Here is a 144,179-nt window from a genome sequence, read left to right as displayed (position 1 = left end):
CTTCCTTTCCTGGCTGCCTCTAGTTGGCTGCTGCTAAATAAACACTAAATAAAAATCATGGTGAATAATGACCCCACTCTTAAACCCTTGTACCATAATAATGGCAATTTATTTGAACAGCCCATTTCAAAAGCTACTGTATTGAGCTCAGCACAAGACCAATTGACATGCAAGAGCCTTTTATAACCTTGTTCTCCATGCACTCTCATCAATTATCTCCTAATTAAACAACAAGGTTCCCCCTAAAGGCCCCCGGTTAGACATCATTACTAAGCATTTCCCCATCATTTACTGGATTAATGTCACTAATTAAACAACCTGAAGCCTGGAGTCAAAACCGTCGCACGGCAGCTGAACGGAAGTCTACGAATCTATACATTGTTTTAAGGCAGAGCCTGTTCATCCTTTATTGACACAAGGGATTACTCACGAAGGCAATGTCTTTCTTTTATTTTGTCCACCATGGGGTGGAAGAGGGGTACAATGGACGGATGACTAATTGTTATTGGAAATGCAGCACTTTTCCCAGTATGTGAGACAGATTGCGTGGGGGGGTGTGAGAGAAGTGACTTTCTGTTCTGATTTTGCAACAAGGCCTGGACACTGGGATGGATCAAAGAACCACAATTAAATACTTGAATCAGCTCTTAAGCATTCATCTTCATTTGCATAGTAACTGGGATGTCTGCACTGAGACCACAGCTTTGTCTCATTGTTTACCTGAACTCCCCAGTTTGTCTGTAACCATCTGTTGTCTCTTGTCTTATGCTTAGGTTGTGAGCCCCTCGGGGCGGGGATTGTCTTTTTGTTCTGTATGTATACAGCCCCTAGCGCAATGGGTCCTCGTCTACTACCAGGGCTCCTAGATGCTACAGTAATATCAATAATAACAGACGCTGGATCAGGACACAGCATAACCATACAATCAGGGGGCTCCATCCAGCTCCTGTTGAAACCAGCAGTATCCCATTAACTCCAGCAGAAAGAGGTATAGGACTATGGTGTCAATAGATACGCCTGCTACTTAACGTGACTGTGATGTATTTCCATTAACAGAGCTCCAATTAGTTAAGCTTTTTTCCTTTTGACTAAAAGGACAATGCCACAATAAACATATTTCTATGAAACACGTAGGTTCCGTGAGTTCTGTTACGCCAGCAGCTGGCCATAAAGGTCATTATTCAGCGGCCGAGACTCAGTTTTGGTCCTTCCAGGATCAGGCTTTAAGTTCTGCAGGATTGTGAGAGGAGCGCTCGGGATGCCTGGCTCAAGGGCCTGTGAGGAGAAAGATTTCAGGGACCAATATCTACTTAAATACAGCCACGGCCCCTAGCCTCCCGTACTGTGTCACACAGAAGCTTGGCAGGATTCGATTGAAATCAGTCATCATCGGCAAACATCAGTTTCATTTGACACACGGAAACTGATAGAAAAAATATCCATCAAGATCAGTCAGCAAGTGCAGTCTCCCCCGCACCAGCTCCCCGGCCCGCACTGTCATGGCCCTGCTCACTCACTCATCGGCCAGGAGCACAGAGACCATCCCAGGGTAGGAGCTGTTCACCAGCCAGATGCTCTCCCCTGCATCCAGGGGCTAATCCTGTCCCTTGGAGTCCTGGCTGGGGGTCTCTGTTCTGCCCCACCAGGACCACAGCCTTCCCCGCCCCTTGCTCCTGCGATGATCCAGCGTCACTAAAAAATTCCTGGCTGACACTCCTCCTCCTTTATTTCCTGAAATCGTCAACATTTAAACAGATAAAAATAAAAACTAAAGAAGTGAAAACCCCTAATTTCACACAACCACGAACATTAAAATCAATCAAACCTAACAAAAAGGCTGAAAAATAAAAATCGATGTTAACCGTCAAACTGACAACCAAATAAAAATTGAATTCTCCTGAGGTTAGTCAGACACCTTACACCTATTGCTGTGAAAAGAGCCACTGGACAGTCATCAAGAACCTGGGTTTTAACCTGGATGGATATTGAAGAAATGGTTTACCCGGAGACGTCCATCTGTGTTTGCACTACGCTTTTTAAACAGCTCCTGGGGAGCAAGGAGAATGACTACAAATCACAAACTTTTCAGGACTCAGAGAGAGAGGTGCTTTATTTTTAACTTGCACCAGACAGAACAAGAATCTGGGCTGGTAACCAGCACTAAATCTTCCCCAGAACACCATTGCTTAATTTTAGCTCATTAATTGGAAGCCGATACCCGAGCCTGATGCTTACGATAATTTACTCATATTACAAGCAGCAGATGTCCACGAATCCCTGCTGAACCGCTCACTGTATCCAGAACAGAGCTGCAGCAATCAGAACATGCAGATGATTAACCCCAAACTCTGAAGCACCCAGGGCTGTAATTACCACTAGCCAGGAGCCCCTAGCCCCACCCCACCAAATCCTCACAGCATCCAACATAATTTTCTCGATCAAAATGAAATGCCAGTGATTGAATGATTTATAAAAGGCACCTGGGGGAAAACTCTGCCCAAGTACTGTGCTTTATCGCTCAGGCTCCGGACTGTGGCAGTCAGCTACAAGCCCTGAGTAGGGAACGGTAGGGAGCTACGTCACGCAGGAGAAACACCAGGGCAGATTGTACTTCAGGCAGGTTCAATCTCCTCCAGCTCTGGGGAGAAGCATATTTCAGACCAACCTTTAGGCTGACACACAACAGTCCCCACCCCACAGGCTGAAGCAGGCTATGACCCTGCCTCCTCCCCGTCCCCTTTCACAGTCCTGCCCCCTGGATGCTCCCCACAGTGCAGAGACTGCTACTGTGAGCGGCACTGGTGCAAGCCATGCAAGATGGGTGGGGGCGTTCTTGCATGCTCCCCACCTCCCCAGCACAGCCCCACTCCAAGGCTGCTCTCCGTGTGGTCTTTGCTGCGTGTGAAGGAACTCGCTGCTGCAGGAGTCATGAGTACTGCTGGACTTTCCCATGTGCAGGCTGCCTGGTGGGGAAAGAGCATCACTGGTGGTTAATGTTTTACAGGACCTGCGAGTACTTTGCAACAGAAAGTGCCTCATTCCCGTTCACATAGCCAGGTAGGGTCGAGAATCATGAGGCATGTGAAAGACAAAGGGAAATGGAATCCCATACATTTATATTTCACTAAAATCCATTGGGTTATCTGTTCTCTGGCTGCTGGCTATAGAGCTGTACGCCATATCCAAGTGACAGTGGTGCTGGCGTGCAATGTGTCCTGCTTGCTCTTGGGTGTCAACACTGGGCATTTAGGTACAGCTTTGTAATCTGGGGGTTATAAAGTAGCACGCAAACCGAAAATTTTGCCTGAGGTCACACAGCTGGTCAGTGGCAGAGCCAAGAACGGAACCTAGGTCTCCTGACTCCCAGCCCAATGCCTTATCCCAGAGAAGACTCTAAGGGTACGTCTACACTACAACCCCCACAGCTACAGTACTGCAGCCACACTGCTGTAGTGTAGACACTACAGCAACAGAATGGGTTTTTCAACCTCTGTAGTAAACCCACCTCTCTGAGAGGTGGTAGCTAGAGTACATCATAGAAGGATACACCAAGGATGCATTATTCAGATCCTGTTCTGGATGAGCCGCGAACTAGTGTCCGGTGTTGACATTTCAAGCTGAAACGGGGTTGACGTTTGGGGTTCAGATTGGAAAGTATCAAAATCTTGCGAGTTTTTCTTGTGTTAGAAAAAAAATGACCCCCTCGGGCACCAAGCTACATAATTAGCTAGCCCGAGAAATGAGGGACCTATATAAACTAGAGCTGGGCGAGGATTGGAATATCAAATATGAACTCCTATGAACTTTTAGGGAGGGAAGTTTGGGTTTGAGTCCTTGGCTCACAATCCACCCATATGGATTAGTCCCATACCAGGGATTATTCCATTGCCATGGAATTCACCATAAATTTTGCTCCTTGCTGCAAAACTGTGCTCCAGAATCCACGTTTACTAATGCCTGGTTTACACCTGAAATGTAGGTCAAACGAGCTACATCTCTGAGGACTGTGAAAAATTTCATACCCTGCGCAATGCTTGTAGGTCGACCTAACCCCCACTGGAGACTCAGGTAGGTTGACCTAGCTACCACCTCTCAGAGAGGTGGGTTTACTACAGCGGTTGAAAAACCCATTCTGTTGCTGTAGTGTCTACACTACAGCAGTGTGGCTGCAGCACTGTAGCTGTGGGGGTTGTAATGTAGATGTACCCTTAGATTCTTCTCTGGGATAAGGCATTGGGCTGGGAGTCAGGAGACCTGGGTTCCGTTCTTGGCTCTTCCACTGACCAGCTGTGTGACCTCAGGCAAATCACTTGAACTCTCTGTTTCCCCTTTCCTACTTTGTCTGTCTTGCCCAGTTTGTCTGGAAGCTCTTCAGGGCTGGGATTATGTGTGTGTACAGAACCTAGCACAATGGGGTCCCCGTCCCTAATGGGGCACCTAGGCCCCACTTTGATAGTAATAATAACTCTTAAGGCAAATCAGTGTAGCTCTATTCATGCCAATGTAGCTATGTTGATATACACCAGCTGAAGATCTGTCCCATAGGGTACATCTACCCAGCAGAAAAATCCCACCACAGTGAGCCCAACTGACTTGGGCTTGAGATGCAGGGCTAAAAATAGCAGTGTAGACATTTGGGCTTGGGCTGGGCCAAGCAAGGAGGGAATGTCTTGTCTACGCTGCTATTTTTAGCCCCGCAGTGCAAACCCCGCAAGCCTGAGTCAGTTGACCAGGGCTCTGAGAGTTGCTTCTGTGGGTCTTTTTTTTTTTGCTGTGTAGACGTACCCTTAGACTCATTCACATGTGCAAAAACTGTTTCAGGACTTACAAAGAGCTAGAAGAGAGATCGCATTACTGAGATTCTATCCATGCTATCTAAATATTACTAATGTAAAGGACAGTGATTAGGATGCACCATTTGTAGTAATTTGCATATGCAAACACCCCCAAAAGCTGCGCAGGAAAAATAGCTGACTTATTAACGGTCCATCATCAGTCTTCATATTAGATGGCTTAATCATGCAAAATTAAATGAATTTTCATTTCCAGATGAAATACCTTTCATTTCTGTATTTACCTTTGGTACCTTCAACTGCTCCATTAGTAGGACACTCATGGGAATCTTCATTTAGCATAAAATTAAGTAATGAAGGATTCAAACTGAAACCAACGTGGTCCTGAAAATTGACACAGTGGCTCCATGGTCTCTTACAACTTCTTGATCATGGAATCCTTGCTCTATGCTCTCTAATTATGCCACCCTCTTCTACTCAGGTGCTTATCCTGGGCCCATCATTGTGGTATTTGACCGCCTTGCAGTAGTGCATTGAGTTATGTGACTGCCATCTGTCATGTGTCACGTGAATTAAATGAATTCATACTCCACCACAATTGGCCCGTGTTGGCAGCTTTTTTATAAAGAATTAATATCACAGTGCCTAAGTGCCGACCACGATCAGGGCCGCATTGTGCCGGGCACTATACGAACACAGAGTGAGAGACAGCCTCAGCCCTAGAGAATTTATATTGTCAATAGACAAGACAGACAAAGGGTGGGTGAAAGATATATTACACACCATTGTTCTGGGTGCTGTGTAAACATACATAAAATGACAGCCCCTGCCCCAAAGAGTGTATGATCTAGAGCATCAAGATTCAGAGGAAGCGGGGGGAGGAAGGACAGTTAATATAAGGATATTTCAAAATCAGCTGACAGTCTTCTTCAATGATAAGTGTATCGACATGCCAAAAAATCAGAGCTACGTACATTGCGCGAGCTGCCGATTGCAGTGTGGAGCTGCATATGCAGTGGCATAAGAAATCACATAGAGCAAAAGTTCTGCCCTGACTTTAAGGGAAACACACACTGAATATCACCCACGCCCCTCAAGTTCCCAGGGTGCGGCGATGGGCACTGCCCTTTTAACAGCGTATCGTCACTCCCTGCTTCCTGTGTTATTGCAGCTACCCTCACGCTGAGACGGCCTGGGAACTTAAGGCTTTTCATTCAAATTGTTTTGCTGGTGAGAAAGGGTGCCCCGGGTTCCCTCCTCTTCTGGAAAGGGGCTGTGACTAATGGTACAGGGAGTGGAAGACTGGGCAACCACTATAAGGGGATTATAAGGCAGCATAGGTGCTGTGTGCATGGACTAAAAGAATCTGGTCCCCATTTTAATTTTTGAACCAGATTCAGTGTTACCATGTCTTGATGGCGTAGAAGAAAACGAATCAATCCTCCACACCCTTATTTAAAGACGAAACCCTGGGGTCATTACTTAAGCCTTCAAAAGAGCGTTGCAGTGGGAGTGAAATGGTGAGTTAGCTTCCTGCACCGAGATCTATTATAATGTTTTCAGAGTACGGTCAGGCTTTTCTTTATATACTCCCAGTTTGGATCAGACACCAGGGAACTGATTTCAGGCTTGTCCTTTGGACTAGGAGGCAATACTGACCACGCTTCCGGCAAGCTGGACCTCTACGAGAACTCTCGGTAAGAATCGAATGAACCAGAAGCTAGAAATGATTCATGTGTTTCTCTTCCTGTTTAACACCGTCTGGGAAGCAGAACGCTCAACCACTAACACCAGAGTCAAGAGCTCACCAGCCTTGATTTCAGTGACCTTTTAACATTTAGTGAGCACTCAGGAGCCAGTGTGGTGGGGCAAAGGCACCGTGGGTGAGGGTCTGGACTGCGCAGAAAGCACAGAACTCAGGGTCTAGGAAGAGCTATGGTGGATTTAAGCCACTTTCTCACTCTCCCAGTCCTGGGCTCCTCTGTATTAAAGTTACGGCATCCAGCCCAGTCTGTCCCGTGGACCACAGCACTGCCCACAATCTCTGCAGGCTGCTGCCTTACCTCCAACAGGCCCCTCCTATTCTCCCCATACACACACACATCGGGTCTTCTGAGGGGGCGCTTTAAGGTAGCCCATGGCCTCCTCACTTCCTTTTCCCCAGCCGACTCTAGAGCCCCTTTATACTGCTCCGGCTCAGGGTAAAGGGGACAGCGCAGGAGTCAGACTCACCCCTAGTATTGTTATTAACCTCAGAAGCATTCAGCTCAGACTGACTCTGCTCAGTCTTCTGGAAACATCTAGGTCACACTAAGCAATCGCTGTGGCTTACCAGAGTCATTAGTGTAGTTTCTGCTGCAAGGCCAGCATATCCTCTCATTAGCTTATTCACTCCCTTCCTAGTAACTACGACAATCATTGTCATTAGTGGTCTCTAATGTTGAGTGTCAAAAGGTTGACCTGGAGACCTATCCTCGCCCAGTGAATATGAGATAAGTCAACATCTGGAGAGTCCTCATCTCGAGACTTTTGTGGCTGTTGTGGAAAGGACATGACATCGGTTCTCTTTACCACAGCTTGACATGTTTCCATTGGTTAGAGCTGACGGTAAACACACAGAGAATTGCACTTTTCGCAAACAACTGCAGAGCATCGGAAAAATCCTTTGACTTTCCACCCTGTCCTCCAAAAGAAATGAAGCCAGCAAGCCTGTCCATTGCCCCCACATAAACCAAGATGGATGGCCAGGTCTGAAACAGCAGCCTTCGGGGACTGTTATTTTCCAGTGGACTGCCGTACTTAATTAAACAACAAAGCTGAGATGACAAAGTTTGTGAACTTTGCTGTGGCACATACCACATTTTACTCATAGTTATCCAATTACTTGGGAGATCTCCGCACACTGGCGATTTTCATCTGGAAACAGAATACCATCTACTGCCACCCAAGTTCTCTTAAATCAAGCTGCCAGTGGACGGGAAATTTTCAGGGAGTATTACAAGATTCTATGATACCAATAGAAGCAACAAAGAATCCTGTGGCACCTTATAGACTAACAGACGTTTTGCAGCATGAGCTTTCGGGGGTAAATAACCACTTCTTCGGATGCAAGTAGTGGAAATTTCCAGGGGCAGGTTTATATATGCAAGCAAGAAGCAAGCTAGAGATAACGAGGTTAGTTCAATCAGGGAGGATGAGGCCCTGTTCTAGCAGTTGAGTGAAAACCAAGGGAGGAGAAACTGGTTCTGTAGTTGGCAAGCCATTCACAGTCTTTGTTTAATCCTGAGCTGATGGTGTCAAATTTGCAGATGAACTGGAGCTCAGCAGTTTCTCTTTGATGTCTGGTCCTGAAGTTTTTTTGCTGCAGGATGGCCACCTTAAGATCTGCTATTGTGTGGCCAGGGAGGTTGAAGTGTTCTCCTACAGGTTTTTGTATATTGCCATTCCTAATATCTGATTTGTGTCCATTTATCCTTTTCCTTAGAGACTGTCCAGTTTGGCCGATGTACATAGCAGAGGGGCATTGCTGGCATACTTTCCACTACTTGCTCCACTACTTGCATCCGAAGAAGTGGGTATTTACCCACGAAAGCTCATGCTGCAAAACGTCTGTTAGTCTATAAGGTGCCACAGGATTCTTTGTTGCTTCTACTTAACCAGACTAACACGGCTACCCCTCTGATACTATGATACCAATAGACCTTCTTAGTCTATCATCATCCCAGTCTCCTCCAGGGTTAGGGAGATGTTACAGTGTTAATGCAGAGAACTAAAGATATGGGAAGAAAAAGTCTAACAAGTATTTACCACTGTCTCGTTGGCCCAGACTGGCTGAGCTGTGCTTTGGCTGCAGGGCCAGCTAAGGGAGGGTCAATACCACCTGGCACCAGAAGACAGCAGCTGAGCCTCCAATGTAAGATAGAGCAGCTCATGCCCATAGATCAGTCACCTGAGAGATGGGAGATTCCTGCTCAAATCCTCTCTCCCGCTCTTGCAGAGAAGGGGGAATTGAACCTAGGGTGACCAGATGTCCCGATTTTATGGAGACAGTCCTGATTTTTGGGTCTTTTTCTTATATAGGCTCCTATTACCTCCACCCTCTGTCCTGATTTTTCAGACTTGCTGTCTGGTCACCCTAACTGAACCTGGGTTACCCACATTCTGGGTGAGTGCTCTAACCACTGGGATGAAGGGTATAAAGTAGGCACCATTGCCTCCTCTGGCTGGATTTTGACTGGGACCCGGTCCAGCAAGCATGCTCGGAAGCCGCCTACTGGATTGGGCCCCTCATGTGAGTTAGGTGGACAGGTGTCTTCCCCACTATGTGGATCACTCCGGGGCTTAAGCCAGTGATAGGCATCCAGACATCCGGAGGGATTCATAGAATCATAGAAGATTAGGGTTGGAAGGGGCCTCAGGAGGTCATCTAGTCCAACCCCCTGCTTGGAGCAGGACCAATTCCCAACTAAATCATCCCAGCCCGGGCTTGCTAGGAAGTAGCAGCGTGCATGCTCATAGCCTGAAACATAGGCACCTAGGAAGCTTATATCCTAAAAACTCAGGCACTGAGTTTAGGAGCCTACAGGGTTTGTCAGCAGTTTTGTGAAGAGTCTACACTGCAAATCAAAAAACCTGCAGCAGCAAATCTCAGAGCCTGGGTCAACTGGTTTGACCTCATGAGGCTCATGCTGTGGGACTAAAACTAGCAGCGTAGACATTCCCACCCGGGCTGGAGCCCAGTCTCTGAGACCCACCCCCCTTGCCGGATTTCAGAGCCTGAGATGGAACATCCACCCTGATACTTTTATTACCACAGCACGAGCTCTGCAAGCCCAAGTCAGCTGACCAGGTTCAGTGATTCGCTACCGCGTGGGGTTACTTGCAATGTAGATGTACTCTTAGAGGCCTATGTCTGGGGTTTAGCAACCAAAAGTGCCTTTGTGGATCTGGGCTTGAGCGTGTCAGTTCCCCCAAAGGGGAGAATAGCACTGCCCTGCCTCACAGGGGTGTCGTAACGCTAAATATGTTGGAGTTCCCTGTGCTCAGCTGCTATACTATTGATCTTAGCTAGAGAGGTGGACTCAGTTCAAGGCCAGCAGAGAGTGAGGGCATGACTAGGGTGACCAGATGTCCCAATTTTATAGGGACAGTCCTGATTTTTGGATCTTTTTTTTGTATAGGTTCCTATTACCCTCCACCCCCTTCCCGATTTTTCACACTTGCTGTCTTGTCTCCCTAGGCATGACAAAGTACAGGGACTCAGCAACTGACCCAGCTCGCTGGTCACTGTTTAACCAACTGGGGCCCCAGGAAGGGCCTGATTAAGGAGAAGAGTTCCCAGCCAGGTTGGGGCTGGGCAGCTACTGAGCTAATTTGCGCATTCACAAGGAGGCTGGCTAAAAGAACACAGGGAGGGAGTGCAAGAGGAAGAAGCGGAAGAGAGAGACTGGCTAGTAGGGCCTGACAAAAGCGCGTTGTCCGGGAAGAGACACCTTTTCTTCCCCCACCTTTGGAGAAGGGGTAGTACCACCGGAGGACATTGTAAAAGCTGTGATTGCGTCAGTATGCAGAAGATGGTGGAGTGAAGCACTGTAAACTGCACCATGGTAGTTACCCAAGAGGTCTCTGAGCCGTCGGGGCAAACCAAAGTGTGACAATCTATACCAATATGTTCACCACTTTTACAGAATGATGACAGATTTTGTACAAAGTATGCCTTGTGAGGGATCATTTGAAAACTCATCACCCGCTTAACATTTTTGTCCTGGTACAGGGTGCATACCAACATCGTGTGTCAAGTTATAAGATTTTACTGTATAACATTGCTGTAATATATTCCAAGTTAGAAAAATAGGCTCAAAGCAGTTTTTCAGAGACCAAGATACACTGGCGCCCCAGACAGGTATCAACGAAGTCAAGAGAACTATCACGTAGGTGAGCGACCATTCTCTGGCAGTGGGGAGGCGTTAACAAGAAATTTGCATTTCATCACAAGGACGGTTCAAACCTCACGTCCACAGAAGTGACTGTTTGTCACCAAGACTCAGCAAGGATGTTTTTTAGCACAAGAAAAACACTTGACTTCAGTCTCCTTCATCTCTGCTCAGGCCATCAACGGCTCTTAAAGTACTGAACTTGGGGGGGGCGGTGAGTCCTGGCTGGAAGACTTTTCAGCCAATATGGACTGCTGTAAGCTTATGGTGAGAAAAACCCTTTTGCTTTTAAGTTCATTTGGCTTGTTAGTCAGACATTTAGCTTGCATTTTATTTATTTTTTATGTATTTTATAACCAATCCTGACTTCTATGCCTCATTACCTGTAGTCACGTAAAATCTTTCTTTTCTTTCTGTAGTTAATAAACTTGCTTCACTGCTTTATCTCACCAGTGTGTTTGGATTAAAGTGTGTGGGGAAGCTCCATCTGGGATAAGAAGACTAGTGCATATCATTTTCCATTGATGGAATGATGGACTTCAGATGAGCTTGTTTTGTCCAGTAGTGTGCTGGGCAGTACAAGACACACATTTCTGGGGTCAAGTATCAGAGGGGTAGCCGTGTTAGTCTGGATCCGTAAAAAGCAACAGAGTCCTGTGGCACCTTTAAGACTAACAGATGTATTGGAGCATGAGCTTTCGTGGGTGAATGCCCACTTCCTCAGATGCATGGGCAGAGGCTACCCTGCTGATACTTGACACCATGCAAGGCATTGCATTTAGCCATATGGAATGGAAACATTTCCGGGGGAAAGTCTTGCACTAGAGAATCTGCTGGTGTTCTTCTGCAGCATAATTAATGAGTGGCTAACGAGTAGCGCTCAGTGCTGGGTAGCTGGGAGCAGCTCACATGCTGGAGGCTGCGTTACCTGGCCAGGAGTGGCTGTTCACTGGTCAAGCCGTGTAAAAGGCAGCCCAGGTTGGGGAACTGAAGAGACACAGCTATTCAGCAGTCGCACCCTGAGGAGTGTCACACAGAGAGGATGGGAGCAGAGGCTGTCCTGTCGCGGGAGGGCTCGGCTCGCACCTCGCACAACAGGGCCCTGTTTTGGTTGGGGTTCCTCAGCACCACCGCCATACACATAACAAAGCTATGTGAGTTACTTCGGCGTCAAACCGACATGAGACTGGAACCCAGCCCCGAATGTCTTCCACTGTTGAAATGAGTCCACGATCCCTGCCCAGATTCCAGGAGACAGCTGTCCAGTGTCCGCAGCACAAAACCACCACCACATTTGGCCTTTAAGCAGCATCTTCATTTGCTGTCTCAGCAAGCAGAAAGGGTCTCAAGCAGTGCAAGACAGTAGATTCCTAAAGCACAAGGCTGGGAGCTGGGGAGATTTGGCTGGTGTCTCTGTGTGATACATGAGTGGCTCTGGGAGCACTCATGCAATCCAGCTCGGTGTGGGGCTCCGCGTGCGGTTGTGCTGAAGGGTCACAGCACCTGGAAGGGTTTGCTGTTTGCCACCAGTAAAGCATTGTGAGAGACAACCCAGTATAGTGAGAAAAGGGGGCACAGAAGTCCCACAGTCGCAGGTTGCACCCCAGGGATCCTGTCACAGCCTCTCAACCCTTCTTTAGTACATGAGACATCATTTGTTTGGGACACAAATTTGCCTTTTCCCTGGTGTTATCTTACGGCTTTTTCCTGTCCGTTGTTTTACATCAGAAATATTAAATCTTGAAGATGAGGCTATCGGAAGTGCAAACATAATGCAACACCCCTGGCTGGGGTGCTGGGAGCCAACCCAGAACGAACCTGAGATCTCTGGATCAACAGCCAGGAGTCTCTTCTGTCTGAACTAAAAGACCCAGGCAGCTCTTTGCTCAAAAGCTGTACAGCCTCATACAACTCCATGTGAGCCGGCCACTAGAGGGCGACAGAGAGCTACACAGTATAAGCCTGAGATGCGCACACCCCTGCAAGGGAAGGTCATCCTGAAATTCCGAGTTTCATTGCAGCTCAGATCCTGGTACAGGCCACCACTTCGATAACACAATACTCGGAGGTGGATTGTCACTAGTAGGACTCAAACCCAGAGCTTCTGCATCTACAGTCTATAAAACCTTTACCCTCTCAGCTAAAACCCCAGCCCTGTTATCTCAAAGTCAATAGCAAACTCATAAACATCTATGCAGTCCAGTTACTAGGAGGGGACAGAGAACCATGTTACACAAGCATAAGGTTACAAAAAATAAGCATCAACGTTAAAAACCCTACTAAGTTCTTGTCCTTCATGTTTTCTGGTGGCAATGAGTTCCACAGGCTAAAATTGTGTTGTTCATAAGAAACGTAGACTAAACATCATTGAATTGGGTAGAGGATAGATATGGGCATAACATATGTTAAATAAAAGAACCCAACATTATTTGTTTTTTTGGTGGTGTTGTTGCCTACTTTTCTTGGGGTATACATCACATATGTAAAAGGGGCTGAGGCACACTGGCAAGGTAGCATGAGTACACTGTGATGTGTCAACAGTAGATGTTAATCTCCAGGAGTTCAGGACCATCCACTAGCCCCGCATTCATTTTCCAACATTTCCAAATATATATTAAAAAACACACCTACCCAGCCTGGTCAGTCATGGGTTACATTTCTCATTTACTTATTTAAATGGGTCAAGTGTTTTAAGCACACTTGGCCTGTGGAACTCATTGCCACAATGATCACTGAGGCCAAGAGCTTAGCAGGATTTAGAAAAGGTACTGAACACTTAAAATCAAAACGATTTGTTAAGCTCTCTGGGATAGGGACCATTATTTTTTGCTCTGTGTTTGTCCAGCACCTCACACAATGAGATACTGGTCCATGACTGGGGCTCTTAGCTGTAAGTGTAATAATTAATAATGATAGAACTTCTGTTTAAAGTCTGGAAGGGATATAAATCCACATGCCTCAAGGTATAATCCAACCTGTGACTCATGGAGGCTAGGAAGGAACTTTCCCTGTGGGTTGATCAGGGCCGGCTCTAGGCACCAGCAAAACAAGCAGGTGCTTGGGGCGGCACGTTTCCAGGGGGCGTCATTTTGGCCATCCTTTTTTTTTTTTAAACTCACTTCCTCCCCTCTCAACCCTGCAGAAGCAGAGCCATGGAGCAGCTGGGGATCCAGCATGGAAGCTGAGAACCCATGGGACCCTGGGAGCTGTAGTTCCTTGCCTAGCTCTCTGCCGATAGAGCCAGTCCTGGAGCAGGGAAAGAACTACATTTCCCAGCAATCCCTTGCCAGCTATCAACAGGAAAGGGAGGGGGAAGGAGTGAGGTAGCTGAGCCAGGCTACCGCTTGCTGTGAGTGGAGAGCTGCTAGAAGAGGGTGGCACTGTGAATGGGGAACAAGTATGCCCAAGGAGTAGGCTTTGCCCCAGATATCCCCTTCAGAAGACTTCCCCAGACTGGATTAGGGATACTGGTGTGACCTCACCTTGCAGCCCCCAAAGAAGGAATTGGGTGGACTAAATGGGCAGTGCCCCTCTCTATCTGAAGCCTAGCAAGGGAGGTACATGGATCCCACTAGAATTTAAAATGAAGGGGAGGGGAGGCTCTGCTAGGGGACTTCGGCAGTTTTAGATACCAGGCACATAGGAGGATATCCACTTCTGAGCCATGGAAGCAGAAATTGACTTTTCCTTTCCAAATTTAGCTAATATTCAGAAAGGGAATCTAGCACCTGCCTTCCAGATTTGAACACCCTCAAAATTCAGGAGTGCTCAAGCTCAATTTGGGCAGCTGTTACTTCATTTCTCCCAAATCAAATATACTGATCCACTGTAACTTGCTGTAGAAAAAGTAGGATAAAATTGAGCAAGAAATGCTTCCCAGTGGTTTTTAGGACTGGAATTGCTATTTTCCACAGCCATTGCCTTAAAAAAAAAGTTTTATTTGTTTAAAAGGAAGACAGTGATATTGCATTGGCAAATTCCCCATAGAAAGAAAGAGTGGAACAAAAGAATAATAAAGGCACCTCAACTTTTCCTCATTTATGTAGGACAGTCTTATAATATGCATCCAGATATACTCCAGTCACACAAGCTGAAAATTGTTCCACTTTACTGCAGCTCTGTAACCATATGGGAACCAATCCTGTCTGTGTTTTGTGCACATCCAAAATTCCTGCTGAATGACCCACTCTGGGAGCAAGTTACCAGTGACCCAGGGCTGGGACAGCAGGAGGGTGCAGGTTGGGGGGGAGAGCCCAGGGCTGGGGCGGCAGGAAGATGCGTGTGGGGGGAGGGCACTGGTGGGGGAGAAAGGAGGGAACCCAGCACTAGGGCAGCAGGGGAGTGCTGGGGGGAGCCCAGGGCTGAGGGGGGCAGCCAAAAATTTTTTTGCTTGAGGCAACAAAAAACCTAGAGCCGGCCCTGGGGTTGATTATTCCATAATTGGCCACTATGGGGCTTTTCCCAATTCACTTGCAGCATCTATTATTGGGAATTGTCGCAGGCTAGCTGGGCAAATGGTATGAGCTAGTATTGCATCTCCAATCTTCCTACTATAAGAAAAGCATTAGCACTGAAAATACCCACAGTAATGACTCGTGTTCCTTTTTATATGGCAAGTGCACTGGCTACTTACTGCTTAAATCCAACTAACTGAACGCAGAGAGGGAGAACATTTTTTAGCCTTCTTCCATGGCAACTACTGTCTTTGGGTCTCACGGCCATTTAACATCCCCTTATGGCTAATAAATAGCTGTACATAACCAGTCATTAAAAGAAAAGAAAAAATAACACTGACAAATATTTTGAGGTGAGATACTGCAAAGAGGCCCTTTGCTTGGGTAAAAATCCTTCATCAGCTGCATTTTTTACTTAAAATGTGGGTGGTTTTCAAATACAGGAAAGAAAACACAACGGCTTGTGGTGATATTTTCCACCAGAAAGATGCAGCTTTAAGGGCTTTTGGTTTCCAAATGCCTACACCCACTTTGAAGGGCCTCCTGTGCTGTAGAAGGTAATGCCCAATTAGCTATACATGTAGAGCGAAGTGGCAGCAGTAAGACACACCAGGCACACATGTTGCAATGGAAGCTCAGCATCAGCTGCCACCAAAGCTTCAGTGGCATGCAGCCCAAGGTGATCCACTCTGACGAGAAACCATGCAAGCTGCATTATTCCTCCAATTCATAGACACAGAGTCCACGGGTCCTTTCTTTCTGTAACACCCACCCTCCTCTTGACCATGACCAGGGATCTCTAGAGCTAAAGCCAGCAGCATGTACAGACTGAGCTGGAGAACTACATCCCGAGGCTGGTAGCAGTAGCAGACTCACTGCCCCAGTGGGTCAGGCACAGAGGGGGACCCGCAACACATACTGACAAGTGAATGAGACTTCAGCATTGAAATCTCCCATTGTGAGTTTTGCCCTAATATAAAATGTAGCTTTGGGCCTGAAGAACTCTGCTGCCAACTCTCACCTCCATCGCAGCACCTGCTGATTTAAGGTCAGTTTAGGGTCTTTCCTTTCAGCTAAATAGTGACGGCTCCGTGATCCCTTCCATTTCCAGATCAGGAATGATCTGCAGATTTAGAAGGCTGAGTCCCCCTGGCTTATTCTATGTGGGCTGCCAGGGGCAGATCAGTGACAGTGTGGGTGCTATTAAAAAAAATAATAAAATGGTAATAATGATATCGACCACTGATTAGACTGCAAACACTTTAGGGCCGGGACTGTGTTGTATAAAGCACCAGGCACATCTCCAGCGTTATATAAAATTCACAATTTAGTTTTCTGCAGCTCTCCTTTGGTTTTGGATGTCAAGGAAACCTTTATGTCCTGACCGCTTATGATACCAAAAGCAAATATAATACACCCTGATGTGGACAAGAAGGCGGAATACGTAACTTAATGGAATGAGCGCAGCTAAAATGCGAGATTGTCCGTCTCATGAAATGCCATTTGCGTTCCCTGAGTTGATCTTTGTTTCAGTAACAAGAAAATGTATTGTACTTGATTGAAATTGGGCTAGTGTATGTCAGAGGAGGGGGGCAGTTGGAAGGTTGTACATTTATTTACTCCCTGACTTCCAAAAGCCAAATAGCCTTTTCTTTTCCTCGAGATCCCTTTTGGGCTTGCCGGGATGATATTTTACGAAACCTCAGTTAGGGTGATACAACAGCATCTTGCTTTGCTACAGCAGCATTCAAACAACCATCCCGGAGTGCTTTAAACTTAGAGCTAAAGCGGCCGAATGATTCATTTTGAAAATGCTGAAGAGCACATTGCCCCTTCTAAGGCCGGATTTGAGAGATCTGACAGACAATTGCTCCTTACGTCGACTCATATGTCAATGATTCGCCCCAGCAAAAGTGCAAAGGGATTTAGGCCTTGCAGCACCTCACCCTTAGACACTCTGTCAGCTAGTGGAATCCTCTGGCCCAAGGTTGGTGCCCTGGCTCCCTGTACCATGCATCAGGGTAGACAGATACTTAAGGCAGGTGTTCTCAGAAGCCAGTAAACTGAGTGAAGAACTGCCTAAGCTACCCGGGAGTGAAATGCAGAGGAAAGGGGCAGGGCCTAAACCCCACCCCTGGGATATATTTAGGGACCCAATTCCCATTAATCTGGGGTTCCAAACATCTAAGGGATGGGCTAGAGGGATGCATCCCCTGGTGTCTAGTCCCAGCTTCTGGCAGTCAGAGGCTTAGGGACATCCAGAGCATGGGTTGCATCCCTGACCATTTTGGCTAATAGCCACTGATGGACCTACCCTCCATGAACTTATCTAATTCCTTTTTGAGCCCAGTTATACATTTGGTCTTTTCAACATCTCTTGGTAAATGGTACCACAAGTTGACCGTGCATAGTGTGAAGAAGTCCTTCCTTTTGTTTGTTTTAAAACCTGATGTCTATTAATTTCATCAGGTGACCCCTGGTTCTTTTGTTACGTGAAGGGGTAAATCGTTCTTCCATATTCACTTTCTTAGCACTATTCATGCTTTTAGAGACCTCTATCATATTCCCCCTTAGTTGTTTATTTTCTAATCTCAACAGTCTCCGTCTTTTTAATCTCTCTGTTTATGGAAGCTGTTTTCCTAATCATTTATGTTGCCTTTCTCTGTGTCTTTTACAATTCAAATGTATCTTTTCTGGGATGGGGCAACCAGAATTGCACACAATATTTAAGGTGTGGGTGTACCATGGATTTATATAGTGGCATTATGATATTTATTTTCTTATTATCTATACCTTTCCTAATGATTCCTCATAGGCTGTTTGCTTTATTGACTGATGCTAGACATTGAGCAGATATTTTCAGAGAATTATTCATGAAGACTCCAAGATTTCTTTCTTGAGTGGTAACAGCTAATTTTGACCCCAGCATTTTGTCTGTATAGTTAGGATTATGTTTTCCAGTGTGTATTACTTTGTATTTATAAACATTGAATATCATTTACCATTTTGTTGCCCACTCACCGGGTTTTGCGTAATCCCTTTGTAACTCTTTGCAGTCTGTTTTGGACTTAGCTATCCTAAGTAATTTTGAATCATCTGCAAACTACTATCTGACTGTTTATCCCTTTTTCCAGATCATTTATGAGTATGTTGAACAGCATTCATTCCAGTTCAAATCTTTGGAGGACACTGCTAATTATCTCTCTCCACTGTGAAAACTGACCATTTATTCCTACCCTGTGTTTCTATCTTTTAAACAGTGAGAGGACCTTCCTTCTTATCCCACGACTGCTTACTTTGCATAAGAGCCTTTCATGGCAGACCTTGTCAAAGGCCTTCTAAAAGTTCAAGTACACAATATCCACTGGATCACCCTTGTCCACATGTTTGCTGACCCTCTCAAAGAATTCTAATATATTGGTGAGGCATGATTTCCCCTTACAGAAGCCATGTTGACTCTTCCCCAACATATTGTGTTCATCTATGAGTCTGATAATTGTGTTCTTTACTATAGTTACACTCAATTGGCCTGGCACTGAAGTTAGGTTTACTGGCCTGTAATTGCCAAGATCATCTCTGGGGCTTTTTTTAAAAATCGACATTACATTAGCTATCCTCCAGTCATCTAGTACAGATGCTGATTTAAGTGATAGATTATTTACCACAGTCAGTAGTTCTGCAGTTTCATATCTGAGTTTCTTCAGAATTCTTGGGTGAATATCATCTGGTCCTGGTGACCTATTACTATTTAATGTATCAGTTTGTTGCAACACTTCCTCTGTTGACATCTCAGTCTGGGACAGTTCTTCAGATCTGTCAAGTAAAAAGAATGGCTCAGATGTGGGAATCTCCCTCATATCCTCTGCAGTGAGACTGATGCAAAGAATTCCTTTAGTTTCTCCTCAACAGCCTTTTGTCTTCCTTGAGTGCTCCTTTAGCACCTTGATCGTCCCGTATCCCCACTGATTGTTTGGCAGGGTTCTGCTTCTGATGTACTTTAAAAAAATTGCTGTTAGATTTTCTGTCTTTTGCTAGTTGCTCTTTAAATTTTCTTTTGGCCTGTCTAATTATACTTTTACACTGGACTTGTCGGAGTTTAAGCTCCTTTCTATTTTCCTCATCAGAATTTGTCTTCCAAATTTTAGCGGATGCCTTTTCGTCTCTGCTTCGTTTACTCTGTTGTTTAGCCATGGTGGCATTTTTTTTTGGTCCTCTTCATTTTATTAATTATTAATTATTATTATTATTTATTATTGACATACATTTAGTTTGAGCCTATATTATGGTGTTTTTAAAAAGTTTCCATGCAGCTTTCAGGCATTTCACTCTTGTGGCTATTCCATTTCATTGAGCTAGCGTCCTCATTTTTGTATAGTTCCTCTTTTTGAAGTTAAATGCTTCTATGGTGGGTTTATTTGGTGTTTGCCTTCCTATAAGGATGTTAAATTTATTTGCATTATGGTCTCTATTACTGAGAGTTTCAGCTATATTCACCTCTTGGACCAGATGATTGGGCCATTGAGGACTAAATAAAGAAGTGCCTCTCTCCTTGTGGGTTCCAGGAGTACCTGCTCCAAAAAGCAGTGAGTAATGATGTCTAGAAAATTTGTTTTTGCATCCTGTCCTGAGATAACATGTATGCAGTCAATATGGGTACAGTAGAAATTCCCCAATATTATTGGGCTTTCTGTTTTGGTAGCCTCTCTAATATCCCTGAGCATTTCATAATCGCTGTCATCATCCTAGTCAGGTGGTCGGTAATATATTCCTACTGTTATACTTTTATTATTCAAGCATGACATTTTTGTAGACAGAGATTCTGTGGGACCATTTGATTAATTTAAGATTTTTATTATATTTGCCTCTGTGTTTGCTTTCACATATATATTGCCAATCCCTCACCAGCACAATCTACGCTGTCATTCCCATATATTTTGTACTCTGATAGTACTATGTTCCGTAGGTTATCATCATTCCAACAACTTTCTGCCTTCTGATGTTCTGTGATGCCCATAATATCAGTATCTTCATTTAATACTAGGCACACAGGGTCACCCGTCTTAGTTTTTAGACTTCAAGCATTTGTATACAAGCATTCATCAAATTTGTCAATATTTAGTTGTCTGCCTTCATGTGAGCAACAAGAATGATTAAAGGTCTAGAGAACATGACCTTTGAAGGAAAGCTGAAAGAATTGGGTTTGTTTAGTTTGGAAAAGAGAAGACTGAGAGGGGACATGATAGCAGTTTTCAGGTATCTAAAAGGGTATCGTAAGAAGGAGGGAGAAAACTTGTTCACCTTAGCCTCTGAGCATAGAACAAGAAGCAATGGGCTTAAACTGCAGCAAGGGCAGTTTAGGTTGGACATTAGGAAAAAGTTCCTAACTGTCAGGGTGGTTAAACACTGGAATAAATTGCCTAGGGAGGTTGTGGAATCTCCATCTCTGGAGATATTTAAGAGTAGGTTAGATAAATGTCTATCAGGGATGGTCTAGACAGTATTTGGTCCTGCCATGAGGGCAGGGGACTGGAATCGATGACCTCTCGAGGTCCCTTCCAGTCCTAGAGTCTATGAATCTATGAATGAGACTCTTTTTTCATTTGACTGTTTCTCTTCAGCTCCTACCTGTACTTTATCGACTTCTATCCTCTCCCCTTCACTAGGATATAGAATATCCCCATTAATAAATCCTCCCCTAAGTGATGTCTCTGTCTGAACTGTGTACTCCTCCGCATCAGTCAGCTTTCCCCCAGTTTAAAAACGTCTCTACAACCTTTTTAATTTTGCATGCCAGCAATCTGGTTCTGTTTTGGTTTAGGTGGAGCCTATCCTTCCTGTATAGTCTTCCCAACAGGTTCCAGAGTTCCTAATACATTGAAATCCCTCCTCCAAACACCATTGTCTCATCCACTCATTGAAACCCTGCAGTTCTGCCTGTCTCCCAGTCCCTGCACATGGAACTGGAAGCATTTTGAAGAATGCTACCATGAAGGGACTGAAGTTTAATCTCTGACCTAATAGCTTAAATTTGGCCCCAGGATCTCTCTCCTACCTTTCCCTACCTAGGTACCATGACCATTGGCTCCTTCCCAGAACTGCACATAAGTCTATCTACAGGTTTTGAGAGGTCCACAACCTTCACCCCCAGCAGGCAATTCACCATTCAGTTCTCCCGGTCATCACAAACCCAACTATGTATATTTCTAATAATGGAATCCCCCATTACTATTACCTTTCTCTGCTTAATAACAAAGGTTCCCTCCCCCAGAGGGATCTCTTCAGTGTGAAAGGACACCATGGCATCATTTGAAAGGAAGGTCCTAATCATGGGATGGTTTCTTTTCACTCCAGTTTGCTATTCTCCTTCTCTGAGACTTCTGTCCTCCTCAACAACACAGAGGCCATCAGATTGGGGATGGGGCCGGTGTCCTGAAAGTCTCATCTGAGTACAGAAAGTCTCATCTTCCTCCCTTAGCACCTCCAGTTCAGGCACTCTGATCTCAAGAGCCCATATTCGGTCTCTGAGGCCCATGAATCGCTTTCACTAAATGCACACATACACTGCCTGCCACAAGGTAGGTAATCCTACATGTGGCATTCAGTGAAATAAACTGGGCAGCCTCCCCTCTGCTTATGGACTTATGCCTGAATTATTTTTATTCTTGTGACAGGGGTGAGTGTTTGTTTGTTCTTTGTTTTGTTGTTATAGTTTGGGGTTTGGGAGGTTGTTATTGGACTACATTTACGGAGCATTAAGTGTATCTGGCTTTCATGCTTTCTCTCTAAACTTCCTCTCCCTGTTTGCTGTTCCTGTTCACTAGCTCCTCCTAACTTGCACCCAAGAGTTTTAAAAGAGTTGGCTGAGGAGATCACTGGACTGTTAATGCTGCTTTTCCATAAGTCTTGGGATACTGGGGAAGTTCCAGAAAATGGGAAGAATGCTAATATTGTGCCAGTATTTAAAAAAGGATAAACAGGATGATCTGGGTAATTATAGGCCTGTGAGTCTGACATCAGTCATAGGCAAGATAGTGGAGCAGCTGATAAGGGACTTGATGAATAAAGAATTGTGGGAAGGTAATATAATGCCGATCAACATGGGTTTATGAAAAATAGATGGCAAACTAATTTGATATTTTTATGAGATTATAAATTTGGTTGACAAAGGAATAGTGTTGATGTCATAGATTTAGACCTCCTTAAGGCATTTGACTTTGTACTCCACACCATTTTGATTAAAAAAACCAAAAAGATCTAAAATGAACATGGCACATATTACATGGATTAACAGCCGACTTGCTGTAAAATGTAATTGTAACCAGAGAATCATCATCAAATGGCTGTGCTTCTAGTAGGGTCCTTCAGGAATCAATTTTTGGCCCTATCTTATTTAATATTTTTATTAATGACCTGGAAGGAAACATAAAATTGTCACTGATAAAGTTTGCAGATGACACAAAAATTGGGGGAGTGGTGATGAGAAGAACTGCTCACTGAAATAGAGTAATATGGATCACTTGGTATGCTGGGTGAAAGCAAATAATAGGCATTTTCATACAGTTAATGCATGTATTAGCTTACAGGATGGGGGGCTTTATCCTTTTAATGATTGAAAAAGATTTGGGATAATCAGCTGAAGGTAAGCTCCCAGTCCAATGCTGTGGCCAAAAGTGCTAATGTGATCCTGGAATGCATAAACAGGGGAATCTTGAGTAGGAGTAGAGAGGTTATTTTAAGGGCTGTCAAGCGATTAAAAAAATTAATTATGATTAATCACATGATTAAAATAATTAATCGTGATTAATCACACTGTTAAACAATAATAGAATACCATTTATTTAAAATTGTTTGAATGTTTGCTGCATTTTCAAATATATTGATTTCAAGTACAACACAGAATACAAAGTGCACAGTGCTCACTTTATATTTATTTTTGATTATTTGCTCTGTAAAAAAACAAAAGAAATAGTATTTTTTCAGTTCACCTAATACAAGTACTGTAGTGCAATCTCTTTATCATGAAAGCTGAACTTACAAAAATAGAATGATGTCCAAAAATCTGCATTAAAAAATAATGTAAAATTTTAGAGCCTGCAAGTCCACTCAGTCCTATTTCTTATTCAGCCAATCGCTCAGACAAACACCTTTGTTTACATTTGCAGGAGATAATGCTGCCCGCCTCTTGTTTATAATATCACCTGAAAGTGAGAACACGCATTCTCATGGACTGTTGTAGCTGGCGTTGCAAGATATTTACATGACAGATGCACTAAAGATTCATATGTCCCTTCATGCTTCAACCACCATTCCAGGGGACATGAGTCCATTCTGATGATGGGTTCTGCTCAATAACTATCCAAAACAGTGCAAACCGATGCATGTTCATTTTCATTATCTGAGTCAGATGCCACCAGCAGAAGGTTGATTTTCTTTTTTGGTGGTTCTGTAGTTTCTGCATAGGAGTGTTGCTCTTTTAAGACTTCTGAAAGCGTGATCTACACCTTGTCCCTCTCAGATTTTGGAAGGCACTTCAGATTCTTAAACCTTGGGTTGAGTGCTGTAGCTATTTTTAGAAATCTCACATTGGTACCATCTTTGTGTTTTGTCAAATCTGCAGTGAAAGTGTTCTTAAAATGAACATGTGCTGGGTCATCAGCCGAGACTGCTATAACATGAAATATATGGCAAAATGCTGGTAAAATAGAGCAGGGGACATACAATTCTCCCCCAAGGAGTTCAGTCACAAATTTAATTAACGCATGGAAGCACGTCCTCTGGAATGGTGGCTGAAGCATGAAGGCACATATGAATGTTTAGCATATCTGGCACGTAAATACCTTGCAATGCCGGCTACAATAGTGCCAGGCAAATGCCTGTTCTCACTTTCAGGTGACATTGTAATAAGAAGAACTTGTTTGTCTTAGCGATTGGCTGAACAAGAACTAAGACTGAGTGGACTTGAAGGCTCTGAAGTTTTACATTGTTTTGTTTTATGTAACAAAAAAATCTACATTTGTAAATTGCACTTTCATGACAAAGAGATAGCACTACAGTACTTGTATGAGGTGAATTGAAAAATAGAATATCTTTTGTTTATCATTTTACAGTGCAAATATTTGTAATAAAAATAATATATGCTTTGATTTCAATTACACCACAGAATACAATATATATGAAAAAGTAGAAAAAACATCCAAAATGTTTAATAATCTTCAATTAGTATTCTGTTCTTTAACAGTGAGATTAAAACTGTGATTAATCATGATTAATTTTTTTAATTGCGATTAATTTTTTTGAGTTAATCGTGCGAGCTCACTGCGATTAATCGATGGCCCTTGTTATTTTACCGCTGTATTTGGCACTGGTGCGACGGCTGCTGGAATAATGTGTCCAGTTCTGGTGCCCACAAGTCAAGGATGATGTTGATCAATTGGAGAGGGTTCAGAGAAGAGCCAGGAGAATGATTAAAGAATAGAAAACATGCCTTGGGCTGATAGACCCAAGAAGCTTGAGCTATTTAGCTTAACAAAGGGACAGTTAAGGGGTGAGATGATTACAGTCTATAAATATCTGCATGGGAAACAAATATTGAATAACTGGCTCTTCATTCTAGCAGAGACAGGGAGCTCAAGAGCCAAGGGCTGGAAGTTGAAGCCAAAGTCAAATGGAAAGGGTCCATTTTTAACCTTGACGGTAATTAAGCACAGGAACAATTTACCAAGGATCCTGAAGGAGTCTCCACCACTGATCATTTTTAAATCAAGCCTGGCGGTTTCGCTAGAAGCTTTGCTCTAGGAATTCCCATGGGGAAGTTGTCTTTGCTAGATAGGAAGTCCCCTAGGGGGTCACAGCCTCCCCTGCTTTCTAGCCTCCTCCGGATCTGTGAGTCGCTAGTCACACACTTAGCGCATGATGCTGCCCCGCGCAGGAAATCCACGGAGTGGGGACTGTGTCCCGGGGCTGGGAGGTTACTGAGCCTCCAGCAGAGGGGTGGGGCGGGGGATTCCTTGCCCCGGGGGAGGAGGGGTCTGCGAGAGGGGCGGGGAGGTGAGGGGAGCCCCAGGGTGGCAGCCAGCCAGGCTGAGCTCCCCACTCACTTCCCCCCGCCCCGGCCGGCAGCGGAGGCGGTGGGTGGATGCAGCGGCTGGGGCACGGCGCGGAGCTCGGACGGGGCAGCCGCTGGGATCGCTGAGCCCCGCTCCAGGCGGCCGAGAACAGGTGGGTCCGCGGCGCGTTGCGGGGTTTGGGGGGGGGGATCCCGGGCTGGGGTCCGCAGCGCGGAGCGGAGTGAGATGCGCCGCAGGGGCTGGCGCTGAGCGGGGAGTGGCGGGTGCGTGTGTGTAATGGTGAGAGAGACACACGGGGTGTGTAACTGTGCGTTACAAACGCGTGTATGTGTAGAGGTGAGAGACACGCAGGGAGGGGAGTGTGTGTATAATGGTGAGAGAGACACACGGGGTGTGTAACTGTGAGTTACAAACGTGTGTGTGTGTAGAGGTGAGAGACACGCAGGGAGGGGTGTGTGTGTATAATGGTGAGAGAGACACACGGGGTGTGTAACTGTGCGTTACAAACACGTGTATGTGTAGAGGTGAGAGACACGCAGGGAGGGGAGTGTGTGTATAATGGTGAGAGAGACACACGGGGTGTGTAACTGTGAGTTACAAACGTGTGTGTGTAGAGGTGAGATACACGCAGGGAGGGGTGTGTGTGTATAATGGTGAGAGAGACACATGGGGTGTGTAACTGTGCGTTACAAACGCGTGTATGTGTAGAGGTGAGAGACACGCAGGGAGGGGAGTGTGTGTATAATGGTGAGAGAGACACACGGGGTGTGTAACTGTGAGTTACAAACGTGTGTGTGTAGAGGTGAGATACACGCAGGGAGGGGTGTGTGTGTATAATGGTGAGAGAGACACACGGGGTGTGTAACTGTGCGTTACAAACGTGTGTGTGTGTAGAGGTGAGAGACACGCAGGGAGGGGTGTGTGTGTATAATGGTGAGAGAGACACACGGGGTGTGTAACTGTGCGTTACAAACACGTGTATGTGTAGAGGTGAGAGACACGCAGGGAGGGGAGTGTGTGTATAATGGTGAGAGAGACACACGGGGTGTGTAACTGTGAGTTACAAACGTGTGTGTGTAGAGGTGAGATACACGCAGGGAGGGGTGTGTGTGTATAATGGTGAGAGAGACACATGGGGTGTGTAACTGTGCGTTACAAACGCGTGTATGTGTAGAGGTGAGAGACACGCAGGGAGGGGGGTGTATAATGGTGAGAGAGACACACGGGGTGTGTAACTGTGCGTTACAAACGCGTGTATGTGTAGAGGTGAGATACACGCAGGGAGGGGTGTGTGTGTATAATGGTGAGAGAGACACATGGGGTGTGTAACTGTGAGTTACAAACGTGTGTATGTGTAGAGATGAGAGACACTCAGGGAGGAGGTGTGTGTGTGTGTGTAATGGTGAGAGAGACACATGGGGTGTATAACTGTGAGTTACAAACATGCGTGTGTAGAGGTGAGAGACACTCAGGGAGGGGTGTGTGTGTGTGTAATGGTGAGAGAGACACACGGGGTGTGTAACTGTGACTTACAAACGTATGTATGTGTAGAGGTGACAGACTCTCAGGGAGGGGGGGGGTGTTTGATTATAAGAGATACACAGTGGATGTGTGCAAGAAAGAGAAACACAGGGGTGTAATTGTGTGTTACACATCTGTGTGTAATGGTGATAGGTACACATGGGGTGTAACTGTGAGAGAGACACACAGGGGTATGTGTATGTGCAATGGTCAGCGATACGCATGGGGAGGGATTGTGTGTGTGTGTGAGAGATACACACAGGTGTGTGTAATTGTGAGCAATACAAACACAGGGATGGGTGTGTGGGTAATGGTGAGAACTACACACATGGGTGTGTGAGAGACACACAGGGCCATGTGTGGGTTTAAGGTCAGAGATACACCCCGGGGTGTTTGTGTGTGTTATGGTGAGAGATCCACATTGGCAAGAGTGAGAGAATTTGTGTAGCTGAGAGTGAATGCAATTGTATGAAGGGGTCTCAGTGTGTTACTGTGAGAGAAACATATAGAGGTGTGTGAGAGAGAAAGAGGGTGTGTGTGATTGTGAAAGATGGCTGAAGGTGTGAGTGTGACCATCAGAGAAGACTGGAAGCCTCTCGGATGTGTAACAGTGGGAGCGATTGTGTGTATGTACAAACGATGTGGTGTTGGAGAACACATTAGTGTGTGAGGGAGCATATATGTGTGCGTGCAAGGGAGAGTGTGACACATGACAATGGGCATCCATGTACATGACAGCATGTTGAAGGGTGATGGTGTATGTATGTGATCATGTGTTGATATGTGGAAGTGTGCAGTTGTGCGTATAAGTGCCAGAGCGTATATTTGTGTGTGTTTGTGTGACCTAGAGTGTTTGTGCCTGTAAAATGTGCATGAGAAAAGGAAGTCTGAAGTTCCAGCAAATTTTAGTGTTTGAATGAGCAGGAACTGAAAAAAAGAAAGTTTTGAGAATGTCTGCGTGTTTTTGTTGACGTTTTATTAAAGTTGGGTGACATTAAACATGCCGTTTCTACCTTAATTTCTCTCTCATTTTGTTCTCATTTTAAAGTGCCCTGCTCAACCTGAAACCTACTCATTTTTTTAAAAAAGAGTTTAAATTAGTTTCAAGTCCTACATCTGAGGCTCCCCACAAGTTTCTGTGGTTTCACAATCACATTTTCCTGTCTTTAAAAATTGTTTTTCTCTCCCCTGTTGCTGTATGCAATACATAAAATAGGGGGAAATGACTGGCTGTACATGGGGAACAGAGAAAAGGGCTATAAACAGAGTGCTACGGAATGTCCAAAGTAAACAAACTTCTAACCTCTTTCATATATAGTCATTTGAGGTGCCTCTTTGTGACAACGGCAGGCAACAGATTTTCCGTCAGAAAGTGGGGTTTTGAAGATGACAGTGTCTCTCTTTAACTCTGTACATCATTTTGGCATCCAGCATGTAAGGAGAGGCACTACAGAATAATACTGTGATAGATCTGAAAGTGTATTTGAGAGGCCTAGAGTAGTGAGCTGCATTTCCTTTCGCAGGGGGTGGGATTTGAAAACTCAGCCTCTGTCCGCTCAGTCATGTGACCTTGGTTATATTGTAACCTTAGAGTGTTGAACGCTAATGAAGTACAGTTAGACTCCTGGGAGAAAGTTACATTCTTTTTCCACCAGTGAAATGCTCATTGCAGTAAAAATAACTTGACCAGCTGACAGCCACCCAACTGAGTCATGCTAATAAAAGAGTACTTAGTAAGGTTACTAGGGCAGAAAAAGATAAAGTTTCACTGAATTGCTATTTTAAAAACGAGAAATAGAAATGTTTGCAGTTCAGGGGGGTTGTATTTTGACTTCCATCTTGTTGAATTGCCAAACTTGGGTTCCTGTATTAGTATCATGACATTTCTTATTTCAGAAAAATCCTCTTACGTGTCCACCAAGACAATGGTATATTTTCTGCACATTCCCTTTAACAGTGGAATGTGTCCTAAAATACCTATCAAGACACTAACAAAAATTGATTGCTCAATGGAGTTGACCATTTCATCTGATAAATGTGGAGCAGACTTGTACTCACTACATATGGTGGTAATTTGAATGGTCTCTTAAAACAGGAGGCTGCCTTGATAATCTCTTCTATGGGGTTAACTCTATTTCCCACCCTCAAGAGTACTTCCTTTCAAGGAAAATCACCTATTCCCAAAGTTCTCTGGTCCACACAAATTTAGTCTCCTCTGTTCTGCTGTTGTTGAGAATATTTAAATCAGAAATAAAGAACAATGAAACTGCAGCTATGGGAAAAGTCATCAACACTAAAGAAAGGAATCGCCAGCATTTTAGCTTCCCATTATGAAACATTTTTAGTTTTCCTCATTTTGGGTCTTTGTCATATATCACATCTGCACATTGGCAGGTTAAAAGAGATATTTTCCACATTTACCCATATGTCAAAAGTAGGTTTTAACCTTTGATGAGTGTTTTTTGATTTCTTCTCTTGTTGGTTGGATTTTGATCATAAAAAGCTATATTCCTGGCAGAGTATTATATGATGTCGTATTAACCATCCCCCATAATTTTATCTGCTTTGTCGCTGTTGGCTTTTTGTGTTAATTTTTATGGATTTAAGTTTGTATCAGTTTAAAAGCTCTGCTCCTGATTCTGCTGCTGTTGACGTTTCTGCAAACCTGTTAAAGCAAGAATTTGTGAAAGTGGACTGCAGTTTTTTATGCGGGCTTTGAAGATTGATTTTGAAAAACAGAAAATAAAAAGAAAGTAAACACATTTGTATGAAGATCTAAAAACTACACATGTGAATGTATTGCATAGTGCTGACTAGGACCTTGGTCCCACAGTCACACACGAGTAACTTTCTGCCTGTGATTAGTACCATTGGACATGAGGAATTCTTGCCTTAGTTACTCTTGTGCGTCAGGGTTTGCAGGATTTGGTCCTTCATTCAAATCAGGAAGTGGCCTGAGTTTAGCAGAAACCATGACCACTTATTTCAATTCTAGTGTTTTGTTCTCCCGTAGCCCATACTCACATCCTGACCAGAATGTCTGATTTCTGATCGCAGGGCATTTTTTGAAAGAAAACACTAGCAGAATAACTGCAGATTCTTATTGGTAGCTGGCTTCAAGTGATTATCCACATGATTGTCAGTTTCGGTTAATTTTTGTAATTTTCCTGGCCTGTTGGAGATTTTTAATTTGACACAGACCATGCTGCATCCAGCAGCAGAGAAAAAGTTTATTAATTTTTTGGTACATTTAGAATGAGGCCAGGTTGCTCTTGAAATTACACGCAGCTGTCCTAGCAGTGGATAACCCCTCCCGTTTTAGTGTTGTCAGATATTAGAGCTATTGTTTTCAAGCAGCTGGTTAGAACAGAATTGTGCTGTCTCATTACTCGACTCTTTTGGTATCATTTATATTAAAACACAGTCATGCATTTTGGCCCATATCCTGCTGCTTGCTCATCAGGGCACATGTGGCCTGAAAGGCTGCATACAGGAAGTGTTAAGGGTATGGAATACCTGTGCAGGGACAGGGTGAAGGGAATACCCATGTATACCACGAAGCTGCCACTTTTCTCAAGGGTAATTACTCAGGGTGGTCCAGCGGGTAATACACTGAACTAGAACTTGGGAGACTTGGCTTCTAGTTCCAGCTCTATTATAAACCGACTGGGGTTACTTTAGGCCAGTGGTCTCCAACGCGGTGCCCAGGGGTGCCGTGGCGCCCGCCAGGGCATCTATGTGCACCCGCGTACTGGCCGGCGGACAAGCATCCGCCGAAATGCCGCCGAAAAGTGGCATCATCAAGAGGCGTCACCACTGAAATGCCGCCGAAAAACGGTGTCCCCAAGAGGCGTCGCCACCGAAATGCCGCTGATTTTCAGCGGCATTTCGTCGGCGACGCCTCTTGACATTGTCGCTTCTCGGCAGAATTTCGGCAGATGCTTGTCCGCCAGCCACGGTCTTTGGGGGCTCATCGTCCGGCGCCTGCCACCCGGAAAAGGTTGGGGACCACTGCTTTAGGCAAATGGCTTCTGTTTTCACTGTCCTTGTCTGTAAACTGAGATTACTGATACCTTCTTTGTAAAGTGCTTTGAATCTACAGATGAGAAGAGGTAGGTAGTATTTTTATTATCTTCAGGAAGGGTTATTTCTAAGTCACATTGCAACTCCTTTTTGACCATACAAGTGTTCAAATAAATGAATGCATGAATTTTTATTTTATTTTTACTTTATTTTGCAATGGGAAAAGTGTATCTTTTTTTCCCCCACGCTCCTTATGCTTAAGAACAACTGACCCCCTCTTTCTTCAAGACTTCAGAACAAATCTACCATTGGAGAGAGCCCCCAAGCATGGAAAATTTTAGTCCAAGAGATGAAAGTTTCCAAATGACTAGGGGGTAAGAGGGGAAATCATTATGAATCCTTAATCATTGCAGCCTGCTCTATAATTAGCACAGAAGTTAACTGATAATCAGGCCGAATAAGGCACCTTTTCGCAACGCAAGCAGTATAGTAAAGGGAGGGAGAAGAAGCCTTAATATTTCTACCTGTTTTAAGACACCTTAACACTGCTAAAGCAGGGAGGAAGGATGGTCTCGTGCAGTGGTCCCCAACCTGTTTCGTCTGGCGGGTGGCATTTCGGTGGCGCCGCCTCTGGATGACGCCGCTTGTCGGTGGCAAGCGGCATCATCCAGAGGCGTTGCCGCCAAATTTCTGCAGCATTTTGGCAGATGCTCGACCGCCGGCCAGGACGTGGGCACATTTAGATGCCCCTGCGGGCACCATGGTGCCCACAGGCACCGCATTGGGGACCCTTGGTCTAGTGGATAGCACATTGGCACTAGGATCAGTGGGTTCAATTTCCCCCTCAGTTACAGACTTCCTGTGTGGTCTTAAACAAATCATTCAATCCCCTAGCTGCAAAATGGGGATATTTCCTTAGTTTACAGGAAAGCTATGAATGTTTGTAAGATGCTTGGATACTTTGGGGAAGGAAAGCAGGCCAAGTGAGCCTTCTGGTTTCAAACAGCCTTCAGAAACCTGAGAATTAAGGCCGTCACTTTTACGAAGGAGTCTCAATGGAACTGCTCATGAATTTAAAGTGAAGTCTGGATGTAAGCGTTTTCCTGTATCAGGGCCAGAATGAACCTTGCGTATTCCTTGCATGATTGAACCCTTACATCAAGAGAGATGGAGAGCAAAGGGGGAAAGAACATAAGAACGGCCACACTGGGTCAGACCAAAGGTCCATCTAGCCCAGTATCCTGTCTACCGACAGTGGCCAAAGCCAGGTGCCCCAGAAGGAGTGAACCTAACAGGTAATGATCACGTGATCTCTCTCCTACCATCCATCTCCACCCTCTGACAAACAAACAGAGTCTAGGGACAGCATTCCTTACCCATTGTGGCTAATAGCCATTAATGGACTTAACCTCCATGAATTTATCCAGTTCTCTTTTAAAGAGACTCTTAATGAAGAAACTATCTTGTATAATTGTTAACATGATCTTTGCTAGGTCACATCCCTAATGTTGTTTGAGACCCTGCTCATAAAAGACCAATGTCCTATTCTGCCACAGATTATTTTATCCTAAAATGAACACTTATAAAATGTGTTATCTTTGTAATGACTAACAAAAAATATGTTAATTTACCAATAACTTATTAGTCCTTTAATGTTCATTCCACCAGAACGACCCTTCTATACTTAACCTATTCTAAATCTCAGAGACTGTGACAATGAAATGAACTGTTAATTATTATTATTATTATTATTCCAGGAGCACCCATAGGCCCTAATCCGGATTAGAGCTAGATCTAGTGTTGTGCAACTATGCAATAAAAGACACTCCCTGACAATGTAAAGAGGTGCCAGGTGGCTCAGAGGGATGAAAAACATAACTGGGATGGAAAAGGGAAAAGAAGAAAAAGGAGGATGACAGCAGTAGGAATGCAAGGCTGCATATATTTTTAATTAAGGTCCTGACCCTGCAACTCCTTGTGCTTGGTTAGATTGTGACACCACATGGGCATAGCAGTCTGCTCAGATGTAAGATGATGCATGATCAGGGCCTAAGTGCACAAATGTTGTTCGTTTATTTGATTTTAATAAGATGAGTGAATAAGAGACATTAAATAATAGAGCAAAGTGAAAAGTGGGGTTTTCAGCATGGAAAATTTTGACTCTGCAAAAAAATAAATAAATCAAAAACTGAAATATTTTGGTTCTGAAGTGCTGCCATAGTGCCTCATGGGAGTTGTAGTTCGCTGCCTCCTGCTACCATTCTCGTCTATAAAACGGGCTCCCTATGTGAGGAGATGCAGTTGCATCATGGAAATCCCAGGTTGTAGTGCATCCTGGAAGATGTAGTCCAACTGGAGAGCTTGCCCAAAGGAGAATGGGGAAATGAGGAAGCTGAACTACAACTCCCATGAGGCACCATGATGGGATATCTTGAAATATTTTGATTTCCAGGCATTTGTTTTTTAAATGAAAAATGTAGATTTTCCATAGAATAAAGGCTTTTTTCAGGGAAAAAATGTGTAGAGTTCGGTCTCAGAAAGGGATTTGAAGGACAGGGCAATGGCCATGGGAGGCCATATGATCCAAGCATATGGGGCAGCATGGGAGGTGTGAGAATGCTCATGGGAGAAATGGATGAAAGAGGCTGCCATAATTGAGTACGATCACCAAGTCATTACTATGGTGATGGGTGGCAGTATTAAACCCAGAGAGAGAGAGGGGAAACTGGTGTAATGCTCCCCCAGGATTCCCAGGGTTGTGAGGCATCTCACCACCACTTGCCCTTGTGAAGGGGTCGTGTCTATGCCTGCTGCAGATCAGCTCCCTAAAACCAACAGCTTTTGGCAGCACAAGCGCTGCCTTCCCTGCCTCCACAGGCCTCACTCTCTCTGGGCAGGTATTAAAAGGCACTCACCAACCCCCAAGTCCTCGGAGCATTGCCTGTAGCGTCCAGCCCCCTTTCCACTGAACACTGACAGAACTACCCAGCCTGTTGTTCCCGAAGGAATAGCACACTCCAGCTTGTAAGATTCAACTCAGGATCATCACTTTGCTTAACCCCACAGCACTGAGGTATATTTGTAGTGAAAACAAGAATAAATTTATTATCAAAGAACAGCAATTCAAGTAAAAGTGGATAAGAATATTGGAAACAAATGGTTACATATGAAATGAAATCGTAACACCCTTTCTAAAGACTACATATAACTTACAGGTTAACATCCTGTCTAAAGAAGTCTATCGCTTCCAAAGTTCTCTTCAGCGTGTTTGACCAAGCCTGACTGAGACCTCTTTTTCATGAAGCAAAACTGCTGTCCTTTTAGTCCCCAGTCAAGGGTGCCCATGTGCCTTCTCTGCCCCCCAAGTATAGTCAAGAAAACCTTTGATGTGCATCTCCAGACAGGGTTCCCTCCCCTCTGCTGTGCTACTCTTCCTGAGAGAGGGCAGGTCTACACTAATGCTTGTTTTGATAAAACAAATGACATAACTTACACCAACCTAAGTGCTGGTGTGGCCAACACTTGTCAGTGGGAGATGCTCTCCCGCTGACATAGCTACCACCGTTCGGGGTGGTGGAGTAATTATGCTGCTGTAGTCATTCTAGGGTAGACTAGCCCTTAGAGTCCTTCCATGGTCTTTCATTTGCCTTCAGTTCAGACTGGTGATGGGAAATCCATTGTGAACGAGACAATACTCAGTTCACATGTAAACACATAGATAGAGCTAGATCTCTTGTCTGACAGGAAACCTGTTTTTTTACGTTTGCCAGTGACCTGTGCCTTGAGACAGACTTTAAGAACGTATTTTACGTGTATATGCATAACTCCTTAAACAGTTTCTGTACATAAATTTCACAATGATACTGATGACCAGTGTGAGACCTCACATGCCATTCTTTGGTACATATCCAACCCAGGAGATCCCTGCACTGCCTATTGCTCTTCCTTGCCAGTGGACATTAAGAGGTTCTTGGGCCACAGCTGGTCATAATGCAGTGAGATTAGAGACTGGGTAAGTATATTGTCAATGGATACTCTGGTACTGAGGACCATCCAAGTACCTACATAGACGGCATATCTTCTTTGTGCTGAAAGGTAAAAGACCACCCATAGCTTAGATATTCCGTTCCAGAGTAAACAAACATGGAGATGCAGCAGAATGTGCTTTTTCAGGCCATGAAGCTCAGTTCTTTCCATGTTTGTGTTATAGCACCAGGCACTGTCTGTAAAGAAAAATAAACCAAGTCCCATCAACATAAGCCTCTCAGCCAGTAAGTGCAAGACCTATATGGCATTTGATTATTTTGACAATTTCTGCATCATTCTCAGTATGCACATTAGCTCAGAGCATGTATGTAATGTTGTACTTCTCCACCCTGGGGAGCTGGGGGCAGTTTAATGTGTGCGTATACAATCACAGCACCTTCACTGAATTGCTGATGGCTGCTTAGGACAGCTGGGGGGTTTTAAGGGTAAGGTAATAAAGCAGTCGGGTTATTTATGGGGAAATATAAACCAGCTAAGAAATTTGCCCAAAGTTTAGGCCAGATCCTAAGATCCTTCCTCAGATTTTACTCACTCCTTATTCAAGTGTAATGCTGATCGTCGGCAGGCAGGATTGAACTGGGGAACCTCTGGAGCTTAGTGCATGAGTGTCTACTGAATGAGCTAAAAACAAGCTCCTTCTTAGCTAAGACTGGAGAAAAGACTCATTTTATCCCTCAGTCTAAGTGGTTTTGGTGCCACTAGATGGGACAGAACACCACACCCAGGAGGTGTGTGGGTTACACAAGCAAACTTCCAGTGGTTTCCTTCCTGCATAACAACCACAGGATTTAGCCCCTTTATTAATTATAACCATATATCACTACATATCCACAGTGCAGGTCTTTCTAATGTCAAATCATGGTGCCACTGAAGTCTCCCAGATTCTATGCTCAGATACTACAGTGATGAGCACAGTATAAGAACCTATGTAGAACAGAATAGAATATTAAACTTCCCACCGATTCAATGGGACCAGGGTTTGGCTCATGGAGAATTGCACATGTGGGTAAATCATGTAACCTTTACTCAGATGTGCATATAGATTTAAGGCCCAGTGGGCCTGATTCTGGTCTCAGAATGACTTGTTGGCTTTGGTGGAGTTGCTCCTAACTTAGACTGGTGTAAAAAAGATCACTGTTAACCCCAACATGCAGTGTGACTTTTGCCCTAATCCAAATGTAGGGTCAAATTCTGCTGTCAGAAACACACATGTGACTTCCGTCAACCTCAATGGCAAGTTGTGTGTCCATAGCTGCGAAGCCAAATTTGGCCCTTAGACTGGTTTCTACATAGCCTGCCCAGCAAGATGTTTTTCATTTTTAACCCATTAAAAATATAAATGGTACCAGGCCAAATTTTGCTAGCAGTTTCCATGGTGTAAATCTACAGGGACTCCACTGAAATCAACAGGCTTGCTCTGAATTTATACAGCTGTGACAGAACTCAGAATTTGGCCTCTTCCTTTAAAGAGCACCACATGTGATGAAACAATTCATAACAATCAAGGGTGAAATCTGGGCCTGTTAAAGTCAGTGGCAAAACTCCTGTTGACTTCAATGGGGCCAGAATTTCATCCCAAGATTTTAAGAGATAGATTTGGTGTGTTTTTTTTAACATGCAGCATTAGCATGATGCTGCTTTGGCTCTTCTGTGCACCAATGGGCCTGATTCTCCTCTGATTTGGCCCATTTACACCAATGTAAATCAGGAATAACTCTGTTGAAGTCAATGACGGGGGAGAATCGGGGCCAGTCGGAGGAGCGTCAGGTACAATATTTTTACTGCAAAAAGAACAGGCTGAGGCATATGCAGATTTGTATTGGTGTGTGAGTGGAATTTAGGCAAGGCCATACTGTAGTCAGTGGTGAGCTGGAGCCGGTTCCCACAGGTTCCCAAGAACCGGTTGCTAAAATTAGACCTTCGTGGAGAACCGGTTGTTAAAGGGCCAGGGAGTGGGCAAAGAACTCCGGTCCGCGGGTCAGACCATCCTGTTGCTCCCAGGATTCCCAGCTGGGGAGGCTGAGGCTCCCCCGGCCCTTCCCCCGCTTCCCCCCAGCTGCAGTGGGGCCAGCCGCCGGCTCCAGCTGGGCAGCTCAGCTGAGCTCCTGAGTCGTCCTGCTGCTTTGAGCTGCCAGCAAGGTAAGGGGGGAGGGGGCTGCAAGCTCTAGGGTTGCCGAGGGGGCAAGTGGGGCAATTTGCCCCAGGCCCTGCAGGGGCCCTTGGCCCCACGGGTATGTCTCCCCCCCCGGCCCCTCCCCCGCTCCTCCCCCTTAAATCATAACTTTTTATAGGGAACCGGTTGTTAAGATTTTGGCAGCTCATCACTGACTATAGTTGCCTGTAAAAATCAAATAAAGGCCCAAGTACTACTATGGGAAACACCATTATTTGCCCAGAAGGGTGAAAAAGAGCCAGAGCTGGAATTTAGCCAGGCCTAGGTTTTCCCTTTCCTTCCCCTCCTGCACTAAAGCAGCAATGAGCACTGTTTCTCTTTAGATCTATCACATTAGTAAACTAGCGAACACCCACCCTCCAGCTTCCTTTTTCAGCCACTTCCACCCACCCATCTCCCTCATTTTTTCCCCTGTGTTTAAAAATACAGAAAGGGAAAGAAAAAAAAGGTGCTGGCCCTAGGAGTGAAAACTGTAACAATTAGTAAAGACACCACCTAAGCCAATATGCTTAGACTCCTCAAAGTCTGAGAGGTGAAAAAGACCCATTCAGTGATTTACCCCATGCTCCTGCCTAAGAAGAATTGTTCTCTACAGTGTATTTTCTAGTGTATTGTCCCGTCTGTATTTAAATGCATTGGTGCTTCTGTCACTCTAATAGAGCTGACTGTCAGGAAATTCGTTCTTAGAGTCAGCCTAAATTTTCTGTTTCCCACTTATAACCTCCGACGTGTTCTTACACTTCCTTGGTGTTTATGAATCTGAAATAAATAGAAACAATGAGGAGTCCTTGTGGCACCTTAGAGACTAACACATTTATTTGGGCATAAGCTTTTGTGGCTAAAACCTACTTCAGTTGCATGGAGTGAAAAATACAGTAAGCAGTATATATATACATCCAGTGAAAAAATGGGAGTTGCCTTACCAAGTGGGGGGTCAGTGCTAATGAGGTCAATTCAATTAAGGTGGAAGTGGCCTATTCTCAACAGCTGATAAGAAGGTGTGAGTATCAGTAGAGAGAACATTATTTTTTGTAGTTACCCATCCACTCACAGTCTTTATTCAGGCCTAATTTGATGGTGTCCAGTTTGCAAATTAATTCCAGTTCTGCAGTTTCTCATTGAAGTCTGGTTTTGAAGTTTTTGTTGTTGAAGAATTACCGCTTTTAAATCTGTTATTGAGGGTCCAGGGAGATTGAAGTGCTTTCCTACTGGTTTTTAATGTTACAATAATAGAATCATAGAATATCAGGGTTGGAAGGGACCTCAGGACAGGGGCGGCTCCAGGCACCAGCATGCCAAGCGCGTGCTTGGGGTGGCAAGCCACTGGGGGCGCTCTGCCGGTCGCCGCGAGGGCGGCAGGCAGGCTGCCTTCGGCGGCTTGCCTACGGAGGGTCCGCTGGTCACACGGGAGGTTCGCCGAAGCCAGGGGACCAGTGGACCCTCCGCAGGCATGCCGCCGAAGGCAGCCTGCCTGCTGTGCTTGGGGCGGCAAAATGCCTAGAGCCAGCTCTGCCTCAGGAGGTCATCTAGTCCAGACCCCTACCCAAGGCAGGGTTAATCCCCAATTATTTATTTAGCCCCAGATCCCTAAATGGTCCCCTCAAGGCTTGAACTTACAACTCTGGATTGTGTAGGCCAATATTTAAACTACTGAGCTATCCCTCCTCCCAGTGCTCATAGCAGAGGGGCATTGCTGACACATGATGGCATATATCACATATATCACATTGGTAGATGTGCAAGTGAATGAGCCCTTGATAGTGTGGCTGATGTGGTTAGGTCCCTATGATAGTGTCCCTTGAATAGATATGTAGACAGTGTTGGCAATGGGGTTTGTTGCAGGGATTGGTTCCTGGGTTAGTGTTTTTGTTGTATAGTTGCTGGTGAGTATTTGCTTCAGGTTGGGGGGCTGTCTATAAGCGAGGACTGGCCTGTCTCCCAAGGTCTGTGAGAGTGAGGGATCATCCTTCAGGATAGATTGTAGATCCTTAATGATGCGCTGGAGAGGTTTTAGTTGGGGACTGTAGGTGACAGCTAGTGGCCTTCTGTTACTTTCTTTGTTGGGCCTGTCCTGTAGTAGGTGACTTCTGGGTATTCTTCTGGCTCTGTCAACATGTTTCTTCACTTCAGCAGGTGGGTATTGTAGTTTTAAGAATGCTTGATAGAGATCCTGTAGGTGTTTGTCTCTGTCTGAGGGATTGGAGCAAATGTGGTTGTATCTGAGGGCGTGGCTATAGACAACGGATCATGTGATGTGATCTGGATGAAAGCTGGAGGCATGTAGCTAAGTATAGCTGTCATTAGGTTTCCGGTATAGGGTGGTGTTTATGTGACCATCGCTTATTTGCATTGTAAAAATAAATGAATCAATAAATAAATGATGTGTAGAGCTGGAAGAGAAGCAATGCAACCCTGAAGCTACTCACGCGTTCTGGATTGCCTGAGGGCATCACGACCACTCGTGCAATTACCATCAGAGGTTCTAGTGAGTAACCACAGATGCTATTTGGACAATTCATTGTACAGTAAGAATGGGATCATACTATACAAGTCAAGTAAGTTTGTGCTGCTAAGGTGAAATTCACCCTGTGATGAATCCGGAAGATCCTGGGCAAGGCCCTTCATGTCACAAAATCCTGAGATATGCTGTGTAGGGGTGGGTTGGAGGTGCCCCACATAGGGGGTGCAGGAAGAAGGCCAGAAGAGAAGCCACTGCATGTGTGACAGCCTGGATCTGGTGCCTCCAAGGGACACAGAAGAGCAGTGGAAGCTGTTCTAGCCCATAGACTGACACAGCCGTGGAGTGACCCCCCTGCGAGTTGGCTGTAGGTCGTAGCTACTTGATCTTTGCTTAGTTCTTCCCAGAGGATGAAACTCGCCTGCAGAAAGCTCACACTTTTAGGAGGGAATGTGACAAAGTGCCTAATTCTCACCATTCTGGACTGAATGTAAATACCCTAGAACTTATCCCACCACACTCAGTTCAGGTCACAGAGGAAAATAAGGGCAGAAGGAAAGAGAGAGACATTTGTGGGTATGCATAAAGGAGAAGAGAGATCTCTTCACCTTAGATGATCTGGAAAATGGGCAAAGCAGATAGCTACAGGGAGGTTGTACAGAAGATCTGACATGATCAGATGTGAGACTGTGCAAGGGGAAAGAAAGGAGGCCAGTGTTAACTAGACAGAGAGCTGTGAATCGGGCTACAAAAGGGTTTCATAAACGATGACTGCCATTTTTAACCGGACCCTGGAATGCGTGGGGAACCGATGGAGTTTTTGGTGGATGGGATTGATGTGTTAAGAATGTAAGAAAGCAGACAGAATTCTAGAGTCTGGAGAGCTTGGGAGCTGGAAAGCCAGAGAGAAGGGCATTGCAATAGTAATGACAAGAGGAGATGCAGGTACAGGCGGTGACCTCAACAGGACCTCAACCTCATGGCAGCGATGCAGCCAGGAAACTTTGTGGAGGTGATTTGTAGATATAGGAGGAGAGCTCAAAGTCAATGGGCAATAGAGACCTATAGGAGACCTTAGCTGAGGATGGAGATAGAGGGTGTGGAGTTCTGCGAAAGGATGCTCCCCTTGCCCAAGAGAAATGCAGCTGCCTTTAAGATAATTAGCTGAAGGGAGTAGAGAGGAAACCACAAGGTACCTGGTCAAGTGAAAGTGGACAAGGATGAAAGGTACCAAATGATAGTAAACTGAGTCTCAGCAATGCAAAAGTGTTCAGCAATACTGGGCTAGATGCTCAGTTGGTTCAAGGACTCTTGTACAGAGAATACAGGTTTCCTTGAAGGTGTGGGGTGGCGAAAGGGTAGAACATGACAGTCCCGGGGGATGTTCTTGAGGTGACCCTGTGTTCTGTCAGTCTGCCTTCAATTTGATCAGCTAGCTGGCCGGCAGCACCTTGAGGTGTCCATTTTGCAGGGGCGTTACAAAAACTGGGACAAAACACTGGGGCAGGTCGTGAAAACAGGGACATTCCCAGACTAAAACAGGGCCTAAAATTAGGCTCCTTAATCCTAGTTTAGGCGCCTAAATAAGCATACCTGAGTACTAAAATATGGATTTCAGCTCCTCTGTGTGATAATCTTGGTCCAACTTTTCAGGAAAACATGGCCACCCTAAGCATGTCCATTATCTAGCTACTGTGCCTGATTTGTGGGCGAGATCAGGGAGCTAGCGGTCCATATTTCTGTCCAGAATTAAGTGTGGGTTCAAAACTGGGCCTGCAAAATGGAGGACTTTTAAACATCAAGCCCATCTTATTTTTCTTCCCCTCTTGCATTTTCTTTTGCTTTTGATTGAGAGTGAAAAAAAAAATACAGAAGCCGATGTGGGCAGGAAGTGCTATGAAATAGATGCCACTCTGACTTAAGGTGGTTAGATATTGGTTGAGGCAAAACTCCAGCTGTGTCATTTTTTTTAAAAGTAAACACAGCAGGAAGTCTGTTAACCAAGACCAAAATCTTATAGACATACTGTAACCACCAGGCTAACGAACAAGACAACAAAAGGGCGAAAGGTGCTACACTTGTATCTCAGTGTAAGAGATTTCCCTCATCACTATATGGAATGCAACTGCTGTTAAAAAGCCTTATGAAAAGATCCACCTGCCACGGAGTCAGGGCCCCGCACCCGTCTTCCTGAGATTCACCGTGACTCTCAGCCAGCCAGTAAAACGGAAGGTTTATTAGACGACAGGAACACAGTCCCAAGCAGAGCGTGTCGGTACAACCAGAACCCCTCAATCAAGTCCTTCTGGGGGGTTCGGAGAGCTAGACCCCAGCTTGGGGTTCCCTGCGTTGCACCACCCAGCCCAAACTGAAACTAAAAATTCCTCGAGCAGCTTTCTTCCCCCTCCCCCTGCTCTTCCTCTCCTTTGTTCAGTCTCCTGGGCAGAAGGTGCCACTTCTCCCAACCCTCCTCCTGGCTCCGGTTACAGCTCAGGTAACTTCCTTCTCATCCCCAATGCAACGCTCCGGCAACATTCCCAGGTCAAATCCTCCCTGCTCCATCAAACCACCACCCAGTCAAGTTTTCTTAGAAGAAAACTAAGACCATGAGAAATATTTTCATGAAATAAAAAAAAATGCAGTGGCAATAGTTGATTTTAGACAATTAAATATTCCCCTGTGGTTTTTGCCACCCGGATGTTGCAGCACTGGGGTAATGCAGGACGTGAAATTAACTAGGAACAATAGCAAAACTGACCAGTCAATTTTTGTTATGCATAGCTGAGCAAAAGGCAAAAAGTAAACAAGCAGCAGAAATAGAGGAAAGTAAATCTAGTGTTTGTACATCTTTCTGTTGGAATAGGTAAGGATGTGTTTGTGTTTAGGGCATCAGAGGTGGCAGTGCGTGGAATGATGGCAAGAGAAATGGTTATACAATTGCTGAGTAGACAGGGAATTCAGCAAGGTTTTAGTCACTGAATATCTTTGCAATCCCCCTATTGGCGTTCCTGGTTTGCCTCTCCCTGGTGTCTGCAGAAGTAGCAGAGGAGTCAAACCAGCCCGTAAAAATTACTGGTCTCCAAATTAATTGCTAGAGATGTTCCCATTGCCTATTAGGGAACAAGGCAAGTACCTAGCATCTAGGAAAGATCCCTTTTGCATGGAATAATCCTTATCTTGCAGGAAGTCCATCTCTTGGGGATGAAGAGTATTAATCCTTCCCTTAACATTTCAGTGTCATTTTAAGGCTGCCAAACACCATTAGACATGTCTCCAGCTGTCCATTGTTCAACCCCTGAGATCTGTCTCTCCTTCTCCTTCTCTCCTGTAGTGTGGGCTGAAGCCACGGGTCAGATCCTCAACTGCAGTATCTGCCTAGTTACATTAACGTCACTGGACCTAATTTAAACCAGCTGGGGATTTGGCTCAGTCTAGGTGCTGCGTCTTTTCTTTTTCACACAACAAGCATAAGATGAGTGTGATATACAGGACGTCACACTGGGTGATCTGACGAACCTTCTGCCCGTAAACTCTGTGACATCACATGAGCATGGTGGAGTTCAAATAACCCTGTGTACTAGCCTTATATAGCATGCAAGGCCTAGCTACCTTCATGCCCTGCTGCTCTGGCATATCTCTAAACATAGAACACAGAGACCATCACTAGATGCTCCACAAACTATTTAAAGGGAAATTACCCATCTCCTGAATGCTGCAGTGGGCTGCTCTGAACCCTGTACCATCTTTTCCACATGGCAGAAGCATTCAATGCCTTTTCTGGCTGCACTGTATACAGATCAGTGGGGGTGTTGGCCTGGTGCTGAGTTAGGGATCCTCTAGGTGTGGGAATCAAATTTGATTGTCAACTTTTTGGAGGTCTTCGCCACATAGAGTCTCATACTGTAACATTCCCAAAAGTGACAACTGGCTCCCCTCCACTCCTCGTCCACCCCCTCTAAGCCACTGGCTGCAAATGCTATGGCTGGCTGTGGAGAAAAGGGAAATGAAATAGCTATTCCAATTCCCTTTCGGCCCTCCTCCCATTGCCCAAGGCAGGCTGAAAAAGGGACTGTCCCACACGAAATGCTTTCAGATGGTCTCTTTATAAAAATATTGGTTTTAGCTCTTTTGCACTACCAGTCGATGTATACCCCTAAAATGAAAATACCAAAAGGGAATTATTTACATATGTTCTCTCCTGAATTTCAGGACAGAGAGAGAGAGAAAATTTGGCCCTGATCCTGCAAGGATTTATGCATGTACTCATAGGCTCCAACTTTTCAAAGTGCCGGGGGGTGCACGACCCCCCCAGCTGTGCCCCAGGCCTCGCCCCCACTCCACCCCTTTCCCCAAGGCCACACCCCTGCCCCTCGCTCCTCCCTCCCAGCCTCCTTGCACACTGCGAAATAGCTGATTGCGATGGGTGGGAGGCGCAGGAAGGGAAGGGGAGGTGCCGATCGGCAGGACCTGCCAGCATGTGGGAGGCACTGTGGGGTGGCGGGAGCTGATGGGAGGCTGCCAGTGGGTGCTCAGCACCACTATTTTTTCCCCATGGGTGCTCCAGTCCTGGAGCACCTATGGAGTCTGCGTCTATACTCATGTGCTCATCTTTAGTCACTGGAAGTAATCCCCTTGAACTCAGTCTGGGATCCCAGAAGTCACAGGACTACTCCTGGTGTGTAAAGTTCTGCGTGTGTCCAAGTGTCTTTCAAGCTGGGAAGCATCCCTTTGAGGGTTATATTTTTCACCCACAATACTGGCTCCTCTATCTGTTTGTGGTCACAGGTGAGAAAGCTAAAGGCGCAAATACTCAGATTTTTGCAGCTGCCCGTTTTGCCAGCAAAAGGGAGCTAATTTCTGCCATATCAATATGGCTGGAAATAGATCCCATCCTCTCCACAAACTGTGAATTTAGCTACTGAAAAAAGAGCTGAGATGTTTAAAATCTCCCCTCGGGTAGACCTTGATTCAGCAAAACACTTCCGCACATGCTTAAGCCCATTCTGAAGTCAACCATGCTAAGCGTGTGATTACGTGCTTTGCTGAATAAGAGCCTGGGTCCGTACTTTCCACGCGGTTCAAGTTCATCTGCTTAAGACCATTAAGTCTATTGCTTCCTAATATAGTCAAGAAAGAGTTGCCCTTCCTATTTTCCCAGGTGTGAGGATTGCACTGGGGCTGCAGTTGGAGACAGAGGCCAAGGCACCTGCCTCAAGCAGCAGTGCATATGCCCAGAAGCAGAAACTTAGGCACCAACGCAACTTTTACAGCAAAACTTTAGGTGCCCAGTGAGTTTTGGCACCCATCGGGTTAGGCAGCAGCTGACGGGGGGTTTGTGGATTGCAGTGGTCCATAAAGTTGGGACTTAGATGCCAAAGTTCCTTTGTGGATCTGGCCCTTAGGGCTGGTCTACACTAGGGGCGGGGATCAATCTAAGATACGCAACTTCAGCTACGCTATTCGCATAGTCGCTATTCGCAAGTCGACCGCCGCGGCTCCCCCGTCGACTCTGCTTACTCCTCCTGCCGAGGTGGAGTACGGGCGTCAATTCGGGGATTGATTTATCGCGTCTAGATGAGACACGATTAATCGATCCTCGATAGATCGATTACTACCCGCCCATCCGGTGGGTAGTGTAGACGTGGCCTTAGTCGCTTTGTGCCTCAATCCCCTTCTGTAAAATGGGAGCAATAGCACTGCCTACTTCACCAGGGTGCTGGGAGTATACATTTGTTAAAGGCTGTGAGGTGCTCAGATTGCATGTTGATAGACGCCATATAAGTGTCTTACATACGTCGCCTTTCTATGAGACCTGAGTTTAAATCCCAACTCCACCACAGACTTCCTGTGTAATGTTGGGTGAGTCACTGAATCCCTTTGTGCTTAGTTCCCCATCTGTGAAATGGAGGCTATGGTTCTTCCTTCCCTCTGTCTTTCTTGTTAGTTTAGAGGGTAAGCTCTTCAGGGGCAGGAGCTGCATCTTAATATCGCAACAGGGGCCATTAGGTGCATCTGTCATCTGCCACCGCTACTGCTCTCCTGCACCACGCCACGATATCTGCCAGAGGTCCAGTCCCGTCCAGCTTCAAGCTTTCTGAGTAGTTAATAAAGAAGTGGTTTTATATAGGCATTTAGCTACAGAAAATAGGAGGATGTTAGAAGTTGGAGATGAAGCAAAGGATTAGATCATCCAGCCCTCCCCTACGCCAGGACTGGGTATGTACTATATGCCCTCTGCTTTCATCAAGTTATCAGGTGCCTGCTCTCTGTCTCCCCCTAGACGCTTTTGTGGGGACTTCACACATTTCTGTGAGTCTTACTGGGGAGGAAAAGTGAGCCTGCAGTTATTGTTCTTTGTAAAGCAATGGAATAGAAAGTTAGTGCACACAACACGAAAGACTCACGCAGATCCCTGATGAACCCTCCCCCAGATACGATCTGTTTCCTTCAGCTGCCAAGGGCCCACACAGCCATGTAAAATATCCTCTCTCCTTTGCTGATGACTGCTTGATTGCCATGACATTTCAATTTCTAGAACCTCTGAGTGATAGATCAGCTTAAGGGAAGTGTCCTGAATGTCCCCAATCCAGGGCTCCATTTCCTTATAACTAATATGTGGTAAGAGTCTCTAAAATTGATTTTCAATAGAATATAGTGACATGCTGTAGAGGTCAGTTACTGCGCAGCCAACCAGGGCTACAGTAAATGCTATTTTCCATTGGAAAGAGGGTTTTCGACTCTCCAGTGGAATACAGACTTGGCTCCTAACACTGATGGTGTATGAGGGGTGAGCCCTAAGGCTGGTACTGATTTGAGATCTGATAACTCTTCAAAACTGATTTTTTTTTAAACTTTGACCTTTGCTGTCAACATGATGGACCATGTTCATTGCTAAAGTAAATGTATCACTTCAGTGGGTAACACTAGTGATGAATTTAGCCCAATACTTTTCACCTAAGTGAAGTTTTTCTAAATATTTGAGAAAATGATTTAGTTGCATTTGGGGTATTTCTGTGCCAAGAAGCTATAGAACAATATTTAGATTGCTTTGTTGATTTTCATGCTCAAAGATTCCCAAAGTGCTGTATTATACTTTTTAATCATAAGAACGGCCATACTGGGTCAGACCAAAGGTCCATCTAGCTCAGTACCCTGTCATCTGACAGTGGCCAATGCCAGGTGCTTCAGAGGGAATGAACAGAACAGGGAATCATCAAGTGATCCATCCCCTGCCATCATGCAGTGACTGTAAGCCAGTGCCGCTCAGCATGGGGTCAGTGGACCACTTAATGGTGATCACAGCCCTTCCTGAGAGTCCACAGAGTGGATTGTTTTGAGAGCCAAACAGTTGGGAATTAGGGTGTTGGGACATGTATCCATTAAGGGATCTTTCTCTTGCCAGGTCATTAGCAGAATGAAAAAAATGGAGAACTGATGGTATAAACAAATGCAAAGTGGAACCAAACTCCTACTGTGCTATTTATACAACAGATTCATCTCCTCACTCCATTTGTGCAGGGTCAGCCTCTAAAAAGATGGGTTTCTACTTACTTCATATTTGAACAGGCATGAGCAGAAGATTGCAGACGTTTTGAGAGTCAGCCCCAGGCTGTCTTCAAGGTCCTGTTAGTTTGCCTTGATGCCCATTGCTTGGCACAGGCATTTATATTTACATCTTGCTGCCAGAATTCCTCAGGTTAGTTTTTTTCCCCTCCCAGTTTAGGTAGGTCTCTTATTTCCGGGGGGTAGGAAATGTTTGAATTGTTGAAGACAAAGAAAGAAGAACAATGCATTTGTTTTTTGTGGGGAGACTACTATCTATTTGGATTGGGTTTTTCCATCAATCCAGGCTAAATCACTCCTCTTCCTGATGCCCCATCTTCCTTACTATCATGGACCCCTCTCCTAATAAGTAACTTGGAGGGGGTTTCTACTCCCGGGGCTCTTGGTGCTGCTCCATTTCTGTTCCCATCCTGTTTGTTGCCATGCAAACCTATCCAAGCTTGGGTCGATAATGTGGATGGCCTCACCAGCTTCCCTCAAGGACCTATCTTTCTAATACTGATGTATCTCCAAGCTGCTGAAGCAAACTCCAGAGATATCTCGCCCAAGAGCTGAGGAGAGATGGATGGTGCTAATTCCCTGTATTATCCTGCAGTACAGAAACTAATTTCAGATACTCCAGCCTGTGATTTACCCTCCCCAGCAATTCCTGGGAAAGCTACAAATCACAGATGCTTCCGAAAATGGTTTCTCCTACTTGCAGGCAACATCACACACTGAGATCTTATAGAGAAGCATGTGGGTAGTCTTTTGAAGTGACCCTAGGAGCTTTCAGATTTTCACCTGCCACAGTCTGACAATCATTGGTGCACTGCCTGGGGTCTTATGAAAGGCTCATGGAGTTTTCTTTCTCCTAGGCATAAGGCCCCTCTCAAGGTATCCAAAGGCTTTCCACTTTTTTAGACATAGTACCTAAGTGCCTGTGTGATTCCTCCTAGAGCTCAGTCTGTCTCAGCCAGATTAGCAGCTACACAAGCTGCCGATCACAGGGCACTTCAGCTAAAATTGGGAGGAGAACCTTCACAATAATGCCAAGCTTGTGGACCATCCCTATACTGGTGCAACGTATCTGAGAAATCCCTTGATGAACCCCTTAAAAGATCTAGCAGCAAATAAACACCCCCTAGTGCCAGTGCAAGAAAAGAGCAGGTGTCCCAGCCTTCGAAGGTGCTGAACTGTGAGTCTTAAGCGCCTTTGAAAAATCAGGCCCGAAACCTTTGCCCCAAATCTTATTTCAATCCTAATTGTAGATGTTTGTCTTTATTTTCCAAACCAGGAAGAAGAGGGTTTTACCATATTTAGATGGCAAGAGGATCTGCCAGAGGCTAGGGTTGTGGGGCACAGTCATGCATTTACAAAGACTCCTTCTGACTGTTGCAGTCACCCACTACTTCTGCACAGCGCGGGGGGATGGACTCTCGTCTCTCCAAATTGCCTGGTAAGACGGTCGCCATTCTGGCAAGTGGCTGCGGCCTGGTTTTGCTCCGACTCCCCCATTCATTCTCCTTTCTCCCACCTCCTTAAACAGAGAGTCCAGAGTTTTAAAGGCAGCCCAGCCCCAGGAGCAGTGACAATGAGAGACAGCAGTGACATTGCTCCATGTTTTCTACAGATGTGATGAAAAGGAAAACCCATCTAGTTAGCGACTGACCTTGTCTATCAGTAAAATTCCATTTACAGGTAAGAAAAATGGCTTTATTTACACTATCCTCTTTCGCATGACCTTTGAGGTCAGCTGGGTTGTTTTTACTGTCAGTCCATAGGAGCACTGGTGGCTGGGTGATCTCAGCTGTCTGTTCTGGACTGTGAGATTTATTTCCACTCATAGTCCATGAAAGGCCAGGTTTGGCTTTCAGAGCACAGTGCAAGGTGTATCCTTTTAATCAACCAGTTGACTGATGCTGGAACTAAGCTGTTCAAAAGGCAGCAAGAGGTTACAGACAGGGTTTGCCATTTGTGGACCGTGCGCATGTGTCGATTCTGTTTATTTTAGGCTTTTGTACTGCTGCCCATGACCATATCGGAGCACTTTCTGTGCAAAAATAGATTAGCAATACCAAAATCCCTCCCAGTGAATTTCATACAGTCTCTGGCACGTCTTACTTTTCAGCGTATAAAATGCTCTGCTCGGGAGAGGGTGTTTGTGTGTATAAGTGAGATGTGGTGGTTGTTCTTGTGAATGTTGTTCTGGTTAGGGTGGGAAAACCTTTCTAATGTGAGAAAGTTTTTCAGTGTTTTCTAAAAATGGTCAGACTCTGTATTCAGCTCATCTTTTCTGGAAGTTCAGATCCCCTTAACTGGGAATGCTTTGCCTCCAGCTCTCACACACTTATTTCTGGGCTTTGTGACCTTCATTGTCCCAGAGAATCACACTGTTTTAGGGGGTTCATAGATGGAAATTCACTCTCTTATGTTGGTAGGACCTGAGCCATAAATGCACGGGTGCCAACTTTTCAAACTGCCGGGGGAGGGGGGTAGGTTCCTCCTCCACTCCACCCATTCCCCCAACCCCCACCCCTGCCCCACCTCTTCCCAGCCAGTTCCACGCCCTCCCCTGAGTGTGTCACATCCTCGCTTCTCCCCTCTCCCTCCCAGCCTCCCTGCATGCCACCAAACAGCTGATTGCTGCGGGCAGGAGGTGCGGGGAGGGAGGGGGAGGTGCTGATCCGTGGGGCCCACCAGAGGGCTGGAGGCGCTGGGAGGGGTGGGGGAAGTGCTGATGGGGGGCTGCTGTTGGGTGCTCAGCACCCACCATTTTTTTCCCCAGGGGTGCTCTAGACCCAGAGCACCCACGGAGTCAGCGCCTGAGCATTAATGGCTCTGACAACTAGATGCAAGGTTTTAAACTGGCAGCTGCAGTGGACTAGGAGACATTGGAGGGGCCAGACCAGAGTGTTGAGCTTTTATGCTTTGTATGGGACCTAGATATGACGATGGTGGGCACCCAATAATCTATAAATGAAGAGTTATTCCAGTGACATGGTTATCACTTTGTGACATCTTTTCACTGCAAGCTGTAGAAAAGCTACAAGAGGAGAACAAATAAGTCGCTCTTCAGCTGTATGGTATTTCTTAGTGGCTTAACATATCTTAGGACACATCTACACAACCTATCTTAAATCAGCATGCAGCCGCCTCAGTGACAGCATTGCTTGTGTGTGTCTACACTTGACTCCTTGTGTCAGGGTGCATCCTCACCGGGAGCACTTGTATTGATTGCACTGTCAGTGTGGGGCATTGTGGGACGGCTCCTGAAAGCCAGTAACCAGGGCCGGCTCCAGGCACCAGCTAAAGAAGCAGGTGCTCAGGGCGGCCAATACCAAAGGGTGGCACTCCGGCTGCTACTGGGGCGGCACATCCGGGTCTTCGGCGGCAATTCGGCGGCGGGTCCCTCAGTCCCTGTCGGAATGAAGGACCTGCCGCCGAATTGCTGTCAAAGAGTGGAGTGGTGCGATCGCGCTGCCACGGCTTTTTTTTTTTTAAGCCGCTTGGGGAGGCAGAAAACCTGGAGCCGGCCCTGCCAGTAACAGTGGACATAAGCAACGTAGTGTCTATACTGACACTGGGTCGACCTACCTACATTGGCCTTGACTCTATGCCACGTTTGGAGGTGGAGTTATTACATCGGCATAGCAGGGCGGTTACATCAGCGGGGGTGAAATTTAAATGCAGTTAGGTTGGCGTAAGCTGCCTTGCATCAACCTAACTCTGTAGTGTAGACCAGGCTTTAGATGTCTATGCACAAATGGAAGGAGCATGGGGACTAAACAGAAAGAACTGGAAGTATTGTACGTAAGCTAAATTCTGATTTAATTGGCATCAATTGGTGGGATAAATCTCATGACTGGAATATCGGTATAGAGCGGTAGAGCTTGTTCCGGAAGACCATATTCAAAGAATAGTTATCCATGGCTTGCTGTCAAACCAAGAGGTCATAACTAGTGGGGATCTGCAGGGATCTGTCCTGGATCTGGTAATATTTGATGTTTTCATTAATTACTCTGGATAACTGAGTGGAGAATGTGCTTGTAAAATGTATAGATGGCACCAAGATGGGAGGGATTCCTAGCACTTTGAAGGATAGGATTGAAATTCAAAAAGACCTTGACAAATTGGAGAATTGTTCTGAAATCAACAAAACTCAATTCAGTAAAGACAAGTGCAAAGTACAACATTTAGGGAGTAAAATCAAATGCACAGCTACGAAATGGGGAATAATTGGTTAGTATGGCTGAAAAGGATCTGGAGGGTTATAGTGGATCACAAATTCAATATGAGACAACAGTATGGCGCAGTTCCAAAAAAGGCTAATATCATTCTCAGATGTATTAACAGGAATGTTATATGTAAGACATAGGAGGTAATTGTCCTGTTCTACTTGGCATTGGTAAGGCCTCAGCTGTAGTATTGTGTCCAATTCTGGGCACCACATGTTATGAAAGATGTGGACAAATTGGAAAGAATCCAGAGGAGAGCAACAAAAATGATAAAAGATTTAGAAAACCTGACCTATAAGGAAAGGTTAGAAAAACTGGGCATGTTTAATCTTGAGAAAGAAGACCAAGGGGGGACTTGATACCAATCTTTGTTTCATAGATTCTAGGACTGGAAGGAACCTCAAGAGGTCATCAAGTCCAATCCCCTGCCCTCATGGCAGGACCAAATACTGTCTAGACCATCCCTGATAGACATTTATCTAACCTACTCTTAAATATCTCCAGAGATGGAGGTTCCACAACCTCCCTAGGCAATTTATTCCAGTGTTTAACCACCCTGACCATTAGGAACTTTTTCCTAATGACCAGCCTAAACCTCCCTTGCTGCAGTTTAAGCCCATTGCTTCTTGTTCTGTCCTTAGAGGCCAAGATTAACAAGTTTTCTCCCTCCTCCTTATGACACCCTTTTAGATACCTGAAAACTGCTATCATGTCCCCTCTCAGTCTTCTCTTTTCCAAACTAAACAAACCCAATTCTTTCAGCCTTCCTTCATAGGTCATGTTCTCTAGACCTTTAATCATTCTTGTTGCTCTTCTCTGGACCCTCTCCCATTTCTCCACATCTTTCTTGAAATGCGGTGCCCAGAACTAGACACAATACTCCAGTTGAGGCCTAACCAGCGCAGAGTAGAGCGGAAGAATGACTTCTTGTGTTTTGCTCACAACATACCTGTTAATGCATGAATATGTTAGGGGCTATTATAAAGAGGACAGTGATCAATTGTTCTCCATGTCCACTGAAAATAGGAAAAGAAGTAATGACTTGACGTGCAGCAAAGGAGATTAAGGTTAGATATTAGGAAAATCTGTCTAACTACACGGATAATTAAGCATTGGAATAGGTTTCCAAGGGAGGTTGTCAAATCCCCATCATTGGAGGATTTTTAAGAACAAGTTAAACAAACATATGTCAGGTCTAGGTTTGCTTGGTCCTGCCTCAGTGCAGGGGGTGGATTAGACGACCTTTCGAGGTTCCTTCCAGCCCTACATTTCTGTGAATCTATGATTTCATAAGTGTTCTCCTCTCTGGCCCTCCAAAAAGATCTGGATCCAATGAGCAGCATTTTCGCTTCAAAGGTTTGCCAATAAATAAGTGTCAGCTACCCAGTGATCTGATGCCTGGCATCATTTCCATGTTTCATATAAATGGCGCTTCAATTTTTCACAGCGTCGTGTTTCACTTTCAGGTTTCCAATAGACTAGTGTTCCCAAAACTCAGTGTTTCCCCACCATGTTCTGTTTTGTGAGCGTGTGACTGCTCATAAACTAAAGGAGGGGTTATCCCATGAATATGACTTGGTTTCATTCTTGCTGTAGTTCCAATGTGTGAGCTAGTGTTGAATCAGTGGTACTCTGAAGCCAGCTGAGTGCATTTCCAGCAAATGCCTTGCAACTGGTTAAGTCACATCTAGAATATTAGGATTGGAAGGGACTTCAGTAGGTCATTTAATCCAACCCCCTGCTCAAAGCAGGACCAGTCCCCAGACAGTTTTTTACCCTAGATCCCTAAATGGCCCCTCAAGGATTGAACTCATAACTCTGGATTTAGCAGGCTAACGCTCAAACCACTGAGCTGTCCCTCCCCCCTAAACTTTAAAATCAACACATCTGGTTACATTACCTCACTCATGCGTAGCCTCATGACAGTTTTGTGCTAGTCAAGCAACTTGCTAGGCAGAAGAGGAAATCATAGAGCCCCTTTTCAGATGGATAAATAGCTGCTAGTTTGCCCCCTGACTACCAGTGACGCTAGTTAAAACAAAGGGAACTTTTAGACTCTCCCAAATATCATTTCTCTTTTCCTCAACACAGGATCTGTCATGTCACCCTTTCTTCGGATTGGCTTATCAAACTATGACAGCGGCCCCTACCTGCCATCACAAGGGGAGGTGATTAATCCTTATTGTGCGGTGATGGTCAAAGAAGCAGAGGAATCAGGTAAGCATATACATGCTAAGATATACATCTTATGTGGCTGTTATAGATGTGTGCCTCTCTGCATTGTTACTTGTGCGTAAAATGTGTGCTGAGATCCTTATAAGCATTCGTATCATCTTTTAATAACAAACTTTAAAAACTATAGTATTCCATAGAATAATTCCTCCATCATGCACGGCTTGACTGGGCTCACTGGGGCCTTCAAGACCATGAGGTATTTAAAATGTAGCCTGGAAAAGTCCTCATCTTTTCTGAGGGCTCATGGGTGCTGAGACTATAGATCCCAGCATGCATTGCTCCAGAATTAGCTGAGCCAAGTCATGTTTCATTTTTATTCAAATTAGGTGCAGATTGCTTGGGTGTCTCTGAGATACAGGGGTATAACTTAAAACGTTCATTCCCTTTTTAGAGATACAGCCAGGTGCAGCCGTTTCTCTGTTTGAAGAAGCCTGGGAAATCTCGCTGAAACAGGCAGAATCGTGTAAAACTGAATGAACTGTTTAGCATAATCACTGCCCTGTATAAGATATATTTTTGAGGGGATTTTACACTTAGGTATGAAGAGAAAACACTAGAGTAGCCAGTTTTCCAGCTCCAAATGCACGTATTGTTACAGTTTTGATAGTGGAATGACTAACTGGAGACAGTCCAGCGGAGGGCAACAAAAAAAAAATAAAAAAAATATAATAATAATAAAAGTAATAAATGATCAGGGGGCTGGAGCACATGATTTATGAGGAGAGGCTGAGGGAACTGGGGTTATTTAGTCTGCAGAAGAGAAGAATGAGGGGGGATTTGATAGCTGTTTTCAACTACCTGAAGGGGGGTTCCAAAGAGGATGGATCTAGACTGTTCTCAGTGGTACCAGATGACAGAAGAAGAAGTAATGGGCTCAAGTTGCAGTGGGGGAGGTCTAGGTTGGATATTAGGAAAATCTTTTTCACTCAGAGGGTGGTGAAGCACTGGAATGGGTTACCTAGGGAGGTGGTGGAATCTGCTTCCTTAGAGGTTTTGAAAGTCAGGCTTAACAAAGCCCTGGCTGGGATGATTTAGTTGGTGTTGGTCAGGCTTTGAGCAGGGGGTTGGACTAGATGACCTCCTGAGGTCTCTTCCAACCCTAATATTCTATGATTCTGTGATTTATATGGGCCGTAGTCCTGAAGCCATTTTCACACGTCTTTAAGCATGAGAACAGTCCCAATGAGATTACTCACATGTCTAAAGTTACTCACATCCATAAGTATTTGCAAAATCAGGTCATAATTATTGTTCAAGAATGTCTTGTATTTACTGTTGCATTTGAGCATTGTTTATTTTAATCATTAGTCTACCGGTAATTGCTGGCCACTGCCTACCACACTGACCATTGTCTCATTATTTCCTTGTATTCCCCCATCTGCCTGTATCCATCTGTAGTCTCTTGCCTTATACTTAGATTGTAAGCTTTTGGGGGTAGGAACCATCTTTTTGTGATCTAGCACAATGGGATCTTGGTCCATGACGGGGGCTCTGAGATGCTACAATAATAATAATAATTCAGGTGACTGTCTTAGAAATCAACCTGCCTGAGGAGTCTCTTTATATCACAAGCCCTGCAAGGTGTTACAGTAGTTAGTAAAAGAAGATTTTTATACTTTTAAAACAATTAATTCAACAGTTGACTGTGGGTTGTTGTTTTTTTAAGAAAATGTGGACTATGTTTGTTTATGCAGTGTTAAAATTGACCCTTTCATAATATATTTTAAATGATTTTGGAAAATGTAGGGATATCAATGCATGTAGGTGGAAAACAATGGATGCCACCAGATCCTTAGGATCTTAAAACTCACAGCCTTGATTGAAAGCAATACTTTCTCATTCAGCTGTATTCGTAGCCGGGGTGTCTTCTTCAGTGAATTCTTTAAAGGAGCCACAATTCAGACTGAAGTCTCTGTCAGTTCAGAAGGGAATAAAATACATTTGGGGAATCTTGGTTTATTCCATTAGAGAAGACTCTGAAGTTATGTCCCTCGCTTAACAGATTACTGTTCATTGAGTCCCGACAATGTTCTCAGCTCTGTGCCGGACACAAATAGTGACAGACTGTGTGATTGAGGGATCACTTGGTGCCAACTGGCAGAGGGGTGCCCACGGCTTTCCAGGGATTCCCTGGGTCAAATATGTGCATTATTGTTCACCAAAGAGTGGCATGTGAAGTCTCAAGTAAGAGCCAGTAGCCCACTGGTCGGCATAATCATTGCAAAATGTATACACGGACAATATTGATGAAGGTATATATCCATACTGAAAATTATGTTCTGAAGATCTGGAGTTAAGGTAGGTCACCAGGAGATGACAAACCTTGGACATGTTCCTTTCAGACAGACGTTCATCTCTGTGTCTAGCCATATGTATATTATATGTCTTACAATGGATGCCTATTTGCACACACCCCAGATACCAGTGGAAAGATTGTGAAATCTACAAGAAAGAAAACAACAGCAGGGTGTGTCCTGATTGTGTCTAAAGACAAAGGGCTACTAGGGATACAAGGAAGCACACAGGATTGTTCATGGAGGATGCAAGCCGACACCATGTTTGTTGTAGGAAAGTGGGGTCACCGTCAGCCTGGCTGGCAAATGGTGAAAGGATTTGGGGTGAGCATTGTTCTACAAGGCAGGCTCGTATCTAGTTAACAAAGTCTAGATTCTAGAATGCGTGCTATGATTTAACTTTTCTGTAACCATTTGTTTCCAATACTGCTGTTCTCATAGACTCATAGACTTAAGGTCAGAAGGGACCATTATGGTCATCTAATCTGACCTCCTGCACAACGCAGGCCACAGAATCTCACCCACCCACTCCTGTAACAAACCCCTAACCTATGTCTGAGCTATTGAAGTCCTCAAATCATGGTTTAAAGACTTCAGGGTGCAGAGAATCCTCTAGCAAGTGACCCATGCCCCATGCTGCAGAGGAAGGCAAAAATCCCCCAGGGCCTCTGCCAATCTGCCCTGGAGGAAAATTCCTTCCCAACCCCAAATATGGTGATCAGCTAAACCCTGAGCATGTGGGCAAGACTCACCAGCCAGACACCTGGGAAAGAATTCTCTCTAGTAACTCAGATCCCACCCCATCTAACATCCCATCACAGACCATTGAGCATATTTACCGCGAGTAGTCAAAGATAATTAATCGCCAAAATTAGGCTATCCCATCATACCATCCCCTCCATAAACTTATCAAGCTTAGTCTTGAAGCCAGATTTGTCTTTTGCCCCCACTGCTCCCCTTGGAAGGCTGTTCCAGAACTTCACTCCTCTGATGGTTAGAAACCTTCATCTAATTTCAAGTTTAAACTTCCCAATGGCCAGTTTATATCCATTTGTTCTTGTGTCCACATTGGTACTGATCATAAATAATTCCTCTCCCTCCCTAGTATTTATCCCTCTGATATATTTATAGAAAGCAATCATATCTCCCCTCAGCCTTCTTTTGGTTAGGCTAAACAAGCCAAGCTCTTTGAGTCTCCTTTCATAAGACAAGTTTTCCATTCTTTGGATCATCCTAGTAGCCCTTCTCTGTACCTGTTCCAGTTTGAATTCATCCTTATTAAACATGGGAGACCAGAACTGCACACAGTATTCTAGATGAGGTCTCACCAGTGCCTTGTATAATGGTACTAACACCTCCTTATCTCTACTGGAAATATCTCGCCTGATGCATCCCAAGACCACATTAGCTTTTTTCACGGCCATATCACATTGGCAGCTCATAGTCATCTTGTGATCAACCAATACTCTGAGGTCCTTCTCCTCCTCTGTTACTTCCAACTGATGAGTCCCCAGCTTATAACAAAAAATCTTGTTATTAATCCCTAAATACATGACCTTGCTCTTTTCACTATTAAATTTCAACCTATTACTATTACTCCAGTTTACAAGGTCATCCATATCTTCCTGTATGATATCCCGGTCCTTCTCTGTGTTGGCAATACCTCCCAGCTTTGTGTCATCCGCAAACTTTATTAGCACACTCCCACTTTTTATGCCAAGGTCAGTAATAAAAAGATTAAATAAGATTGGTCCCAAAACTGATCCCTGAGGAACTCCACTAGTAACCTCCCTCCAGCCTGACAGTTCACCTTTCAGTATGACACGTTGTAGTCTCTCCTTTAATCAGTTCCTTATCCACCTTTCAATTTTCATATGGATCCCCATCTTTTCCAATTTAACTAATAATAATTCTCCATGTGGAACCGTATCAAATACCTTACTGAAATTGAGGTAAATTAGATCCACTCAATACTTGAGATCCTGCTCAATATCTGTGAAGATCAGGCTGTTTTTATTTAGGTGCCCAAACGTGATACCTAAGCATGAAAATATTGGGCTCGGTGAAACGCTCAAGGAGATTCAGTTAATTAGTTGCGAAGTTGGTAATAGAATCCAGGAATCCTGGCTCTGAGCCTTATGCTCTGGCCATGCTACCTCCAAGGCTTTTATGGGGAAAAGATGCTAAATTCCCACTATAGCACTGGGAATGCTCAATGAACTTTTGGCTATTGTTGGTGTCTTTTACAAACTTAAATTATTTAAATGGATTTGTTTTTGTTAGTTGGGTCCAATGATATATCAGGATGGAATGAGCTTGTGATGGAATACACCCCTGTCTTCACACCCTACATGCTATTGTAATAGTCTTTGTACAAGATATGCCTTGGGAGGTATAATTTGAAAACTCATCACTTACTGATCAGTAATAGCATGGTAAAGTCCATATAGCCACATTATATGTAAAATTAGGAACATAAGCTGAAATCATGACTGAAATATGTTTCCCAGATAAGTCTAGAAATTGATTATACCAGTTTCCCAAAGACAAAGAGCAAGCTGATGCCCCAGCCAGGTCTTAACAAAGCTGATGGGCCCTTCCCTACCAAGTGATCATTCTTTGGCAAGAAAGGGGACAGGGACAAAGAGATCTGCATCTCGGCGAAAAACGGCCTGGAGTCGCTTTCCTCCAGCAGACTGCCTGTCTCCTGGTTCTCAGCTGGAAATGCTTTTCAAAGAGGGGTTAAACTATAAACAGGAGAGGCAAACACCCCAAGGCATCCCTGTCTGTCTCTGGCATCGCACCTAAGAAAACAAAGGAAAACAGCCATTGGACTTTGTGGGGAGGGGTCCTGACCTGAAGCGTTTTAACCTTGCTGGAAGCATGTGGTGAGAAACGTTGCTTGAATCTTATCTAGTTGGTTCAGTTAGGCACTAAAAAGCATTTTATCTTTGTTCTTCTTGTAACCATTTCTGACTCTTATGCCTCATTGCTTGTACTCACTTAAAATCTCTCTCTTTGTAGTTAATAAACTTGTTTTATTGTTTTATCAAATCCAGCATTGTTAGTTAAAGTGTCTGGGTAACTGTTTCAGGTAATAACTGTTGTGTATTATTCTCTTAACCGAGTAACACACTTCGTATATTTGGACTGTCCAGGAGAGGACTGGGCAGTATAAGACATACATTTCAGGGGGAAAATCCGGGACTGGGAGTGTATTGAGGTCACCCTGTAGTATAACCAAGGCTGTTGATGTGCAGTTACACAAACACATCTGGGAGTGATCTGCATGCTGGTGGCCGTTTGTGAGCAATCCAGGTTGGAGGCTGCAGCAGCAAAGCATTGAAAGGCACCCAAAGTTATAGGGCAGGGGTGACACAGCCCCGCACTGGTCTGGGTTCCACTCTGGTATGTCACAGAGCCTTATCCCAGATATGCAGCTACATTATGTCTGATTCAAAGCCCCTTAAAACCCCCAGTGGTTTCAATGGATTTTAGATCAGGCCCGCTATGCTGGAGTCATTTTGGTAGGAGATTCTGCCTCAATACTTTGCAACATGCATTGGTGTCATCTTTCACTGCTGTGTCTGTTGAAAGCTGTTTTTTCTGCACTTTGTAATTTGAGGTAAGGTTTTAGGGTTGTTTGTTTTAAACACAGGAATCACAATATTTAATCAAAGGCCATTGCCATTCTCAAAAATAAAAGTCAAGTGGTTGGAAGTGCTACTGCAGCTCACTACACAAGAGAAACCTTTTCAGATATCACAGGAGCCTTTGAGGCATAAAGAAATCTGCCCTTTAAAAACTGCTCTGGATCTAATGGGCCACCCGGATCCATGCCCTTTTAACACCTGTCTTGATGACATTTGTCTCATGAGAGATTCTGCACTGTGTTTGAACTTTATACACACTCCCACTGATCAAGAGACACTGTCAGCCAAGGAGAAAGCCTTGCACTACAGGAAAGACAGATGCTGTTTCGTCTTCCAGGAGCATGGAGGTAAACTAATCCCTGATATAACTCTATTCACTTCAGTGGATTTACATCAGAGAGAATTTTGCCCTCATGCATTGGCCAATTCATTACCATCCCAGTGTTTGTTTATTTTAGCCATATATTTTCCAGGGCACTGAAAGCTGCAATATTTATTTTGCAAATGATTGTGTCTCTTGGATAAATTGATTTCTCTGTGTCAGGTGGCTGTGTAGCTGATGCAGTGAGGAAGTCATGGCTCTTCCTGTTAATATTTTTGTTCTCAGTGACATCTGGAAGTTTATGTTGCACTCGGCTGCTTTTCTTTTTGTGCAACTTTTTATCAAAAGATACTGAATGTATATTTATGAGCTTGTGCCTTGAAGCAAGCCTCTGTTATCTGACATACAGAGTCATAGTCATCCCTGATGAAACTCCATCAAAGCCAGGAATTACACCAGGGATGAATTAGGGCAACAGACTATTATCTAAGTATATTAATTGCAAAAATCTACATACATACAGTGTTCAAGTGTGAGTAAAATATGCCCAACCACACACTTACTAAATATGTGATGGTCCTTAATCGTAGAGATGGGCCTGATCTAGACCCAAATTCCCTTGAACTTTGGGAAAGTCCATGTACAGATTTAAGCCTTGGACTGAGTGGTGCAACCTCTACTCATATTGGGAGACCCTTATACGAGAAGTCCCAATTCACATGAGGAAACACTGTGTTGTTAGTTTTGTGATAAGGTTCTTTTTGCAGAAGCTGTGGCAAGCCATAAGAAGTTTGTTCTCTGCCTTTATTTCTCTAATGTCTTGGTGCAAAATTGCTCCGGGGAACAACACATCAGAGTTTGGGCTGAGATTTCAGGAAGCAGGGTTTGCCAACATACCATTTGTGACCATCTCTGTTCAAGGACCAGTATATATGGTGTAAGTAAGCCAGTGTGAGTAAAGCGTTCACAATCTGGTCCTTACCATATAAAACCTCGACACATACAGGGAGCTGGGACTGGATCCCAGATCCTTCCTTCAAGACTGTATATTTCTTTTCCCAGCCCTTGTCTCTACTTCCTTAGTGAAAGCAGGGGTGGGGATCACTGCTGTGGTGATATGCAAATAGGACAGACCCAGGGAGCTGAGAGGCAGCATCCTAGTAGAGGTCACACTGGGACGCAGCACCAGGTACAGTAAGAGACATCTCTTCTCTGCCTTTTTCTCCAGGGGTCCAGCTGCTGGAAGGGAGGGGAGGACGTGGACTTCTATGGTGGGGGAGATGGAAAGGAGCAATAAAGGGAGCTTTCTGTTGTCATTGGGTGAGCCGGACAGGGAATGGAGATTAAAAGTTTTCCATGTGCTCCCCATTCTCTGTTCCCTCCCCTCTGGTTCCTGCTCCTCCCTTCCAGCAGCAGCAGGTGGCCGATGGCTGGTTCTCCCCCAAGCCCCAATCAGCAGTAGGTTGCTGTCTCCTTACTTTGCCTCTACCCACTCTGGACCCTTAGAGAAAAGATCAGGGGGCAGGGGGGAGGGAGGTTCTTTTACCTGGGAGTATGGGCTCTTGTAAAATGATGCTCCTTCAAGACCTGGTCTGAATACAGAACTTGCAGTGGTTTACCTTAAATCAGTTTGAAAACTGATTTAGTTAAACTGGTGCATGTCTGCGTGAAGACACACTTAATTCAGTTTAAGAGTGGTTCACTGCCAATTAATCCATTTTTTTTTAAACTGGATTAAGAGAAATAAAAATAAGTGTCTAAACCAAAGGTCATACCAATGTCACCAAATTGGTTTATAAAACCACCTTTAGTTAAACTGGTTCCAGTTGGTTGTACGCACCCAAGTATTTAAAGTTGACCTGATGATGAATGATGAAGAGGATGATGATGATGATAATTACTAATAATACCAAGCTCTTACATAGCACTTTTCATCAGTAGATCTCAAAACACTTTACAAAGGAGATCAGTATCATTATCCCCATTTCACAGATGGGGAAACCGAGGCACAGAGCACTGAAGTGACTTACCCAGGATCACCTGTCAGGTCAGTGGCTAACCAAGGAATAGAGCCCAGGTCTCCTAAATCCCAGTCCAGTGCTGTGGTTTCTATTGCTTCTGTGTGATGTATAAAGAAGTCATGGAAGTACTTTTATGAATATTTGTAAAGCATTTGTAGATTGTCTGAAGTAAGAGACTATGGAAGTGTAAAGTATTATTCTTATGGAGGGAGTCACCAGATGGCACCATTCCACACAGCATGCAAGCAGTGTATGTTCTTTGAATAAATGCTGTATTGTTGTTAGTTTTTTTTTTTACATAGTTTCTTTTAAAGGAAGCTGTTGCAAACAGCAAGAGAGTTTGTTCTCTGTCTTTATTTCTCTAATTCCAATCAATACTTGGTGCAGAGTTGCTTCCTGGGAACCAGGTATTGGTTTGGGGGTGAAGATTTCAGAAAGTGGGGGGTTTTCTGCATGCCGTTTGTGACTACCTCTGTTCATGGATTCCTGTATATTGTGTATATAAACCAGTTACAGTAAGGATAAACCCCTTCACCCTGCGTCATTGATTTTTCCTTCAACGGGAAACCAACCCGTAGGGTCCTGACCTCTGCTAACACTTGGCAGACGGGCGATATCATTACCCCACAATGCACTTAATCATGCTTTATATTTTTAATTTTCTTATTCCATTAAATTAACATTTTATAAGAGGAAAAGTTAAGGATGGTTATTGTTAAGCAGAGCTCAGCTTGAGTAAAGAGTCCAAGTTCTTGACGTGGGGTATAAACTGACGGTTATAATACTAAGAAAGATGGGTGAGGTTCTTTTCATTTTTATAGTCACAGTGGGGATAAAGCTTTCCCCATAATGGCTTCTCCCAGCTGCTCCAAGTCCGTGTGGGTTTGGGCACTGGAACTGAAGACGGGCAGCCTTTCTCCTGCCCTCTCGGTCACCCTTCTGCTGGCACCCAGGCAGTGTGGAGGTGGAAACTGTCTGATTCAGATGCGGAGGGGGCTAATGCGGAGTGGGCTACAGCTGGATCTAAGGAGAGAAGTTTGGAACAAAGAGTCTGGCAAGACTTGGACTAAAGAGTGGGGGGAAATATGACTGAGACTGGCTGGGCAGTTTTATGGGAGGCCTCAAAGCTACCTCACCTCATAGTAAGACGTGTCTCCTACCATAAGCGTCGACTCCATAGCTGCTCCAGGGCTCAAGCGCCCAAGGAAAAAAAAATAGGGGTGCTCAGCATCCACCAGCCACAGCTGTTTGGCAGGGCTGCTGATCAGCTGTTCAGCGGCTGGCGGGAGGCGCTCGTGGGAGGGCAGAGAGCAGCGAGCGGCAGGCAGGCCGGGGCCTCAGGGGAGGGGGTGGGGCAGGGGGCGGGAAGAAGTGGAGCGAGTGCGGGGCCTCTGGGGAGGGGGGCGGAGTAGGGGCAGGGCCTCAGGGCGGAGTGCAGACATGCCAAACCTCTGAAAAAATGCAGAAACTGCGCTTGGTTTTGGCTTAATTGGCTTGTGAGTTGCTTGTTGGAAAGTTTTTGGCTTGTAGCTTGTTGCTTGTTTGGCTTGTAGCTTTGTGCTTGTTGTAGCTTGTTGCTTCTCTTTTTTTTTTTTGATCAGCTCCCGGCAAGCAGGGGCAAGGGCGGGGGGGAAGTTGGGGCAAGGGCGGGAGAGAGTCAGGGGTGCACAGCGGGCCCACCACAGTCCCAGACTGCACGCCGGGGGATCTAGTCACATACAGTGTTGGGGTTCTTAGGGACTGGCTTGTTTTGGCCTTGTTTTGAGGTGGGATTAGCTTGATTTCTGGCTTATTGTGAAAGTCGGGGTGTTTATTTACCACATGAAAGTTGGCAACTGTGGCGGCATGAGGATGGAGAACCCACTGGGAAAAATAGAAGTCAGCACCTGTATCTCCTATGTCACATTTTCCTGCCCCTATTTTCTTCAGTGTTTCTGGCCTTGATGGAGTAATTGTGAGGAAACCGAGTGATTATCCTCCCACAGAAGCCTAGGTTCTCTGACTCCGGTCTCATTTCCTCCACAGAAATGATCTAGCTACCGCTTTCTTTGTTTGGGTTCAGAGGGAAAAAGCATGGAATTGCTTTACTTGTTTTGGTTTCATCGTGGAAGGCAAAGAAGTTTAGAGGCAGGAATGTTGGGAAAATAATTTTGACCGAGACGATATTAGGGCCTGATTCATAACTGCATTACTGCAGATTAACACCAGTGTAAATCCACTGGTTTTTAATGGACTTGATTCTTATTTACACTGTCACTTTACATGACTGTGGCAGAATAAAGAGGTCTTTAAGTAGGCACAAATTACATTTAAATCTAGTTCAGGGGCCCCTTCTCGCTTGCATGGTGGCCTTGGCATAAATGAGAATCAGGCCCATTCTGTCTCATCCTCTCAGGTGGACATCCCAATACGTCTAAATATCTTTTCCATTAACAGAGAATGGCCAGGTGTACGTCCAAAAGAAGCCCACCATGTACCCACCCTGGAACAGCACGTTTGATGCCCATATCAACAAGGGTAGAGTCATGCACATTGTTGTGAAGGACAAAAGCGCGGAAATGGTTTCAGAAACCACAGTCGAACTCAACGTACTGGCGGACAGATGCAAGAAGACCAATGGGAAGATAGAAATATGGGTAAGCGCGTTGGGTTCTTAACATCACTGATGGCTTGTTAGAGATAACTGTTATGGAATAAGGGGAGGCGCTAGGTGCATACCAGATTGAAAATGTAACTGATACGCCAACAAAAAATGTCTGCCATCCAAGGAGCACTTGTGGAGTCATCTTGTGTATTGCTTGATGGAAAGCAGTCCATGAACATCAAAAAGAGCAACCTAATGCTTTCATATTAACTGTCGCTGCTATATTAAAACATATACCTTATATTAGCATGGATTCTGGTTCCTATAAGTCATGCAGACAAAATAGCTTTGATTAGATAATCCTTTGGGGGCAGATAGTAATATGAGTGACTACATATGAATTATTTTATGTGCTCTAGAGAAATGCTCTTAAAATTTAATCTTTCTAATATCAATGGACTGATTCCCCGCTGCATCACTTCAGTGTTATATCACTGCATCAGCAGTGTAAATCTGAAGTAACGCAGTGATTAAACAGGCTCAAAGTATTAATTACATGGCATGATAATCCCAGCAGGTAGGCTGCAGGTAATACTGTTTAGCAAACAGTATTTTTGTGATTGCTGTACTCTTAATAGGGACATGACATTTGGAGAAATGTTAAATTACTTGAATCGCAGGTAGTTTTTCCTGATCAGCTTTCAGGCTAGCTTGCAGAGATACCGACCTTCTGATTTCCCGAAGGGTGCTCACCCCCACTCTGCCCCAGGCCCTGCCCCCACTCCACCCTTCCCCCAAGGCCCTACCCCTCCCCTGCCCCTTCCTACCTTGTTCCACCCCCGCCCTGAGTGCGCCCCACCCTCGCTCTGCCTCTTCATGCCTCTGCTCCTCCTGCCCCCCCAGCTCCTCCTGCCTGCTGCTGAACAGCTGATCCTTGGCTGGTGGGAGGCACTGGAGAAAGAAGGAGGAGCTGATTGGCAGGACCAGCCAGTGGGTGCTAAGTACCCACTATTTTTTTTTCTGTGGGTGTTCCATCCCCGGAGCACCCACAGAGTCGGCACCTATGCTAACTTGTAAGATTTACCCATAGGGTGAAATTTTCAAAAGCACCTAATTTCTGTTTTAAAAACAGTTTGGGTACTTCAGAGCCTAAGGGTATATGGAGTCTAAGGCCTGGTCTACACTACGGGGTTAAGTCGAATTTAGCCGTGTTAGATCGATTTAAAAATGACTGCGTCCACACAACCAACCCCGTTCTGTTGACCTAAAGGGCTCTTAAAATCGACTTCTGTACTCCTCCCCGGCGAGGGGAGTAGCGCTAAAATCAACTTTGCTGGGTCAAATTTGGGGTAGTGAGGATGCAAATCTACAGTGTTGGCCTCCATGAGCTATCCCAGAATGCTCCATTGTGACCGCTCTGGACAACACTTTGAATTCCGATGCACTAGCCAGGTACACAGGAAAAGCTCCAGGAACTTTTGAATTTCATTTCCTGTTTGTATGTCTGCACACAAAGGAAAACCTGCAGCTTGCCCATGCCAGCCAACTTGGGCTCGTGAGGCTCAGACAGTGGAGCTGATTCATTGCTGCGTAGACTGCTCAGAGTGTTGGTTTTTTTAAGCAGAAATCCTTCAAAAACAAAATGAAACATTTCATGTTGGGTCGAATCAAACTTTCCTTGAGGGTTTTTCACTTTTTCTAATTGCCGAAAAATTTCATTGTGGGTCAACCTGAAACAATTTTAAAAAAAAACAACTTTTTGATTCAGCCAGCAAACCAAAAATATCGATAGGCACCTAACTCCCATTAAAGCCTATGGGAGTTAGGTACTTACAGCCAAATTTGCAAAAGTGCTTAGTGCTCAGCAGCTGCCACTGGGAATGACATGTTCTCTTGATGGAAGCTGGTGGATACCGAGCTCCTTTGGCAAATCTCAGCCTTACTTATTATTTTATCCATACTTACGTATGTTCTAGCATGCTGTTCCCAAGCCTCTGATGAGAAGCAGCATAGTCTTATAACTGTCTGTCTGTCCTTCCACAGCCCTTCTATACACTTTGTTCTCTGGTGTACTTTGTTGTCCAGTAGTTACTGTGTTTAATAATGAACGAACCAAAACCAAGTATTTATTGCCATTTATTGAACTCTGTGTGGAAATTCATTTTTTTTCTTGCCAGCTGAGATTATTGCTAGACTTTAGCTTTGAGTTGGCTCAAGCATCTAACATGATTGCCATTAAGCAGTATTGCTGTCTAACATCTACACATTTTCTTTCTCCTTGTCTCAACCAGCTAGACTTGAAACCTCAAGGGAGAATGCTAATGAATGCAAGATACTTCCTGGAAATGAGTGGCAAGTGACACTATTTATTGATTAATTAATTCGATTTCTGGTTACGTGGGGCAGACAAGTCACCTTCAGATAAACACCTACCATTTAACATAATGCTCACTTCAATACTGATGATTCACCTATAGACTTGTATTGAGATTATTGCAATGGGTTGAATGCGGCTCCACTACGAAGAGCGATTCATGTAGCATTGCTGGGTTCCGTGCTTGCTGTCCGTTAGTTATTTGCATTCAAATTTGCTAGCTTTACCAGTAAAAAAGTGGATTCTCTAACTGCCAGCCCTACATATGCATTCCCTTAAGCCAACTAGGGTAGACCCAGAAGGAAAAAGGACCTAATTCCACATCCAGCTCCCATCCAGGGAAAGACTCCCACTGATTTCAAAGGTTTGGACTGGCCCCGTATAGAGCTCCTAGCTGAGAAATGTATACATTAAGAATATAATGGTTTGGAGCAATCTCAACATAAAGGGATGGCAACATGCATAAATGGCCATGTAAAACACATTTTCATCTTTTGACCTTAATGACAAAACCTGAACTTAGAAAGATCTTCCAATGAGACAAGGAAAATAATTCATAAGGAAGCATGTGCGCGTTGGTACTTTTCCTCATCAACTCCTACCTCTGATGGGTAGTAAGGCTTCTGCTGTCACGCTGTATCAGGTCAGCACTGAAATAGAAGTATTAACCCATCATAGGGGCTAACCTTTAGAGAGGTTAGGTGTATAGTACATCTCTGAATTGCACGTAGCAATGTCCGAATCAATACTTCAGTGCAGGCTACTTCCTACAGAATACTTAGGTGAATTGTTGCACAATCCACTATTTGATATTATTGTATTATTTAGCAAGGGTTGGGTTTTTTTCCTCGCAAACCTTGCAGAAGCACGCTAACTGTGAATTTAACTGTGTATTTTCATGAATACAGCGTATAGGAAAGCAGTACTGGCCTGGTAGAATGACAAGGAATATGCAAAAAGAATCTTTCATCAAATTATATATATAATTTTAACCACTTTTTTCAGGGTGACAGTTCTACGTAAATTGAAAATCTTACACCTGAGCACTCATGTCAAGAGTTGAAAGGTCTATATTTTTGAAAACAGCTTCATTAATATTTACCCCATGGTCCTGATCTAACTCCCATAGTTGGATCAAGCCCTAAATTTTTGTAGTATTACAGATTGTACTTTGAACTGCAAAGAAACTGCATCTGAAAGAGCACCCAGTGGGTTTTAAAAAAACATGCCTCAAAAATACTTCCTCTTGTTTATGCAACACTTTTCATCACTTAATATTTTAGCTGTTCATTTCTCTTAAGATCTTGATTTAGATCAAGGTACCATCAGTGAGGTCAACAACATCCCAAAGAGATACTTGTGACTGTTTTCCAGGCACATTCTCTCCCTTACATCGAATCCAATGGCAGCACTTCCATACTGCTGGGGCATTAGTTCACTTCTGAATAGAGGGACGTGCACGACTTATTGAACCACACAAACCACTTCCTTCAAAGCCTAGGGTTTCCTTGGAAATCTCCCAATCAAATACTAACCAGAACCAGCCCTGCTTCGTTGGTGAAAGCCAACAAGAGGAGAAGACAAGAGCTTGTCTGTATTAACACATTCTGCTTCTGCGGGTTATAGAGATCAGAAAGGGTTCCGTGTCTTTTTATTTTAAGAAAATTATTTGCTGGAAACAATACATTAAATAATTCCTGTGCTCTACATATTATGAATTAGCATTAGCAACAATTCATTGGTCCCTGTTGTCTTGTAATTCAGCATGTTAAGCCAACCCCAGCCTTTGGAAACATATATTTAGAAGCATGGGGCTGTAGTTTAGGGGGGGTTATCATGTAATGTTGCTTGCCACAGAATGAAATAGCCTTTTTCTAATAATAAATAGCATCACCCAAGATTCTAGAATTTAAATGGAAACATATATGGGAAACAAACACACTATTTAAAATATGGGTAGAGGTGGGAAGAAAGTCAGATAGGGCTCGAGGCATTGGCTGTAGGATCTAGAATTTTCTCCCTTAAGTCATCAGCTCAGCGCTAGTTCAGGTCAGTAGAAACCAAAATTCAGGGGTCCCAGGTGAAATAAAGGTGATCTCAATCCATTTCCTAGTGGATAGTTCTACCGGCACAATTGACCTCGTTATCAACAATAGCTAGCAATACTGAACACTGATTGAACAGACATGGAAACTGAACTATTTTCTTGCCTGTAGATGTGCTCTACGGCTAAGTTACACTGGGGGTGCAACATGAAGGACACCTACACTGTCATTGTAGCAAACAGTTCAATCCACTTTATCATTAGAGTTAGTCGGAAAAATTCCAATGCAACAGTATTTTGTCAGAACTTGCCAATTCATCAAAAATAAAATGTTTCACAGAGATGGTTCAAATTCACCAAAGTTACAATGGAACCCAGGCAGTGTTTTGTGCCAGCTCACCCACCTGGCTCCTTGGCAGCCTGTCCGTGGGGGACCTCAAGGCTTCCATGGTCCATGGCTCCAGGGACGCATACTAGGCAGACTGCTTCAGAGTCAGAGACTCCAGAGATTCAGGGGCCACCTAGTGGGCTGCTGGGGACCCCCCAGTTTCCAAGGTGCACAACTTCCAGACAGCCCACCAGCAGCCTGCCCCAGAGCTGGGGATCTTTTTCAATGAGAATTTTGAAATTTTGGGGTTTGACTCCCAGTTGGAACGAAATATAAAAATCCTGCCTGAAACGGAATGACCTTTCTCCGCCCAGCTCGGATTATCATTGTGAATTTTGCCAGCTGTTTCCCCTTGCTTTTTCCTCTCCTAGGTCATGCCCCCCATCATATGTTCACGTTGTAAATGCTGAAAGGATCCTCTACCAGTAGTTTCAGAGCAGCAAGTTGGTATTTAAACCGATTAACTGCTTATTTGGAGGACTTTCCCTTTCTGCTTTAAGGTGGTGGAATGAAAGCCCTCATGAAACAGACATGGGCCCTCTGCCTGCTTCATTTCTAACCAGAGGATTCCTGTGTAATCTCTTGTAAGTTTTATACTAAGTATCTATGTGAGCAAGTTTGGTCTCACATTAGTTGCTTCCACCAGCATAGTTACAGAGAGGAGGCTAGAGGGTAGGGCTGGGACTCAGGGCTCCTGGATTCTATTCTCAACTATACAGCCCCTGTCCTTCTGCAAGTCATTGAACTTCTCTGTGTCTCAGTTCACCATCAGTCAAATGAGTGTAATACCTGCCTCACCAGGGTGGTGCGTGGCTTCATTTATTAATGCTTGTAAAGCACTCTGATGAGATTCTCCAGTAAAAGACAGCTCAGAACACAGAGTATAAATACATTATAAGTACAGTGAGTGTATACACACACTGTCATTATACTGTACTTACACTGTATATACTTATACTGTATATATCCACACACCTAGACAGTAATTGAATTTCGTAATGAACTTTTACGTCTCCTTTCTTCCCAGATGCTAGAGAGCTGATTAACTTCGAGACAGAGGGGTTTTTCTCCTTGCATCAGCGCCGGGGAGCCATCAAGCAAGCCAAAATTCACAACGTCAAATGTCATGAGTTCACTGCTACCTTTTTCCCGCAACCCACATTTTGCTCTGTCTGCCATGAGTTCGTCTGGTACGTACAATGATTCAGTATCAGAGGGGTAGCCGTGTTAGTCTGGTTCTGTAGAAGCAGCAAAGAATCCTGTGGCACCTTATAGACTAACAGACGTTTTGCAGCATGAGCTTTCGTGGGTGAATACCCACTTCTTCAGATGCAATGATTCAGTGTTTCCTCCACCTTTCATTCTGAAACTCATTGTCTATCATGTTAACCAGCTGCCCTTCCATAAGCACTCTGTGGCTACGAATGAATGAGAGTTGGTGTGGCAGCTTGGATCACAGAACCCCTCTTGGGAGCTGCCACCTGATGTGCCAAGACTACCTCTGCTCCTGCTTTCCCTGCCAGCTCGGGACCCCAGCACCCTGTCTTGCTGACCCAGACATGCCCGTCTGCTCCAACACAGGTCCAGGGTCTGAATTACTTGCCCCAAAGCTGCAGGTTTACCTGAAAGCAGCTAACAGACATGTTCCTGTCTTTAACATTCAAATGCCTATCTCCCAACGAGGTCTAAACCCAAATAAATCTGTTTTACCCTGTATAAAGCTTATACAGGGTAAACTCATGAATTGTTCACCCTGTATAACGCTGATAGAGAGGTATGCACAGGTGTTTGCTCCGCCAGGTATTAATACATACTCTGAGTTAATTAATAAGTAAAAAGTGATTTTATTAAATACAGAAAGTAGGATTTAAGTGGTTCCAAGTAGTAACAGACAGAACAAAGTAAGTCACCAAGCAAAATAAAATAAAATGAGCAAATCTATGTCTAATCAAACTGAATACAGATAAGCTCCTCACCAGTTCCAGAATGCTCCCTTTTACAGACTAATCTCCTTTTAGCCTGGGTCCAGCAATCACTCACACCCCCTGTAGTTACTGTCCTTTGTTCCAGTTTCTTTCAAGTATCCTGGGGGGTGGAGAGGCTCTCTCTTTAGCCAGCTGAAGACCAAATGGAGGGGTCTCCCAGGGGTTTAAATAGACTTTTTGTTGTGGGTGGAGACCCTCTTCTCACTCCTATGCAAAGTCCAGCTCCAAGATGGAGTTTAGGAGTCACCTGGGCAAGTCACATGTCCATGCATGACTCACAGTTTTTACAGGTAGCATCCATTGTTTACATGCTACCTTGAACATCTTCGAGTAGACTTCTTATGTGGATTGGAGCATTCCAAGAGCCATTGTCCTTTAAGTGTTTCTTGATTAGGTACTTAACTTCAACATTCCTTTCCCCAGGAATTGACCAAATGCTCTACTAAGGTTATTTAGAAATCAAGCCAGTACACAGCCAACATTCATAACATTCATAACTTCGAATACAAAAATGATACATGCATACAAATAGGATTAATACATTCAGTAGATCATAACCTTTACGGAGATATGTTACATGGCATATGTAGCATAAAACACATTCTAAGCATATTTCCATAAAGCCTTATAGGAGGTACCATCACAGTTGGTGCAAGTGAGATGCTTTCAGGTCTTCCCTGGATCACAGCCCAGTGCAATTCAGCATGTACATGTGTAGGCAGATGTCCCCAGGTACTTCTGTTACACACTAGACACTAATCATCATCTCAGGAGAACCTATTCCTCCAAACATCAGTGAAGAATTATTACTGCCCACCATTAAGACGCCTGACCCCACTCTCACTCCCATACTTGACTCCAATGGGCCTTTTCAGTGAGAGTTTGTCTGAGCAGGGCCCAATCCAGCTCCTATTTATGTCAGTCGGGCACAAATCCCCAAAGGTATTTAGCCTCTCAACTTCCTTTGGAATCAATTGGAGTTAGGTGCCTAACTACCTCTGAAGATCTGGGCCTGAGAATCTTTCCATTGACTTTAATGGGAGTGTGATCGCCCTCGATGACCTCCTGAGTCCATTAGGACTGGAAACTGAGAAAAGGCCTCAGGTTTGGGGGCATTGGAACTGTTTGAAGGAGTAAAGACCCCTCGTGTGAGTAAGTGTCACGGTATCAGGCCCTTTATCTGTTACATGTAGGGGTTACATGTTTCATTCCTGGGATATGACACACACAATTGTCATGTTTCTAATTGCCTTTGCACCAGTGTGAACATTCACTCCTATCTTTTACTTTTTATGCAGTGACTAAAAGACACATAAGTTTCTAATAAACAGTTTGCCATTAACTGATGCAAAATTAAAAGTTGAAAAGGGCACAAAAAGGGCTGTGAGGGCCGCCGGCAGTCATTCTAACTACTAGCTGAAGTGAATAAAGATACTTAAGCTAGATAAGCCCTACAGGAGCTAATAAAAATCAACGTGGTTTTATTCAATTTTCATTGCATAAATACTGCTGACATTAGCGCTCTGAAAATTCAAAATTAACCAGCTTTGTGTTTATTCCAGGGGTCTTAACAAACAAGGCTACCAGTGCAGGCGTAAGAAGCTTTATTTTATTACTATCATTATTTATTCCGTTGTGGTTTTTTAAATGGCATTTTTTCCTAATATTGTGACTTATCTGTTCTTTCAGAATGCAATGCTGCCATTCATAAGAAGTGTATTGATAAAGTGATAGCTAAGTGCACAGGATCAGCAATCAATAGCAGAGAAACAATGGTATGTGTCACATTTCGGCGTAGGGATTCCATTCTGAGCTTTCTCATGCTGATGTAAATCAGGAGGCACTCCAGTGAAGTCACTAAAGTTACTGGTGTAGACTGGGTGTAATGGATCGGATTCGTGTCCTTTGCTTGCATCTTCCTAACCAGTCACACACAATCTCTTATTTGTGATGCACTCAAATTTAATAACTGAATTTTCAATATTTAAATCAAGACTGGATATCTTCCACTGGTCCTGCTTTGAGCAGGGGATTGGACTCGATGACCTCCTGAGGTCCCTTCCAACCCTAATATTCTATGATTCTATGATTCCAAAAGTGATGCTATACCTCTAAGTTATGGGCATGAGGGAGATATTATTGGGTGAAGTTCGTTGGTCTTTATGATGCAGGAGGTCAGACTCAATTATCATAATGGTCCCTTCTGGCCTTAAAATCGAGGAATTTACCATTGCAAGAGTGTATATATTATCCAAAGTTTGCAGATTGTTAATAGGAGATCTGTATATTGACACATTCCCCTTTATAAGATTTTTATCTTGCTTTTTCACATCGTTGTTCCAGGGAGTATTCCCCTACCCTGTGCCAAAATGAGAGTAAGCTGCCATTTCCTCCTGGATGTTAAGACTACATTTTTCCTAGTTAATTTCATCCCACAGCTCCAATTTACACCATGTCGCATTTCCCTTCATCAGTTCTGGTCCCTCCATGGTGTTTACACCCTTCAAACACTTTAGGCTGTTATTCTCAAAGCTAACTAGTGGGTTTAGCCACACAATTCCCATTGACAAAGATGGGAGCTTTGTGGCAAAATCCCCTACTTGGCTTTGTAAATCTATAGACAATTTCCTCTGTTTGGTCAATCCCAATAACAAAGATGCAGCACTGGCATGGATGTCACTTTTTTCCCTACCCTGTTTTCTATGTACAATATATTGCTTATTCCCAAGGATTTTTTTTCCCTGGGCATGGTAAAAACCCTGCCAACTAATAATAAGGCTGCCAAAGACCACTTGATGGGCAGCAGTATAATCCCCCTAAAATAAATAGAATAATATGGATGATGAGTACTACTTTTTTTTAATTCAGCGCCGATGTAGAGTGGGCAGTATTTTCACTGCTGTCTTTTCTTGCAGTTCCACAAGGAGAGGTTTAAGATAGACATGCCTCACCGGTTTAAGGTCTACAACTATAAGAGCCCGACATTCTGCGAGCACTGTGGCACGCTTCTTTGGGGCCTGGCGAGGCAAGGGTTAAAGTGTGACGGTGAGTCCCGCTGCTCTGCAAATGTAGATGGAATGGGCCTTTGCAAGGCTACTCTATTGAGGAGCTGCAGTCTAAGGGTACATCCAGACTACCCGCCGGATCGGCGGGTAGCGATTGATCTATCAGGGATCAATATATCGCGTCTTGTCTAGACGCAATCTATCGATCCCTGAACGCGCTCCCGTCGACTCTGGAACTCCACCAGGGTGAGCGGCGGTAGCGGAGTTGATGGGGGAGCCGCGGCCATCGATCCCGCGCCGTGAGGATGGGAGGGAAGTCGAAATAAGTTATGTCGACTTCAGCTACACTATTCCCATAGCTGAAGTTGCGTATCTTACATCTACTCCCCCCAGTGTAGACCAGGCTTAAGAGCCAAATCCTGTTTATGTTACACACGCAAATAGCTCCTTAATAGTTGGGGGCATGGGGACATGCTGACGGCAGAGCCTGAGGATCCCCCCCCACACACACAGCAGGATCGTTTTGGGGGATGCACAAGGATGCATGATCAGGGCCGGTGCAACCATTTAGGTGACCTAGGCGGTCGCCTAGGGCGCTAGGATTTGGAAGGCGGCATTTTCTTTAGCAGTGACTGTGGCAGCCGGATCTTCGGCCCCGGTCGCCGCCGGCATTTAGGCAGAGGGAGCTGGGGCAGGGGGGTACGGGGAGGACCACCTGCAGCAAGCTGGGGGGGGTGGCACGCAGGGGAACTCCCTGCCCCAGCTCACCCCTGCCCCGCCTCCTCCCCGAGCACAGCGTGGCTGCTTCACTTCTCCCGCCTCCCAGGTTTGCAGCACCAATCAGCTTAGGCGCCGCAAGCCTGGGAGGCGGGAGAAGTGAAGCAGCCACGGCATGTTCGGGGAGGAGGCGGGGCAGGGGTAAGCCGGGGAGGGGGTGCCTCAGGGCGGAGGGTGGGGGGTGGGGGGCTGCCGTAGGGGGGGCGCCTCAGGGCGGAGGCGGGGAGCTGCCACGGGGCGGAGGGCGCCTCAGGGCGGGGGCTCGGGAGAGGGTGCGGGGTGGGGGGCTGCCACAGGGGGGGCGCCTCAGGGCGGAGGCTCGGGAGAGGGGGAGGGTGCAAGGTGGAAGTTTTGCCTAGGGCATGAAATATCCTTGCACCAGCCCTGTGCATGATCCATAGGGTTGAAGAGTGGATCCACATCTGCCCACAGGCTTAGGGAGGAAAATGCCCGCATGCATCTCTCCAGCCTGTGGCTTATTCAGGTTGGGCCAGCACAGTGACTATGCACCAATAGGATTTAGCTGGTGCTTAGGCCTTGAGCTACATAGGGCTTCACAGGGGTGAATTTCTGGCTCAGGCCAATAGAAGTGCTCTGCCTCATGTCAAACAAATGCTGTTTATAATGCAAACCTCCCCAGGCTCTGATCACCTCAAACTTCTTCCTTTCAGCATGTGGCATGAACGTCCATCACAAGTGCCAGACAAAAGTGGCAAACCTTTGTGGAGTTAACCAGAAACTCATGGCCGAAGCACTGGCAATGATAGAGAGCACCCAGCAGGTACAACAGCTCGTGGGCTGAAGCGGCATGGTTTAGTGGATAGGGTGCTGGTGTGGCATTCAAGAGACCTGGGTGCTAGTCTACTGACCCGCTCTGTGAGCTGGGGCAAATCATTTCACCCTCCATTTCCCCTTCCACTCTGTCTTGTCTATTTGGATTGTAAACTCTTCAGGGCAGGGACTGTCTCTGACTCTTTGTGTGAACAACAGGCAGCACAATGAGACCCAGATCTTGGTTGGGGCCTCTAGGCATGGCTGTAATATATATATATAACAACACAGAGACTCAAACTCTTCCACAGTGTGTTGCTTTAAAGAAACAAAGACTCCAAAATCATGACCTTCCCAATGCGTTCAATCGATGACTTCAGTTAGTAGCCAACTCCTTGTCTTTCTATAATTACGCCTGTGCGGATTAAGCAGGTTTAATAAGATACCTGTGCTTGTAGGCATTTTCAGCCCCTAACATCGCTCCTTTTTTGCTTGTGACCCAGGCTCGCTGTTTGCGTGACACTGAACAGATCTTCAGAGAAGGACCTATTGAAATTGGCCTTCCTGTTCCTATGAAAGAAGTAACTCTGCTTCAGTCTGTGCCAGCACCTGCAACTGGGAAAAGAGGTAGCTCTCCAATTATGTGTATTCACAGTGCCAATTATTTAAACTGTTAACCGGAGACAATGATAATAATGAACTTAGTCCATTCGTAGTACAGGGAAACAGACATCCTATGTATTACGTATATAAGCCACGCCCACTCTGTGCTCTGTCCCCCTCTGGTGGTGTCTTTCATCTCCCCCTGACCAGGAAGCACTTCCCAAGCCTCAGAGGCTTCCCAGCTAGATTCCATGTAAGGACTATCACTTGTAATGCTGATGTCCCTGGATGGGTTGTTGACAGCCGGGATCAAACCTGGGAAATCCATAAATGAGCCTCTATTACTTGAGCTGAAAGACCCACCTCTCTGAGCCAAGGCCTAGCTGCCACCAGAAGGAGACAGAGAGTCGCACCAAATGGGTGTGGCTTACACTTACAAGAGGTTCCTTCCAAGCTTCGCGTGATGTCACGATTCTGACATAGTAGCACGGACATGATTTATGGCTTAGACCTAGTCAGCAACAATTCCAGTGCACGCTCCAAATAATGGAGTTTCCAAAAAATAACTCACTCCAGGTGATATGTTCATTAGTCAATACAAAGCAACATCTGTCGCTAGAGTCATGCCTCTACCAAAGCATATCCCTCTCATCCACACTCTGTCATACCTACCCTCAAACTATTCCCAGCCACTCCATACAGGGGCAACTAATCCCCCTGGTCCCAGTGCAATTCCCTTCCACCTCTCTGTAGACATGTGCCCTAACCCATCCATTTCTGTCCTCCAGTGACATGAACCACAAAGCACCACACACACTGCTGACAAAATCTTCCCCAAATCCTCCTTTAGGTCAGGTATCCCAATACCCACCACTTCCCCCACCCACAACCATATTCATCAGAACCTCAAGAAGAAACATCACCCACTGTTTAGTTTGAACTATCTGCTCAACAATGAAAATTCATATCCCGGTTTTATTATTTTCTCTGTGTTGCGGCTTATAGCTAATGAAAGAGCAATGTTCTTGACAGGTAGTAGCTTCATAATCGTTTAAATTGTTATTTATTTATTTATTTATTGTTTTAGTACTGCAGGCATGTTGTTATAGTCTTAACTAATTATGCTGATTACAGAAAGGTTAATCTCCTGCAAGTGTTTCACTGTTGTGTTTATCTTACCTGTGTACCCTGCCACACGGTTGGCAAGCTGCACTCTGTTGACATGTGTACTTGTTCCAAGAACTGGCTAAATTAATTGTGTTTCCAGGGCTTGTTTCACTTTACTCTTCTCTCTCCTCTCTTGAATTTTGTTTGTACTTAGCTTTGTGAACATCCCTGCAGGTAATGACCATTGATGCTGTGAGACCTTCTTTGCGAGTGTGGCCTGCCTTCATAGCATGGCCAAATCACACGTTTAATAAAATCTGCACTTGTGTACAAAAAAATGACCATTTGAGGGGAAATCTTTCAAAGACACAAATGGCAATTAGGTGCTGAAGAGCTTGTCTACACAGGGACACTAGAGAAGATGAATCCAAATTAATTTTTAAAGTGGATTAGTTAAACCACATTAAATCCCTGCACGGACAGTATTATTCAGAATTAAAGTGGCCTTAATTTGATGTGTCTTAATTCGCTTCCAAAGTGTGCTTCAAATTCACACCTTTAGTTAATTTGGATTAATTTTCCTGGATGTCCCCATGTAGCCATGCCATCATTCCTGTAGAGAGTCAATGGAAAATCTCCACCTTACTCACCCCAGAGCTGACCTAAACATCAAAATGTGGGTTTTAAGTGGAATCTTTCAGCTCCCACATTTGGAAATTACCTCCCCCTGTGAACCACAATAGCTTTTATTCCTTTCAGTATTAGCAGTGAAGATTTAAAGTTCAAAAGAAACCTGAGCAAATTGGCCCGGATTCCTAGTGGTGTAAATCACGGTAGCTGCATTGAAGTGAACGGTGTGACACTGATTTACACCAGCTGAGGCTCTATTAATCAAATGATTGAGTTGCACGGTAGATTTAAGAACTACAGTATATGCTATGCCTACCAAATTCAAGTATCATTGTGACTGGATAATTGAGATCAGGGTGCATACATGCTAATCTGCAGTGCTAATGTGCACCTTGACGTGTAAGAACTGCATTTGGAAATAGCCAACAGGAGGCCATGCAAGGAAGCTCCCCTTGTCTTTCCTGCTGTGAAGCAGTGTTCCGTGACAGCATGCTCTAGGTTATCGGAGATGAAGTTCAGGTGGGCAGGGCAGGGTACCAGGATAGGGTAAGAGCATAGGCCTGTGCATCTGGGCTGGAGTCCAGTGACCTGGAAAGAGGATTCTGTTCCCCTCCCCAGTTGACCAATGTGGATAACCCTTGCACATTGTCTTCTAGCCTTTGAGCTGGGAATTTGCCCAAGGGGAGTTCAGCACACAAGTCCCAATGACTTTCACTGCGCTCCTAACTCACATCGACGTGTCGGAAAATGCCACCTTTGGTCCATAGTGCCTATTATTACCTTGGCATCCAAGGGCTGTAGCACAACATATGAAATACAGCTCATAGAATGAGTAGGACAAAAACCACCTCTCCTGCAAGCTTAAAAATACATGTGTTAGGAACAAAAGCAAATCTAAACTAAAGCTTAAACCCAATAAAGGCCACAACATTGGGCTCCCAGCTTGGATTCGAGTGGAACGGTGAGAAGAGCACAGTGTTTCCTTTCCAACCTTGCTACAATTATCCATGGTCTTGTCACCTTACGATCGCATTGCTCTGCATGAGGGCTGCACATGGAGACCTCTGGGAAAATGAAGCCTGTGAAGAATGCTGCAGCCCACTTATGAAAGCAGAGTCGCCAATCAGAAGCATGTTATACCAGTGCTCTGGAGTCTGTGTTATGACTACCATCTTGGTCAACACCAGAGGCCTCTCACACCAGAAGCATGAATCTCTACAGCTTGAGTAATAAGTAAACGGAAGGAAACAGTGAGCAATTCTTCTCCATGTCCACTCAGAGTAGGACAAGAAGTAATTGGCTTAGTTTGCAACAAGGGAAATTTAGGTTCGATATTAGAAAAAACTTTCTAACATTAAGGATAGTTAAGTGCCGGAGGAGGTTACCAAGGGAGGTTGTGGAATCCCCATCATTGCAGGTTTTTAAGAACATGTTGGACAAACACCTGTTCAGGGTGGTCTAGGACAGCGTTTCTCAAATGTGGCCACCGTGGCTGTATGCAGCTACCAGGGGCTTTTCTTGCGGCCACAACCTCCTGGGCTGTGATGGGGGCGGGGCCGGGGGAGCAGCGGCTCCTCCCCTTCCCTGGTGCTCCTGGATGCCTTGGTGTTGGCTGCTGGGGCTTCCAGCCAGGGCTGGGCCCTGCCCCCCTCCGAGATGCCTGGGGCACAACACTGGAGGAGCAGCCGGTGAGTTCCCCACCTTCTCAGGGATGGTGGGGATCAGGCTTTGGGCTTCAGCCCAGGGGTGGTGTGGAGGTAGGCTCTGGCCATGAGGGTTCAGGCTCCAGCCCCGGGCTCCAGCTCTGTGGCTTTGGGTTCCATCCCCTAGCCACAGAGCTTCAGGCTCCAGCCCCCTGCTACCTTCCCCAGCCAACCCTCCCCCCCCCCCCAGCCCCTGCTATTGCCTCCCCCAACCTCTCCTCCAGGGCTTAATTTGTCCCCAGGCTTGCCAGGGCTGAGTAAGTTTGCTGTGAAAAATGACACTTGTATGTTTGTTAATATCACTTTTCACAGCAGACTTACTAGCTAGCCATAAATAAATGAAGTGATTTGAATGGGTATATGTGCATATTTATTTGTTGTTCCTAAAGCTAATTATTTTAGGAAAAAATGTGAAAGTGGCCACCAGCAAGAGTTGGTTGCCGCGCTCTGAGGCCACCAAATCATTTGTCGGGAGAACGGCTGGTCTAGGTATATTTGGTCCTGCCTCCGCGCAGGGAGCTGGGCTCGGTGACCTCTTGAGGTCTCATCCAGTCCAACATGTCTGTGATTCTCTGACTCTAAAGAGCCAGATTTGCATGCTTTGTGAATTGGCCCCAGAGGAGGATGTCTGACATACGCTGATCAGAGGATTACATCTGCAGTTAGTTTCTAGCTGGAGTTTGGGACCAGATTACCTAAGGCACCATCTCTTCCCCGGTGGATATTTATTTTATCTGTCAAGGTGGGCTGAGCAATCCTCTATATGGTATTGCGTCTTTGAGTTTATGAGATAGGTTCAGTAAGGAATAGATTCCTATACAGGTTTTTATAAATCTAAGTCAATAGAATACCCAGGAAACTCTTGGAAGTCCCACTCCAGGAACTGACAGCAAAGGCAGCCAACCTGATCTGAACTTCTGGGACAAGAGCATGAAGTATAAACAGTGTCTCATCGGTTTCACACAGCAGCCTTGGCAATGGACTTGCAAGAGGCCCAAGGGTAAGATGTCATGGCATGGTGCGGCAGCCAGCAAGAAGCAGAGTCAAGTAAAAGCTACACAGCATCTCAGGGCTTGGCCCGGTTCTTCGGCTTTGAAAGCAAACCACTTAAAGGATGTCTTTCTCTTCTCATTTACACCCATGTAACATCGGGAGTCACTCTACTTAAGTCAGTGCAGTTACACCACTGTAAAAACTGATGTAACTAGGAGATTAAGGTACAATGCCTGCGGTTTTCAAATCCACCTACTGAATGTGGACACCTGATTGCCATTGATTTTAATTGGGACTGGGTGTCTTTGAAATATGGAAAACTAGGATGTGGATTTTTTGTTTTGTTTCTGGGTGTTTATTTTGCTTTGGGGTTCATTTCAGAGCCACAGGGAATCTCCTGGGAGACGCCGGTGGAAGACGTGACAAGCCCCGAGTCTCTCATAGAATCAGAATCAGGGAAAGACCAGAAGTCTGAGCAGCTGAAATTAACAATCGACGATTTTGTCTTACACAAAATGTTGGGAAAGGGAAGCTTTGGCAAGGTAAGTGAGATGGAGCTGACGTGTGCTAAGCAAAACCAGGCAGTGCATTGCTGGAGAATATAACCAGCTTTTCAATGCCTACGTGGATGTTGCATTGCCGGGGGGCAGAAGGCATGACTCTCTGTTTTCATACCTCGGAAGAAACCCTGACCCAAAAGTCCTTAATAATAAATTAGATTTAAACATTGCCAAGGGTACCCAACTGTTGCATTGCATAGAAACCTAATTCTCCCAGGGCTCAATCATAAACCCAGCCCCACCTCTGCATAGGAAAGTAAATATACGATAATGGACCTCTTCCTCCCCTGCACCGGCTACCCACATCACAGCCAGGCTGCTACTTCCCGTTTTATGCATGTGGGTGGGGAGAAGTCGGGCAGAGAACGGACTGGGTGGAGTCCTGGCTCTGCTATCAGCCAGCACAGCTGAGCTAGCTCAGAGGAGGAAGTAAGCTGCACCTGAAAAAAGGCTGGAGTAGATTACTTCCCCCTCCAGGGCAATGAGGAAGCAGGAACCAGATTATGAAGCTCCCTGTTCTTGGGGCAGTGCAACAATGCTCTGCCCCTTACTCAGGCTGGATTCAGCTACATCCCTTAGATGTTTAGGGCCAGATCTCCAGCTGATGTAAATCTGTATAGCTCCACTGAGTTAATGGAGCTCTACCAGTTTAAATCAGCTGGGGATCTGTGCCTTGGATCTGAAACATGAATCTTCTACCTTCAGCGGATTCGTTCGTATCCCTTTACATTGTGTGGCTGATTATTATTAATTCGTGGAAGCATCCTCCATGATAACGTTAACCATGATGAACTCATCTGGCACTAATGCAGTTTTGAGAGGCATTTCGGAAGCAACTCTTCATTGCAATTTAGCATCAGCTAATGAGTGCGCACGTATTAGATAACGTATTGCCCAAAGACATAAGAGATGGAACCTCCCCTGGGTGTATGGCTGATTCTTGCATATTTTATGGACTGATGCAATTGCAGTGGTCACATCTTAAATTGTTAATGAAACATCTGATTTATTTTTTTCCATTTTGCTTTCCATAGTTGAACAAGCTTAGTACAAATCGGGCTCTTCCACAGAAAACCGGGTGGGAGTAGAAAATACTACAAGCTTCCTCCACAGAATTCTCTCCAAATTCTTCCATTGGTTGGAGTGGGGTGTGTCCTCCTTTGGAGAAGATGCAGGGTCTTCAGCCTTCATACCCTGCCAATCTCCAGAGATCTGTATGGGTTTCGATGGTACTGGGCCATCTGTGTAGAAGCCCATTGCCGCTGCATTGACCCTACTGTCTCCTACCCTCTCCTGCCTCCCAGTCAGACAGTTCCACTCTGGTTACTATCCCTTGAGCGCCTCTCTTAAAGAATATTCCATAGCGTGGAGAGGGCACTGTGAGAGATCAGCATTAATATTACTGATTATTCCCCATATGGCGTGGGAGAGGTGACACACGACACACTGATAAGTTAAACATACAAGTAACCAAAAGATTAAATAAAACTTGCAAATCCCCTGCACTTTTCCATAGCTACGGTTCAGTAAACAGTACTGAGGAAGCCTCATTGATTGTTCTTGAACGTTTAGCTAACCAAGGGGCATGTTAATAATAAGACCTAACTCTTATATAGTGTTTTTTATCCATCGATCTCAAAGCACTTTATAAAGGATGTCAGTATCCCCATATCAGAGACGGAGAAAGTGAGACACAGAGCGGGAAGTGACTTGCCCAAGATCATCTGAAAAATTTATGACAGAGTTAAGAAGTGAGGCCAGGTCCTCTGATGCCCTGTACTGTGCTCTGTCCTCTAAGCCACATGGTTCCCTAGTACTGTAATTAGCCTGTAGGCCTAGAAATCAGTCTTCCAACACTGCTACTGGCTCATTCAGTCATTTTGCCTCGGAGTGCCGCAGTTTCCCCATCAGTAAAAGAGGTATACTAAAGCTTGCCTATTTCTCTGCGACTCAGTTCGTTAGTATTTGCTAAACTCAGACGAGATCCTCAGACGAGAAATGCTGTAGAAGTGCAACCTCTCTATTCATACCGCACTCCTGTAAATCAGTCAATCAGTGGAGCTACATTGATTTATCCCAGCTGAGAATCTGACCCCAAATGTTCCCTTTATATATCGCTGACAAAATAATACTCCCCCATATGTCTTTTAGAGTATTGTAGTGGTTAGCAGAGTGGCCAGAAAATGGAAACCATTATTTATGAAAATGAGCATAAAACTGGTTTCAGTCATCAAAGTTTTCACATGTCTGAAGTGTTCCATCTACTTACATGGCCTACATCACTGTAGGAACCAAGTGCCTCATAGTCATTAGTGGATTTATCCCCACAACACCCCTATGAGGTAGGAAAGCGTTATCCATATTTTACAAATAGAAACTAAGGCATAAGGTAGATTGAGTGACTTTCCCAAAGTCTCATACATTTGGGGCAGAATCGGGACCTGAATTCAGACTACCTGAGTCCTAGTCGGACGACTTAGCCACTACATGCCAAAGGCGGCACACAAGCTGATTTTCAGTGGCACTCACAATGCCCAGGTCCTTGCCACCGGTCCTGGGACTCTGCATTTTAACTTAATTTTAAATGAAGCTTCTTAAACATTTTAAAAACCTTATTTACTTTACATACAACAATAGTTTAGTTATATATTATAGACTGAGAGAAAGAGACCTTCTAAAAATGTTAAAATGTATTACAGACACGCGAAACCTTAAATTAGAGCAGTGGTTCTCAAACTTTTGTACTGGTGACCCCTTTCACACAGCAAGCCTCTGAGTGCGACCCCCCTTATAAATGAAAAACACTTTTTAATATATTTAACACTATTATAAATGCTGGAGGCAGAGTGGGGTTTGGAGCGGAGGCTGATAGCTCGCGACACCTCCATATAATACCTTCACAACCGCCTCAGGGGTCCCGATCCCCAGTTTGAGAACCCCTGAATTAGAGTGAATAAATGAAGACTCAGCACACCACTTCTGAAAGGTTGCCGACCCCTGCACTAGATCATCCTTCCACTCTAAGTTGTCTGCTCAACCTTGGTGTTGAGCCAATTATTCTCAGCCCACTTCTTTAAACGGGTCTGAACATGATTTGAGAAAATTCACGTCTTATATGAGTTGGCCTTCCCCTTCTAGGTCTTCCTTGCTGAGTTAAAGAACACGGATCAGTTTTTCGCTGTGAAGGCTCTGAAGAAGGATGTGGTTTTGATGGACGATGACGTCGAATGCACCATGGTGGAAAAGAGAGTCCTCTCCTTAGCTTGGGAGCACCCGTTTCTAACCCATGTGTATTGTACATTCCAAACCAAGGTAAATACCTGCTTTCCAGTTGTGCCGGAACATGCTGGGGACACTCTGCTTTACTCCTGTTACTGGGCAAAAGCCTGAGCCTGTTTACTCTGAGGAAAGTTCTCTCAAACAAAATAGGGCTAAAGGAAGGACTCTTCAGTCTCAGCATGTGCCTCAGAAACTTTGACCTCATCCCCAGCTTTCATCCGACGAGTGCTGGGTGTAGGGGTGGGTGGGACACTTGGCCAGCTGATCCGTTCCAAGGAACATGCTTGGACATTGGCCCCTGTAGATTCATGCTTCTTTCCCCACCTAAGCCTGGCAGTGCAGAGAGTCACTGTGGTGCACAGGGGGTTGCAGTATGTACTAAGGGTGAAATTCAGTCCTGTGCAGAGGGACAGCACAAGACATATCACTATTTAAGCTCTCAAAACAAGGCTTAAGTGGGACTTAAATAGTGCATGAGCCTTGTGGGCCCTAATGCAAAACGTAGCTTCCAGAGTTTTTCTCTCTGTCCCTGACCAGCCTTTCAAGCACCATACCAGGCAAATAAAAAAGAACTAGTTTGTTTCCTTCCCTACATATCAGTGGTCCCCAAACTTGTAAGAGTCACACACACCCCTTACCCCTGTCCGCACCCCCGCTCCAGAGCCGGGGCTGTGGCTCCTGGGGGGGCACATGGACAGGGATAAGGGGGCTGAGGCTGGAATGACACCTGGGAACCTGGGGACGGGAACGGAGCTGCAGCCAGGGGTTGAGGACTGAGGCTGGGCCAGGAGCGGAGCCATGGCTGGGGGCTGAGGCTAGAGCCGGGAGCGGAGAAGCAGCTGGGAGGCGGGGCTACAGCAGAGCTGGGGGTCGAGTGGGGCTGGGTTGTGCTCCCTCCCTGCCCTCCATGGGAGCTGGCCCGGGTCTCGCCCCCCCACGCCCCCAATGTTCCTTTGCACTCCCTAAGGCACTTTGGGGACCACTGCTCTATATAATCATAGAATCTCAGGGTTGGAAGGGACCTCAGGAGGTCATCTAGTCCAACCCCTAGTAACATTTTAAACTGGCATTACGACAAGTTTAACTGGAGATATCCCAATGACCACTCTGTTCACTCAGGCAGCTCTGGAAGGTCTAGCTTCATCTCAGGAGGCTTCCATGCTCATTCATATACCCTAATTTAGCAATGCTAGATGTTGCTCAGTGCTAGGTTAACAACAGAGCAGCAAGTGTCATAGGAAATAAATAGTACCTCTGCTGCTTCCCAAACAACATGTGTTTAAGGACAGTGGATGAAATTTACTGTGGAAAAGTTTGTGAACTCCCGTGTCAGTAGATCATGAAATTTTGAATCATGGCATCTATTTTAATCCTTTCAGGATGATGAGCAAAGGGATACCCATAACATACAGGAAGGAAATTATGTACAGTTTCAGCTGATGGTGGGGGAAAGATAAATGCCCTGAAACTAAGGAAAGAAAACTGAGACTAGATAATAGGAAAAGTATTCTTGACAATAATAACAACTGGGAAGTGGAAAATACTCCCAGTGGAGGTGGTTGATATTCAAGGGTAGGTTGGGTGAGACACCACTGGGAATGATACATAGCAATGTATATGTTACTAGAATAGAGCGTTGGTTTATATAGTCCAAGATCCTGTCGTCAACAGTGGCCAACACCAGCTGCTTCAGAGGAAGTGCAAGAAACCCTACAGTAGGCAGTTGTGGGGTAACCTGCCTCCAGGACAAGCTTCTCCTAGGCTCCTAGAGTCAACGGTTGGCTTACACCCTGAAGCACAAGGATCTGTATAGTGAATAGTTCTGAAAAAATGCAACAAGGTCAAATGAGTGATCCCTTCAAGCCCCCCTCTCTACTGCATGATGCTATATTGCCCTCTTGACGTTCGTTAAGCATCTTCTTTGGTCTTACTCAAGTCAACTTTTCAACATTTTAAAGCAGTTTGGCTTCTTCATTTCACACTATAGCTATAGGAGTTAGCGCATGTCTTTTTAATCCAAATCGCCCGTAGACTGTGATTGATTTCTGACTTATGTTTTTCTCCTCTGACCTTTCCGAGTCAAGCAGTGATCATTCAACTCATGAAAGTCATTCTGAATGAGAGAGCTGTAACAAGCCGCAGACATTCTCTCACCACTCGATGGAGGCATGTTTTAATCATAATATCCTCAGAGTAAGCATTTCATAGCAGATGCACTGGTGTGTAGAAGCCATGCCTAGGAGTTATTACTGGAATCTCTTTTTGAAGGCTTCACTGGAATGGCTTTTGATAAGTGACTTCAAACAGAAAAGCGTGCGTCAGAAACCTTTCTGAAATATTGATTTGTTGGCAATGCGAAGTTTCTGAGTTCCTTTATGTACTGAATGCATCTACAAAGAATAGTAGAAACAGGAACATAGGCATCTCCATACTGAGACAGACCAGTAGTCCTTTCAGTCCAGTGTTCCTCATCAGCATCAATATCTGCCACATGTCTTCAAAGGAATAAAATATCTCCCTAATGTACCTAGATTGGACAGTATGATCCATTACTGGGGGATAAGTTCTGCTTGATCCCCACCAGTGATGATCAATGTATGCTATGAAGTATGAGAATTGATAGTCCTTTGGCCTGAATTTCAAAGATGCTGAGCACCTACGGCTCTCACTGACTTCCATGGAAGATGCAGCACTCATGAAAATCAGGCAACTTGTCATTTTTAGCCTCCTTAGAATAAATGAAGATGCACTTTTTTCAGATTTTTTTTTTTGCCACAATAATCTCAGCAGTGAGTTCAACAGGCTAATTATATACTGTGTTAAAAAACCTTTTATTTTATGTGATTTACATGGACACTGTAAAAACTGTTTTATAATTCCTATGCTACTAATCCCGAAATTATTGACACCGATACAGTGTTACTCTCTGATTAACTCTTCACCATTGATGCTGCTTCTTTTTATTTATTGATTGATTTTTGCATTTCACTGAGCTTGAACCATAAAAATAGACTTTCTATTTTTGAAAGTCAGTTTCATTTTTGTTTACAGCTTGTTTCACTTCATACCCCAGATTCTAATTTACATTAAGGCCCCTCTCACAGTAAAATAGAAACCGTATTTATTGTAGTTTAAAAACAAATGTTACTGAAACATTTCTGTGCTGTTAGCCTTATCTTTTGTAACAGCTCATTTATACAGCACCTAAAGGCTGGGCCAAATTTGACATAACATGTCACGTTAACGTATGGGATTTAACACGTTCAGACTCCTGTTCACTGACAGACTAGTATACAGGGCCTTAGGGTAAAGGAGAATCAGAGCCTGTAACTTCCATTAAAAAAAAAAATCTTAGGAGCCAATTCTGTGGTGGGCTGAGAGTTTTCAAAAAGCTTCAGTGGGTGTGGAGCACACTCAGGATGTCATGGCGAACACTCAGTACCATGTAGCATTAGGTTATTAATATATATGAGCACTCCCATCATCCTCTTATCAACATATCAAACCTACATCTTTATTAGAGCTGGTCAGGAATTCCCTATCAAAATGACATTGAATGTAGAGAATGCTGTTTCCGGAAAGTTGAATTTTCCATGGGAACATTTCAATTTTGCTGATTTTTTTTTTTTTTAAATTTTCCATCAATCTGAATCAGAATATTTCAGTTTGTCGAACATTTTGAGTCAGTTCAACATTAAACTTCATTTCCGTATTGTGCTGCCTTTGCCTAATGGCAGTTGTACTTCGGAGCCCCATGCTCTCCTATGGGCAACATGGACTCCCCTCTGACCAAGCTGGGTGGTGCATCAAAGGACACACGTGATCAGGGCCGGTGTAAGGATGTTTCACGCCCTAGGCAAAACTTCCACCTTGCACCCTCCCCCGTCCCCGAGCCCCCGCCCTGAGCCCCCCCCCCCCCCCCACGGCAGCTCCCGCTCTCTGCCCTGAGGCGCCACCCCTGCGGCAGCTCCCCATCCCCCACACTCCGCCCTGAGGCACCCCCCCACCCCAGCTCACCCCTGCTCCGCGCACGAGCACCCCAAGCATGCCATTGCTGCTTCACTTCTCCTGCCTCCCATGCTTGCGGTGCCTAAGCTGATTGGCGCCACAAGCCTGGGAGGTGGGAGAAGTGAAGCCGCCACGGCGTGCTCGGGGAGGAGGCGGGGCAAGGGTGAGCTGGGGCGGGGAGTTCCCCTGCTTGCCGCCCCCCCCACTTACTTGCTGCAGACGGCCCTCCCCGCGCTCCCCTGCCCCAGCTCCCTCTGCCTAAATGCCGGCAGCGACCGGGGCGGCCGAAGATCCGTCCGCCGCAGTCACTGCCGAAGAAAATGCCACCCCCCAAATCCTAGCACCATGGTCGCCTAAATGGTTGCACCGGCCCTGCACGTGATTGCAGGTGTATTATGGGAAATGTAGTCCAGATGCATCAGATGAAGTGGGTTATAGCCCATGAAAGCTTATGCCCAAATAAATTTTTTAGTCTCTAAGGTGCCACAAGGATTCCTCGTCGTTTTTGCTGATACAGACTAACACGGCTACCCCTCTGAAACCTGTAGTCCAGTCAGGGACCCTGGCCCAAATGGGACCTTCAGGCTCCCAATCTAAAATTCCCATGGGGCAATGTGGCATCATAAGGAAATGGAGTTTAATTTTGAACTTATTCTGTATGAAACATTTTAGGTCAGTTCAACAAATCAAAATAAAACATTTCAGTATGGGCACACTGACAAATTTCATTGTGATCGACAATGATGAAATGCTTATCCATTTCTGAATCAAAATTTTTCAGAATATTTTGATCCATGAAAAATTTCAAGAATCCTACTTTTCATCCTGATTCAGGACAAAAAAAAATTAAATTATTAGATTTTTTCTTTGAGTTGGAAATTCCTGGCTAGGTTTTCTGTGCCTGTCACTGTGCTGCTATATCAGCATCATACAAATTTAAGCCAGTGCAGTTCAAAAGACTAGCTTTCAAAAAAGTTGTAAAAACACAATTGTCCCCCACGTTCAAGTTCACAATGGATCGTTGTCACATCAAAAATATAAAGTCTGTATTGAAAAGACATTACAGTACAAAGATGATGTCAGTACATGATGGGGGCTGAGTTTTGCCCTCTGCACAGCAGGTAGGCGAGGAAAAGGGGAAAGCAGGTGTCAGTGATTATTAAAGTGACAAAGAGCCATAGTCTCACCTGGAGTAAATCTGCATAGCTCCATTGACAATCCATTGCTCTACTGACAATCAGCTCCATTTATACCAGATAAACAGCTGGTCTATAGGTTGGGGTTTTTAAGGTGAGCTGGTCAGAATATTTTTTTCCATTGCAGAAGATTTTGACTTTTTTTCACAGATTTAAAACCAAAGTGTTTTGGCCAAAACTTTTTCAGTTTTCAGCTGAAAATTAGAGCATTTTTAGGTTTTCCAATAAAAGATTGAAATTTTTTGAGCAAAAGGCAATTTTTGCTTAGTCAAAAACCCAGTTTTCCATTCAAAAATAATTTTTGAAAATTTTCAACCAGCCCTGAAACCAGCAATCGGGGCAGTTCTATCCCCTTGCAGGAGGGGTAGGTTAGCTACTCCACTTCAGCACCGCAGAGAACTCTTGTTTTGAAGTCCTAAGTTAGACTTAAGTGGTGGAATTAGCCTTTTGCTGAATTATGCCAGGAGGCCTTTAGCATGTGGAGATACAGTAATCTACACCTGCATCTTTTCATACATATTCAGTTGTGTTTGCTGCTTTAAATCAAGCAGATGGACTCGCAAAGCAGAGCATCCTGAATCAGGTTATTTAACATGCAGTAAAAGATGCTGCAAGTGCGAGAATCAGAATAAAAAGCTAATTGTGTGAGATGAGGACTGAATTGAATTGGCTGGCAGCTGTAGGAAATGCTGCCATCTCTAGCGAATAGGCTGATATTACACAAGGGGAAACATTCTTTAGCACTGAAGAACAAAATTAAACCCTCAGTCACTTTGTCTTTAGCAGCTAGGCTTTGATTGTCCCCAAAAGCTTCCATTGCAAGTAGTATCTTCTGTACTTCCTATAACCACAAATTGACAGAGGTAGGATCCTGCACAAGCCATTCATCACCTAAGTAGTCCCACTGAAGTCAATGCATCTAAGGATGGACAGGGTCAGACCCAAGGCAGGACTATACATTCTGATATAGGTGGGCTTGGAGGGCCAGATCCTTCGCTGGTGTAAATCAGCCTATTTCCATGGACCTCAGTGGAGTTATGTGAATTTACACTCTCTGGGAATTTGGCCCTAGAATGGCACACATTTGCTAGGATAAAGGAAACTAACAGCAGGTGTCTGTGGTATGCATGCCTACCACATGAATGGGTCAAATATTTGTGACCGTTAAAGCCATGGGAAGATATTTCTTCCTCTTCAGTAACTGGTCTGACTTATATTTGTATGTCTGCAGTGCTTAAAAAATAAACAGACCCCAGGGAAAGTGCTGTGGAGTGTTTCCAGCAGGATTAGCTAGACCAGACCTTCCCAAGATTCATTTAAATGCTGCCCTGTTTCATACTTCCTGTTTATAAAGGCAAAATCACTACTGCCAGCAACTATTCATTTTCACAGTAGTTGCATGTAAAGCGGGAGCATGTTGATTTAACTCCATGCACGCCACACCCTGAGAAGGTAGGCAATGAGCCAAGTGATACAATGCACTTTGGTAGAATGTACATTCTGTTTCTCAAAGCCGTGAGGGTTTGATCTTGTAACACATCTCCCACTGAAATCAGTCAACCCCTTACCAGAGTGCGCAGCACCCAGGAAGGCTGACATCATTTTCAGATGGTTTCCCATTGCACACTGTCTTATGTGGGTTTGTTTTTTTCAATTACCAGTTCCTCAAGGCAGAGCATGTCTTTAATGTTGTGTATTGCACAGCCCGGAGCAACACAATTCCCTGTGCCATGATAATAACACATAGCATACTCAGTCGGCACCATTAAAATGGGTGCTTATTACAGCATTGTGGTATTTATAGTCGTCTCTGTACTTAGAATGGGAAAGGCCATAGTAAGATTGACTCCAACAGGTGGGGAATGTCTAGCTGTATATAGCGTTTTTCTTGTTCGCGGGACACTGCAAACATCGGGCTATGCTCTGACCCAGAATATATGCTCAAGAATGGGAGGAGGAATCCCCCTTACGATCCTATCCAGGTCCAGGAACATGGGAGTAAGCAGGACTATTTGCCAGCTGACTCCCACCCTGGAGCATGGCAACAGAGAGAGGAGGGGAACTGGCTGGCCAGAGAAGCTGAGCTGGCAGGATTGGAAGAATAATTTACTGCTGGTACAGGCCAGCAGCAAATCACTACCCTTCAGGATCAAGAAAGAAGCAAGGGAGAAATTGTGACTCCCAGGGTATCTCTGAGGCACAGTGCTTCCTGGCATGATGCAGTTTATGCACCAACACTCGTTTCAGACTTTGCCTAAATTCATAATCTAAGTTATTGTTTTATTAATGTTTACAACAGGATTTTGGGTCAGTAATTAATATCCAAGTTCTGCATGTGCACAGGCTACAGTCCTGCTCACCTCCTGAAAGGTACTCGGCACCCTAAATTCTTGAGGACCACAGTGGGAGTTGATGTCACTGGCTGTCCCTCAGAGCCTGGTTGAATCAGACACTGAGGTCAAAGGATTTTTCTAAGACTCCAGAGGAAGTCTGTGTCAGAGCCAGGGCAAGGGCAAGAACCCAGCCTGGCATAAGACTCCATGGCGTTCTGACACCACCAGACCAGGGCATCCACTTGGATCTGTGCAGGCTCAATGACAGGGCTGCCCCTAATGTAATTGCACTATCAAAACCATATGCAATGGCCATACGCAAAGAACTGAAATTGAAGCTTAGGAATCCAGTCCTGCTACTGATTCCCTGCAGACAGACCCTTGCATCCGTGCAGGACCCCATTTATATAATGGGACATCGTACTAGCCTCAGGGTCTTTCAATTGCAGTATTAGGACACTTGTCTGTATCCACTTGGGAAGCAGGAACTGTGGCTTTCTAAAGCTTCTGTGAACTGTTGGCACATTTTGGGCATTCTACAAGGCTTATTATTCGCTTAAACCTTCGCAATAATTGTTTATGTACTGCCCCATCAACAGAACTATTCACTTGCTTAAAATTAAGCATGTGCTTAAGTGCTTTGCTGGATCAGGGCCAATGTGCTCAGCACATTGCAGGATCAAGCTCTCTATTGGACTATTCCCATACATAAAGTTGCTCACATGGGCAAGTGTCTCTCCGACTGGGGCCCATGGCAGGCAGTGTGGCCTAGTGAGCAATGCACTGGAGTGAGACTCAAAAGCCCTGGGCTCTATTCGCAGCTCTGTCACTCTGCTGGCTGGCCTTGGGCAAGTCACTTCACTGCTCCTTGCCTCAGTTTCTCCATTTCTGAAAGGGGGATAATGAAACTGATCTCCTTTGCAATGGACTTTGAGATCTGCTGATGAAAAGTGCTATGTGTGAGTTAGGGATTGTTTATTATTATGTTTTTTAACAGTGATTATACAAATCTGGGCAGTGGGAGCTAGGTAGGAGGTCAATGGAAAAAAAGTGGAAAGGAAATACCAGTGAAATAAGTTGCTTGCTTCAGAAATCCAACTTCATATTGTACCCTTCTTTCCTTCCCCTTTCTCCTCTCACTCCTTCTTCATGGTATTTTTCCTTTCAGTACCTAATTCTAGTCTTTTATTGTTTTTCTAGGAAAACCTCTTTTTTGTAATGGAATATCTAAATGGAGGAGACCTAATGTTTCATATCCAAAGCTGTCACAAGTTTGACACCGCCAGAGCAACGTAAGATGGTTTAACTGCCTTTTACTTTATAGGTCACATACTTAATGTAATAGGGAGGCAGTGTGACCTAATGGATAAAGCATGGGGACTCGGGAGACTTGGATTTTGTTTCTGGCTCTGCCAATGGCCTGCTGTGTTAGCTTGGGCAAGCCAGTTCTCTTCTCTGTGCCTCTGTTTCCTCATCTGTAAAATAGGAGTAATGATACTGAACCTCCTTTATCAGAGGGGTAGCCGTGTTAGTCTGGATCTGTAAAAGCAGCAAAGAGTCCTGTGGCACCTTATAGACTAACAGACATATTGGAGCATGAGCTTTCGTGGGTGAATACTCACTTCGTCGGATGCATGTCGACGAAGTGGGTATTCACCCACGAAAGCTCATGCTCCAATATGTCTGTTAGTCTATAAGGTGCCACAGGACTCTTTGCTGCTCTTACTGAACCTCTTTTATAAAGCTTCTGGACCTACAGGTGAAAATTATTATATTAGGGCTTGGTATGATTACTGTTATCTGGCCTCAGCCACTGACTTTGGGCATGTCACTTCCTCCCCCTGTGCCTGTTTCCCCTCCCACCATTTCTCTATCTTGTCTGTGTAGCTTGTAAACTCTTCAGGGCAGAGACTTTCTCTTATACTGTGTATGTACAGCACCTAGCACCTTGCAGCCCCAATCTCAGTTGAGGGGTCTAGGTACAACCAGAACAAAAGCACAAAGTGTACGTTCCATTTCAAGATCTTCCAGTCAAGCGTAGCCTTTCATTCAGCTGATTTTTCCAGTCATGGATCAGCGGGCCCAGTCTGGCTGCTGAAGTAGGTACCTGGGCCTTTTCATACAAAGTGTGAATCATTCACTAAAGAACTAAGATGGTGGGGTTACATTGATCCACATCTCCAGGGAATCTACAGAGAAGAAGACTGTAAGGCAATAGCAGAGCTTTTGACAACACACCAAGGCCCTGATTCTGTCCCTTGTTTTGGCCCCTCTGTTTGGCTCCAGCCACAAAAGGGCACAGAACAGCTGCTGGGGATTTACCCAGATAGGAGGGGTTCCCTTGACTCCGCAGGGGTGGCATAAGCAGCCCCAAGCCACCTTCCTTCCCTGTTCTTGGCAAGACACATCTTGGGGCAGGACGAGAATTGGGAGAGGACAGTGCCATTGCTGGAACACTCTGGGCCGTGCAGGAGCCCATAAGTGGCTGTTGAAAATTAGAGCAGCCCCTGGGCTGCCCTAAATTTCACTGGGAGCTGGGTAGGCCCCGATTAGGCCACAATTTTGAGAGCACAAAGGTGGCTTAAAACTCCCCCACCTCCTCCCCCCCCAGATTGTGCCGCACTTTGAATTTCAGAGTTCTGATCTCACTGCCACCGATGGAAATCAGGAGTAAAACCCCTGAAGTTAGTGGAGTTACAGCGGTGTAAAACTGGAGTAAACGCGAGGCTAATCAGGCCTCTGATGCTCAGTGTCAAATGTCTGGGGACATCTTCTGGCCTTGTAAGTGTGTGGGCAGCTCACACTGAGCCATGTTCAGCCCTGATGTAAATGAACAAACTCCCACTGTAGGGGAAATAAAGCAGCCAGGATTTCCCACTTTGATTGCTGAAAGTCTTTGCAGGCAGGAGAAGACTCTCTCCAGACTCTAAGGGTGTGTCTACACTACAGTTGGGGGTGTAATTTCCTGCTCAGGTAGACATACGTGCCCTAGCCTAAAAACGGGATGGCGATGAGGATGGGTGGGGCTGTACTCTGGGCAGCTAGACTCTCCCACCTCCCGAACTGCTGCAGCTACTCTGCTGCTTTTCCGCTCTTGCTCAATCAAATTTAGCACGTGTACATCTACCGGAGCCGGGAGTTACACTTTTAGTTCCAGTGTAGATGTACCCTTAGAAAAAGCCATTGAGCAAAAGGACTACAAACGAATCCCATAATCTTCAGCCATTCCCAGAAGTTGAAGCTCTTTAGCTTTAGGATGACTGTGTAAGCCACATGCCCCTTTATGCAGAGCTCCTGAGACCACCTACTTTGGACAAAAATAGTATTTTATGAAAGAAAAGGGAGTCTCTTGTTTTTGGCACTGAGAAGCAAAAAAAGTAGGATGGTAATAATTGGAGATATACTGATCTCCTAGAACTGGAAGGGACCTTGAAAGGTCATTGAGTCCAGCCCCCTGCCTTCACTAGTAGGACCAATTTTTTGCCCCAGATCCTTAAGTAGTCTCCTTGAGGATTGAACTCACAATGCTGGGTTTAGCAGGCCAATGTGCAAACCACTGAGCTATCCCTCCCCCCAAGCAGGATGGGGACATGAAGCCTGCCAAATTGAATGGCAAAAAGGTAAATGTATATAAAAAGTAAATACGCCAAGGGAAAATTAAAAATGTATATAGGCACGATTGAAATAGAGGAATTGAAATAAATAAAAGTTTTTTCTAAGTCCTTATGCCAGCAAACGATATTGTAAAAGTCAATATTGAAACACCTTAGAAATTAATTTCTATTTAAATAACAGAGCCTAATTTAAATAAAAGTTTGATTTGTTGAGTTTTCTTTTAAAAAAACCCTGAATGTTGAGGATGGTGCCCCCAGCCTAGGACATTCAAGGTCTGATGAGAGGATGCAGTCGCATCCAGTGGAAATATGGCCCTACGGTTACATTCACCTCTGGGCAGAGGGGTCCTATTTTGAGGGCTGAAGTGAAACTTAAGTGGCGTATTGGTCCTACACTGGGCCTGTGTATTGGGGTGAAGTTTCACCCCAATGCAGAAATGTGCTGTGAACAAGGGTCTCTAAAGAACCTTGGTAAAAAATGACTCTACAAAGGACGCAAGTAGCCAGATCTGCAGCTGGTGTAAACTGACGTGGGGTAAAATTTCCAAAAGCACCGAAGTGGTTTAGGAGCCTAAGTCCCATTTTCAAAAGTGACTTAGGCACGTAGGGGGGCAGATTTTCAAAGCTGCCTAAAGATGCACACTAGGCACCTAAGAGGATTTTAAAAAGTGCTTACGCAGGTAAGGGGCCAACTCTCATTGATTTCCCAAGTGATTTAAATGGCAATTAGAACCAAACCCTTTAGAATATCCCACTCGGAACCTATCAGCATTTTTAGGTGCCTAAATAATCTGTCCCTTAGAAGCCAGAATCAAAAGTCAGTGGAACTTGGGCTCTTAAGTGCCTAAGTCATGTTTGAAAAAGGGAGTTGGGGTCCTAACATCACTCGGCTGCTTTTGAAGACGTTGCTTGTAATCATTTGACTGCAGTGGAGTGATGCCAATTTACACCCGCTGCGGATCTGGCCCCGAATGGAGAATTATTGTGGGGAGACATCAGTTCTGATGCACGGTCTGTTTTTTTCCAGGTTCTATGCTGCTGAAATCATTTGTGGTCTGCAATTTCTTCATTCTAAGGGAATAATATACAGGTAGTTTTACACTTTGGAATCTAATATACGGCACAGTTCGGTTTTTTCTTCAACATATTGATTTTACCTGCTAGTTTGTACTTTGTTCTTCTTACGACTATTGAATTTACAACACGCTTTGTTTTTCATCCCATTCGCCTATTTTATTTTGGGAGAGAGAGCTTGGAAAAGAGTCGGTCTTATGCACCCTTTTGGGGATCCCATCCCCTACGTCCATTGAGGTCAATGCCCATTGTGTATTCCAAAGCCAGTTTGAGATGTTATGGACATTTACAAAGTGCCTTGCACTGAAAGATCCCAAAGTCATGATTGCAGAACCTGGGCCCAGCTCCTCCAGTATATGTCCATTCAGAACTCCCACTGACTTCGTTAGGAGTTTTGAGTGCACCAGCACTTTAACCTCGGGTCTGTAGACATACTCTAGAGAAGCGAAAAGTGGCCTCAGGGTAAATGAGGATTAGACCCAACACCAGGGTTTCATTAACTAACCTTGCCAGCAATCAGTAAATACTTGAGCTGGTTGGAAAACAAATTTTCTGTCCTGTGAAAAATTGTGAGCTTTGGGGAGGGAAATTGTTCAAAATTGGGTCCAAAAGCCAAACTTTTACATTTTTCATTGTTTCATTTTGTTTCAGCGAATTTGAAACACTTTGTTTTGATTTTGACCCTTTGCATTTATTTATTTTTATAAAGTCGCGTTTCCAAATGAAAAACCAAAACTTTTCCTTCAGAAACTATTGAGAGGAGAGGAGTCAACATTTTCTAAATGTTTTGCCCCATTTTTTCTAAACAAAATTGAATCAAAATTGACATAATTTAACACACAAAAGAGTCGGTTTTGTGTAAACAGTGTTTTCTGCTGGAGAAGGGTTACGATGAAAGTTTTTTTGCCCAGCTCTAGTAAATATCCAGGGCCTGATTCCCTCGTTTGCACCTTGTGTAGTCAAATACCCCTCTGCCAAATGGATGTCAAATCCTAGCAGTCTGATTTGCCTTCTCTTAGCACAGGTGTAAATGACTAGAGAAGGTATGGGGGAATCAGGCTGCCAGTTTTGTGTGTATATAACAAACAGGGATTACAGTTAATTCCTAAATAAAAGGGCATGGGAATAATGGGGAGTGGAAAGGGCTGTTAAAATCAGTCTTGTGGCTCACGTTCCCTCTGACGACAATCGCTGGCATTCAGCGTAATGACTGAACGTGTGGGAACGAGACTGAACCAGTTCTTTACAGGACAATTGACCTTCCAGTGCTCTGGTAAAAATGAGTTGTTAAATTATTACCTTACAAAATGAGGACGCAAGCAGATCATTGAAAGAAAATTAGAAAATTCTCAGAAGCAACAATGTTTACTGAAACCAACATCAGTTTATTTCAAGGTTAGTCATGAAGTGTAAACACAGTAACAGAAATTACAGTTGAATGCCTTGTTTACAAACAACCTGCCCATTAAAACAAAAGATTTGACTCACATAATTCTTCTTATTCGTTATTAGTATTCATGTGGGAGCCATTTATATAATCTGTATTGACCAATGACGGTGATTACTTCAATACGAGAGCAATATCACTGACATTAAGCTAAGAAGATACTATCCAGCATCTGAATGTGTCTTATTTTTATTCCAGCCCTTTGGTGCTTTTGAGAATTTTACTGAAAGTTCTTAGTAGAGCTGGATGAAAAACATGGGGGAGGAGGATGTGAGTTTGCAGAATATCAGTAGTTTTTGGCAGAAATTTCAATACCAAAAAAATGTTGGCCAAAAAGCAAAATATTTTTGTGAAATACAAAATATTTTGATTTGGAAATGCTGCCCTGATGACTCATGTGAGTTGTAGTTCAGGTAGCACATGCTGCCATTCTCCTCTACCGGCATTTTCCCGGATCTGACTACATCTCCCCTCTACATTTTAATAAACAGCCTGGGTTTTAATTGGCTGAAGCATGTTCAACGTTTGTCCCTTGAGCCAAAATAAAACTGTGGCTGATCAGTAATGGAGGTGGGAGCAAGTGATACTGTTCTTTGTTTCCGTCTGTCAGACAAAACAACATCACAGAATTGGATTAATCTCTTTTGTGTAACAGAAATAAAGTCAGTGAAGTTGGGAATGATGACAACATGAATATCTGCCGCTTGGAGAGTGAACGCAACTGTTGCCTCTGTATTTCTTGTTGATCAATGTCTCGCCTTTTATCCTGGCAGCAGGAGACTATTGTCCTGTGACAATGTTTTCTTCTCTTGATATTATGGTCCCTATTTTTAAACATTGGTGCTTTGTCTGGGATTCTCAATGGTGCCTCAGCTGGATGGGATTTGAATGCCTAACTCCCTTTTCTTTCCTTCGATAAACCCCATTCTTTAATAGGAGTCCAACGCGGCTCATGTTTGACTACTCAGATAGAGTGCTCTCAATTTTCAGAAGCAACTAAGGCCATGTCTACACTAACACTTATGATGGCAAAATTGATGTCACTCAGGGGTGTGAAAAAACTCATCCCTGAGTGACATAAATGTTGCCGGCATAAGTGGTAGTGTGCACACGTGCTCTGTCGGCAGGAGAACTTCTCCCACTGATATAGCTACCACCACTTGCTGGGGGGTGGTTTAATTATGTTGATGGGAGAGCTCTCTCCTCTCAGCATTGAGAAGCTACATGAGAGACCTTACAGTGGCACAGCTGCAAGGTCTGTAGTGTGTGGAGATATACTGATCTTGTAGAGCTGGAAGGGACCTTGAAAGGTCATCAAGACCGGTCCCCTGCCTTCACACCAAGTACTGTCCCTGACAGATTTTTGCCCCAGATCCCTAAATGGCCCCCTCATGGATAGGGCACACAACCCTGGGTTTAGCTGGCCAATGCTCAAACCACTGAGCCATCCCTCCCCATAGCCTAAGTAATTTTGGTTGCCTTTATTTTTGGGCTGCTCAATTTGAAACAGGTTCCGATTTTCAGAAGGCTCTGGGTAGCCACCCACTGGAAGTCAGGCCCCTTTCAAGATGCCTCAGGTGGGGTGCCCAAAATGACAAGTCACTTCTATATGCAGTGTTGTTGTAGCCGTGTTGGCCCCATGATATTACAGAGACAAGGTGGGTGAGGTAACATCTTTTATTGGGCCAGCTTTTTTGGTGGGAGAGACAAACTTTCGTGCTTCTCCAGAGCTCTTCTTCAGGTCTGGGAAATGTACTCGGAGTGTCACAGCTCAATATTCAGGGCAGAATAGATTGCATAAGTGAGCACATATTTCAAGGGACCATTCAAGGTAAAGTGGCTAAGTCACATGCTTAAGGGCCTGCTGGCGCATGTGAGTGCAGAAGAAATGTGCTCTTCAGAAAACCACGTTGAAAATTGGTCCCTGTGACTTAATCACTGTTTTATCAGCCGTAACTTGAAGTTTAGGTCAGCTCTGGAGACTAACCCAGAAGAAGCCATCACCCCATTTCTCCTTTCAGGGGTCGTTCCTGTGTGGGCACCTCGTTGTTCTGTGTTGATGTGTGTGATTCACTGGCTGGCTTGCTTTTGATTTCTCTCCAAGCTCTCGGCTCCCCGCAGCAGCCTGCAGAGTCTGCAACCTCAGAGGAGAGCTTTGCAGTAGTGTGTGAAGGACTTATGTAAATACTTCAGCTTCGGCTAGTGGAGCCCCGGGAAGGAAAAGATGATGGATGTTTTACTTATGTTCTGGGGTGCTCCCAGCCATTGCAAAGCCAGCCTGGCCGCAGCTTCCATGCAATTGTTCTTTGGGCTAGCGAGATCAAAGCTAGCTCTGGGGTATCTCCATGGGCTGCAGCACACATGCATCTCTAACTGCAGTGTAGACGTATCCCTTGAGGCTAGCACCGGAATTTGATTTTGGGGACAGGACTTGTGTGGAAGTATATTTTGGCCTTTGTCTCAGCCTCCATGAATTCCTAATGTCCCCCCCTGTCCCCGGGAGCAGAGCTGCTTATACTGCTACTTAACATGGATATTGCAGGGCTGCCAAATGAGAAAGAAAGCGTAAAAAAAACCCTTCCTCCTTCTTGTAGCCTGGCTCAGCAGCCAGGTAAAAACTAGAGCCCATGTGCTTCCCTGAGTGCGAGGTGTGCGTCTTCCTTGTGTGCCCTGGGGGTCAAGGCAGCCCAAAGGGGGCAGGGTGAGGCCGTGTTCTTGCCCCTCCTACACAGGCAATTTCATTCTTGGAGCTGCTGAGCAGGCAGGACAGCTCCAGGCTGCTCCCCCGTTAATCTTCACACAACCCCCTTCCGAGGCATGGGAGGTACAGTAACTAGTTATAAGCCCATATGACAGGTGAGGAAATGGGAGTAGAGTAGACAGGGGGAACTCACTGAGTTGGCTGTAGAGATTGCTGGGCTCAGGATGGAGACCTTGATCTCCCTCTTGAGTTCTCAAATCTTGCCACTGTCCCATTGCAAGAACACGTTATGTACTATTAGATATGCGCTTACGCCGCTGGATAACATTTCCATAGGAGATGTTTACTTCGCTCTTCTCTTGCAGAGATTTGAAGCTGGATAACGTTCTGTTAGACAAGGACGGGCATATCAAAATCGCTGACTTTGGGATGTGTAAGGAGAACATGTTCGAAGATGCAAAGACAAGCACTTTCTGTGGAACCCCTGATTACATTGCTCCCGAGGTAGGTATGACCGGAACTTAAGTCAAATCTGTTCTCAGTCCGACCTGCACGAAGCCCATCAATGTCAATGAGATTGCGCGGTTGTTACTGAAAGCATAATTCAGCCCAAGGGTTGCATCATTTTCTTTGAGGAAACAGACAATGATTAATCACTTGCAGGGCTGCGTGAAAAGTATATAAAAAGAAGCCCCCCATCAGCTCCCCACACGCTGCTCCCAGCGCCTCCCACCCACCAGCAGCCCTGCCAGTCAGAGCCTCTCCCTCCCTCCCTGCACCTCCCAATCAGCTGTTTTGTGGCGTGCAGGAGGCTCTGGGGAGGAGGAGTGAGGGCACGGCAGGCTCAGGGGAGGGCACGGGAAGGGTTGGAGTTGGGTAGGGCCTGTGGCAGAGCCAGGGGTTGAGCAGTGAGCACCCCCGGCACATTTTAAAATTGGTACCTGTAGCTCCAGCCCTGGAGTCGATGCCTGTATAGGGTGACCAGACAGCAAATGTGAAAAATCGGGACAGGGGATGGGGGGTAATAGGAGCCTATATAAGAAAAAGACCCAAAAATCAGGACTGTCCCTATAAAATCGGGACATCTGGTCACCTACTATACAAGGAGTCTCATGTTAACTTCTGAAGAGCCGCATGTGGCTCCGGAGTCACAGGTTGGCCTGGTATATAAGGTTCTTGCGAATGGTTCCCCTAGTTAGAAACTGGATTTCAGTTTGGCTTGTTGGTCCCTTTATTGGTCTCTGTGAACATAGGCGCTGACTCCATGGGTGGCTGAATCAAGAAATGAGATTTGATCTGTGATTCAGTGAAATTCATTTCAGGCAGTAGCTGTTTATAAAGGCAGGTCATCCAATCAGGCGACAGAAATGCCATGTGATTAAAGTGACCCGTCGCAAAACTCAATAGAAAATCCTGAATAGTTGATTGACTACTCCCGAATTTCAATGGGATTTAAGCCCATGCTTAAAGTGAAGCATGGATTGAAAGGCCTTTCCGAAATAGGGATGGACTAACACATGCTTTAGTGCTTCCTGAATCAGGGTCTTTGCTGAGTAGTCGTGTTAACGTGACTGGGCCCTAAATAAGGCACCGCACAAGCTTATGTGAATCACAACTGTTTTTTCATATAAATATCTAGGGACTCTCACTTATACCAGTGTCAATCTGAAGTCAGTGGGCCCAGTTCTCCCTTATAGTCCCATCAAGGGGGCAGAAACAGCCCCTGGGAAATACCCGAGTATAAGTAGCCACCTTGTCCTATGTACGGTGCACGACATGGGCAGTGAGGGGATATCAGAGCAGTGGTCACTGTGCTTTCACTGTTTTCAGTTGCCTTTGGTTCCTAGATGGGACTGGGGAAAGTTGAACATTATTTACCCCCAGGCTGCTCTAAAGTGTCTCGGGCTGGGATAAAGGGAGACAAAAAGGTGGCTTAAAGTCCCCTCTGTTCCTGCGCTCCTCCTTGTCCTCCTCTCTTTCACCAGGATGCATCAGCTAATGAGCTGTGCAGAGAGACCAGAATCTGGACTTTGTGTGCCGGAAGCTCTCTAGAAGTGTGTGGGGGGGGGGGGAGCCACCAGTGCCCAAACCACGACCCTGCCCCCTTCTCCGCCTTTTCCCCCGAGGCCTCACCCCGCTCTCCCTCTTCCCCCTGAGGCCATGCTCCACCCCCTTCCCCTGAGGCGCCACCCCCTTCCCCTGAGGCTTCACCCCCTTTCCCCTGAGGCCCTGTCCTTCTTCCACCTCTTCTCCCAAGGCCCTGCCCCCACAATGCCTCTTCCCGCTGTCCTCACCCTGTCCCGGCGCGCCTGGCCTTGGGGTTGATCTGACGGGGTGCAGACTCCAGCTGAAAGCAGACACAGATCTTACTGGGGAGAGACTTTGACTAATTTAGCAGCAAGCCAAATGTTTCTCAGGAAGGAAGAGAACCCAAGAGCTCTCAATGCATCACGCCTGGCATCGCTCTGAAATCCATTTCTTTGCCTTTCAAGATCCCGTTCCCCGAGTGTAGTGTTTTCGAGATGGATATCGGTGCCTGCCAGATGGCTTTTAAAGGCTTTGTTTTCCCCCACGCTGTATTTCATCAGTCTTTTACTGCACTCTGAGGACCTGATTCTGATCTCAGCGGTAGCCGTGCAATTCAGAAGCCACTCTGTTGAAGTCATTGGAACGACGCCGGCTTGACGCCGGTGGGCGTGAGATCACAATCAAGTCCCCGGTGGCTTTTACTCAGCTTCAGCATTCCTTTAAAGAAATCTTTTTCTGATCTTAAACCAGAGCCACGGTCTCCACGAGATAATCCATTATCTGCGATTTCACTTAATGCAAGCTGGAGAGGCCAGGAGCTTTTATCTCGGCACCATCATTTATTTTAGAACTTCAGCCAGTGCATAGAAAAACCTTTTCCCTACAAACTGAAAGAACTGGTGGAGTTGATTAATCATCTTTCAAGCCAAGTAACAGACTTTTTCCAGCATTTCAGCACAGCTGCCTATTCCAGTTATTATTATTTGTATTGCGGTGGTGCCTGGAATTTCTAACTGAGACTGGGGCCACATTGTGCTATGTGCTGCACTTACCTAGTCCTAAAGAGCTTACAAGCTAAGTAGAAAAGGCAGATGGAGGGTGGGAAGGGAAACAGACACAAAGGTAAAGTGACATGCCCAAGGTCACATAGCAGGTCAGTAGCAGAGCCAGGAATAGCGCCCAGGTATCCTGACTCCCACACCAATGCCCTGTTCCCCAGACCACACTGCTTCAGCCATCAGCAGCTGTGTCTGCACTTATAAGAATAATTGTCTTCTGTGGTGTTAATCATCTCCACAGTTAGCCGTTTATAGCTACAGCAACTCTAGCATACGGGGTCAGATTGTAATCAGCCCCTGTGCTGAAGAGCATAGGGGAGGAGCTGCAATGAACTTCCCCTTCATTTCTTGAGCCCCTTAATATGGGCAAGTTACAGTGGGCGGTAGCTGTCTGAAAAAGGGTGGAAAGGGGAGAGGTGGGGGCTGGGCCAGGGACCCCTCTGAAAGGTGATATCGTTTCCTCAGAGCTCCCAGGAAGAATTCTGGCTGACTCTCCCAGAGTTCCTTGCAGGGGGCAGCTCCACTGCAGACTGAAAATGTACAATTGCATTTGAGGCTCAACCCAGCAATCTGACTCTGGTAAAATGCCCATTGATTTATCATGTCTCTACCCCAATGCTGTCATGTTGCCCTATCTCACTGGCCTCAATGGGAGATTTACCTTCGTAAAGTCTACAGAATAGAGCCCTTACCAGTCAAACAATGAATGCCAGCAAGCCCACACCTGTGTCTTTTGCCACCTGCCAAATGGCTCACACTCAAGGGCATTCTAACTTGGCCTTGCTCGCTCACAACTGGGCATGAGGTTATATTCTTGCTCTGGCTCGTCTTGAGAAAAAGGTCATTTCTGGGCTCCATGCAATCACCCAGATTCTGGCTACAGGGGAGTTACTCCAGATGTAAATGAGAGCAGAACTGGACCAATCATATCTCAGTAGGTTTGCCGGGCCAAATTCTGCTCTCAGTTACATCGTTGTAAACTCATTGCCTTCAATATGGCCATGTGATTGCCAGTAACATGAAGCTTAGTTTATGCACTATTAATAGCTGAGTGAAATTCCCTCTGTGCTGTCCCATGACTTTCCTGGGTAACGTAGAGCAGTGCGTCTCAAACTTTTGTACTGGTGACCCCTTTCACACAGCAAGCTTCTGAGTGCAGCCCCCCTTATAAATTAAAAACACTTTTTTATATATTTAACACCATTATAAATGCTGGAGGCCAAGGGGGGTTTGGGGTGGAGGCTGACAGCTCGCGACCCCCCATGTAATAACCTCGCGATCCCCTGAGGGGTCCCGACCCCCAGTTTGAGAATCCCCTGACTTAGAGTGATTCCACCACACCAGAGGATAGCTTGTAAAATTACAACTGGGGTCTAGTGAACACATTAAAGATCCCATGTAGCTGCTTACAGCAAACCTTACAAGACACCACACTCGACTATTACGGGATGATTTTTGCACCTCCTGCTGTGGAAATTGGACCCTGTTTGAACAGGGATTTGGGAACCAAGAAGTTTCAGAGTCATCGTTGCAAACAAGCTGTTGGAGGCATTCTCTTCTGTGAATCAAAAATCTATCCAGCACAGCTATAAACTGTGGAGTGAAATGAAACCCTTGTTAAATTAAGGTGCAGCTAATAGAGTCTTTATGCATTGGTGTAGGGCTGAAGTACGGCTAGTGCATGGATAGGCAACTTTCTGGCCAGCTGCATGTTAACGTAATTAGAAAAAAGAATAGGAGTACTTGTGGCACCTTAGAGACTAACAAATTTATTGTAGCATAAGCTTTCTAAGGTGCCACAAGTACTCCTATTCTTTTTGCGGATACAGACTAACATGGCTACTACTCTGAAACCTGTAATTAGAAAAGAAAGCTAACAAAACTCTGTAAAAATGACTGGATGATTGTGGACTGGACGATTGTGGACACTTGAGCACATTATTTTATTTTTAAACTTTATTCTGGCGGTTTTTATTTTGATTTCTCAAAATGTCAGATGCTATGGGACCATGCTGAAGACCACAGGTTTAAACTTGTTCACCTAGTGAACCACATCCTAACAACCAGGCCAGACTAGTTTCTCTGACCTATTGCACCACCTTTGCATTGATATTTCCTAGCATGGGGGAATCCCCACCCAGCATAGAGCCTGCAGAGTTGCTTCCTGTTACTCCTTCCCTGCAGACCCTAGTGCTGGGGGAGGGAGGTGTCAGGATGGGCAAGAGGACTGGCAGAGCACAAAGTCAGCTGGCATATGGTCCTTAGGGAATAACACACTGGTGCATTTTAGAGCAGCCCCATGACTGCTCTAAACTGATCCAATGCAAGGGGAAAGATTCAGGCTATCGGAGCAGAATAACAAGTTCCCTACTAGCCAACACACACATACATTTTGCTTCGCTCACTATGAACTGGATGTAACAGAGAAGTAGGTCCATAATCTCTTGGTTACCTCTCCCCCACAAACAATGTGTGATTAGCATACTGCCACCCCTCCCAATAAAGAGCCTATTCACAATTGCACAACATCCCTGGGGGAATTACAGCAATTACATTACATGCAGCTAGGCTGGCTCCTTCCTTCTTATCTTCAGCTGCTTCCCCAGCCCTCAGGGCTTTTCTTTATATTGAAGAGCATGGATCCCTGTAGAAGACACTAGTAACTAGGTGGGGCTAGTGTGACCTGCTCTCTGTGGGCTACCAGAAAGTGATTCACAGACCACACTCTGAGGAACACTGGTATAGACTACTAATCAGTTCCAAATTCAGTTATTTAAAATGCAGCTCTGATTAATTAAATAAACCCCAGAATGCACCTCGCAAACTGTTTTTTTCTTTAAACGATGGAACTCACAAGTGTGAGTTGATTTTTCTTTTTCTGATGAATTTTGCAAAAGAATCTGGGTCTGGCACTACTTCCCGTGTTGCAGCTCAAGAGTTTAGCTCCGTGTTTGTAAGCAGAAAAACAGCAGGGTTTATAAGGTAACTTTAGCACACCTTTAACTGCTAGCCGTGTGTCTATTTTTGCTGCAGCAAATTGCACTAGTCTTCTACTGTTGCAGGAAAGCAAACTGCGTAGTAAAACTATACTTGCTATATACAGCTTTTCAGGCATAGATTTCAAAGGTGGGTACATGATGTTATTATCCCTGTTTTTTGTAACTAAGGAAATTGAGGCACAGATAGATTAAGTGATTTGCCCAAGGTCACACAGTAGTTTGTTGGCAAACCCAGGTCTTCTGACCCACAGGCTGGTTCCCCATCCACTTGATGATGACAATGATGATGCCAGTTAATTGCTTTCTCCAAATCCTTGGCCCAAATCCTCAGCTGCATCCCAGCTCTGGGTGCAACTTGTGGAAAAGGCATGGGTCAAAAGGGTCTTTACATCACCTTTCTATCCCTGATTCCATTAGTGGCCACGGACCAGTTAAAGAAGCCTCAGGAAAGTCCCTGACTTATACCCAGCAGTGTATGGCCCAAAGGGAGGGTTCAGGAAGCCTAGGGTTGCTGTGATTTAGAGCTGCCCTGACCCCACACTGGCAACTGTGAGGAAGGGTTCTCCGGTAAGTCTGTGCCATCTGGAGGTTGCTGAGGAAAATCGTCCAATGGCTGTTTAAAATAGCATCAGGCCTGTTTCGCTCTGCCTCAGCAGCACAAAGCAGCTGTAGAGGGGTCCGAGTCTGCCACTAAGGGACACCGTCGAGAGGATAGACTATTAATGTCAAATATTTTGTGTCTGCCTTTCTCACTCCCTGCCAATCTCCCTCTGACATAGATTTTGCTGGGACAGAAATACAACACTGCAGTTGACTGGTGGTCCTTTGGTGTCCTTCTGTATGAGATGCTGATTGGCCAGTCTCCTTTCCATGGCCAAGATGAAGAGGAGCTTTTCCAGTCCATCCGCATGGATAATCCATTCTACCCTCGCTGGCTCAATAAGGATGCAAAAGACATCCTAGTGAAGGTAAGAAGACACAGCACTTCCACTTTTACAGGTCAAATACTTTTTGACAAATGCTAACATCTCTCTTTGATTTTTGCATTTTCTCACTGGTGTGCAGAGAAATGGGCTTAGTACTATGGTGAGAAATAATCACATAGAATCATAGAATATTAGGCTTGGAAGAGACCTCAGGAGGTCATCTAGTCCAACCCCCTGCTGAAAGCAGGACCAACCCCAACTAAATCATCCCAGCCAGGGCTTTGTCAAGCCTGACCTTAAAAACCTCTAACGAAGGAGATTCCACCACCTCCCTAGGTAACCCATTCCAGTGCTTCACCACCCTCCTAGTGAAAGAGTGTTTCCTAATAGCCAACCTAAATCTCCCCCACTGCAACTTGAGACCATTACTCCTTGTTGTCATCTGCCACCACTGAGAACAGTCTAGCTCCATTCTCTTTGGAACCCCCTTCAGGTAGTTGAAGGCTGCTATCAAATCCCCCCTCACTCTTCTCTTCTGCAGACTAAATAAGCCCAGTTCCCTCAGCCTCTCCTCATAAGCCATGTGCCCCACCCCCCTAATCATTTTCGTTACCCTCCACTGGACTCTCACCAATTTGTCCACATCCTTTCTATAGTGGGGGGACCAAACCTGGACGCACAATTATATACAGTGTTTTGTCTAAGGATCTCAGAGCACAATGGGCCTGATCCCAGGCCCCCTGAGTCTTAAGGCCTACATTGATCTCCACATCGTCTTCATCCCCCACCTTGTTCTCTCATGTCTCATATTAATCTTTCTGGTTTGGACTCGGGGGAAGGACCATGTTATGTATGTGTCAATAAATGCTCCATCAATAATAATAACAACGGAGAAAGAGGATCCTCTGTTCTATCTATGTACAGAACCTAGGACAGCAGGACTCAGGCTTCTAGGAACCACCATAATAAGAATAATAAACAATAATGAAGTACAAACATGCTTGCTCAAACAATGCACAGCGTGTGAGACGGATATTATGGAGGCCTGACTAGGTGTCTCTTTGGTGCATACAATGCCATCTTTCTGCACAAGCAGACTGGGCCTTTGTTAGCTTTATTTAATGTAGGATCAGAAATAAAAATCATCCTTATTGCTAAACACTAAACTCCCTTGCTGAGAAAGAGACAATTAGCCTGGTTGTTGGCCACTTCCCATTAGCACTGAATTTATATAGTTATACATGTTGTAATATTTAGCTCCATTAGCATAAACACTTAATTTAGCAGAGGGGACTCTGCATAGCTGAATTATAGCTGCGCAATCAATCTCCTTTGGTCTATTTCAACACTGCAGCCAGGTTATAATTTGCTGGTGCACAACCGAAGACTCCATTCTTTTCAAATAAGAGTAGCTGGGATTTCCTTCCACCTGATTCTTCGGTGGCTACCTTTGGCCCTAGAACTTATTGCTTATTAGTTGTTGAGCAGCAGCTGTGTGTTTGCTTGCTAAGGAGCATTCACATAAAAGTCGTGGTCCTGCCCCAGATAAAAGGCCAGATTTTCAAAAGACCTCAGCACCTGCAACTGGGGGGCCGGGTTGCTGAAAGAGCTCAGCAGCCAGCTTCTTGTGTCAAGAACAATGGGAGCTGTTGGGCGCTGAGCACTTTGGAAAATGTGGCCACTAACGCTGGGCAGGAAATGGTTTTCCTGTCCTGCAAATGTTTCCAAGATTTAAAAAGAAATTGTCCGGTTCTTTACTGGGACAAGATCAGAGACCTTTGAAAGATTTTCATGAAAACACGCACATAGACCCATGCCACTGTAGCCAAGGTGGTTAGCTAAGGTGGAGAGACCCAGGTCTGAGTCAGGGAGAGATGGGTCTTGAACTTAGGTAACCCACATCTCAACAGATTCTATAGTCACTGGTCTTTTTGGATGTTGGGAGGTGACAGTCTTTCTCTCTCTGTATCCAGAAATTCCATCCTGGACCTAAGCAACCTTTCCCCATGAAAGTTTCATTAAACCTGATATGTCCTTGTCTCTCTAATACCTTGGGTCCAGCACGCCTACCACAACACTGCCCACCTACAGAAAGTCTCGTTTTCGTCCAGCTGGCATTTTCTAGTGAAAACGCATTGTGTCAAAACATTCCTGACCCACTCTACATGCCATTTCATTTAGGGGCCTGCAGGAGAGCTCAGCTCTTTTGAAAATCTGTGTCATAGACAACCGTCTTCTTCTAGGGCTAGAAAAGTCTTCTATCTTTTCAGTTGATCTGGATAAACAAGGGAACCTGTGGCCATGGTGGGGTGGTGGAAGCTTCCTAATGGTAGGGGGTCCTGGGGGCCTGAACCGTTGCCCCACCCCCTGCATCGCCCCTTGCCCCTGAGCCTTTGCCCCCATGCCACCCCTTCCCCTGAGGCCCCGCCCCTACACTGCTCCTTCCCCTGAGGCTCCACCCCTTTCCCCCATTGCTCGTCCTTACGGCCAGTAAAAAGTGGGAGGGCATAGCCCCCATTGTTGCCATGCCCCTGGGCCAAGATGTCATGGTAAAAGTGCCGACAGAAGGGAAGACAACACTCAGATGCAAGGAGTGACTTTTAAGTAGCTTTGCCACATCTTAGCAACCTTTCTGATTCAGAGAGCCCCACAAGACGCAAGACCAGATGACTGGAATGCTTGGTAAAAATGAAGGTGGGCAATATTCCAGCCATCAAGGCCTAATTTTTCCAACACTGATGCCTCAGGTTTATCTACAAAATATTCACCCTCACACAGGTAATTGTACACACATGTAATTGTTCAGGCATTTGCGCAGGCAAACAGGTGCAGTAATTGTGCATCGAAGCACCTATTTTGTACACACAATTCACCATTTGCTTGTGCACCAGCATATTTTGAGGGCACACAGCTTAATGGCTGACATTGAAAAACTGGCCTCAAATATCAAACTGAAATAATGAAGACAGGACAAGATGATTCAGCTTCCCACTTGGCATGTGGGACTAGGAATCAGCACCACTTTGCCTGCAAGATTCACGTTTTCACTGAGTAAAGAGGTACCGTGTGTGACACCTACCCTGGCTACGTGTGTGCTAGTCAGACGGTGCTATCCGCAGAAAAGTAAAGTGCTCTGCTCTCTGCTAACTTCCAGCTTTTCGTGAGAGAACCTGAGAGGCGGCTCGGAGCAAAGGGGAACATCCGCCAGCACGCCTTTTTCCAGGAGATAAACTGGGAGGTTTTAGAAGAGCGGGCGATGGAGCCACCATTCAAACCCAGAGTGGTAAGGACCATTCTTAGGTCCCTCAGAGCAAAACGCTTTTCTTACCACATTCTTTTGCTCCTGAACTGTGCATTCACCCCAGTGGTGTAACCAGCACAGAATATTTGGGTGGACCGGGCGGGCAATTATGAGGGGGCTGGGAGGGCAGCAGGGATGGGGGGCCTGCCTCTCCCCACCCCATGCAGCTGGCCTTGCGGGGGGGGCAATGAATGGACCCTCTGCCCAGGGGCTCCCCGAGGCCCTGTGCACACACCAAGCTCTGGGAGGAGATGCTGCTCTCCAGCATGCATGGCTCCCAGCTCTCTTCCAGGTGCCACCACCCCACGCAGGGGCCCGGCTCCCCCAGGCAGCGGGTCTACCTTTTTTGAAGATCTCCTCTACCGCCACCGCCCGCCCACTTGCTCACCCTTCTCCCAATGGTGGATTAGTCATTGGGCCAACCCAGGGCCCCAGAAAAATGGGCGCTCCCACATCCCTACCCACTCTGCCTGCCCAGTGTTCCTGCCGGAGATTGGGGTGGGTGCACGGGGAATTGCTCCACTCTGCCTGCCCCACCAGTGCTCCAGCCGGGAAATGGGCTTGGGGCACGGGGGCTTTCCCTGCTCCACCCGCCCAGCCCCGGCAGGAGCACCAGGAGGGCAGAGTGGAGCAAGCCCCCGCACCCTGACCCCACTCCCCGGCTGGAGTGCTGGGCAGGCAGAACAGGGCAAGCGCTGGGACCAGAGCAGAGCCAGGGCTGAGGGATCCAGGCCCACCTGTGGCTATGCCACTGGTTCTCCGTACCAGCAGTGAAGCAGGCACCAACAGCCAATCAGAACAGCCTGCTTGGAGAGCACCGGCGGGATTCAGACCAAACACTTTCAAATGTAGTCGCCTCTGGTCAGACACACTGGGCAACATTTTCAAGCTCCGGGGTCTAATATCAGGGACCTCAACCCACATTTAGGCACCATGGGCCTTGTTTTTAGTTGCGTTGATTTCCCACCTGCAGCACCCATTGACTTCATGTGGCATTGTGGGAACTCTTCGCTTCTGCAAATCAGTCCCTGATCCCTCAGCGTGGATTGACTTTGGACACACAGGGTGGACAATGTTGGCCTTAGGTTAAGTGCCTTAGTATACACTGAAGCACCTAATCATGGACATCCAAACGTGAAAATGCTGAACCTAACTTCTGGTACCCCATGCAGTGTTTAATTTCTGCCAGGCCTTGCCAAGGGCTGGGCCCCGGCACCCGTAGGCTTGGCAGTTCATAGCCCTGGCACCTCTGGGCTTGTTGCATCAGTTATGAATATAAAAAAAACTGTTTGAGGCCCAGCTCCTAATCGCTTGAGCCCCGGCACATCTTTCATTACAAATTAAGCACCGGCCCCATGGGATTTTCCTTCATCAGGACACACAGAATTAAGGCACAAAACCAAATCAAACCATCAGCTTCTCTGTGAAATCTGGAGAACATTGATGTTGTCAATAATAGCAAGAGCATTTATACAGTACTTACAACACAACATTTATGTAGAGCCTTTTACCTTCAAAGTCCCTGCCAAACACAGATTAATTCGCCTTCACAGACTGATACATAAGCATAATTATCCCTGTTTTACAGAAAGAGAAACCAATTCTCTAATATCCCTACATGGTAGAATTCACCGGGGTCACACTGTTGCCCATATAATCTGTACTCCCATGTACAGTACTTAGATATCACGGTGATAGGTAGATGATTGACACCAAGGTACTGGATACTTTGATACCACACTGATACCAAGGTAACCAATCCCAGGATGATGGATACTTAGGCATGGTCTACACCTAAAAATAGATCGAACTAACTACATCGCTCAGGACTGTGAAAAATTTTACACCCTGAGCACCATAGTTAGGTCGACCTAACCCCTAGTGTAGACGTGGCTAGATCAATGGAAGGATTCTTCTGTTGAGCTAACTACCACCTCTCGGAGTGGTGGTTTAACTACATCAATGCAAAAAATCCTACAGTGTAGACATGCCCTTAGATACCAAAGATATGGGTGCCTTAAATATACCATTAGATTAGATTTAGATAAATGGTAAATGCTGTGAAATGAAACAACTGATTTTTTTGTTCTTTTCTTCTTCCTTCTTGAAGAAATCCGCAAGTGACTGTAGCAACTTTGACAAGGAGTTTCTCAATGAAAAACCTAGACTGTCGTGTGCAGACAGAGCGCTGATTAATAGCATGGACCAGAACATGTTCAGCAACTTTTCATTTGTGAACCCTAAAATGGAGAGGATGTTATCCTGAGATCTGCCCTCCCCAGCACCTTCCTTGCTAAAGGAATTCGGTGAATTGATTTGAGTAACACTTCTATCAGCTGAAAACCAAGAATGGTTCATTTGGACGAGGACCTGAACAGAAGCACTCTCCAGTGAAAGCTGATACTGTGTTTGTGGGTTTCCACCTGGTTGTATCCTGTAGCAGATGCCAAACGTATTTCACTAATGACCAACTCTCTTTCTGGTCTCTCTTGGTCTCACTCTCTTTTCTGGATGCTCTTGAATTTGAAGGCGATAGAAAAGGAGTAGGTACAAAATCCTGTTCACCTTATTCACACACATAGCCAGTGGGACTCTTCGTGTGAGTAAGACAACCGCATTTCGGCCCTAGCGGCGCGTCTCAGATTTGCTACTCCAGTGTCTAGTCCTGACGTTCTTATTGAGGCAAAACTTTCATTGAGTAAAGAGTTGTGTGTTCAAGAATTGGACCTCTTAGAAGGCTACCTTTCCAGGTGGGTCTCTTTTCAGCCCCCACCTGTGCACCTGTAAAATTGTATGTCCACCTATGTGCACTTGGCAAAGACAAACACCGGCCTGCACTCTTTAAAAACGCCTTTATCTAAGCAAAAGTTAGAATTTGCCCTCACAAAAAAGCCTTGAGACAGATGGGCTTTGCGGGTGCAAATTCCACCCCTTGCATGCACATAAATGTTAGATTTGCCTAGGTGTGCAGGCAGGGATTTACACTTGTGCAGTCTGGGGACGTGATCTTCAAACCACAGACTAAACATCACGCTCTAGGTCAATGCACTGAGGCTCAGCTCTGAGCTTTATTCATTGCACCTGCATTGTATGGGTGGGTCTGTGCTTCAAGCTGGGGGTGTGATTCGCAGCTCGAGGAGACGTACCCACGCTAGCTCTGCTTGAGCTAATGCGCTAAACTTAGAGCATGTCTGCGGCGCCACAAGCAGCGCGAGGATCAAACTGCCTCAAGTTCATGCCTAGCATCTCAGCCATGTACATACTCAGGTAGGCTACCCCTAGGGTGACCAGCTGTCCCGATTTTATAGGGACAGTCTCGATTTTTGGGTCTTTTTCTTTTATAGGCTCCTATTACCCCCCACCCCCATCCTGATTCTTCATACTTGCTGTCTGGTCACCCTAGACACATCCCCCCCCCCCCCCCAGTTGCTCACAGCACTGCATCTACACTCTATTTTTATCCTGCCAGCTCCATCAGAGCTAGTGTGGGTGTGTCTCCTTGCGCTGTGAATCACACCCGCAGCTCCAAAGGTAGATGTACCCTATGGGTTTTTGTTCACACCGGCCTCTCTAAATCAGGGCTTCTCAGGACAAATTTTTTGGTGGCCTCAGAGGGCGGCCACCAACTCTTCCTAAAATGCTTAATTAGCTTTAAGAAAAACAATTAAATATGCACATATGCATGTCCACGTCGTTATAATTTATTTATTGCTTGCGAGTGAGTCTGTTGTGAAAAGTGATATTAACCTACAAATATCACTTTTCACAGCAGACTTACTCAGCCCTGCCAAGCTTGGGGAGAAATTAAGCCCTGGATGAGGGGCTAGAGGAAGCGGGGTAGAGCCTGAAGCCCCACCACCAGCCCACCACCCCAGGACTGAAGTCCAAAGCCTGAGTCCCACCACCCTTCGGAAGGTGGGGAACTCACCGGCTGCCTGCTCCTCCAGCATTGTGCCCCAGGTGTCTCCAGAGCCCAACCCCTGTGGACAGCCCCAGCAACCAACACCAAGCTGGTGCATCTAGGAGCAACAGGGAGAGGGAGGGGCTGTTACTCCCCCGCACACACACACACACACACACACACAGAGCCCAGGGGCTGCAAGAAAAGCCCCTGGTGGCTGAGTTTGGGAAATGCTGCTCTAAACTCCTGTCCTAGCATTGGGATAAAGTCTGGGCTGAGTTCTCTTTGGGGGAGTCTCTCCTTAGAATACCAGGGTTGGAAGGGACCTCAGGAGGTCATCTAGTCCAACCCCCTGCTCAAAGCAGGACCAATCCCCCAACAGATTTTTGCCCCAGTTCCCTAAATGGCTCCCTCAAGGCTTGAACTCATAATCCTGGGTTTAGCAGGCCAATGCTCAAACCCCTGAGCTATCCCTCCCCCCCTGCTTAATATCTAGTCAGGACTATGGAGAGACTTTCCCCAAAACATTATTTCAGGATTTCAAGATTGGGCCTCCAGTCATTGCCCTGCAGGTATTAACTTGGCAGATAATATTCAGTACTTTCACAGACTGAACAACTTAATACTGCTACAAATGATGCTGCCCCTGCTCTTTGGTATTCAGCAGGGACCTGAATCAACTGCACACAACACTCTAAAGATGAGACAATACATTGCATGGTACGGCAATTATTTTCTCTCAACTGTTGACAACAAGTTGCTGACCTATTATGTTCCGTTTCGGGCAAAAAAAATATTGTAGCAGTAATGAGATTTTCGTGGAAATCCTTTACAATAAATGTACGCTGTCTTCTGAGATTCGCAAAACCGTCATCCTATTTATTCAGTTGCTGTTCAAGAGATAGAAATGGAAAGATCTAATGCCTCTAAGCTACTGCTTTTCATTGATAGTCTTATGGAAATATTTAGCCTGGTTATCATGTCAAAGCAGAAATAAAGAGCCAGCTTCTCTGCTCTGTGTAGCTCTGTTGACTTCAGTGAAGCTATGTTGGTTTATTCCAGCTGAGGGTCTGTATGAATATTGAGAGATTTCCAAGGGCGGTGTAATGTTAGTGACTCATTACAATTAAAACTGTCTTAGGCTTTCTACCTATGTGGTGGATATCAGTGTCAGAGGCCACGGTCCCATGTGAGGGAATGGGCACTCAGCGTAATACGGTGATGGGCAGCAGTATGAAAATCTAAGCCAGAAAAGAAAACCACCGTGCAGTTAAAATAATATCCCAGTAATGTGAGTCTCCTGCCTCTTGAGAAGTCGCTGTTTGTGCTGTATGAAATGTAGGCGAAATCTGTGCACACTTTTTGCCGCTAGTGATCATGTTTAATTAGAACCGTTAACATGAATTTTTAAAATGTCAGTGCTGTTTGTACAGTTTAATAAAACGTTGGGTACGACGGTCGAGTGAGTGTAAATGTGATTAAAGGGGAACAAAGAAAGGAGCCGCTCCGAAAAGCCATTAAAATTGTGACGGGCGCGTTGCTGTGTGTTCTTCAGGGGCATTTCAACCAGGTGGTAAGGAACCGAAGTCAGGACGCATTTGGATATTAAAAACTGTGCTATGGACTAACGTCTATTTCTGCACGACAGCAACTGTAAAACCAAAATGTGCCCTTTCGTAGGAGCATGCCCCTCCTGCTGATGTCAGTAACGGGATTTGCTTGTGCATCGTGGGGCCAGATCTTCAGCAGGTGTATCTCAGTTTGAAGTCGATGGAGCTATGCCAGTTTATACCAGCTGAGCATCAGGCCTTTGGAATCTAAGAATAAAAAATGATATTATAAGAACAAAAAGAGGATCAAAGTAAAGAGCCAAATTCTCCTCTTAGTGAGAAAGGGGGTTGCATGGGAATAACAGAGACGTATAATATCCACCACAGTGTTCCATATATGCTTACAGGGCCTAAATTTAGACACCCGGTGCGTTATTTTAAAAAGCACTCAGCGTTGGCTTAAACTTAGCTCCCATTGAAGTCAGGGGGAGCTGGGAGTGCTCAGCACTGCTGATAAGGAAACTTCCCATTAGGTTCTTACATTCGGAGTTAGGAACCCATTTTTAGGCATCTAACTTTGAAAGGGTTGGTCTTTCTGTACTTAAACCTAGAGTGATGGATGGACATGTTTTTAAAAAAAAGATCTACATCAATAGAAATGAAATCACATCACTTTCTGCTTGTTGAATTTCAGCCAAGCCTATTCTCCTCCTGGGGGAATTCTGTGCCAAAAAAAATTAAAAATTCTGCACAGGATATTTTAAAATTCTGCAAATTTTATTTGTCAAAATAACACTATATAATCGTAGCAGTTTCAAGTATTTTGGTAATTTATTTCAAAATACCTGTCAGCAAGTATGTCTGTAACAATGCAGACACATACATGTACAGTAATGTCCCCAAGGTCCCAGATTTCAGCACTATCCCTTAGTGAGCACCAACAGTGTGCTCAGGGTTATGCCAGAAAAACTGTTGAATCGAGCTGTCTTCTGGCTCAGGTTCAACTTCATAGTACTGTGGATTGGCATTGCAGACATGCAATTTCTGTTATTTCACTTCCCCACCTCCACCCTCCATCAATGGAAATACTGTCAAATAGATACATCACGGATTGCCTCTTAAAGGCATATCACATTTAATATCTGAACTGGCTCCTTGTCTCCTGCTTTGATTTTCTTCTGGGTTTTGGCTCTGAGGTTTCTTACTATTACCTAATCCTGCCTGGTGTTCCACACTGAGGAACTAAGACAAGTTTCATTATTAACACTGTCATCTGAATTAGAAATGAACCCAAATCAAAACCTTATTTACCAACACCCCTACCTTATAGGAAGCTTTGGATCTAAACTTTGTGCTCAGCCCCTAGCTCCAACGGGATGAACAAAACCTTTGAGAGCCAAGACTTTCAAGAAAATTCAGAGCTGGGTGTGAAAAGTCTAATCTGAATGGCATCACTCTGAACGGTTGCCTAAATGGTTCCCATTTCTCCTTCCCCCAACCCACACAAACCATCCTGACTCACTTGTCTCTCCCACCAACAGAAACTGGTCCAATAAAAGATATTACCTCACCCACCTTGTGTCTCTAATATCTTCACTCACTAGACATAGAAACTCCCTTTCCACATCTGTAACACTGTCTCCTGACAGTCTCAAGCTGGTTCAGCGGAACGCTGGAGGAAGTCCTGTATTTCCTTAGCTTTTGGTGCAGAAGCTCTGGTCAAACACAAACAATTACTACATGCAGAAGACAGATGGTCTAGTGGTTGGGCACCTCCCTAGAACTTAGGAGACCTGGATTCAGGGCCATGCTCCACTACATGCTTCCTGTATGACCTTGGACTAGTCTCTCTGGGACAGATTTGCAAAGGATTTAGGCACCTAAGGGCAGAGTTTCACAGACATTCAGGCACCTAAAAGTGCGGATAGGTGCTTAAGCTCTGACTCCACCCCTTCCTGCCCCTACTCTGGCCCCCAGGGGTGGTTCCAAGCACCAGCACAGCAAGCGCGTGCCTGGGGCGGCAAACCGCGGGGGGCGCCCTGCCGGTCTTTGCGAGGGCGGCATCAGGCTGCCTTCAGCGGCGCACCTGCGGGAGGTCCACTGGTCCCGCGGATTTAGCAGCAATTCAGCGACGGGTACGCCGAAGCCGTGGGACCGGTGGCCCTCCCACAGGCGTGCTGCCGAATCCACGGCAAAGGCCTCCTGACTGCCTTGCTTGGGGCGGCAAAAAAGCTAGAGCCGCCCCTGCCGGCCCCTTCTTGGAGGCCCCACCCTCAGTCCGCCTCCTCTTGACCCACCTCCACCACCGAGGCCTCCCCCAGCTGCCAAACAACTAATCAGCAGGGCCCCAGCTGTGGCTGGTGGGTGCTGAGTCCTCACTATTTTTTCCCCTGGGTGCTCCAGCCCTGGATGTTGGGATGGGATGGACGCTGACTTACCAGCTTTTCCACTCTTTTGTGCACTGATGTCATGAGCCCGGCCTTTGTTTGCCAAACGGGAATCCCTGATACAGCCGGTCAGAACATAGCAAACATTTTTCCCAAAGGAGAAAATGTCCAAACATTTAAGAGATGTGCACCAGCTCTAATTCCTGAACCACAAAGGGAGGGAAGACCCAGGAATCCTGCACGCTTAGGTATGTTGTAATGCAGTGGCCTCCTAGAGAAGCTCACCAAGAAAATGCAGGAAGTCAAAACATATGAGATGAAACCAGTTTCCTCCAGGGGGCCAGTGACGTTTTGGAGGCTTTTGTTACAATGTTAGCTCACAATAGACAATGGTACTGATGGAACCAGGTCAGTGGTAAGGGGTGTCAGAGGCCCTAGTGTAACTGCCTTGTTTCCAGTGGCATTCCCTCTGTTTTCACTGGCGTAAGTGAGATCAGAATCAAGCCCGTGGAGCAGATACAAATTGAAAAGTTCTGATAGCTCGTCCATCCAGGCCATCTCTGACAGTGCAACCCTTACCCAGCGGTGTGCACAAGGCCTGCGGGGGTTGCTCCAGCTGAGATGCTGCAGTAATGCCCCTCGAATGATTTTGTTCCCATTCCACAGCCTGGGGGGAGAGGATCCCTGGAGAGATCCCAAATGTCCAGCCCAGTTACTCAGGCTAGGCACTAGCTGAGGATTTGTCTGTAATTAATGCAGGCTAAATTAAGTATCTGTTAACATCCAGCTGGGTTATCGGCCATACAAGGAGATTGGGTTCATGTGTCACCCTCATGCAAGCATAGCCAAAGGGAGCAGCCTGAGGAAGTGAGATAATTTGTGTTGCTGAATCATCCTCTGTGGTTCGGTGGCTGAGCACCACAAGCTTTTAACACCCTGATGGCCAGAACTGCTCCCAGACCTCATCCCAGACAGCCAAGCTGCAGAGCAGGCAGGTGATTCGCAAAGGAAACACGTTTGAATAACTGCCAAAACACCCTCCCCCCCACCCATTTCACTTACTGCACACTGTGCTTTTGACTCTGACTCTGCGTCTCGCCCTGAGCGTCACCATTTTGAAAACCAAAGGCCCGAAGCACGGGGGGCCCTCTACGTTGCGAGAACGTGAACGCTGCACATCTCGCCAGCGCGATGGGCTGAAATGCTGGTCTCTCCCTGCCAGGAGGTGTCTGTGGTGCACAGAGAGTGACGTGGGAAGCGACACTTGCTTTCCTGTGGTGAAATCTGCTGTGAGATAGGAGCTGACTTGGGCTGAACGTGAAGCGTCTGTGTGGAAGCTGACAAAAACTCAGCCCCTTGCTGATGTTTTCAGCTAAACCTAACTCCTCCAAAGCCAGGTGAAAAATCTTCTTCAGAGAGGGGCATGTTTTATTGCAAACGGTTTCATCCAGGTCTTACAAGGGCTTGGTTAGTCTTTCATTAGGGGGCCGAATCCTGCCCTTGGCTCCAGGTAAAAAGAGTGGCTTATGTATATCCACAATGATGTTTTCCCAGGCGTCAGGTCTAAATGTAAGCCACGTTTTTGCACCCGCAATTCAACTATGGTCTCAGCTCAGGTCGTGAGAGGGGCAGGAACCCAGATTTGCACCCACAATTGATTTGGAGCTAGATTCTACTACCCTTACCCATGCTGAGTGGGGCCAAAATGTGATTCCCCCACTCAGTTACTCACATGAGCAGCCCCATTCTTGTCAATGGAGCTACTCACAGGAGTAATTGCTCACCAATATGAGTAAGGGGAGGAAGGAGGTTGTCAGTTGTCTCATTGAGTTAAGGTACTGCTCAGTGAGAGTAACAGTGGTAGGATCAGGACCAAAATCAATTGCAGATGTATTAACAGCCAAACCATGGACAGCTTCTACACAGGGGCTTTGGCGTGTGGGTGCCCTGACTCCCCTTCAGCACATCCAGAGTGGTCTCAATTAGTCTGTGGTGTACATCGTGCTGGATCAGTGGTCCCCAGCTGTAGGCCATGGAGCATATCTGCTGGTGTTCTGAGGAGAACATGCTGGTCATATGGTGCTGGTTCATCCGCTTGCTTTTCAGCTACTACATCACATCAGAAGATAGTCAGAAAGACATTAAATACTCGCCTAACTAATGTTACTATTCCATAGAAGCAATTGGCGTAGTTGTCACAGGGATTTTGCATGATCACAAATGCTGGTTAGAAAATTTATTTTATATTCTGCAAAATATATATTACTACTACTACTACTAATAATAATAATAATAGAAAACAAATAAAAAAATCCTATGTTTTTCCTGGCATTTTTCAGCCAAAAACTTCTGAGTTTGGATTTTCAGGAAACTAAACTCTAGTGTCAATGATAGAGCCAATATTTTCCTCCGCGCTGTGCCTGTATATTACCTTTTAGAAAATATCTCTTTTGCACTCATTCTCTCTCTCTCTGCTCTTTCTTGCAGCTTTCAATAGCAGGAGACACACACAAAATGTTGTTTTGCCATTTTCTTGAGCCAGACTCACTCAGCAGCATCAGCAAATAGAGTGGCAGCCCCAGGGGTGGGGTTAAAGCAGCTCTCGAGAGCATTTCTAATCCTAAAGAGATCGGCCATGCAGATGTGTCTGAGGCAGAGCTGCTGCTGGCTGCGTGACTTTCATAGCACCCTTAGCTGGTGTTCAGTTCACTGACGCCAGGTACTCAGGCCCAGAGCTTCTAAGGCAGTGCTTCTCAAACTTATTTGATCAGACCCCTCCTTCTTTGTGTCTGTAGTCATTTACACCCACACCCACAAGGACATATACTGCCACCCAGCTCTGAAGGCAGAGGGGAGAGCAGCGGCTGATGGCCGGGTGCTCGGCTCTGAAGGCGGAGGGGAGAGCAGCGGCTGATGGCCGGGTGCCCGGCTCTGAAGGCAGAGGGGAGAGCAGCGGCTGATGGCCGGGTGCCCGGCTCTGAAGGCAGAGGGGAGAGCAGCGGCTGATGGCCGGGTGCCCGGCTCTGAAGGCAGAGGGGAGAGCAGCGGCTGATGGCCGGGTGCCCGGCTCTGAAGGCAGAGGAGAGAGCAGCGGCTGATGGCCGGGTGCCCGGCTCTGAAGGCAGAGGGGAGAGCAGCGGCTGATGGCCGGGTGCCCGGCTCTGAAGGCAGAGGGGAGAGCAGCGGCTGATGGCCGGGTGCCCGGCTCTGAAGGCAGAGGAGAGAGCAGCGGCTGATGGCCGGGTGCCCGGCTCTGAAGGCAGAGGGGAGAGCAGCGGCTGATGGCCAGGTGCCCGGCTCTGAAGGCAGAGGGGAGAGCAGTGGCTGATGGCCAGGTGCCCGGCTCTGAAGGCAGCGCCGCACCCACAGCAATGCAGGAGGGCAGCAATGTGGAAAGTGAGTGTCACTTTTCACAGCAGACTTAGCGCCCCATTGATACTCTTACTTCTGTGCTGCTGCTGCCACCCCGAGGCTGACAGCCAGAGCCTTACCGCCCCTGGGCTGACAGCTGGAGCCCCAATAGCCCCAGCTCTCAGCCCTGGAGCCCTGCCTCTGCCTCCAGGTGAGGGATTGCAGGGGGAAGGAGAGCCTGTGCCTGGGCTGCCTCACAGTGAGGGATTCGGGCCGGCGGGGAGGTAAGGAGAGCCCGAGTCCGGGTGGAACTGCTCCAGCTGTCAAGTGTGCACAGCCTGTCTGCACAAGCCCCAGCTGCCCGGGGCGGAAAGCCAGAGCTCTTCAAATAAAAAAAAAAAAGAAAGCACACAGCTTGCACCTCCTTTGACACATTCCTGTGCCTCCCACAGGAGGCCTGCCCCATAGTTTGAAAACCACTGCTCAAAGATATTTAGGCAATGAATTCAAATGAAATCAAAGGGAATTAGGCACCTGAATACTTTGGAGATCTGGGCCTCAGTTACTATGTGGATGGGGGTCAAATAAGCACGGAGATAGAGGGGGGGAAAGTCCCCTCAGCGGATAAATTTCTGCCCTGAGCATGCGCGCCACTGCCTCCCTCAAGGCATTTGGGGACCTATCTCCCGCCTAAGCCCCAGAGTGATTCATGAACCATGGGAAGACAGGTGTTACTCCACCTATTTCACCCGGGGGCCTGATCCAGTTGCTGTGCTCAGAGGCTGCCCACTAGATCAGGTCCCGGTCAAAATCTGGCCAGAGGAAGATGGTAGAATAGCTTCAACAGGAGAGACCGAGGGAGCCCACCTCAGAATAACCCCTAGCCCAGTGATTAGAGCATGCTCCTGAAAAGCTGTTCTGTGGGGTGTGAGACAGGTGCCTAATTCATTTCCATGGAAACGGCCTAGGTGCCTAAGCCACCGGACTGCAGGAGGGGTTCCCATGTATGGATCATAAGCAGAGATAGGCACATCCCTGTAGCCCAGACTTTGGCGCCGATCTCTGAGAGCGGGGCAGGGCTTAGGACAAACCCCTCTCTTTGGCTTCTCCCGTTGGCTAGCTCAGGCAGCTCCCTTCCTATCGCACTGTCTGTTGTGGGTCACATTCTCAGGCACCTCTCTCTCCCCCCGCATTGTACAGAGAGCCTGGGTGCCTAGCACAGGCTTAGTGGATTACAGTGTTGTTCCTGTGATTTTCTAGGTGCCTAAAAAGTTAAGAATTGCAATGTTCAGGGTCATAGCACCCAAGTCCCTTTGTGGATCCAAGCCACAGAGACTGCACTACCTAGGGTGACCAGACAGCAAGTGTGAAAAATCAGGACAGGGGGTGGGGGGTAATAGGAGCCTATATAAGAAAAAGCCCCCAAAATTGGGACTGTCCCTATAAAATCAGGGCATCTGGTTACCTTACCTCCCCCTTCAGCAAGGGCAAGATTTGAATCCTACACTGAATCTGATAGTCACAGAACGGAGGCCATGGGTCAGTCTGTGAATAGGCCAAAGTGTGTACTGCTGTGAAATGGCTAGGCAGATACCAAGGCACTTCTGTCCCAAGGCACATAGGCACCTTAGAAATACCTGAGACAGAATCTGGACAGGAATTTTCACGCTTCTTCCTTTAAATCACATAAGTAGTGTCCCTTTAAGGTACTAATGGGACTTTCTGCATGCTCATTATGTGTGTCAGGGACACTGATCCTAGGCACCTGGAGAAAGGCCTGATCACTTTCCCAGGGCCAAAGGGAGCTTGTAGGAAGCAGACTAAGCACTGTGATTGGTGGAGGTTCTGAGGGGTGGGGTCAGAGACCCTTTAAAGCTGGACATTTCCTCCTCAGTCAGACTGATGGGGAAATTCAAAGAGGGGAGAGGCCAGGCAAGAAAATAAAATAAAAGACAAGAAAAGCAGGGTAGTTTGGTTCAGGAATTTGCTGGTTTTTCTTTCCTGGCTTTACAGGGAAGTTATGGCCTCAGTTGTAGCTGTGAAAATTCACTCTGGGATTGGCTAGTGCGGGGGCTGTTTTCTTTATCACACAGGGATGGGGTTTACAGGATCAATGGGCATGTGTGTAAAATCCCTGCAGACTAATGGATGCTGGGAGTTCAATATAAAACATCCCTAGCAGTTTATTTGTGGTTCCGTAGCAGTAACCTGGCAGGCAATAACACCGCAAATATTGTAGTGTGACAGGGTCAGGCCAGATGGCTACAGGAGAGTGGTCGACGGCAGATATATTAGCCCCAGGTTAAGTAGGTTCCCTTTCCCTGGGTAAGGTAACAGGGAAGGTTCCAGAACAATCAGGAACTTTCTGGAAACAATAAGGCAGACAGGCTGATTCGAACACCTGCAGCCCATCAAGAAGCTGCTAGAATCAATCAAGGCAGGCTCATCAGGGCACCTGGGTTTAAAAGGGAGCTCACTTCAGTTTGTGGTGCACGTATGAGGAGCTGGGAGCAAGATGCACAAGGAGCTGAGAGTGAGAGGGTGTGCTGCTGGAGGACTGAGGAGTACAAGCGTTATCAGACACCAGGAGGAAGGTCCTGTGGTGAGGTTAAAGAAGGTGGTTGGAGAAGGCCATGGAGAAGTAGCCCAGAGAGTTGTAGCTGTCATGCAGCTGTTACAGGAGGCACTATAGACAGCTGCAATCCACAGGGCCCTGGGCTGGAACCCAGAGTAGAGGGTGGGCCTGGGTTCCCCCCAAAACCTCCCAACTCCTGATCCAACACAGGAAGATCTCTGAGGCTAGCAAAATCCACCAATAAGCGCAGGACCCACCAAGGTAGAGGAGGACCTTTGTCACAGTAGGGAGAAAAGGACCAGTTCATCCAGCCTAACTCTGAGGGTCTCCAACACTGTTCACCTTCCCTCTGAAAGCTACATCTTCCCCACTGAAAGCAGCACGCCTCTATTTAATGTAAGTGGCTATAGAGCAACTGTTGTCCTATCTAGGCACTGATGATGGCTGCTCACTTTAAGCGGAGGGGATCAAGCAGAAAAAAATGAGGCCCATGCACAACAGAAGGAATTAGGACTATACCTTCAAGCAGGATGGAGAGCTAACATTGCACTCAAATCAGGACAGAAAACCAGATGCCTCACTCCCACCTCCCCCACCCAAAGGAACCATTCCTTGGATGGTGCTCACTGGTTTTTAAACTCTGAATGAGTGGGTTGTAGCCCACGAAAGCTTATGCTCAAATAAATTTGTTAGTCTCTAAGGTGCCACAAGTACTCCTGTTCTTTTTCTTAGACACTGTGGTGACGGATTCTTGATAGAGGGACGGTTTGATTGATCAGGGAGCATCCATCTATATATTCAGGAAGTACAGATTGGCTTGCGAGTGGGGTGAATTAGAAATCTCCACCCAAGGAAACTTTCTGGCTACAACTGGAAGGTAGAGCTGTAAAGCAAAGGGATTTGGTCACGATACTAAAGCTGGGTCAACTCACTCATGCCTGCATATTCACCCACTTACCCTCTGAAATGTTCTTCCCACCTGCGTCCTTCTGAGCAGATCCTGCTCTCCAGTTCCAAGCCTGAAGGGACAGGAGAGAAGACAGGGGAGAGGACTAAAGGGTGTGAGGTAGTACTTGGGGGTGGGGAGAGAGCAAGAGGACTAAGGGTTGGTAGAAAACAGAGGAGGAGACCGAAAACAGAGGGGGGCTACTCAGAGGGAAGGAGGAGAGAGGGGAAAATGCTGACAGCAAAATCTAGATGGGGATAAAGGCAAAATAAGGAAGAAACAATAAATAGAAACTGTCACGCTGTCTGGAGTGGCTCACGACTGTGAGTGTCAGCCTCAGGGCAGGGGGTCAAGAAGCAGAGTAGAGACCTCAAACTGGTTGTATGTGCTACAATTAGATTTCACCAACCCGGTAACAAATGTCAACTCCTGAAGCACTCTAACAGTCTTACTACGGAGTCACAGACAGTCCCCTTGCGCATTCCCCTCTGTTTTGCCACCTGGGCAAGCTGGACTTAGTTGGTTGCTATACACCAAAGATCACAAAAGATTCCAGTTGCTTCCAGTCCCAAGAGATCAGTCACTTACCTAGGTCAACTTAGAATCTTAGAATCATAGAATATCAGCGTTGGAAGAGATCTCAGGAGGTATCTAGTCCAACCCCCTGCTCAAAGCAGGACCAACACCAGCTAAATCATCCCAGACAGAGCTTTGTCAAGCTGGGCCTTAAAAACCTCTAAGGATGGAGATTCCACCACCTCCCTAGGTAACCCATTCCAGTGCTCCACCACCCTCCTAGTGAAATAGTGTTTCCTAATATCCAACTTAGACCTCCCCCACTGCAACTTGAGACCATTGCTCCTTGTTCTGTCATCTGCCACCACTGAGACCAGCCGAGCTCCATCCTCTTTGGAACCCCCTTTCAGGTAGTTGAAGGCTGCTATCAAATCCCCCCTCACTCTTCTCTTCTGCAGACTAAATAAGCCCAGTTCCCTCAGCCTCCCCTCGTAAGTCATGTGCCCCAGCCCCCTAATCATTTTTGTTGTCCTCCACTGGACTATCTCCAATTTGTCCACATCCTTTCTGTAGTGGTGGGACCAAAACTGGATGCAATACTCCAGGTGTGGCCTCACCAATGCCAAATAGAGGAGAACAATCACTTCTCTTGATCTGCTGGCAATGCTCCTACTAATACAGCCCTGTATCCTGTTGGCCTTCTTGGCAACAAGGGCACACTGCTGACTCATATCCAGCTTCTCATCCACTGTAATCCCCAGGTCCTTTTCTGCAGAACTGCTGCTTAGCCAGTCAGTCCCCAGCCTGTAGCAGTGCATGGGATTCTTCCTTCCTAAGTGCAGGACTCTGCACTTGTCCTTGTGCAATCTCATCAGATTTCTTTTGACCCAATCCTCCAATTTGTCTAGGTCACTCTAGACCCTATCCCTACTCTCTGGTGCATCTACCTCTCCCCCCAGCTTAGTGTCTTGTACCTCAGATCTCACACCAAAGACAATGCTTGTAGCCAATCTTATAGTAAACTAACTAAGAGTTTATTAACTAGGAAAAAGAAACTAGACAGTTACTCACAGGTTAAAGCTGGCAAACATATGTACATACATAAATGAGTTACAGTCCATGGTTCCAAAAGATGACAGAGTTGTAGCAATCTGTGAGCACTGCATGTCTTTTAGGGCTAACCCAAGTTGACCCTGGGGATCTCTGCTGCTGTTTCATGACTTCAGCCCTATGAGCGTCCAAACAGCAAAAGAGATGAAAAATTTTCTTCTTCATTATCTTTATTTCCTTCTTCCAGATTTCAAGTTGATGGAATGAGCCCTCTTGCACTGTAGCCTCTTCATGGGTGTGAAGGAGCAGTTAATAAAGTCTTTGTATTGTGATGTCTCTCAATGGCCCATTTCGTTTTGATAGCCTTCTTGAGGAGCAGGAGATAATCCCTCCTGAATTTAAATATTACCTTATGGCACATGATAAAGACAATATAAGTGAGATTAATGCATGCTGCAACTTACAAGCATGGCATAAAGTCTAAATACTAAACACATTATTATAAGTTCAATACCCATCTTAACCATACTAACACACAGGTGAAACGGACTGATTTCCAGCAATGAGTTTGTCAGTGCTCAGTTGAGGGCTAAAGCCTTGGCAAGAGCTTGGCACCTGGTTTGCCGGCATCACAGAAAAAGGACACAATATAGTAGGAAAGAGAGACTGAAGAAAAACTGCTCCAGGTACGGAAGACAAGAGGAAAGGAATGCAGGTTGTTATGATTTTTATACAGCATTGTCTTTATACAACACTTTAAATCAAGGGTCTGATTGTTGTTCCTAGATGCCACCAGCATCTCTTTCTAGAGAAGAAAGAGAGTCTTGTGGTTAAGACAGAGGATGAGGACTCAAGTGATGTGAGTTCAGTTCCTAGTTCTGCTGCAGAATTTCTGTGTGACCTTAGGAAAATCATTTAACATCTCTGGGCCTCAGTTTTCTATCTTCCTTTCTCCAGCTTCAGAGATTCATGGATTCCAAGGCTAGAAGGGACCATTGTGATCATCTAGTCTGACCTCCTGCATAACACAGGCCAGAGAACTTCCCCAAAAGCATTCCTAGAGTGTATCTTTTAGAAAAAAGAATCTAATACTGAAGAGGAAAGGTCTCTCCATTATTTACCACATGTGCTGAATAATGTCATATGAAAACTCCTAGTGAGGGTTTTAGATCTCCTTCAAGGTCATTAATAAAAAAGGTTAAAAAGCTGCTTCATTATCTTGCCAGAGATTGATATCAGACTAACTGGCCTATAATTACCAGGTCATCTTGTTTTCCCTTTTTAAATATTGGCAAAACTTTAGCTTTCTTCTGATCTTTTAAAACTTCTCCGGTGTTCTAAGACTTACTGAAAATCAACATTAATGGTCCAGTGAGTGCCTCAGACAGCTCTTTTAAAACTCTTGGATTCAAGTTATCTGGACCTGCCAATTTTAAAATATCTAACTTTACTAGATGCATCCGACGAAGTGGGTATTCACCCACGAAAGCTCATGCTCCAAAACGTCTGTTAGTCTATAAGGTGCTACAGGACTCTTTGCTAACTTTACTAGCTGCTGCTTAACATCCTCTTGAGACATGAGTGCAATGGAAAGAGTATTATCATATTATATTACTATATCATATTTTCCCCCAAATACAGAACAGAAATACTTGTTGTATGCATCTGCCTTTTCTGCATTATTATTGATAATTCTACCATTTCCACTAATACCAGTAATACCATTGCTAGGATTTCTTTTGTTCCAAATATACTTTTAAAACTCCTTCTTATTGTTCTTAACTATACTGGCCGTAGATTTTTTCCTTGTGTCTCTTTGCTTCCCTTATCAATTTTCTATAGTTCCTACAGTTCCTAGCTTCTGATTTATATTCATTACTATCAATTTCTCCTTTCTTTAATTTGTTATATAGCTTCCTTCATGATCCCTGTAAACCAGGTCAGTTCTTTAACCAACATGGCCTTCCTCCTCAATTGTGGGATTGTGGCTTTTGGGGCATCTAGTAAAATGTTCTTAAACAATTCCAAATTATCTGATTTGTCTCGTAATTGTTTTCCACTTTGTGAAATTAGCCCTTTTTAAAGCACCAAGTATATATATCACTGGTCTGGACTTCATTCTGTTTGCACATTATAAATGTTGCACTTAAGTTACCATTGATGTTTAGTTCTGTGATCAGATCCTCTTTATTTGTCAAGAGGAGGTCCTGTAGAAAGTGTAGAGAATTCCCTGGTGTTGGATGTAACACTTTTTGTGTATTCAGTTGGGAAATATTTAGAGGCAGGGACTGTCTCTGTGTTTGCCTAACACAACAGGGTTTTGATCTTGGTTGAGTCCTCTAGCCGCTCCCATAATAAATAACTGAAAATGTTCCCAGCTTTGGCAGGGAAGGGTTGACACATCACTTGTCCTCAGCCATGACCTGCTAAGAATAGTTTTGGCAGACTCATTTTCTCCCCAAAGTATTGACAGGTACGCAACAGGTTGATCTGACAAGGGGAAGTTGATTAAAAGGGAGCCGTGATCACAGGACTCTCACAAATCAACTTGTACATTTTCCTTCAATATCATCCACTGCTAAAACACCAACTCCTTGAAAGTGAGGCAAATGCGTGGCAGAGCGGTGATGACTCATTTCCTGAATGGCATGAGAAACGAGAGCTCTCACATTTATGCTTGTTATCAATCACTTGTTTAAAGGAAATCTAATGCTGCACTATCCATCACCGCCAATGATGAATATGGGCTCAGGGACAGACAGAATTGATTTACATGTCTGGGGCAGCCATTTCCAGAAGTGTAGCATTCTGGGTGTGGGAATGTTGCTGAGGACTGACCTTCTGGAAACCACATGACCTAAAACTTGAACATCTCACTGTGTCTAGTCCCTAGTAGCAAGAGATATTAAACAAGTGATACATCAGCTAACAAGTCTATATCTGGTCCACCTTGTATTTAGCTGTGACACTCTGTATAATTCCCTAACGGCGGACAGAGCTGTCCCTAGCAGGACCGGCTCTAGGCACCAGCAAACCAAGCATGTGCTTGGGGTGGCACAATTCCAGGGGTGGCATTCTGGCTTTTTTTTTTTTTTTTTTTTGGCTTGGGCAGTTGCACTCTCAGAGCTTGGGACAGCAAAAAACCTAGAGCCAGCCCTGGTCCCTAGGGACCCAGAGCAGGATGGGACACTGAGGAGACTTAACCTTCAAGACTCCTTATAAGAAATGGAAAGGGAGGTGGATATTTTTTGCTGTTTTTCAAATTAAATAGGCAGCTAGTATTGTTTTAAAAATTATTATGAAGAACAAGTTTAAGCTTTGTTGTAATGTATGTTGTTTGCCTGGAGTGCAAGACCTGAATGCTTGTGTAGCAGGAACTCTTTGAGTTGGCTTTTTAAATACCTTCCTGCTGTTTCACATCTGAAACTCCTTGATGAAACATAGGAGCCTTGTCTTAAAACAGGCTTATTCAAAGTGATACAAGCTACAAAAGTGAGATCTTGGAAGTGTGTTGCCATTTTCATAATGCAATAAAAATACTGTAATGATAGATAATAATTAATACATAGTGTGTAATAAACATGTCACAAAAACAAAGTTTATATTTTCAAGATCACTGCTTTTATAATTTATACTCAGGTAAAGGAGAAAATCCCTGGAAATATTCATTTTTAAGAGGGGGTTCACGAGACGACATTTTAGTGAAAGGGGTTCACAGGTTGTTAAAGTTTGGGAACCACTGCATTAAGATTTGTTTTTTAGTAGCTGTTATGTCCACCAGGTGAGTGTCAGAGATGGCAGTCTTGTGTATATGGGAGCCTTAATGCATGTTCCATGAGGACAAGATGGTGCTCAGGACACCAGAATCCATTCTTTGTAAGGTAAATCCTTCCTTCCACACTTCTCAAGAGGCTGTGCTTCCTTCATTTTGTCCAAAACTATAACACCCAAAGGCATGGCACACCTTAGAGGTCAGAAGACCATTGAAAATCTACCTCAAGCATGAAGAATCTACAAGAAGACTGAGTTCCTTATTCGTGTCCTGACACCCAAAGTGCCAGGGACTGAGAGCTACCAAATCCTCCATCACTATGTGGTTTAGACTGTTTTTTGGAAGCCGACAAATCATCAGAGGTTCCTGTCCTGGAAGGGGTCAAAATGCACTCCACGAAATCCTTAGCAGCGTAGGTGAAATGAACAAGTGCGTCCACTTTGGAAAATTGCAAAGCAGCCACTTGGTCTACAGCTAACACCTTTGTTAAGCTTTACAAAGAGGACTTACTTATTTTTTGCAGAGGCTTCCTTTGAGAGGAAGGTGCTGAAGGCAGTAGCCCAGAAAGAATATAGACCTTTGAGCAAGCTCTTTAAAATGGGGGGTACTTCTCATCTACTGAACTCCTGTTTTCATATCCCTCCCTACATCTGATTACATTCAATGGCGCCATTACCAGGGGTGGCTCTAGACATTTGGCCGCCCCAAGCACGGTGGCATGCCGCGGGGGGCGCTCTGCCGGTCGCCAGTCCCTTGGCTCCACCGAAGCCACACGGGACCAGCGGACCCTCCGCAGGCACGCCTGCGGGAGGTCCACCGGAGCCGCCTGCTGCCCTCCCGGCGACCGGCAGAGCGCCCCCCGCGGCATGCCGCCCCAAGCACGCGCTTGGCGTGGTGGGGCCTGGAGCCGCCCCTGGCCATTACCATAGGACCATTTGTCTGTGGTCTAATGTACATAATTATTCTGTCTGTCTGTTAATGATGTTGTGCAAGTGTTATAGTTTGGGAATAACTCATCTAGTGGCAAGTAGAAGCAGAGGGGACGTGGTCAGAGTATGTGGAGCCAAAACAATGATTTGTCTCTGTGAAGCTGCAGAGAGTGGGGGGATCAGCCCAGGAGTCTAGACTTGTGGGAGATGCCTTTACCAGGAAGGAAATTATTGGTAAGAAATTTTCCGTTATAGTGATAGACTCAAGGAGCTCAATCTTATTGCTGGAAGATTCTCTGCACCTTGAAGTCTTTAAACCATGATCTGAGGACTTCAATGGCTCAGAAACAGGTTTGATACAGGAGTGGGAGGGTGAGATTCTGTGGCCTGCGTTGGGCAGGAGGTCAGACTAGATGGTCATAATGGTCCCTTCTGACCTTAAAGTCTATGATTTTATGATTCTATGTTTCCCAGACCTGAAGAAAAGCTCTGTGTAGCTCAAAAGCTTGTCTCTCTCACCAACAGAAGTTGGTTCAGTACAAGACATTACCTCACCTACCTTGTCTCTCTAATATCCTAGGACCAACATGGCTCCAAGTTGTTTATAGTCAGGCTCAGATAAGCTTCTGAAATCCAACTCCCAGCCCTTCTAGCACAGGGGTGGGCAAACTTTTTGGCCCGAGGACCACATCTGGGTATGGAAATTGTATGGCGGGCCATGAATGCTAATGAAATTGGGGGTTGGGGTGCGGGTGAGGTCTCCGGCTAGGGGTGAGGGCTCTGGAGTGGGGCTGGGAATGAGGAGTTGGGGATACAGAAATGTGCTCTGGGCTGGGACCAAGGGGATTGGAGGACAGGAGGGGGATCAAGGCTGGGGCAGGGGTTGGGGCACAGGTGGGAGTCAGGGGTGCAGACTCCGGACGGCACTTAAGCAGCTCCCAGAAGTAGTGGCGTGTCATCTCTCCAGCTCCTACATGGAGGCATGGCCAGGCGGCTCTGCACGCTGCCCCATCTGCAGGCACCGCCCCTGCAGCTCCCATTGGCTACGTTTCCTGGCCAATGGGAGCTGCAGGGGCAGCTCTTGGGGTGGGGCAGTGTGCGGAGCCCCCTGGCTGCTGCTACACATAGGAGCCGGAGGGGAGACATGCTGCTGCTTCTGGAAGCCGCGCAAAGTGGGACAAGCCCTCGACACTTCTCCCTGGCTGGAGCACCAGACCGGGGGGAGCCCCAGACCCTGCTCCCTGGTGGGAGTTTGAGGGCTGAATTAAAACATCTGAAGGGCCGGATGCGGCCCCCGGGCTGTAGTTTGACCACCCCTGTTCTAGCACATACTCAAAAGAGTTATAGAGACTCCGTTTCACTTCATTCCCATCTCAGCTCAACCACCAGCCACCAGTATTACCATAACACTAGCTAGAGTTGTCCAAAACTCTTCCTTTATGCTTCCTTTGAGCATTGCCTTTGGTTTTGATCCACCCAGGGATACTGAGATTCACTTTGAGTTTTGGGGTTTGAGGGAGTAAAACAATTCAAATCAATACTCATTCTCAAAAGTTTTCCACCCGGCTCTTGCATCAAACCTTGCAAAAGCACACACTGTGCAAACTCTTAAGTCATCCCAGGTTCCTTCAAAAGGTTGGCAAACTGTATCGACTCTCTCAGAGCTCCAGTAGAACATTGGGCCAGGTTGGAACATGAGCTTGAAAAGTTTGGGCTAACCACCGTGATGTTAACCCAACTTTGTTTCAGTGCAGGCAAGGTTAAGTCATGTCTTAGGGCACTGGTTTTCAAACCGTGGGGTGTGGTCCTGGAGGGCACTCGAGGGGCATGGAGCTGTGGCCAGCCAGGTGTTCAGGCCAGGGCAAGATAGCAGCAGGAAGAGAGGCAGGGAATCCCTAGCAGTTGGGAGGGAAAGGAGCACAGCCCCACCTCACCCCACCCTGGCATCATTTTGCTGCTTTCCCTCTCCTCCCCAGCCTGACTGCTGGGGGCTCCCTGCACACGCTCCCTGCTGCTGCCCCGCCTAGACACTGGGCCAGCCACAGCCCCACATATTTTAAACTAGCCAGAGACTGCAAGCAAGGAGCCACAGACCACTCTATGCTGCGCTACCATGGGCTCTTCCGGGGATGGAGCCAGCCAGGTCCTGCCACCAGCCAAGATGTGAGTTGCCTGCTCCCCTCAGTGAGTCACTTTCTGCACCAGAGAGGCAGGAGTTGGAGGGACCCAGTCATGTAGCTTCCATGGAGAAGGGGGTGCAGCGAAAAACATATGGGAGCCTCTGTTTTAGAGGCAGGGTGATCTTGTGGTAAAAGTTTTAGTTGATCATTGGAGATCTGGGTTCAGTTCCTGGCTCTGTGACAACACACCCTGTGTAACCTTGGGCAAGTCATTTACTCTCAGTGCCTCAGTTTCCCATCTCTAATACAAGGAAGCTCCCCTTCCTGATCTGTCTTGTGTCTATTTAGACCCTAAGCTCTTTGGGGCAGGGCCTGTCTCACAGTATGTATGTGCAACAGAGCCTCGATCTCAGTTGGCACCTCTAGGCATTACCATAATGCAAATAATAACAATGTACCAGCGTGTCAGCTAGTTGTGTAACCCATATGCCTAATAGGGAGCTATCTCTTTAAGAGACCCCTTGTGGGGTAGGAGTGAGTTGTGTCCGGGTAATTGTTGCTAGGCAGGTTTAGCACTATACATCCAGAAGCTTCTGGATTTGGGGTGTGGTAGTTTTGGGGTCTGCTCCAATAGGTTCCCTGTTGCTGGGGCAGACTCCATGAGGGCAAGCGGTCAGGGCAGCTGCTTTACAAAGAGTCATGTGCCCTGGGTGAGCTGGGAGAAGCTGAGCCCAGGAGCAGAAAGCAGGCTGTTTGCCCTAACTCTGAAGCATTTTGCAGAAGCTCAGTGATCTTGTTAAGCCTCTAACAGGGAAGCATGGGCAATGCTAATTACTGAAAGGGGCAAATAATTTCTTCTATCTTAATTGTATACTTTGAATGTTGTTTGAGTTTAGCCAAACTGTTTTAATTAAATGTCTCAACTAGTCTGAGTCACCAACTTTTCTTTAAATGTAGTAATGGGGAAAGAACAGGAGTGCTTGTGGCACCTTAGAGACTAAAAAATATATTTGAGCATAAGCTTTCGTGGGCTAAAACCCACTTCATCGGATGCATGCAGTGGAAAATGCAGTAGAAAGAGATATATACACAGAGAATATGAGAAAATGGGGGTTGCCATACCCACTATGACAAGAGTGATCAGTTAAGGTGAGCTATTATCAGCAGGAGAAAAAAATCAGGATGGCCCATTTCCAACAGTTGACAAGAAGGTGTGAGCAACAGTGGGGGGGGGGGGAAATAAGCATGGGGAAATAGTTTTACTTTGTGTAATGACCCATCCACTTGCAGTCTTTATTCAAGCTTAATTTAATGGTGTCAAGTTTGCAAATTAATTCCAATTCAGCAGTCTCTCGTTGGAGTCTGTTTTTGAAGTTTTTTGTTGTAATATTGCAACTTTTAGCTCTGTAATGGAGTGACCAGGGAGACTGAAGTGTTCTCCAACTGGTTTTTGAATGTTATAATTCTTGACGTCTGATTTGTGTCATTTATTCTTTTACATAGAGACTGTCCAGTTTGGCCAATGTAATGGGGAAAGAGCCATTTATATTTTGCTGTTCTCAGTTCTTGTATTTTATTGTTGGAGGTTTTTTTTTTTTTAATCTATACACTTAACTGAGTGGTTGGTTAATCAGTTAGCTGACTGGCTCACAATGATTTCAGCAAAGGACGAGTCCACATGGATTCCAACTGAAGATTCTTAAAAGCAAGTGGAGGGGAAATGTTGCATCCCTTCACTCAAAGATGCCAGGGTGCACAGCAAACGAGGGCCATAGAAAAATGCCACAAAAGAAAGCCAGAAGCCCATGGAATGCTGGGATGGAAACAGGGCCGGCTCGAACTTTTTTGCCACCCCAAGCAAAAAAGAAGAGCGCCGCCCTGCCGTACCCCCCTCCCCCGCGAGCACCGCGCCGCTGAACCTCCCACACTGCCGAAACCCCGCTTCCCCAAGCACCATGCCGCCCGAAGCCCTGCGCTGCCCGAAGCTCCCGCCCCCATCAAGCGCCGCACCACCCAAAGCCCCCGCCCACCCGAGCACTGCACAGCCAAAACAAAAAAAAAACCTTCTCCAGCGCTGCCCCAACGAACCAAAAAAAAACAGAGCGCCGCCCCGCCCCAAGGTGCCGCCCCAAGCACGTGCTTGGTTGGCTGGTGCCTGGAGCCGGCCCTGGATGGAAATCAGTGCATCATGGGACATTGAGCCCGGACCCAAGATGTGCTGCGATCCGCTCTGCCTTCCCACAAGACCTAGAGGCAGAAGGTGTCGAGCTGGACTGTGGGTTAGGTACCCACAATGCATTGCTCACACTGCCGACGGAGGCAGCGAGTGTGAACATGCAATGCTGATTTTTTATTATAGAGCTTTTTGAGTGTTGACATAACTTTAGTTTGACAAAACTCTTTAATGTAGATCAGGGACTCCGCAGACTGTAGACTGGGTGATCAAAGACTCTAACTGAGACTCAAGTGAACTCAGCCTAAGCTGCGGGGAACTCCTGAGTTTCTTCTCACTGTGTTTCTGTGGGGACTGACCTGTTTAGGGTTAATTTGTTTTCTTTATTTATGTTTATGTACAACCGTGAAGACAATGTCTATGGATTATAAAATACCCATGTTATGTTGTAAAAATTAAATTATTATAATTTATTATGTTTCTTTATCATAAGATTTTATAAAGTTGTTACTTAAGTAAATTCATTAATTTTGTTCCTTTTGGGACTTGAATGTGGGGAGGTTGACCCCGTGCAAGCCTTGCTGAAAATCCTTGGAGACTGAATTCTGGGTCTCCAGTTGCTTTTCTACGGGAGTTGAGGGTTTTTATGGGAACTGGAGAAGGGCAATTTAGTGAACATTAGCCCACCCAAAGGTTACGCTAGCTCCTAGCTCTGTCATGGAATCACTGTGTGACCTCAGACGAAACATTTAACCTTTCTGTAGTAACAGCCCTGGATTGGTCTAGTGGTATGAATAACAGAGTCTGTTAACCCAAGAAGTTCCAGGAAACAGCCAGCTCACAGCCTACGCTTCATAACTCAGAACCGCAGCTGGGGATGCAACCGGCTGTTCTGAGCAGGCCCTACGTCTGTATACCCATTAATAGGTAATAGATAACGTGCCGGTAGATGGTGCCCAAGAGTTCCTGGGTTTTGTAGGACCAATGTGTGAAACCTCAGCAGGCCCAACAGGCTGGTGTGTGCACAGCAGATTTGGTCATTTCTGTGACCAGGGCTGGGTGCTGCAGATGAACACTCTTCCAGGGAGATTGGGGACCAGGGTGTATCCAGTGTTACCTGCAAGGCACAAAGGAGTGGTGCAGTCCTAAAGAGCTTGTCTGCCGCGCTAGCAAGCAGGGGTGACCGAGAGCTGTCACTCAGTTTAACACCAACAAATCTCTTTGGCTAAAGCAGAGGCTTAACAAGGACAACCACAGTTCTGGACCCCCCAGAAAGTCTCACATCGGGGGGAGGGGGCATGGCCACATCACTTTTTACCTGCCTTAAGGGTGAGTGATGCAGGGGAGAGGCAGAGAGGAGCAAGCAGTTGGAGGAGCCTCGGGGGAAGAGGCCAAGTGACAGCAGGGTCTCGGTAGCAGGGGCGAGGGACAGATGGGGCCTCTGGGGGGCCCAGCAGGGAGTGGGGCCACAGTCCAGGCAACAGTGGACCCCCACTTCTAGGGAGCTTCCGGCTCTCCTGCTTCACAATGTGTCTGGTGAAATCAACGTTTATCTGTATTTACTGATAAATATCTAATTCTTCCAAGCCTATTTATACGGTTATCTGCCAACCTCAGATGCAAAGTGTGATAGATTTGCTAAGCAGAGGCCTATGACTCCCAAATGCCATCAGTCCCTTCCCCATTGTCCTCTCCTTTCCCTGGCCAGGCCAGAGGAAAGGTCCTGGACCAGGAAGTGGCCAGTCTCTGTTAGGAAGCCAGGAGCTGCAGGAAGCTGGATGGAGGAAGACTCCCTAGGTACCGTGTGCAGAGCAGCGTGTGGAACATGTGTGGCTGCCGGACATTACAGATGGGACCAGTTCTGTGTGAGACATATGGCAGGGAGCCAGTGCAGAAGGGCCCCAGTGAGAGACACTTACTGAGCCTGGCTGGGAAACCCTCAATCTAAGAGTGACTGGGCTGGAGAGGACACCCCAAGCACTAGCCCTGAAGAGCCCTGACTCTCAAAAGGACTCCCCAGGGACCCAAACATTTACTGCTATTGCTCACCTTGAACTGTAACTGCGTAAGCCTCTGCACCTAGGGTATCTGCAACCTCCCCCTTTCCCGCCCGCCCTAGCAAAATACCCTTTCCCTTAGCCGTGGGTTGGCATGGTTATGGAGACTTACCCAGGCGAGCATCAACGAGGCCTAGATGCAGGAGCACCTGCAGTTCTTGCCTCCAAGTCTTGGTGCCCCTGGCACGCTACTGGCACCTGGGGGGTTGCTGTACTCCAGCACTGAGCAGCCCCAATATTTAAAACACCATTCTGGCCACTATGGATGTGGAAGCCCTCTACACTAACATTCCACACGAAGATGGACTACAAGCCATCAGGAACAGTATCCCCGATAATATCACGGCTAACCTGGTGGCTGAACTTTGTGACTTTGTCCTCACCCACAACTATTTCACATTTGGGGACAATATATATCTTCAAGTCAGTGGCACTGCTATGGGTACCCGCATGGCCCCTCAGTATGCCAACATTTTTATGGCTGACTTAGAACAACGCTTCCTTAACTCTCGTTCCCTAACACCCCTACTCTACTTGCGCTACATTGATGACATCTTCATCATCTGGACTCATGGAAAAGAAGCCCTCGAGGAATTCCACCGAGATTTTAACAATTTCCATCCCACCATCAACCTCAGCCTAGACCAATCCACACAAGCGGTCCATTTCCTAGACACTACTGTGCTAATAAACGATGGTCACATAAATACCACCCTATACCGGAAACCCACTGACCGCTATACTTACTTACATGCCTCCAGCTTCCATCCCGGACACACCACACGATCCATTGTCTACAGCCAAGCTCTAAGATACAACCGTATTTGCTCCAATCCCTCGGACAGAGATAAACACCTACAAGATCTCTATCAAGCATTCTTAAACCTACAATACCCACCTGCTGAAGTGAAAAAACAGATTGACAGAGCCAGAAGAGTACCCAGAAGCCACCTACTACAGGACAGGCCTAAAAAAGAAAATAACAGAACACCACTAGCCATCACCTACAGCCCCCAACTAAAACCTCTCCAGCGCATCATCAAAGATTTACAACCTATCCTTAAAGATGATCCCTCACTCTCACAGATCTTGGGAGACAGGCCAGTCCTTGCTTATAGACAGCCTCCCAACCTGAAGCAAATACTCACCAGCAACCGCACACCATACAACATAAACACTAACCCAGGAACCTATCCTTGCAATAAAGCCCGATGCCAGCTCTGTCCACATATCCATTCAAGTGACACCATCACAGGACCTAATCACATCAGACACACCATCAGGGGCTCGTACACCTGCACATCTACCAACGTGATATATGCCATCATGTGCCAGCAATGCCCCTCTGCCATGTACATTGGCCAAACCGGACAGTCTCTCTACGCAAAAGAATAAATGGACACAAATCTGACATCAGGAATCATAACATTCAAAAACCAGTGGGAGAACACTTCAACCTTCCTAACCACTCAGTGACAGACTTGAAGGTGGCAATTTTGCAACAAAAAAACTTCAAAAACAGACTCCAAAGAGAGACTGCTGAACTTGAATTAATATGCAAACTAGATACCATTAACTGTGGTCTAAATAAAGACTGGGAATGGTTGGGTCATTACACCAATTGAATCTATTTCCCTATGTTAAGTTCTCCTCACACCTTCTATGGGCCATCTTAATTATCACTTCAAAAAGTTTTTTTTCCTCCTGCTAACGATAGCTCATCTCAATTGATTAGACTCTGCCTGTTGGTATGCATACTTCCACCTTTTCATGTTCTCTGTATGTATAAATATCTCCTGTCTGTGTGTTCCATTCTATGCATCCGAAGAAGTGAGCTGCAGCTCACGAAAGCTCATGCTACAATAAATTTGTTAGTCTTTAAGGTGCCACAAGTACTCCTGTTTTTTTTTTGTTTTTTTTGCGGATACAGACTAACACGGCTGCTACTCTGAACCCAATATTTATGTAACCCCTCTGCCAGGCTGAAACAATAGCAGCAAGGGCCAGGTTCAATACCTAGGGGTCCCTTCCCCACAACGTAATGCAAACCAGCTCGAGCCCCCACCCAGTGACCTGGGAAAATCTTACACACACCCCTGGGCGCCTCGAGGAGGCAATACTTCCCCTCTCGCAAGCACAGACTCTTGGTGTAGCAGAAAAGGTTTAATTACATAAGATAAACAACAACAAGCATGAAATTTGGAAAATACCTCAACTGGAGTTCATAGGTCAAACCGTGAGCAAAGACCCACCCCAGCAACTTGGGCCGTGTCCTTCTCTCTGGGCCCTTGAGTCCAGCAACCCCCCAAATCACCCACAGTCCCAAAAGTCCCACAATTCAAAAGTCTCTGTCCCGGGTCAGGCAGCCCAGAGTTCAAGAGTCTCTTTGCAGAGGTCCCCCTCCCCAGCCTAGGTAGAAAGGGGCACCTTACGTGATTCGGGGCCAACTGCCCTGCCTCTTCGTGGGGTTCTGCTTCCACTAGTCGTCCCCGCAAACAGCTCAGCTCCGCTTACTCTGTGGGCTGCTCCACTCTGCCAGCTGCTCTGGTCCACCAGCTGTTCTGTGATCCGCTCCAGCCGCCCTCACGAGCTGCTCAGCTCCACTCACCCAGTGGCTGCACAAACTGCTCCACTCCGCTCTGCCAGTATTGCTTCAGGCTCCCCCACTCATTAGCACAGTGCTCTCAGCTCAGCAAGTCCAGCTCTTCAGTGATTTCAGCTCATAGTAGGGGAGCCCCAGTACCAGTGAGTTCAGCTCAGTAACCTGCATCTAAATTCTTAAGGAAATCAAAAATTAACTCTGACATTTCACAGTGGAGAGAAGCATAGGTGGAATTGGTGCTTCTGGCTCACACAAGGAGCCTGCACCACCAAATACAGATACCTGTCCCAACCTCTCTTTCCAAGGGGTTTTGGAACCCATGTCCCCCGTCTAGCAAGCGCTATCCTGCTGACAATGAAACCCCCCATCACAAGACAATTTTGTAGTTCCCCATTTACCCAATCAGGGTGACAACATTTCATTGCTCCTGCCCCAATAACAACGAAATTGGGGGGTCCCACAGCTGTGAAAATAATCATCCCATGCTGCTTTGTGGTATGCTAAGTGGGGTGGGAGTGCCAATGCAAATAACTGAAACTTCTTTCCGCACTCCCCATAATTTACCACCAGATGTCAGGGTGGGGCTCATCCTAACTCTGCTTACATTTACAAAAGGACTAGATAAGCTTGTCAGTGCAGGGGCTGTCTCTGTGTCCATACAGCACCTAGCACAATGAGGTCCTGATCTTGGCTGGGGATCCGAGGCACTACCATAATACAAATAAAGTGTAATCATCATTGCAGGTTTCTATATGTTTGCATAGGTCTGTATTTCTCTTTACACGTATGGGCCCAGATTCTTAGCCGGTGTAAATGTGTGGTTAACCCACACACATCCTGGGTGTGGTGCTCTGTCCCATCTAGTGGCATCGAGACCACTTACAGAGAGAGAAATTAATGAGTTTGCTCTACAGCCTTAGCTAACAGCCAGGAGGCTTTTTAGCTCATGTGGTAGAGGCTCATGTGCTAAGCTGCAGGAGAAGTCCCAGGTTCAATCCCGCAAGCCGACAACCAGGGTTTGTAGCTGTTACATGTGCAGCTCCGTTGACTTTAAGCGAGCAACGTCAATGTACACCAGCTTAGGTCAGACCCATTGTTTTAATGATTGACTTAACAGCAAACACGTTACTTAGGTAGGAGGTTATATTTGATTTATACTTTGATCTTTTATTTTAAAATAATGTAAACAGAAAATATTCTGACATCAGAGCAGGAATCTCAGTTTTCAGCTCTATTATTTATTGTTGTTACCCTCTCGGTAGCAAAGCAAACGATTTCTCAGGCAATCATTTCCGTTTCATTTACAACATCTTTCCGTTGATAACATTCTGTATAACCTTTTTCCTAATGGTTCCTTTTAAATGTGGGCTTTGATATTCCATTCGGCTTGCGGGGAAGCAAAATCAGTTCTGGAAAGCCATTTTATCTCTGCTGTGCACTGGCTCTGCAGGGTAATGTAACATCTCAGAGAATGTATTTATTTAAAATTGCTGGCATTTTCCACCGGGGTGAAATTCTTTGAGATGTAACATCTCATCTCCCCCCCAGAAATAATGTCATGGGGTGAAGGCAGTTGAGAAAAGGGACCACATAGTGACTTTCATTCAAAAGGCATAACAATCAACTCATCATATTGAGTCACTTCTAGCCATACTAGGAATAAAGAAAAGAGTAAAAAATTGACAGAATGGAGAAAATGAAGCACACCATTATCATCAGGATAATAAATCCCAGCCCGGTGGAGTTTCTGAGATAGCAAGGTAGGAACCGGCAGAGACTGGGAAATGACCTTTCTGAAAAGATGTTTAAACTTAATAATGCATTTTAATTCTGTCGGAGCTCGCTGGCGCCAGGATTCAGACTGGGAGGAGGAGGAAATACGAGCTGCTGCTCTGTGCTTTATTTTCCTCGTACACAAAATGCAACTGTACATTGGTCCCGAGTGACTTATTTCGGCCAGACAAAACCAGAAAGAACAACTGTAAAATCTCTCTGAGAGATCGCCATGGGTGTGATGGTAACCAACGCTGCTTGGGCCCAAATCTGGGTTTGAATTTGCAGAGCTAATCATATGAGCTGTCATCATTTGAACTAAAGGCTTAGAGGCTTGTTTAGCTGGATGCCATAACAGACTCAAACTGCCTAAATGCTCTGACGAGCAGGGGGAGACAAAGCCTCGCACTTCCCCTAGTGTGGGTTACGCCGCTCCCTCTGCAGCAGCCGCCATCTTGAACTAGCTTGGCTCTTCAGACCCTGTCTTCAAAGGTGGATTCCTTGGAAACTTTAAAGGGGCAGTGCCCAAAAGAGGTAGCTACCTCACACTGTCCGGGGCTGGCTGTGGGGATGGATCAGAGCCTATATAACTGCACAGATCCCAAAGGCTTAAAGGCTCCCTGCTCCCTCCAAGTTTGTTAGGCATAATTGCCCTCGGGAGTAATTCTTATTCATTAGTCATCGCTAATCCAACCAACTGGAAACGAAGCATTTAGGGCGAGACTGTGAGGCAGGCTGCGCCCCTACACAGGTGGAAATTCTACTCAGATTTTGGCCTGAGACATGCAAGGGAAGGTGATTGGTCAGCCCTCCAAGCAGGCGGGTGCCGAAGTTGGTGAGACTCCAACGAGCCAGGTGGCACAGCTGAGCCATTGCAGAAGGGATAATAAACACTTGCTTCTGGCATGGACCACTAGCCAATTTCTACCCCTCTTTGTACCTCTCTGAGATGCATTTCTTCCCCTGCTCTCCCTCTGGGGCAGTGCAGCACCAAACACTGACCCACACGCAGGGCTTGTGGCAAAGCTATAACCTCGCGCTTACCACCTTCCGAAGAAAGGACGGTGCACTCCAAGGATCTAATTCTCTCTGACCAGTTTCTTGCTGGCGTAACTCCATTGGCTTCCATGGAGTGACTCCTGATTTACATCCGAATAACTGAAAGGCGAGTTGGACCCAAAGATTTTGCTCTTCCTTTGATGTGACTTAAATAAG

The 144,179-nt window shown here is 45.7% G+C and overlaps 1 protein-coding gene across 1 annotated transcript; it reads left to right on the top strand.

Moving 5' to 3' along the window:
- Positions 1–48,347: 48,347 nt before the first annotated feature.
- Positions 48,348–114,616, top strand: PRKCQ (protein kinase C theta). Its single transcript, XM_045032460.1, has 19 exons — positions 48,348–48,470; positions 48,561–48,712; positions 53,341–53,466; positions 64,211–64,410; positions 66,650–66,710; positions 70,192–70,354; positions 72,712–72,743; positions 72,839–72,924; positions 74,065–74,194; positions 75,603–75,712; positions 76,206–76,329; positions 81,120–81,280; positions 84,437–84,610; positions 93,315–93,406; positions 96,756–96,818; positions 101,316–101,454; positions 107,815–108,003; positions 111,116–111,244; positions 113,373–114,616. Exons 3-19 carry the CDS (start codon positions 53,349–53,351, stop codon positions 113,526–113,528), a joined length of 2,127 nt encoding a protein of 708 aa, XP_044888395.1. The 5' UTR covers positions 48,348–48,470; positions 48,561–48,712; positions 53,341–53,348; the 3' UTR covers positions 113,529–114,616.
- The last annotated feature ends 29,563 nt before the right edge of the window (positions 114,617–144,179 follow it).

Source organism: Mauremys mutica, chromosome 1 (genome assembly GCF_020497125.1).
Source record: "Mauremys mutica isolate MM-2020 ecotype Southern chromosome 1, ASM2049712v1, whole genome shotgun sequence".
NCBI lineage: Eukaryota > Metazoa > Chordata > Testudines > Geoemydidae > Mauremys > Mauremys mutica.
Note: the sequence above shows the minus strand (reverse complement) of the source record. Positions and strands in the feature narration are given on the sequence as shown.

What these genes read in the sequence shown, in the direction of transcription:
- PRKCQ (XM_045032460.1), top strand. Translation starts at nt 53,349, where the DNA reads ATGTCACCCTTTCTTCGGATTGGCTTATCAAACTATGACAGCGGCCCC. An exon ending in ATGGGAAGATAGAAATATGG is followed by an intron (nt 64,411 to 66,649) that starts GTAAGCGCGTTG and finishes TGTCTCAACCAG; the next exon opens with CTAGACTTGAAACCTCAAGG. An exon ending in GAAAGGGAAGCTTTGGCAAG is followed by an intron (nt 81,281 to 84,436) that starts GTAAGTGAGATG and finishes TTCCCCTTCTAG; the next exon opens with GTCTTCCTTGCTGAGTTAAA.